General features: G+C 50.5%; 2 protein-coding genes across 2 annotated transcripts in view; one reads left to right on the top strand and one right to left on the bottom strand.

Annotated features, from left to right (window-relative positions):
* Positions 1–714, bottom strand: part of LOC105853979 (collagen alpha-1(XVIII) chain-like) — an 82,703-nt gene extending 81,989 nt beyond the window's left edge. Inside the window, exons 1-3 of the mRNA XM_012728521.1 lie at positions 542–714; positions 285–407; positions 39–192 (exon numbers count right to left, since the gene is read on the bottom strand). Coding sequence (XP_012583975.1) covers positions 39–192; positions 285–407; positions 542–700 — 436 coding nt within the window. The 5' untranslated portion in view covers positions 701–714. The remainder of the gene's footprint in view (positions 1–38; positions 193–284; positions 408–541) is intronic.
* A 25,282-nt stretch (positions 715–25,996) lies between these two features.
* Positions 25,997–98,282, top strand: SMAD6 (SMAD family member 6). The gene is made up of 4 exons (XM_004687648.2): positions 25,997–27,834; positions 35,654–35,710; positions 39,623–39,700; positions 97,278–98,282. The coding sequence occupies exons 1-4, from the start codon at positions 27,003–27,005 to the stop codon at positions 97,817–97,819; spliced, it is 1,509 nt and encodes a 502-aa protein (XP_004687705.1). The 5' UTR covers positions 25,997–27,002; the 3' UTR covers positions 97,820–98,282.
* Positions 98,283–125,969: the final 27,687 nt, after the last annotated feature.

Raw genomic sequence — 125,969 nt, 5'->3', positions numbered from 1 at the left:
GGCCAGCCCCGCCCTGCTCAGGCCAGCCCCAGACTTACTCTGCCTGTAAGGGCCAGGAAATGAGGGGGGCCCCGGGGGACCAGGGGGCCCTGGGGGCCCAGGGGGGCCCTGGCGCCCTTCATAGCCAATGCCAGGGGGTCCCTGAGGTCCAGGTGGGCCAGGCTGGCCTCGGATGCTCTCGCCCTTGGGACCCTAGGGTGCAGACAGAGCTGCCACTTAGGCCCTCTGACGAGCCTGAGGGTCCAGTCTCATGAGGTCCAGCACGGGCGCGGCCTCACACCTACCGGGATCCCGGGGTAGCCTGGGGGTCCCGGGGGCCCCGGCACACTGGAGCCGAAGAATCCACCAGCGCCGGGCTCGCCCCTTTCCCCTTTCTGCCCGGGCTCCCCTCGGTCGCCTTTTTCCCCCTGTGGAAGGACAAGAGTGTCGGGACAAGCCCCCTCTGCTTGTCGATGGGGTGAGGGGGCTGCTGACCCCCAGAAGCCGACCGGTGGGGCGGGGCGCGGGAGGGTGCGTGCGGCCCAGCACCCCGTGCACCCACCTTCATCTCAGCCTCAAGGTGCAGGAAGTCCAGCGGGAACTGCCCTGGAGGGAGAGAGGGCCCAGGAGATGGGCTCCGGGCACGCGGCCCCTGCGGCCCCTGCGGCCCCTGCCCACGCATCACGACGCCCGCCCCCCGGGGTGCCGTAGTCTCTCTCATGACGGTCCCTTGCTTCTCTCCCTGACAGGTGAGCGGCGTTTCAGTGGTGGCCCGGCCCACCAGGCCCACCCCGCCCCGCCCCGCCCCGCCCCCGCGCCGCCCAGGGGATGTCTGCCCTGCGCTCCCTGCGCTCCCCGCGCTCCCTGCGCGCTCCAGGGGGATGCCTGCAGAATCCCACGCCTGGGGCAGCGCGCAGGGGCGTCCCGGCTCACCAAGACCTTCCGGAAGCCGTTCCTGACGCGCACAAACAGCTCCTCCCGCTCGGCCACGAAGAGGAGCCAGCCCTCGGGCACCTCGCGCACCTTGTCCAGCATGGCCTGGTACGTGGGCCAGATCCTCACCTGCGGGGAGCAGCCGGTGGGCGGAGCGCGGGGCGGGGACGGCCCAGGGCGGGGGGCTGCGCCTGGACGTTCGTGGGGTCCCACCTCGCATTTGCTTCCTGATAAGGCGCGGTGGGGGGGCATGGGCACCCTCCCCTGGGTACCCTGGGAGGGCCCGTCAAGGCGGGAGCGGCGGGTCTGGCACGTGCCCTGGCGGCACCTGCCGAACTCCCCACGCACCCTCACCCCTCAGCGCAGTGGGGGCACCCACGTGGACCCACCCCCAAGCGCCCACAGGGCCCAGCTGAGGGTGCCGCAGCCCGAGGCAGGGTGGCGGCCAACCACTGCTTACCCCTGACGAGGTGCCCAGGCTTCCTGGGGGCCCTGGGGGACCTGGGGGCCCCGGAGGCCCCGGCACACTGACAGCTGCAGGGGCAAGACCAGAGGTGGGCCCTGGGCGGGGAGTAGGCAGGCCCCGCCCCGCTCAGGCCCCGCCCTATCTAGCCCCGCCCCATGTGCCGCCCCCACCTCCCAACAGGGTAGTGTCCTCAGCTGGTCTGGCAAGGGTGGCCGCCTTCCTGGCTCCGCTGGTCGGCTGAGTCAGGCTCAACTGCCAGCATAGTGACCTGGAGGCAGCTGGGAATGGAGATGGCAAGAAAGAACTGGAGAGGGAGGAAGGGGTGCGCCCAGGATGGGGGAAGGAGCCCTGGATTAGGAACCTTCCAACCAGTTTTCCAGGGGGTCCTAATATTGAAGAGCTGTGTGACCTCAGGAAAGTTGCTGAACCTTTCTGGTTGCATTTACTCATCGAAAACTAACTGTAGACCTGTTGTATGCCAGGTGCTGGGAATACGAACAGGACCAATATACGTTGCAGTACAAGTCCTGGCTGGAGTGAAGTCCCTAAGTCCCAGCTATGTATCTATTGACTAGGTGACCTTGAGCAAGATACTCAGCTTCTCTGGATTTCATTAACCTCATCAGTAATTTAGAAGTAAAACACCTACTTCAGGAGGCTATGAGGATTACATGAATATTTACTTGTAAAGTCCTAAGAATAGTGCCCATTAAGCCCTATTATTAAGTTCATATCAGGTTCATTATTAGCTATTATTACTGTTATCTTTACTCTCTTGGAGCTTATATTCACTGATCTTATCTTTCTTATTTAAAATTTATTTTTCAGATGAACTATCTTACATATGAAAAAGATCATAAACTCTACAACGCTAACATCCTACTTAACACATAAAGCATTCTTTCTGCTCCACTTTGGCCAGGTCTTGATATCCATAGCCCTTGAGGCCTCTAGAATCTCTTGCTCCCAACCCATTTGCTTGCAGTATGTGAGAGATATAGATAAAACACAAATTGATTCCTGCCATAACTGGTCCTAAAAACAGATTCTTTGACATCCCTGTCCTGTACTTCTGATCCCCTAAGAGCAAAGTTCCCCTTTACAGTTCCTAAGCATCCCCTACTGTTTTTGTATGCAGCCCCTCTGTATGGGGACTGGTGCATTCCTTCCTCTCTCTCCTTCTGAAGTTCAGGAGAAGCACCTTCCTTTAGCCCTCCAAGGCTCTCTGAGCCCTGTCCACCAGGAGGTAGGTGTGTGTTCTCTCCTAGACTGTAAGCCCCTGGCAGCAGGCCCGCCATGGCTGACTCATTTTCATGTGCTCCTAGTAAAGGAAAGGCACGCACCACACTACAAAGTTGTGGCTGAGTATGTTTGGGGGTGCTCTGCTGGGGTAAGGTAGTGCTGGTCATTGTGACTCCAACTACATCCTCCTCATGGGGAATTTACAGTTCTTCAGCAGTAAAACTGCTGGGGAAGAATACAGAGTCCATTAAATAGGGTTTGCATTAAAAAAAAAAAAAAGATTTTATTTGTTCATGCATACAAAACCTGGTATAGGCCAGAGGTGCAGGGGCGGTGAGAGGATTCACCAGAGACAGAGTGGGGAGCAGAACAGGCAGATCGACACAATACACTGCTGAGGGGAGCAGGGGGCAAGACAGGAGAGGTCTGCTGTGCCATGTGGGTCACCTCACCTTTGCAGTGTTGTGCTTTTACCTGTTGTGCCTTCAGGGAGGACCAGGGTTTGCATTTTTTTTTTAAAGATTTATTTATTTATTCATACAGAACTGGGGTACAGGCCAGAGACCCGGAGGGTGAGAGGATTCACCAGAGACAGAGCAGGGAACAGAACAGGCAGATCGACAAAGTACACTGCTGAGGGGAGCAGCGGGCAGGTCAGGAGAGGTCTGCCGCGCCCTGTGGACTCCTCCGGGGCAGGCGGGAATCGAACTCATGCGGAAGTGGTTTTAAGCTTCTCAGTGCAGTGCTTTAACCCGCAGCGCCACCAGGGAGGGCCAGGGTTTGCATTTTAAAGACACCTGAGCACAGTGTGATTTTCCTGCAGTGCCTAGGGTCTTCTTTCTAGTCCCTTCCTATTCCTGTACTTCTTTGCCCTCTGTCTCTGAGCACAGTGGGTTCTCCATAGTGAGTAGTTCTTCCCCAGGGGCTAAATGTAGGACATGCATTGCCCAGTCATGGGTCTAAAAGGCTTGTGGCTTTGGGAAAGCCAAGCCTAGCCTCAGAATGCCTAGGTCCCAGGATAAAGAGAAGGTTCTTCCAGAGTGGGGTTCTGGTCTCCGTTCACCCTGTCAAACGTATTTGCAAAGCTGATTCTCTTCACAGGGAGAGAAGTGACTGACTCCATTTAAGCAGAGATAAACTTGTAAGTGTTCTGAGACTGGGGAGAGAGTAGGTGACTGAGGTGGGGGAGAAGGGAAAAGGATACTTGCCTTTATGGATATTTTGAACTTTGTACTATTTTCACATCTGACCTGTTTTTTTTTAAAAATGAAGACATGTATTGGATGGTAATCCAAAGAGCTGGGTTCTAGAATTGCAAACAGCAATTACCAGCCAGCTCACCTGGTGTCTCTGAGCCTCAGTTTAATAACCACCCAGTTCTCAAGCTCAAAGAGTAGGCACAAGGGAGACCTTTGTAAACTAGATGGGGCTGGGCATACTTAATTATTATTTTTTCTTCATTCAGTTCATCTCAGTAGACAATAACTGAGGCCTTCTCTGTCCACAAAGTGTGTGGGTCTCTGTGTGCAAGTATGGGTGTGTATGTCTGGGTGTTTGTCTGGACATGTCAGGGTGGGGTGTGTGGTGACTGTGAAGTTGACCATCACAGGGTCCCTGCCCCAAGGAGCTCCTGGTGGAGCAGGACAGGTGACCAAGTGAACAATTTCCTCTAACGCTATTGCACTCCACTGAGGGCTAAATACAGGAGTGGAAAATGTCTTTGCACAAAAGGAACATGAATTTAGAGTCCTCTTACTGCTTGTCCCTTTTGCTTAGAATCCTCTTCCTACAGGCCCCCCAATCTCCTTTAGTTCTTTAAGCAAATATCACCTTCAGGAGGTCTAGTTGACCATACCCTTTAAGTAACAACTCCACCCACACTCCCCAAACCAACTCCTGCTTTATTTTTAGCTTATGTTTTTAATTTCAATGATAGTGAGGTTACTTGTAATAAAATTAACTTAAAATGCTAATTTTTTTACTCACTGTTTTTGTTAAATGTCTGTTTCCTCATTTCTCTCTCCCTGAAGGGAAGGGACCATGTCTCTTGTTCACTGCTATCTCCCCTGTATCTAGAACAGTACCTGGCACAGGTGGGCACTCAGCAAGTATTTGTGAATATGGCACTGAAAGGGTGGGGACTCAGGTGAGGATGGCAGCAAGGCCATGACCATGCCAGGGGAGGTGCAGAGCGGACTGAAAAGGCACCCTGTGATGTGGGATCTAGTGGAGAGCTGGATGGGGAAGGTAGGAACACTTAAGTTGCACGGGGAGGAAGATGTGACCTTCAGAAAATGTGAGACATCTGGGGGACCACTCTGTCTGCCCCAAGTTTTAGGTCAGTACCAATCCCCTCCCTTTGCAACCCTCAAATCAAAACCTGTTGATACGGGGGAGGAGATTCAGGGACTGATAGTTTGTTGTGGGAGGTGATGGTGGACCCATCCTGGGAGCCCGAGGCCACTTGGCAGTCCCTTGCCTGGGATGGATGGCAAACATATAGACGGTGGCAGGAAACTGTGGTGGTGGCGGCTGTGTGGTTGGTTCAGTGAGAGCAGAGCTGTTTCTACAATTATTGGGGAATAGAGAGCAGGCCCAGGTAGAAGGCAGGCTCAGCACTAGGGCCAAGGGAGAAGCTGAGCAGACAGAGACCTGGCTGGGAAAGCCGGGAGGCCAGACAAGGAGTCAGCATCCGGAGGCCCAGGAAGCACATCGCCAGAGAAGGAAGAATTGCCACTCGTGGGTCTTTACCAGAGTGAGCAACCCATAGGGGAGGAAATAAACATACTCTAAGTCTTGAAGATAGAGAGAGGGGACAAAGTGACCATTTCACTATGGCTTTTCATACATTTACTCACTTGATTAAGTCCTTAATGTATGCTGGACTTTGGTGGGATTTGGAGAAGCCGCAAGGAGCAGTACTGGACTCTGACCCCAGGTGAGGGAGAGAATGTCTTAGGAGAGAGGTGATAGCTACAAGAAGGCTGTGTTTGGGCTCAGCTGGGAATCCAGAGAAGGCTTCCTGGAAGAGGGAACATCTGCGCTGAGCACTTAGTGATGGTCATGGATTTGAAAGTCAGCTGGTCAGAATGAGAGAAAGATCTGCCCAGGAACTCCACACCAAGAGATTTTAATGTGTACTGCTTTACTTAATTCACCCAGCAGCCCTTGGGAGGAGTAACTAAGGCAGAGGAGATGACTAGTTTTACATATAAAGACATAAAGCTTTTAGGACCAAACCCAAAGAACTAAGTGCTGCGACTTAGATCACCAGCATGAACACAGCAAAGTTGGGTCATTCTGTAGGCTGACAGCTGCCTTTCCCAAGGTGTCAGGAGGCGCTGTCAGCCAATCCCCAAGCTTCCTGATCTTGATCCGCCTCCTTCTGACATGAACCAGTGACCCAGTCCCAGGCTCCTCAGTGGTTGGCCAAGGGCAGGCTGTGACCAAGACAGAAAAGGCTGTGTCAGACTTTGAGGGCCCGGGACTGGTCCTGGCGGTGCCACTTCTGGCTGTGTCCTTGGGCCCTTCAGTTTCCTCCTCTGTCAAGTGGGAATACTGTTCAGTCCAGTTTTCTTCACCTGCTGTTACTTGAGAAAATGAGGACATGAAGAACATGGCCCTCTCAGACAATCGTTAGCTGCTGTTGTTTTGAGGAACCTGGGGTTGCCTGCACCCATGGAATGGTGACATGCGCACCTACTGCAAAATAACTTTCACCGAGCGCTTACCAGGCGCAGAGCTGCGTGTTTTCCATGTGCTCATTTAATGGAGCATGGATTGGAACACTGGAGGGAAATTTATCATAATCCATATGGCCTGCAAGGATGAGGATGAGAACACTACCTTTCCGAGCAATGTCATTAAGAGACTCACGAAGCTTTGAAAAGGGGCTTTGCAGACTGCACCCTGGCCCATAGGCACAACTGTGGACCTTTGCTTCCTGAATCTGAGTAGCTAACATCCTCAGAGTACAGACGGTCTGCCCCCCAACCTCAGCCCCCCAGCCTCTGAATGAAGTGCTCAGGCCCAGAGCCAGGCCAGTCCCAAGATTCCTATTCTAGGGCAGCTGGGCTGCAACCCCAGGAGGGCAGCCAACAAGGCCCCCCCCACCCCCTGCTTATCGCTCCACAGTGACTCTCTAGTGGGCAGACTGTCTCCGCTGTGGCTGAGCCAAGCTGATAAAGAGGACAGACCCTTGTGTTTACTGTGGCTGGGAGAGTGGGGCCTCCTGGGGGCGGCCGGCTCCTCTGGGAACAGACTGTCTGTTTGCTGAGATACCATCACATTCCTGCAGCCACAGCCACCCCAGGATGGATGGGGGTGGGGTGCAGAGATGGGAGAGAAGGAAGAAATATGACAGCTGTCGGCCCTCTGCCCTCCTGGGAGCCATGCTGAGAAGACTGGCACTGGGTCCTCTAGGGGCTATGGTTTCCCCATCCTAATTGTTAAGCATTCCGCAGAGGTCATTAATAGCCACATAAGTACATCACAGTTTACAAAGCCCACTATTTATAATTTTCCATTTAGGTAGTCTGGGGTAAAGAAGATTCACAGGAGAGAGATGCCTAGCAGGCTGATACAGAGGCCCATGACTTCGTAGGCACCCTGAAAGACCCTCAGCTGATTAGGCCAGCCCACAATAATAGGCAACACTTACACAGTACTTACTGTTGGCAGTGACTGTGAAAAGCATTTTAGATATATTTGTTCATTTAATTTGTACAACAGCTTTTATGAGGTAGGTGCTACCACATCCATTTTACAGATGAGGGGGACCTTCCCGGTGGCTTAGGAGTTAAGTCTCAGCGCAACTGCCTTGATGACCCACCTAAATGTCCTAAGCCAGGGAAGTCTGCCCAGCAGACTTCTCCTGTCTTGTCTGCTACTCCCCTCAGCTGTATATTTCAGTACATCCACGTGTTCTGCTCCCTACTCTGTCTCTGGTAAATCTTCTCACTCTCTGCACCTCTGGCCTACACCACAGTTCTATGCCCCCCAAAAGTCCATTTTACAGATGAGGAAAATCAGGCAAATACAGGTGAAGTAAGTTGGTTAAGTACACAGGTAGAAAATGGGAGGGCCAAGATTTGAACCCCAGCAATATGACTCCAGACTCCAATTTAACCACTTTGCCACACTGTGTAAATGTTATAGCTCTGTTTACCCTGCTTACAAAGGCATTGGCCACTTACAACAGTGCAGTCAGCCTAGCAAATGGGAGGAGCTGGCCTTAGGATTAAGCCCAGACCTGATATAAATGGACCCTGCAGCTGAAACTCACCTAATTGATGGTCTCAGTTTCCTGTTCTGCAAAGTAGAAATAGCCCCTGCCTAGAGTAGGCATGAGAGATGTTCTATGGGAAGGGTATGGCACGGGGTAGATTTTCATTAATCACTGTTACTTTGACAGCTGAGTTGGGGAGGTGACCTGCTCAAAATTGAGACATCAGATTATTTCTTAGAAGAGCGACCCAGTGACTCAGCTGTGGGAGCACAGAGGAGGGTCGGGGTGACTTCATAGATGAGCAAGTGGTTGGGATTCTGACTTCAGAGTTAGGCAGGCTTGAGTTCCAATTCCAATACCCAGAGCTTACTTGCTGGGGGGTCTAGGGGAATTGCGTAACCTCTTTGAGTCTGTGAGACAAGAACACCCAGAGAGCCTTTCTCGCAGGTTGTGAAGAACAGGTGGGATCCTTCTGGGAGAGAAGTACTGGACACGGGTGGGCGCCGGGAGTGCTCAGCTGAAGCCGCTGTAGTGTTGCTCATGGGGATGGGAGTGAGGTGTACTAAACAAAATAACAGCCCCACCCAGAGTTGTCCTCATCCTGGCATCTGGAGCTTGTGAATGTCAGGTTACATGGCAAAGGGGAATTGAGTTAAGATTGCTCATCAGCTGCCTTTGACAGGGGGATAATTTTTTTGGATCATTAGGGTGCTCCAGTGTAATCATAAGGACCTTATTGCAGAAGAGAGGAGGAGAGAGTCAGAATGAATGGTGTGAGTGAGAAAACCTCCCTCAGCCATTCCTGGTTCTGAAGATGGATGATGGGACCATGAACCAAGGAATACGGGCTCCTCTAAAAGCTGGAAAAATGAAGAAGATGGATTCCCTCGCAGGTCCTCCAGAAAGGCATATACCCTTGCCAGTGCTCTCCTCTTAGCCTAGTGACTTCTGCTTTATATTCCAAACTTCCAAAACTATAAGGTAATAACATTTGAGTTGCTTTAAACCACAAAGTTTGTGGTAATTTGTTTCAGCAGCAAAAGACAATAAGAGCTGGCAGGCAGAGGTGGGGCTGCAACACCTAAAAGCCCCCACAGCTGGAAAGCAGAAGGTATGTGGGAAACCTTATGAGGTTCTTTGCAAAAATGAAGACAGTTCTCCACCCTTGCCATGCAAGTAGGAAGCTCTCACTATCAAGATGGAATCTGTTTCCCCACCCCTCAATCTGTCCTTAGTCCCATGACTTGCTTTGATCAAACGTATGCCAGTTCCAAGCCTGGCCCTCAAGAGGCTGTGTGCATGTTGCGCTCAGTCTCATTGTCCTTGGAACCCTGCCACCAGTCACAACCAAGCCTGGGCATGACAGGCAGCCTCTGTAATGGCTCCCAGAGATCCCTACCTCTTGGTATTAACACCATGTGCAACCCTCTGCTGTCGACTGTACCTAGTGCCATGCTTCAACAAACGCAAACAACCAGAGGTGGTTGGCACTTGTGATATTAAGTTAGGGAAAGACTGTATGACCTGTCTTGCTCTCTGGAGGGTTTGTTTTGACTGAATCCAGGAACCATGCTAGGAGTCCCCTGTGGAGAAGTACTGTGGCATGGAAGATGTTCACAGCCAGTGAGGGCTCCAGGGATGTGGACCCTGGGATGTCTGAGGCTTCACCTGACACCTTGATGGTAGCCTGGTAGGAGGCGCTGAGCCAGAGAACTCTGCTTTGTGGCTCTGGAGTCCTGATCCACAGCGACTGTTAGAAGTACAATTTTTTTTCTCATCTGTACAACTTCTTATGAAACAATAGATAACTAAGACACCACCAGATAAGTGTGCTAGATGATGAGTGCCGTGCAGCCAAGAGCCAGACCACCAGCAGGCTTGTGAGCAGCCTGTTCGAAAGCAGCCCCCAACTGTGAGCTGCCTGCGACGGTGAGGAAGCCTAGCCCAGACCAGCTGAACCCAGCTCAGAGCAGCAGAACTTCTGGCTGAATTTGGACTTGTTGTTTTAAGTGACTGAATCTTGGGGTGTTTTTTCACCCAGCAATAGCTAACTAATGTAACTTGTAAAGCCACAGAGTGATGCAGGTCATAGGAACAGAGGCTGGGAAGCTGGTATGTAAAGGACTTTGATGCAAGATAAAGGCATTTGGAACTGAATTTGCAGGCAGCAGGAGCAGGAGAACATGGTCATGACCAGAGCTGTGGTTAGGGGTCTTTCCTATAGCAACAAGGAGTGACATGACTCATGGAAGGGGAACCATCTAGGAGGCTGCTGTCATGAAGCAGGTGAGCAGTGGTAGAGGCCTGAAATTGGGTAGCGTGAGGGATGGGAGAGACAACATGGTAGGGCTCCGTGACCTCTCTGGCTTGAGTTGGAGCAGGACAGTGGGAGAGTGGAGGTAGACACCTGGGCTTTGATCCTGGTAGATGGAATGGTTGGTAGTGCTGTTGACAAGGTGGGAAAGTCAACATGGCAGGAAAGGAGCTGCATGCTATTTGGGACAAACTGAGGAGTAAGTGCCAAAGAGACCTTTTGGGAAGATGCCCAAGAGATGGTGATTGAAGAGTGCAAAGGGAGTTTTTGGGGAAAGGTTCTTTACTTTTAAGAAGGAGACAGCAGAAGAAATGTTCTTCATTGTGTCTGATGTGAAGCCTGGGACTGCAGGAGCTGCCTTGCAAATGTGAGGGAAGTCAGTCTAAGGCCAAACTGACCCAGTGAAGATAGAAGAGCAAAAAGATGGAATCAATTGGAGACTGTTTGGAACTGCTCTGAGAACCTGCCCTATAGCTGAGATTCTTATACTTTTTTTTCCCCTACAGAATAATAAAGATTCTTACTGTTTGAACTACTTTGAGTTGGATTTCCAGTTACTTGCAACTCAGAGCTTCCTCATGGACACAACTACCCTCCACCCTCTCCACATTCACATGCAGGCATTCTTGGCTCCCCAGGCTGCAGACAAGCCCACCTGGTTTTCTCTGCCAACCGAAATCTTACAGCATGGCTGCATTCAATTTCAGGGTGAGTGTGTGTGGTGAAAGTCCAAGCAGGAGAGGGGATCTTATGTGCCCAGTTGTCCTGGCATCTGGTGGTGGAAGGTGGTACAGGGTAGGAGAGCCTGGGCCTTGCGGCTGTCAGTTCTGCCTGCAGGTGAGGTTTGCTGTTTTCTAACTGTGTGACTTTAATCAAGATACTTAACTTCTCTGAACCTTTGTTTTCTCAGTGGAGGTTGTAAGGGTTGAATTAGATAAGAGAAAAAAAAGCTCCTGACACAAACCCTAGCCCCAAGACGCTGCCTTCAAAGGACTTCATCCATCTCTCCCTGTTCCTTTCCACTGTCGGGGTGGATGTGAGGGAGGCTGGGGAAAGTCCTAAAGGATATCAATAGGCAAGAGAAAGAATCCAATCAAAGAAAAGATGTGAGTTCCCAGATAGCAGAGTTGACTTGTCACAGAGAAGGGCCCCCATAAGTTTGATGTGTTAATATATAAAAGAATAAATGGAGGCCCTCCCTGGTGGCCTAGCGGGTTAAAGCACTGCACTAAGAAGCTTAAGCCACTTCCGCATGAGTTCAATTCCCGCCTGTCCCGGAGGAGATCCACATGCGAGGCAGACCTCTCCCGACCCGCCCGCTGCTCCCCTCAGCAGTGTACTTTGTCGATCTGCCTGTTCTGCTCCCTACTCTGTCCCTAGTGAAGCCTCTCACCCTCCGCATCTCTGGCCTGTACCCCAATTCTGTATGAATAAATAAATAAATCTTAAAAAAAAAAGAATAAATGGAAAAGAAAGAGTGTGAAGGCTAGAAAGATGGGGCAACTTCACCCACAGAGAGAAAGGTGCAAGGAGGGCTTCAGAAAATTTCAGTCGTAGACATCCATGTATGGGTATAGGCTAGGTTATGCTGTGATGACCAATACCCTTCAATTCCCAGTGGTTTCACAACAAGTGCATAGATTTCTTTCCTTTTTTTTTTTTTTTTAAAGATTTATTTATTTATTCATACAGAACTGGGGTACAGGCCAGAGATGCAGAGGGTGAGAGAATTCACCAGAGACAGAGAGGGGAGCAGAACAGGCAGATCGACGAAGTACACTGCTGAGGGGAGCAGTGGGCAGGTCAGGAGAGGTCTGCTGCACCATGTGGTCACCTCCGGGGCAGGCGGGGATCGAACTCATGCGGAAGTGGCTTAAGCTTCTTAGTGCAGTGCTTTAACCCACTGCGCCACCAAGGAGGGCCGATTTCTTTCTTTTTTAAAAGATTTATTTATTTGTGCATACAGAATTGGGTTACAGGCCAGAGGTGCAGGGGCGGTGAGAGGATGCATTAGAGATAGAATGGGGAGCAGAACAGGCAGACTGACGAAGTGTACTGCTGAGGGGAGCAGTGGGTGTGACAGGAGAGGTCTGCCGTGCCATGTGGGTCACCTCTGGGGTGGGGAATCAAACTTGCACCGAAACTGCCATATCCAGCTTCGTAATGCTGCATTTTAACCTGCTGTGTAACCAGGGGTGGGCCCTCTTTCTTTCTTTCTTTTTTTGTAAAGACCTATTTATTTATGTGTATAAGAGCTGGGGTGTAGGCTAGAGGTGCAGGGGGTGAGAGGATTTACAGACACAAAACTGGGTAGCAGAACAGGCAGGTCTACTGAAATACACTGCTGAGGGGAGCAGTGGGCAGGTCACGAGAGGTCTGCTGCGCCTGTGGGTTAGCTTGCTGGCCAGGGATCGACTTGCGCTATAGTGGCTGCGGATTACTTCATAGTGCTGGGATTTAACTCCTTGGGCCACCAGGTTAAATAGATTTCTTAGTTTGGCATGGCATTGTGGGCTTTAGAACACTCTGTTCTTCAAAGTCACAGAAAGATCTTGCCAAAGGCATCTCCATATTGATATGCTTCCATAATGACAGCAAAAAGGGAAAGAGAATATGGCAAACTCCACAAGGACTCTTAAGTCACCTGCCCAGAAACTTTCCTTGCCATGTCTGCTCGTATTTCATTGGCCAAAACAAGTCACACAGCCACACTTGAATTCAAGTCAGTCAGAAACTTACTGTGTTTCCAGAAAAAGAGAGGACTGGCTTTTTGTAAACAGCCTGAAAGTGGTATAGGCCAGAGGGGGCTTGGGCTGAATGTAGCTCAGATATGGTTTTGTTTGGTCTGTTCAAGATTTTAAATATTTTTATAAGGTTTCCAACACGTTAACATCAAGTTATGTCATATATAAATCTGTATAATCTAGCTAAATTAAAAGTTGGACTATCTGGTGATAGTGAACCCCATTGTATTAGGGCTAAATTGGGCAGGTTATACAGAAAAATTCAAAGTAACATTAGCTTAAATAAGATAGATGTTTCTTCCTCATATAAAAGAAAATAATCAGGAGATAAACAAGCAGGCCAGACCTGTGGTGGTGGATTCAAAAAATCATCAGGGGCTTGGTTTAGGTCTGTATCTCCTTCTGTTTCTTTTCTCTTCCCTGAAGTGTAGAGTTCCCATCTGCAAAGGTTCATGGCCTGTGATGATTTCTACGTCTTCAGCTATCACATTCATTTGTAGGTCAGAGAAGGAAAGGGTAAAGTCAGTTCTCTTTATGCAACCTTCCCAGAATTCCTCCACAACATTTATTTACATCCTACTGACTAGAAATAGTCACATGGCTATAGCAAGTGCAAGGAAGGACAGGGATGACTATGTACCGGCTATGACAGTCTTTCCCCCAGGATAAAAAACTCCCCAGCAAAAAAGAAATAATTTTGCTATTAAAGAGAAAAGGGGGAAAACTGAAGTTTCCAGAGGCATCTAAGAGTCTCTGACAGGGGTTTGCCATCCTGATTTTCTGGAGTGGAAGAGGAGATGCCTTATTCACATGTGGCTGAGCTTAGGAATTTGCCACAGACCCCATCACTCCCTAAAACTACCCCAACACTCAGTGTCAGTTACTATTTATCACTGTACTTGTGCTGGGCTTATTTTTTCTAAGTGGAATTAAGAGGTTAAGAGGAGAAAGAAATATGTCTTATACCTATGTCTCCATTAAAAATAAAAAACTAGGGCCCTCCCTAGTGGCGTAGCAGGTTAAAGCACAGCACTGAGAATCTAAAGCTGCTTCCGCATGAGTTCGATTCCCGCCTGCCCCGGAGGTGACCACATGGCGCGGCAGACCTCTCCTGACCCGCCCGCTGCTCCCCTCAGCAGTGTACTTCGTCAATCTGCCTGTTCTGTTCCCCGCTCTGTCTCTGGTGAAGCCTCTCACCGCCCCTGAGCCTCTGGCCTGTACCCCAGTTCTGTATGCAAAAATAAATAAATCTTTAAAAATAAAATAAAAAATAAAAAACTAAAAGAGCCAAAGATACACCAAGAGAATCATGTGTTTCAAGAAAAATGAGAATGGAAGCATATTTCCTTGGGGAAAAGAAAAATATTCCTAGCTGTATATCATGCAAACAATGTGTGTTGAAAGATACACGTTAACACATCATCATGAAACAGCTGACTTGCTTTACTCACCACCTAGGCTGGAAGGCATGGCACTGGGGTTGTGTGGATCCTGGGAGACAGTGGGCTTCTGATCTTGTTTCTGCAGGGCTCGCACTTCTTCCTGGGAGGAGAACAGTCTTCATTTTATCCAACCTCTCTCACCCTTCATTTGGAACCATCTCACCCTTCTTTGTATTCAGGGCTTATTTGAGCAAGTTCAAAATCGCCTTGCAAAGTTCAAGATCATTATGGCAGGCAAAAATGCAGTGAAATAGCACACCACTGTCAGTTAATTACTAAAAATCCTTTAATAGCTGACATTATTATAAATTATATACCCATTATGACAGGGACAATTGGGCTCTCTGTTTGTCTCGCCCAGCATTGGAACCCTAAACAATGCTGTCTTGTTGAGGAGAATGACCTGGATGCACTTGGAGGCAAGTTGGGAGTGTACATGGGTTACCTGTGCTGAGCACAGCCACCTATGGGCCTCTGAGGACACCCTGTTCTTGGGTGGGGATGAGGCAGCTGCCTAATAAGGCCTCGCTCCATTCCTGCTCACTTATCCCACTGTTGTGGTTACAAGAGTTTCTTTGCTGTGAGCCTCTCAACCCCTTCTGCCTGCTCCTCTTCCTGTCTAGGCTGGTTCTAAGAGCTCCTGTTCTAGGCAGCCTCCCCTGATTCTTCTTAAATCCCCAAACACATAGTAGGCGGGTTCAATTTGGTTTTGTTTTTGAGTCAGGTGCATAGGAGCAAACGTTGATGATTTTTTACATATGTATACTGTATAATCTCTTCCCAAATCAAGATTTTGAACTAAAAAATGTTCCTGTGCATAAGAATCCTATCAGGAATATGTGAAAAATGTAGCCTCTGTCCTTCCTTCAAGATGCTGATTCAGTTGGAAGGCCCAGGAGGGCAGGTTAACTGCACCCCAGCATTCAGGTGGAGAGAACTTGCAGCCACCCTGTGGAGGAACCCACTCAGTGTTTGCGGGGTAGCTCCTTGTTTCTTAGTTATTTCACCAGTAGCTGGGGCCATGCTGTAGTCCTCTAATCTCAGGGTCCAGTAAGTTTTTTGCTGACCAAGGGACCCATAGGCTAGATTCAGGCTGGGGAGTACAACTCTAAACTATGCAATTTGGGAGGCCATTTTTAAGAAAAAGAATACTCTTTTGGGTGTGGGGTCTTGGAAGCATCCCCTACAAATGACATTTGTCCCACTTTTAATCTGCCTTTAGCAGCCACTGAGAGGGTTAGATGTTGTGGGGTGACAAGTCATCTGCTGGATAGAAGGATCCCCCAGTTACACCTTGATCCAAGAGAATTGCCATGAGGATGCCCAAACTGCCCCAAGTTAGAATCATGCTGGAGGGGGCTTTAAAAAATCATCAGATAGTCTGATTTAATTGGTCCCAGTTAGAGATTGAGCTTTAGTACTTTAAAAAACATCCAGATGATTCTCACACACAGTCAATGCCAGAACCCCCCCTCTCACAAGTGACTCTTTAGACCTTTTTAAAAAGATTTGTTTACTTATGCATACAAGAACTAGGGTACAGGCCAGAGGTGCAAGGGGTGAAAGGATTCACCAGAGAAAGAGTGGGAAGCAGAATAGCTGACTGATTGAAATACACCGCTGAGAGGAGCAGTGGGTGGTTCAGGAGAGGTCTGCCGTGCCGTGTAGGTCACCACCCCAGCAGGGAATCGAACTCTTGCTGCAGTGGCTGTGGATAGTTTCATAGTGCTGAACTTTAACCCACTGCACTACCAGGAAGGGCCTGAATCTTTAGGTCTTTATCTGCTCCAGACTTGTGCCAAGAGAAGGCCAACTGACCATACCTATCACCAGCACCTTCTTCCTCTCCCCTTGGAGAAGGGGTCCTGGCTGTGGTCACTATCACTCAGTCAAGCACCAGGGTCCCCTCCAGAGGACTCCCTCTAACCTGAGGACACATCAGCCAGTCATGCACATTTACAAAACCCCTCACATTATTTCTCATCCTCATCGAAACACTGCATTTTAGCTGGGAAGAAACTCAGGCAGTGATTGCCTTCAGAGTCCCAGTGGGTAATGCTGGAGGCTGGGTGCATACCCAGGTCTATAAGGTTCCAAAGCCCAACGGTATTTTCCCAGTGAAGCTGCTCATGGAGATGGCACCAGTTTCTTGAATACCAGCCATGCCCAGAGCCCAGCCCAGCACCCATGATAATTTGAAAAGCCTTCAAACATTTAAATTTTGTTTGAAATCAGACATATTGAAGAAGAATAATGAATATATAAGGGATCCAACCCGTATCACATTTGTCTTTATGCCAATATACTTGTAAATTATGCTTCCAAGTATCCACATTTATATATATGGATCCATGGGAACCTAATGACCTTGGAAATCATAATGCAGCCCAGCCCATAATCCTGGGACCCAGATGCACTGGCCATTGTGTCTCCAGCCTCTCCCCAGAGCATAGCGAATGCTAGTGGAGATTAAGGCAAAAAATGTTTATTGCACACCTCTGTACGCCTTGCTCTAGGATAAACAAGAGTATAATGCCAGATCTGGTCTGGCTAGGAAAAGCAGAGGTACACACAGGAAAGCAGAGCAAGACAAGACAGGAGTCTTGCTCTCCCACTGCTCTCCGTTCTTACAGCTCTCTGGCTTTTTTCATTCCATTTGTCACTTAGTCCTGTTTTTGCAGGTTATTGAACTGCTTCATCTATTTAATTCTTCAGTCAACTATTCTTTTGTTGATTTGCTGCTTTCTTCAACAAATGTTTACTTGCTCAATAATATATTTGCTATTTTTAAATATTTAATTGCTTTTGCTTGGGCATTCAGACCATGGTGCAAAAGCTCAGAAGGTACTGAGCGTGCAAAGGGGAACTGCTGAAGGCAGGAGAGCGAGGGAGGCTTCTTTTGTACTGAACCTTCGGTCCTATTTCATATCATGAAATAGGATTTCATATCGTGTGCAAGCATCACCTGCTTAGTAGAATAAGTTAGAATAAGCAAGCAAACAGAATAAGTTAGAATAAGCAAGCAAGCAGAAAGACCAAGCCGGTATGGGTTGAAAAGTTAAGCTCCATTTTCTGGGCTTCCGCTCCCTGTCCCCCCTCTGCCTCCCAGGCAAACATCTGTACCAACATATAATGTAGTTTCCTATCTCCCCAAAGATACTTTTTGCATAAGCAAACAAATATGCTTTTTAAAAATATATATACAAATTTTAGTATATTAGGCACATTGTTGTGAGTGCCTTTAAGATCTGGGTCTTTTCATATTGAGGGTGGCCTCATAATTTTCAAAAGCTGGATGGATACACTATAATTTATTTTATCAAGCTCCTCTCTTGATAAAATTAAGGTTGTTTCCAATCTCCTTTTACTTACAAAGTAAGCATTATGTAACTGTATACCCATTTCATTTACTGGTGCAAACATGTCTGTATGGTTTGTGTATGAAGTGGAATTACAGCTGCAGTAGTGTGGGTATTGCTTTCAGGGCTGGGCGTGGGGAAGGCAGTTGGTGGGTCTATCAGAATAGAATCTCTTCACTCCCCAAACACTTCCTGGGCTCTAGGCTGGTGCTATAGAGATGTGGACAACTCATTTCCAGCCCCCATAGAAATGATGTACAAGTGCCAAACAGAGCAGGGAAGACAGCTTGGGCCTGTCACTGGGGAGAAGAAAACATTAGCCCAGAGAAAAAGAAGGGAGAGTGATCCAGGTGGATGGGCCAGCACGTGAAGGGACTGGATGCAGAGAGTAGGACACAGGAACACAGGGCAGGAGGGTGTTTTTGGGTAGCACTCTGTTGTTCAGAGTCTGTGTTGGGAGGTGGAAGTGGGGTAGACGCTATAACTCCCAGAATGGGGAAGCTGCTGGTGAGTGTGCTGGCCATGTGAATCCATTGAAGTTTTCAACTTGGGAACCCAGAGGCTGAGGAAGGCCAGAAGGCTCTTTCATGGCGTGGCATTTCTTCCAATAAACATCAGGTTGCTGAGGGCCAGGGCTCCTATACTAAATGCCTTTGGTCCAAGGCAAGTACTCAGAAGAGTGCCGTTGAGTGAAAGCCAAGAACCAGAATGTGCCTCATCCTTGGGCTCTGTCTCTTCACTGAGGGCTCCTGTGTTTCCCTACCCACCAAAGGGAGCCAGCCTCCACCAGGAGGAGCCTGGTCAGGCCGAGGGTCCTGGTCTGCTGTTGCTCACAGTGACTGTGGCTTTCCTGAGTCTCCCATCTCTGTTCAAAAACTTACGGGAATTTTGCACTCTATTCCCTGAGATATATGGGGTGGCTTTAATATTATAAATGGAATTTATTACGAAGAATAAAAATCAATTTCTCCAACATCTTTAAGTCAGATTCACTCTCTGGAAAAATCTTTTGACTTCAAGAAGCCCGAAGTCACTGAGCTTGAGAAGAGTGAGTGCAGGTAATTCAATTTCTCTGTAGCAGTCCTTATCCTGGTCTCTGGGTGGTGGCCCTCAGCCTGGAGACTTCTACTCTCATCCTTCGTTCACTGATACTTCTGAGAACTGAGGTGAGGAGTGTTGCCCTCTCCGGTGGCATCCCTAAAAAGCAGAATAACAACAGCAGCTTAGCTAATATCACACTGACCCTAAGAGGTGGGTACTGTTATTATTAAGCCCATTTTACAGACTGGGAAACTGAAACTCCAGTAGGGATAGGTAAAGTGATCCAGGCCATGCTGTGAGAGGCAGAGCCAGGCTTAGGACCCAGACAGTGTGACCCCAGAGCCTGCCCTCTCACCTCCCACACTCCACCCACTGCTCAGAGGGATAAGAAGCCTTAAACCCTGGGATAAGGGGCAAGGAGCTCTGGAAGTCATAAAAACTTGGCTCAGTTCCGGGCTTCTGCCTACTGGCCTGTGATCTCGGATAAGTCATCCTCCTTTCCCAGGACTAGAGCCTCTCTGGCTCCCCTCCCTGCTCTCCTCTGCTCTGCACTCTGTACTAGGGAAGGTCCTTTAGATCCAGGGGGGTTCAGGGCAACCCAAAGGGCAGGGCCAGCAGCACAGGCAGGGGACATTGCTCTTGGCTCCCTTACAGAACCCACTTTCTTTTTCCTATTCCAGATACTTCCCATAATGGGCTATGGAGTCCGTAGCATGTATGACGACTTTACTCGTCTAACTCCCACATCCAAGTAGGTCCATTTTATAGATGAGGACATTGAGTCCTCCAGAGGTTAAGTAGTTTGCAGGGTTATTTTGGATAATGGCTGACTCCATGCCCATTTCCGTACTATAGCCACAATTTACTGAGCACTTACTAGATACCAGACACTGTGCTAAACATTTTAATCTTCAAAACAATCACCCAATATTATTATGACCAGTTAAGTCTCAGGCTCCCCATCTGTAATCTGTAAACTGGGGATCATAAGTTTCCTACTGGGGATGGCTGCAGGAGGTAAAGGGAGTTGCTCAGGTCACACAGCTGCGAGGTGGCAAAACCCAGGTCTGTTCAAACAAAGTGGTGGTTAAGAGCCATTACTCTCTACTGCCCACGCACAGGCTGCCTGGAGCGGCAATAGTAAAACCAGCAAAATGGGTTTCTCAATTATGGACAAGATCAGGGCAAATCCTTCCTGGAAGAAACTAGTTAAAAGCAAACAAAAGGGCCTAAAAGTAGGTAAAATTAGAAGTTGGTAAAGCCAGGGCCTCCCTGATGGCACAAGGGGTTTTAAGTCCCAGCACTCAGCTATATATAATCACAGCATGAGTTCCATACCTGGCCAGGGAGGTGACCCACAAGACGTGGCAGACTTCTCCTGACCCGCCTGCTATTCCCCTCAGCAGTGTATTTCAGTAGATCTGCCTGTTCTGCTCCCCACTCTGTCTGTCGGTCTCTAGTGAATCCTTTCACTACCACCCCTTGCACCTCTGGCCTGTACCCTAGTTCTTGCATGCATAAACAAATAAATCTTTAAAAAAAATAAGTTGTTTAAGCCAGTGTTTCCAACAGGCAGCTGTCCAGGTAATCCACAGGGTAATTTCAGTTGGTATACCAGATAAAAGCGTTTAATTTTGGGCCACCCTTGTTGGCACAGTGGGTTAAAGCACAGCACTAAGAAGCTAAAGCCACTTCAGCATGGGTTCAATCCCCGCTACCCTGGAGGTGATCCACATGGCGCGGCAGACCTCTCCTGACCCGCCCGCTGCTCCCCTCAGCAGTGTACTTCATCAACCTGCTTGTTCTGCTCCCCGCTCTGTCTCTGGTGAACCCTCTCACTGCCCCTGCACCTCTGGCCTGTACCCCAGTTCTGTACGAATAAATAAATAAATCTTAAAAAAAAAGGCATTTAATTTTATGTATTTATTATTATTTATTTATGCATACAAGAACTGGGGTGTAGGCCTTTGGTGTGGGGGTGGGTGGGTGGTGGTGAGAGAATTCACCAGAGACAGAGTGAGGAGCAGAATAAGACAACCCCCACCAGGCCTTTGTCCCAGTCCTGCCCCTTAAAGTCTGTTCTCCACACTGTAGCTAGAGGGAGCCAGTTAAAACAGAAATCAGATGATGGCACTAAATCCCTCTCAGAACCTCTAAGTTTCCTCCACTCTCTCAGAGGGTAAATCAAAGACCCAATAATATAGCCTGTACAAACCTATAATCTGTTGCTACCCCCCACTTCTGCTGCTCCCACATGTTCACTCCATTATTTCAGCATTTACCTGTCACCTCTTCAATGGTGCAGGAATAGGCCAGGCAGGCTCCCACTTTAGGACCTTGCACTTGCTGTTCCGTGTGCCTGCGACATGCTTTCCCCAGAGTGGCACAGTGCATCCCCTGGCAATATCAAGACCTTGTTCAAATGTCACCTTCTCAGGGAAGCCTCCCTGACCACTCTCTCTGAAGCACACCTACCTCTTCCTGGCCTTTCTCTTTTCTCTTCTCTGCTTTATTTCTGACCGTGGTGCCTTTGCCTTCCAGTACACTGCATACACTGTGGTCTGTCTGTCCTTGCACTACACTCCTTGAATCAAGAATTTTGGTGTTTTGCTTACTCCAAGATCCCTGGCACCTCGAATACAACCTGGCACTCAATAGGAGCTCAATAACTATGTGTTCAATAAATGAACAGAGCTCCATTCATGTACATGTGCAATTTTTCAAGAGAGAAATGCCCACAGCAATCATCAAAGCTTCAGAAGGTTTGTCTACCACCCAAGGGTGCCCCCCTCCTCCCAATTTGAGGGCATGTTGGCTAAACAGACTTACCTTCCAAAAGGGTTTACCCACCAATCTCCTGTGAAGTGGGATGCAGTGAGAGGTGCCCTAGTCTCCCTTTGCGATGCTTCTGTTCATATGCAGTACCCTAGAGTCTGCCATCAAGAAGCTACCTCTGCCTCCAATGATTTCTGCAGTTTCTTTTATTTTTTTTAACACTTATTTTATTTATGCATACAGAACTGGGGTACAGGCCAGAGGTGCAGGGGCAGTGAGAGAATTCACAGGAGACAGGGTGGGGAGCAGAACAGACAGATCGACAAAGTACTGAGGGGAGCAGTGGGTAAGCAGAAGAGGTCATCTGCGCCATGTGGATCACCTCCAGGGCCGGGGATTGAACTCACACTGAAGCGGCTTATTCTAGCTTGCAGTGCTGTGCTTTTACCCACTGCACTACTGGGGTGGGGGGTGGGGCCCTCTTTTATTTTAAAAAGATTTATTTATTTGTATATACAAGAACTGGGGTTACAGACCAGCGGTGTAGGGGGTGAGAGGCTTCGCCAGAGAAATGGTAGGGAGCAGAACAGGCAGATGTACTGAAATACACTGCTGAGGGGAGCAGCAGGTGGGTCAGGAGAGGTCTGCCACATGTGGGTCAGCTCCCTGGCTGGGGATGGAACTCTACTGCAGTGGCTGCAGACAGCTTCATAGTGCTGCACTTTAACCCCTTGTGCCACCAGGGAGGACAGGATTTCTGCAGTTTCATGAATGTATCTTCCCAGTGAACGTAGAAACTTTCTAAAGGCAAAGAACCAGTTGTTAAAAAGATGAACACTCACCTCAAGGAGTCCTAAGGTCAGGTCCATCTCTGGTACCTATTGATTGTGTGACCAGAGACAAATTACTTACCTTTTCTACTTCCTTCTCTAAAAAGTAGGTCTAGAAAGAAAAATAACTTCTTCATTGTGTTGTTGGGGGGGACTTGCTAGGATAAAGTATGTAAATGTTTAGAATGGAATGAGTACAGAGCTTGGTGAAGTGAGGGACTTCAAGTCAACTACATCACAAATATTTATTGAGTCCATTATGTTATGGGCCTTTGATAGGGACAGAGGAGAAATAACAAGATAGGCATTGTCCTGTGTCAGTGCCTACTTCTTAGATGGCACAGAGCAGCAGCGAGTAGCTTGTTTCTGATTCTACTCCCTCAGCACTGCACCTAATAGTTTTGCCAACATGGGGTTCACATTCTGGGAGTGGAGGATAAACAAAAAGTTGTAGTTAGAAACTGAGAAATGCTGCAAAGGAGCACAGGCACTTTGGGGCACCCTGGAATAATGAATGGGGAGGGGGCAGATTTGCATCTGAGTGGTACAGTTGCTTCCTTGTAGTCACTATAATGAAACTCCAGCAGAACAGTAGCAGGGACCCCACCTACCTCCTCTGAGATACCCCCAGGGAGTTGGGGCTGGTTCTCAAGCAGCAGTCAAGTAGATGCCCTTAAGCTGCAGCTCTGGCTCTGCCCTACTGGGACTTGTTGAGCACGCACCCTCTAGTGGTCACAGCACAGGCTGGACTGGGTGCGACCTGGGAATGTAAGGACTGTGGGGTTGTCATCACCTTCCCTTCCAGATCCTATCTCCACCCAGACAGTCTTCCTGTGGGTCCCCATGCCATTTAATTTTGGTAACCACCTTGGGCATGGTTTCTATTCTTATTTGACAGATGTGAACCCTGAGATTCATAGAGGTGAGGAAGTAAAGTCAGGGCTGAACTCAGGGCTAATAGACTCTGATTTCAGTATCCTTCAGGTGTTATCCAGCTGACACCTAATAGTACCCCACCCCCAGTGCCATATCTCTGAGTGAGCAAGTCAAACTTTTTCCAGAATTACTGCCCAAGGAAGAAGGTTACCTATCCTAACCCCCCCAACCCCCCACCAGGGAAGGTCACTGCTTCGCTGTCCCCCAAGACTAAGGTCCCAGCACAGGTAAGCCATCCCTCGGGGCACTCCCCTGCAGGAAGGGATACCACTGCACTTGGGGAGATATGAGGACAGAGCCACAGTCCACATATTTGTCCCCAAGGTTAGGTGCTGAACATGTTTGGAAGCCCTGAGGGTTAACTCATCTCCTACCTGCCTTCCCATTCCCTTTGCTTCCCATTACACACACATACCTCTTCCTTCCCCCAGCCAAACTGGTTGGGTTCAAATACCACCTCTGCCATAACTACAAGCTTGTGCAAGTTATTTAATGTCTTTGTGCTTAATGTCCTTGTCTGTAAATTGGCAGTAACAGTCACACCTACCCCCAACATGCTGTTATATGGCGTCTTGGGGCTTAACCCATGACACTTTGACTCAGGAGGTCTGAGGGCCTACAGCTCCAACTGCCTGGCAGCACAGGCCCAGGCACCACTTGCTACTTGTTGGGGGGTGGGCACATATACCCCCTCTGGTTATAGCACTTAAGAACTCTCCTTGCCATCTTTATTTCAATGGCAAATTAAGGGGGGCAAGTTCCCCTGTCTCAGTTTCCTCCTAAGTAAAATGGAGATAATAGTTATCTATCAGGGTTGTTGTGAGAAATGACTAACTCCTTGTAATGCTGAGAACAAGAGAAAAATATCTAGAAGCTGTTATTACTGTAACTCGTAATCAAGCCAGCAAATACCCTGATTAAAAAAAAAAAAACTTTTGAGTTTCCCCTTGTATCTTAAGATACAATAATTTCCGGTGATAGGGGAGTGAAAAGGATTGGGGGAGGGCTTCGGGGTATTGGTTACAGGTGTTGGTTCACCTTGTGAAAATTCAGCCCATCATTTAAAATGTACTATCTCCTAGGATCTAAAAGGTTCTGTGAAAAGGCTGGGCCGGCACCAACACCCCATTTTTCACACAAGAGACTGAGGCCAAGAATTACTTTGATTGGCTTAGCAGTAGAGGATGGGGGTGGGGAAGATTCTAAGTCGGCACTTTCACTGCGGAGAGTAACCGCCTCTCTCCGAAAGTGTGGCGCGAACAGTACCTGGCTCCAGGTAAAGTTCGTCAAGGGATTCTGAATCATTCCAGCAAATAACGCCCTTCCTTTAGCGCACACACAAACTCCTGGCCAGGCCGGACACCCGCACCGCCGAGCACTCACAAGGACAGCTCCGCACGTGGGCACCCCCAGGGAGACCCGAGGGCCAGCGCCCCGCCGCCCCCGCCGCCCCCGCCGCCCCGGGGGAATGGCGCCCAGCCCCTGGCCAATGAGAGTAGCGGAATTTCTTTCATTCAGTGCGGGGCCCAAAAGCCTACCCGGAAAGGGGCGGGGCGCCACGCCGGGGGCGGGGCCGCAGCGCGCCGGGAGAGGGCGGTGCCCGCCCCACGGCCTGGCCAATCGGCGCCGCGCCCGGGGGGGGAGGGGGGACCAGGCCTTTTTTCCCTCCGCGCGGGACCAATCCTGACTTTACAAGCTTGAACTTTTGCCACCCTCGGACGAGCGAGCGCGCCCGAGGAGGTACCCCGCCGCGCCGGCTCCAGGGGCAGGAGCGGCTTTAACTCTTCCTGCGCCAGGCGGCCTGCTGCCGCCGCCGCCGCATTCCCCTGACAGTCAGTCCCCGACCCCGTGGGACCCGGTCCCTCAACCCACCCCTATTTCTGTGGCGCTGGGGAAAGCACAGCCCTTTCGTACACAGCGAATATATTGGGGAAGGGAGAATTGGAAGCCCCCGGCCTCCAGGGGGCCGGGAAAGACCCGCGGCCCGCCTGCCGGGAGAGAAGGCAGTGGCGACGGAGAAGCGCCCGAGAAGCGGCGATACTCCTCGCTTCCACCACCTCCTGCAACTACTTATTTTGGCAAGCCCGGAGTCCCGTGTACGACACGCCCCGCGCCCCGCAACAGAGAAATCCCTGACTTTGCGCAAGAGTGGTAGACCGCGTGCTTTTACGGACGACCCCACTACCCGAACAGATCTGCAGCCCCCCACCCTGTCTCTAGAGTCGTAAACCCCGGAGGCACACACACGAACATCCATTTTTATCAGCCTTCCCTGGGGTGGGTTTGGACCAACCCCAAAGTGCAGTGTTTGTAAGTTTGTGCACAAGTCAGGAAGAGGCAAATCCTCCCGAGTGCATCCGAGTCTTGGTGGGTCTAACCCTCGCCTCTCTGCTCGCGGTTTGTGTAACTGTGTGTGTGTACGTGCGCGCGCGAGTTCGCTAGCGTCCGTGCCCGAGGCGCAGAGCAAGCCAGAGAGCTGGCCGTGGGCGCTGTCAAGCCAGGGGCGGGGGTGCCGGGGCCAGCGTGGGGCGGGGGCCGGGGCTCGGCCCGCCCCGGGAGCCGGCCCCTTGGAGCCTCGGGCTCTGCAATGGGACGTGTTCTCCTTTAAGAGTTAAGAAACTTGAAACCTTGTTTGCGCAACAATCAGCGCCGCGGAGCCGCCAAAGTGTCTAGACTGGCATATGATGGGAGGCAGCCAATGACTCCGCGGCGCTCCTCCGGGGGCCCTCAGTGTGCGTTTGAGGAGAACAAAAAAGAGAGAGAGAGAGAGCGAGTCGAGCGGGGGAGCGAGAGAGGGAGCCGAGCCGAGAGAAAGAGCCGCCGGGCGCTGCCTCGCCAGACCTCGCTGGGACCTCGGGGCCACCGGGAGGCACTTTTTGTGGAGGGGGGAGGGGGACGACCTCTGCAGGCGAGGCGCCCGGGGCGTCCGAGCGCAGCGCAGGACTGGCTGCGACCTCTGCCTCGGTGGATTGCATTTTTAATTAAGGATTCCCAGCAACTCTTTGGGATTTTTACAGTTTCCACTCATGTGTTGACACCCGCCTTCAGGAGAAACTTGCTCCAAGTGCATCCAGAGCCTGGGACCTGAGACGGAGCTGGCCTTTCATGCATGCAATTCCAGGGACTTGGGTTTTGTTTGGGTGTTTTCCTTTCCTTTTTTTTTTTTCCTCCTCTTTTGCTGGGAGTAAAAAGGAAGCTGAGGGTATTAACAAGCCTGTCTTTCGGATCCTGCAGGAAAAGCCGATGTAGTTAAGCGCTTGGGTTTTACAGGCAGAGAGCTTCCCAGACACATTTTTCTGGGGGGTGGGGGGGGCTGCTAGCCTGAACGTTTTGTGCCCATGGACCAACCAGGCAACTTTTGAAGGCCCGCCCGCCCATGCGGGGTCTTTCTGGCGGCGCGCCTCCTGCAGTCCCCCTAAAGCGCCGGGGCTGGAGTTACTGAGCTGCCCGGCCGCGGGGTTCCATGTAGCCGCTGGCCCGTCGCGGACTGCGGCTCCGTGTGCGCGTGTTGCCTGCCGTCCCGCCCCGGCGAGCTCCCTCATGTTGCAGCCCTGCGGCGCCCCTTCGACGACAGGCTGTGCGCGGTCTGCACGGCGCCCGGTGGCGGAGCTTCATGTGGGGTTGCGGCCCGCGCAGCCGGCGCCTCGCTGAGGAAACGGACCCCCGGTAATCGGAGACCGCCGCCCCCCCACCCCCGGCGCCAAAGGATATCGTATGTTCAGGTCCAAACGCTCGGGGCTGGTGCGGCGACTTTGGCGAAGTCGTGTGGTCCCCGACCGGGAGGAAGGCGGCGGCGGCGGCGGCGGCAGCGGCGGCGGCGGCGACGGCGACGAGGATGGGAGCTTGGGCAGCCGAGCTGAGCCAGCCCCGCGGGCAAGAGAAAGCGGAGGCTGCGGCCGCTTCGAAGTCCGCCCGGTAGCCCCGCGGCGGCCCCGGGACGCGGTGGGACAGCGAGGCGCCCAGGGCGCGGGGAGGCGCCGGCGCGCCGGCGGCCCCCCGAGGCCCATGTCGGAGCCGGGGGCTGGTGCTGGAGGCTCCCCGCTGGACGTGGCGGAGCCTGGAGGCCCGGGCTGGCTGCCCGAAAGTGACTGCGAGACGGTGACTTGCTGTCTCTTTTCTGAGCGGGACGCGGCTGGCGCGCTCCGCGACGCGGGTGATCCCCTAGCCGGGGCGGCCCCGGAGCCGGCGGGCGGCGGGCGGAGTCGCGAAGCCCGCTCGCGCCTGCTGCTGCTGGAGCAGGAACTCAAGACGGTCACGTACTCGCTGCTGAAGCGACTCAAGGAGCGCTCGCTGGACACGCTGCTGGAGGCGGTGGAGTCCCGCGGCGGCGTGCCGGGCGGCTGCGTGCTGGTGCCGCGCGTCGACCTTCGCCTGGGCGGCCAGCCCGCGCCGCCGCAGCTGCTGCTCGGCCGCCTCTTCCGCTGGCCAGACCTGCAGCACGCAGTGGAGCTGAAACCCCTGTGCGGCTGCCACAGCTTCGCCGCCGCCGCCGACGGCCCCACCGTGTGCTGCAACCCCTACCACTTCAGCCGGCTCTGCGGGCCAGGTGAGCGTGCCGCGCCCCATGGGTGGGGGTGGGGGGCGATCGGGCGGCCCCCGGAGTTCCTTCCTTTCGGTCTTCTTCTATGTGTGACACTTCGGGCGGGCGAAACTGCGGGTGAACCCCCCACCCCCTCGGACGCGGGATCTCCAGGTGGAGGCACCTCACCCTGGTAGGAAAGCTGCAGAGTGGGTTTCTGACCACACACATCAAATGGCAACTTCACCGTAAGGCCCAGGCAGATTTGAAAGACTGTCCATTGGAGTTTTCTCTGTGCCGCTTCAGGGATCTGTAGCTCCCAGCTTAAGGGAGAAACCCAGTACACAGTTACGATTGCATTTACCCTAGTCTGTGTCTAGGTTTGTAACATTTGCGTGCATCTTTTGATACTTGTAATCGAGTTGAGACTATTGGTGGCTAGAGTCAAAATGTTGATAAGCTATCCCACTTGAACCTTTGGACACTTTGGAGCAAAGTTTTTTCAGGGTACCCCTTCCCGAAGTGAAGGCCACCCTTTTGTCCTGAATGCTCCCAGCTTCTCTGGGTGGTCAAAGACCAGAGATCTCCACCACCATCCTCTTCCTTATTCTGCACTCAGCTTTTTTGCAGAGTTGAGAGCCCTGGAAGTCAGATATATTGTTTCTTCTGGAATTGCTCCCCTTTGTTCTCCTTCTGGGATTTCCTACACATACCTTACGCCCACCCCTGCTTACCTGCAGGCCCTGGGTGCTGGAACACAGGTGAGGACAGGTGAAGACTCCTGGCAGTGTTCCAGGCTGATAGTGCCCCAGCTGTGACCTCTGCATTGCAGGAATCAACCCTTTCAGCCTGTAGCACCTTCCCTGATGTTTGCCTCTTAGGTGGCATTGTGGTTCCCTGGAGGAGGAAGGGTCCGAGTTAGAGGCTGTTGGGCCTGGGAGAGCTCTGATTCTTCCTGTCTGGCCTCTGTGGAGAGACACCCAGTCTGGGGCACTAGGGGTCAGATCTTGACTCCCAGTGTGGAAAGGAAAGGCAGGCTTGAATATGGCAGGCAAAGGAAGGCGTCTCAGCAGTGGTTCCTAAAGAGAGCACTGCTGGGACTAGGGAGAGGTAGTGCTGACTTGACTGTCCTGCCCCCGCACGGTTACTCCAGGCCCATTTAGGGGCTTTTGGCTGCCCCCTGACTTGTGGCCCATAGCGCTGAGTTCCTCTTCCCCATAGCTTAACTCTGGAAGTGACTTTCTTGCCCCCGGGTTACCTGACGGGAAGAGGTCCTTATTTGCGGTTGCCTTGTCCCTGGTCACCTTTTGAGCAGGCCATAATTGATACCTGTCCTTTTCGGAAGCCCTGACAGGTATTCACGTTCTACACTGGGGGCAGTCTGCCAGCAAATATTTGTTGGGCACTTACTCCGTGCAGGCACTGTACCGGACTCTGTAGCAGATGAGAGGAATATGAGTTGAATGTATGTCCTCAAGAAACACTGGAGGGGTGTGGAGGTGAGATGGGACAGAAGGGCCAGATCTTTGGGTCTGCACAGCTAGGTGGGGTAGAGTATATGTGTAACAGGAGCCAAACCTGGAGGGTCATAGCCCTACCGTGGAGCCTGGCCTTGGAGGATGGATCATGGGAGGTGGGCAATGAGGAGGAAGAAAAGATGGCCAGGTAAAGTCAGGTGTGTGGGTGGGAAGAGGGAGGAGTGAAAAAGTTGGAGACCACAGACAGGATCCACCCCTGCTCCTTGGATGGATTAGAAGTCAGCTTGGGTGTTGTTGGTTTGCATTTGGTAGATTTCAGCAGGTATAGGCTGAGAGGCAAATGACAATAGAACAATTCTTACCACAGACCTGGCCCTAGACTCTGCTCTGCCTGGCCATTAAGGACACCCTGACCTTGGATTAGTAACTTGCCCTCTCCGCCTCCCTACAGGACAGTGGGGTGGCTCTCTGAAGATTCCTAGTCTAATTCTAGACAGAGCATTGATATTTGATGCCCTTCTTCCCCCCAGAAGGAGGTGCTGTTGCAGGGGCTGTGTCTGTTCTCCTGTCTCTTTCAAAAGCCAAGAAGTCCACTTTCCAGCTACCCGGGGCAACTGATTTGGGACATTTCCAGTAGGTGCCAGGGTGACCGTCTTGCTTCATCCCTTCATCCCCTGCCTGATGGTTTGGGCCGCTGGGATTGAGAATTTGGGGAGCCCTTGGGTGCCCATTCTACCCCTGCTGCCTGGCCGCCGCCAGCCTGGCTCCCAGAGCTGGATGGTTGCATAGCTGGAGCTCAGCCGGGCGCGTCCTGATAAGGAGACTGTTTTTTCCAGGGCTCTGGGAAAGAGGGCTGGGACGCTGGGGGAAGCAGACACACAGACACACAGGCACACGAGCTAGTGGGTACTCACTGAAACATCTAGTAGGCCAGCTGACAGACATGCACCCAACAGTTTCACCCTAGGGTTCCTCCGACACCCACTAGGAACCCCAGGGACAAGAGGCCCCTTTCTGAGCAGAGAGGATCCCTGATGATCAGAGCCAACCCCAATCTATCCATCAGCTTTCTGCAGGCTAGAGGACCAGATCTATAGAGCTCCAGTCCCCCTGCAAAGTGAGGGGTGGACAGAAACTGAGGTCCCCACAGGCAGGTTCTATTCTATTCTTCTGCCTTCTCCCCATGCTTGTCCCAGAAATTGGGGTCCTCCTGCACCCCCTTACCACTCCCCCCCCCCCCCCCGTGGGAGTCACATCCTAGGTCTCTCTCCCTCTGGTGTATCTTTCTGTCCCAGGAAAAGCTAGTTTGCTGAGCTCGGTGCCTATGTGGACGGAAATGTGGAGAAATACTTTAATCACAGTTCTAACCTGTATTTATAGAGCTCCTTTCTCCTGAAAGTATCCATTAACTTTGGAATAAATCTCCTGCTCTTTGCTTCACCACTTTTTTTTTCTGTAATTATATTCAGTAAATTACTATTATCCAAATTGCACCAGGGAAAGAGAGACAGAGTGCGAGAGAGAGAGCTTCTAAACGACTGTAAGAGGCCGCCTAGGAAAACACAGGGTTCCCAGGCCAGGACTATTGGAATTAGAATGGGCCAGAAAGTTTTTCCTTTTATTTGGCCTGGTATTATCCCTTTGAAATGAGATCAGTTTCAAGTTGGTCTTCCAAGCCCCTGTCCCGCCCCTCCAGCAGCCCATCTCTGCCGTTCCTGCTCCTTGGAGGTGAGGAAGGGGTGATAATGTGCAGTTTGCCTGTTGCTGGCGCCAGCCGGCTGTGCTGTTTATCTGGCTGCCGGGGGAATCTGGGCAATTAGGCTCAGCCGGCCTTAAAGCGCCAGGAGCCCCTTTTCTGCATCTCCCACAGTGGGGCTTGGGGTTGAGTCTTCAGGTTCTTGGGGTGGAGGGAACAGGAGAGGACCCCTTGGAAGAGTAGAAACTGGGAGTCCATGGAAGCTTTCTTTTCTAGGCTGCAAAGATGAGGTAGAAAGTAAAGGTCTTAGACACGGGTTTTCTTACACAGGACTTTGACTAGGCATGGGAGAGCCTGTGAATTCTTCTGACTCTCAAATTAGGGTCTCTGCCTGTCCAAAAGGCCAGGGCACCCTGAGGCTAACTGAAGGCTTGGACTGGGCACCAACCTTCTGGTTAATCTGGCCCCTGGCTGCCTGCTCTCATTTTTGAAGGAGGGTGGAGAGATTCTTGCATGTCTGAAGGGGCTGGAGTTTTTGAAACCTTTGTTTCTCTCTTTCCATGTTTCTCTCCCCCATGTCCATTTCTTTCAGAGGGGCCTACAGGGCTCTAGGAGTTCTTCCCCTAACATTTAAAACACATAAATTATTTCTAAATCAACACAACCTTTACCAAGTACTCCTTTGCAAGTACTAAGATAGTTTCTAGGGAGAAGTGGACAGAAGACCTGGCCAGAGTTCACATTTGCCTCACTTGCCCAATGTCCCACCTTAGCGCTACCTTGCCACCTGGATCAATGTCCTGGGCTCCTTGCTCCCAGATCCTTGAGGATGAGAGGGAGTGGCGTGGAGGCGGCAGTTAAAGGTCATCGAGTGTTTTCATGGCCACTTTATTCCTAATAGCCAGAAAGTGGAAAAAACCTGAATGTCCTCTAGGTGATGTGTGGATCAACAAAATGTGGCATGTCCATACAGTAGAATATTATTCAGTGAGAAAAACGAATTAGGTGCTTTTTAGGTGCTACTGCATGGAAGAATCTTGAGAACATGCACCCATACGCAAAAGGCCAGACAGATAAATCCATTTGTGTAGAATGTAAAGAACAGGAAAGCCTAGAGATGGTTGCTAAGTGTTCAGGGCTTGAGGGGCTGACAGCTAATGGAACAGGGTTTCTTCTTGGGGAGGTGATGATAGCCTCTTGTGTTGATCTCACAACTCTGAAGATACCAAACCCCACTGAATTGTACACTTTAGAAGAGGGAAACATAGGGTCTGAAAATAACCTTTTGAATAACAAGGTAACTTGGTATTGGTCCCCCAGGTGGCCTCCCCCCCTGTTTAGCTGAAGTAAGCCTCCAAACTTCTGCGTGGCCTAGGGTGGGTGCTTAACCTGGGCAGACCTTAGTTGTCCCATCAGTTCAAAGAATTTTAGTTGGGTCAACCCCAAGAAGTTGAGCTGGGTGAACCTCTGACATTCTAAAGCCCCTTGTTTTGGGGTGGAATCTCTAGGTGTTCATGCTTTCTTGCCTGTGATGGAATTTGGTGATTAACTTCTAGTCTCTGCAGTAGATCCGCACAAATGATTTTTTTAAGAAAAGATTTATTTATTTATGATACAGACCTGCGGTTCAGGCCAGAGGTGCAGGGGCAGTGAGAGGAATCACCAGAGACAGAGTGGGAAGCAGACCAGGCCGACTGACAAAGTACACTGCTGAGGGGAGCAGCAGGCCGGTCAGGAGAGGTCTGCCACGCCATGTGGATCACTTCCGGGGTGGGGATAGAACTCATGCTGAAGTGGCTTTAGATTCTTAATGCTGAGCTTTAACCTGCTGCGCCACCAGAGAGGACCCGGCACAAATGATTTTACTGGACCAAATTGGGACTCGGTAATTTGCCCCCTGAAAACTTTGCAAGCTGGTGCGTCAGAACTTTTAGGTTTGTAGATTAGCTTTCTGTCCCCCCCACATTAGAACACCCAGTCCAGGTGTGGCCATGGGTGGCAGGTGGTGTCACAACTCAAGACCCAGATGACTTCGTGGAGGGAGTACTCTATGAGCCCTCCTTCCCTCCACTTTTAAAGTCCCAGGTAAGTAGCCCGGGGAAAAGATGCTGGATTGATTATAATGGCTTAATTCTTACTACCCATCACTGCCAACTTTTACTTTGGGAATGGTTGAGGAGGGAGGGCAGATTCCAGAGCTCTCCCCCCGTGTGTGACCTGGGTCTCTACCATTAGCTTTTTTCAAAAGTAACCCCAGCACAGGAACTGCAGGCCTTCTGATAGGTTAGTGGGGTGTGGAAGGGCGAAGGCTGGGGTCTGGAGCCTTGCTTCTGGTTCTAGCACTGCAACCAGTTCCTTCTCTGGCCTGGGGCAGTCACTTCCGCTTTCTAGGCTTCTGTCTTTGTGATGTGGGTGTGCCAGCCAACCCCAATTCTCTTTCCTTGTGGAACTGAAGCTCTTGTTTTAAGGACTGGCCCTTGCTTATGCTTGGCTTCTAGCTTCCCTTGAGTCTGGTTGGATAATCTTGTCGGTCCCCTTTGTCCTTTTTCTTCATAGTTCTATCCACACGTGTTGATTTTACCATAATCCTCATCACCGTTTTCTTTGTCTATAGATGTTTACTAAATACTTTCTTCTGTGCATGTGATGTGCTAGGCAGCGGGGTGGACAAGTGCAAGACAGGGTGTCTTCTATTGTCTGTTTCATTGGGGTATAGAGTGGACTCAGGCCTGGGCTCAAATCCCAGTGCCATCATGATTGCTGGGAGACTCTGGGCAAGTCAGTTTTCCCACCTGAAAAATGGGTGTAATAATGGCCATCTAATTTACTATTGTAAATGTTTGCTTCTCTCCCAGTGGCTAGTTTGCGATTCACTTTTCTTTCTCCCTTACTTCTGTCCATAAAAGATTCCCATTTCCTGGCCCTCCCTGGTGGCGCAGCGGGTTAAAGCACAGCACTGAGAAGCTAAAGCCGCTTCCGCATGAGTTCGATCCCCGCCTGCCCCGGAGGTGACCACATGGCGTGGCAGACCTCTCCTGACCCACCCGCTGCTCCCCTCAGCAGTGTACTTCGTTGATCTGCCTGTTCTGCTCCCCACTCTGTCTCTGGTGAAGCCTCTCACCGCCCCTGAGCCTCTGGCCTGTACACCAGTTCTGTATGCACAAATAAATAAATCTTAAAAAAAAAAAAAAAAAAAGATTCCCATTTCCAGACCTCAGAGCCTTCACTTTTTTGAAGTAATTTCTGGCTAGGAAGACTGGGGTGGGGAAGAGGTGAAGCTGCCTTGGGTGTACAGAGCAAAACAAATGCTCCTACAACTAATTGTGCCTTATTATAATTGCGAAAAAACACTTATTACCCCTTGTGTCATTACTGATACCTGTCTAATAATAGTTATTACCACTTTACTACCACTGAGAGTTTGTTTTAGTTTGCGATTTGATGGCGTTTAGTTTCATTTACTGAAAATGAAGGGTCATTTCATTCATGCAAATTGTTACTTAGTTGAGCAAATTGTTACTTCCCCTAAAGCAAGAGACTAAGGAATCCTTCTGAAGACAAAGTATATGTTTTTAAGGAGGAGTATTTTAGGCAAATGAAAGGAAACCCAAAGGAAAAGGCCATGTACAATAAGGAATCACTGAGGACCTGGGCTGGGATGACTTGGAGCTTGAGTGCCCTCCCTTTTCCTTCACACAGGGAGAGCTGGAGGCCGAGAGCTGGAAGTGACTGGAAGTGACTGGTTTAAGGCCTCCTTTCCAGGTAGCTGGGTTGCTCGTCCTTCTCCCCACCCCCAAAGAATACTAGTTCTAGTGCAGCTTATTTGGAAACAGGCTCCTAGGTCTGGGCTTCCACACTCACATTCAGTTCTGGCTGCGGTTGCCAAATTCAGCAAATTAAAATGCAGGATTCCCCATTAAATTAGAGTTTCAGATGAATAGAGTCATGCATCTCTTCAGAAAGTTTCAGTCCATGATGGACCCCATGAACCGCAGTGGCCATGGGGGCTGTCCCATCCAGCTTCTAGGTGTGTGTGACTGCACTCATGATGTTCACACATGGCGAAATGTCGTGGCTCATTTTTTTAGAGCCCCTCCCCCTTTGTTAGGGTATGATTATGACATACCATTTGTTAATCCATCTCAGATATGACAGAGGACATACTTACTTAAAAAGTTATGCCCTATATATTTAAGCTTCAAAATAATTGAGCATCCTTAGCTCTGATTTTCCCTGTTCCCATGTTTCCCTCGTTATATTAATACTAGTTATTGTTTGTGGAGGTATTTTTCCACCGTCCCAATAGCTATATCAAGTATGTTATATACATTACTTCCTTTTGCCCTTCTGGCAGATCTGGGAGGTCTATTGACTATTGTTCTCACTTTAGAGCTGAGGAAACAGGCTCAGAGAGGATAAGTATCTTCTCTGAGGTCACATAGCAAAGATGATGAGTGAGGATTGAGCTCAGATCTGTCTGTACCGCAAGCCTGTGACCTTACCTGTTGCACAGTGCTGTTCTAATGGATTTGGCAGCAGAGGTGGTGGGAGAAAAGGAGGACTTCCTGGGGGCTGGGTTTATTGTTTGAAGAACCAATAATTAAAAGCATGTAGAATCCCCAGGTGTGACCTTTCCCAACCCAGCAGTGACATGATGTCTCCTGTCTTACAGAATCACCACCACCCCCCTACTCTCGGCTGTCTCCTCGTGACGAGTACAAGCCACTGGGTAAGTGTGTCTTTCTTCTGACCCTTGGGGAGGTGTGTCCATCCTCTCAGCCTCCTTGCTGAAGGGCTGGAGGGGAGGGGGTAAGCCATTTGAAATGGGGTAACATTTTACAAACATACCCTCAGTGGGACCAAAGCAGACCAGCCTCTGCAGCAGGCTATTTACATCTTGAAATTCCTCTATTTACATCTTGAAATTCCTCAGCTCATCATTAACCTCTCTTTGACCTTTAAACATGGGCCTGTGGGAGAGATGAATGAGTTTTGACTTAAGTATCTTGTTGGAGGTGGGCTGGTACTTCTTGCTCTTTTTCTCTCTCTCCCCTAGCCTTCGGTTGTTCTCCTCTAGTGTGTATTAATTAGTAGCGTGACAAATAGGTTGGTCATGAAGTCACTGTTGAGAGGAGTATGTTTCCCCTCTTTTTACGCCAAGAAGTGAGCTGGGCAGAAACAACAGCTAGACTGTTTAGAAAACATGTATCTTGGTCACTAAAGCCCCTACTGTGCATAGCCCATCGCCTGGGGGTGGGGTGGAGGTGATAAGGTTCCTTCAGACACATCCCATTCAGAAATAGAAAGCATTTTTGTAAAATCTCAGGGCCTGGGCCAGGTGAGTAGTAGATTTTGTTTAGCGCTGATGGCATACACTTTAATAAAATACAGATGGCGTTTTTCCTTTTCTGTTTTTTCCAGTGGTGGGTCCAGTAGAGGTTTCCAGTGGTGTATCCAGCTAGTGTGGCCCTAACAGTACCAGGAGGGCAACTTTGTGACCCAGGCAGTTCCTGTAGTACTCAAACTGTAACAGAGCACCACCTACGGAAAGGGGAGGTTCCGAGTTCCCTGCCTTATATCCCTCTTCCAGGATCCCCCCAGCTTAGTTGATAACTGCCATCGTGGACCATTTTAAATTCTAAGTGACCGGTTGGACCATTTTAGGACCAATCAGCCCATATGGTGCTGAATAATTAACTTGTGAGCTGATGGACACAGTCGGTTTGTTTTGCTGCCACCTTGGCCATCCTGTGATCCAAGTGTCAGTTATAAAAGGCTAGTGCTGGGCCTGCCATCAAGCCCTGCTGTCATCCCACAGCCTTCTGCGCTCTGGGCAGCGGGCAGGAAACTCCCACTCCGGCCCTCAGCTCACAACTAGGCTGGCTCCCAGGGGAGAACTGCCTTTAGGCAGCATCTTCTGGCCTGGTGATGGGTGTCTGGCGTCAAAATTTTAGAAACCAGACGGTGTGGCTGTGATGCTTCCCGCATTCCACCAAGTGGCCACAGAAAAGTGGGTTTGGTTTTGTTTTTGGTAAAGGCCTCATCCCAGTAGTGTAGGTCACTGTCGACCCTGGAGGTCACTTCTTAGTGGCTAGGACTCTCAGGCCCCCAGTCTAGGAGCCCCTGTGAGGTTAGATATGTCTTTCAGGAGCTTGATCCACTCATTCTGAGATGACCAAGGCTGTCCCTGTGAGTCGGTGGTTAGACATTGGTAACTCCCTTGTTTTTTCTCCCCATGTACAGTCATCTTGTGCACGGAGGCTCTTTGTTTAGTTCTCCTGGGTCCTGAGGGCTCATCCAGTGAGACCCTGTGCCTTTATAGATGAGGAATCAGACTGAAGGGCAGGGAGGACCACCAGCTCCTGAAGAGCAGGGCCAAGGAGGGAACTTCCCGCTCTTTAACCCGAGAGTCCCTGGCTTTCCCGTCTCAGCACATCCTGTCTCAGCATAACTGTCCTAGGTCACTTAGAAGATCCCCGGTTACGTGAGAGAAAACCCCCACATCATTTCTTAGTAAATGTAGCACCTCAGATTTAATGTCAGGGATCGTTGCCTTGAGAAACATCAGCCTGTGATAAAACAGCAGAAATCAGGGCGCCTCTCCCTCCTGCAGTGACCTCATAGAAATCAAGAGGTGTCCATGGTGTTATGAAAGGACAGCTGAGCCCACCCTTGCTGCAGCACCCCCATCTGCTTTTGCATGGCAGGCAAGCTAAGAGTGGTCTTTCCTTTTGTAAATGGTTAAAAAAAAAGTCAAAGGGCGAATAATATTTTGTGACGTGAAAATTACACGAAATTCAAATTTGGCCGTCGTCAAGCCTGTGCAGCCGCTTTCAGCCCTTGCGCCTTATCTGTGGTGGCTTCTGTACCACCAAGTAGCTGCCGCAGAGAAGGTGCCACTCGCAGAGTGGAAAATGTTTACTGTGGGACCCTTGGCTGCATCAGCTGGTGACCCATGACGTTGCAAATAGTGGGGTGGGACTCGAACCTGGGGCTGCAGCTTCCAGAGGGCCAGCCTGTCCTTGGTGCTTAAACAGTGGTTGGGGTTGGGAATGTCCTCTTTTATGGCAACTTCTTCATGCTTGAGACATCTAGAGTAGCCGGAAGCATTAGCTGTGGGGATGTGAGTGTTTGAGGGGGACTAATTAGCCGGGGAAGGGGAATATTGAGGATCTAACTGAGCAGTGTTCTGAGAAAGTTAAGCCTGTAGTGTTGTTATTTCAAATGAGCAGTGGCAATAAGACTTGGGGTGCTGGACACTTTGGGAACATTAACTATTAAAAGTTAATTAAAAAAACTATTAAGGAGTTCCCACTTAGGCATTGAGGCCATTATTATTTTGAAAGAGATTTTCCATCTGCCCCCATTTTCTTCCTAACACATTTTACCAGCAGATAACTTTCTGGTACCCTCCAAGCCATTTTTTTCTATTATTTTCTTTTCCTTGCATTATTGCTTTTTTCATAAACAAAAAGTCAGTTTGCTTCTAACCCTCTGTGATCACATGAGACCAAAAAACAAAATATAACCCAGAAAACCCAGTCAGCATCTGGCAATTGGGAAACGAAAAAAAAAAAAAAAAGCCAATTGGTTAGTGTTTCATCTTCCCGCTCCCCAAGCCATGTGGTAAAAGGGAAAAATTCCTGCAGGATCAAGTAGAATCCTAACAATTGAGGGTTGAGGCTAATTGTTTTGCCCCAGGAATCCCCAGGTTGCAGTGGCTCTCCTGAGCCAGTGGGACCCGCCGTGCCAGGCCTGGGTTATGCTGGGTGAGAAGATGAAAGCGCTACAGGCCTCACAGAGCATGCCTCCCGACTCCTGGACAAGTCTGTCCCTTCACCGGGACAACACCCAATTGCTAGTAGAGGAGGCACAGGCCCAGGAAAAATTTTCCAGGTCTGTCCGTCTCAAATGGCATCAGCTTGTCAAGCAAGCAGCTCAGTGTTCAAGAGAAAATGTGCAAAAGAATTTACCTTCATCATCTAGTTTCATTGCAGACAAGGGCAAACAACGCACACCATGTGAAGTACTTACAACTACTTAAAAAAAAGTGGGCATTGAAAGCTGTTCTTTGAGCAGGTTTGGATGGTAGAGGGTGGAGGAGGGGAAAGAGAAAAAAGTTAATCTGGGAGCAAATGTTTGAGCCCTTAATTAGAGGGGTGTAAGTGGGACGGAGAGAGGATGGCGGGTAACTTGTTAAAACAGTTTCCCCAGCACCAGCCGGAGGAAGGAAGGAAGGAAGGAAGGAAGGAAGCAAGAAGGAACAACTTCAAGAATTTTAATGGTTGTAATTAAGTACAGCAACTATGAATTGTTTAGGGGCTTAATTTAACCTTACTCAGGGAGGCTCCAAGTTGTGACTTGTTGGGTCCCCTGAATTTGGGTTATTTCTGTGGTCAGGGCAGTTGAAAACCTTCAGATGCCAGGGCACACCCGTCTGCATTTTCCAGAATTGTCCTAGGGCTGGCTTGCCTGGTCTCTGAGGTTGTGGGACAGTGGCAGGATGGTACCAGAGACTTGTGAGAGACACGCTGCCCTTTGTGGGCACATACAGGTTTGTGCACACACACACAGATACTGGAGAAGGAAGACAGAGGAAGCATCCCACAGCCAACTAAGTTCTCTCTCTTTCCTCCCATAGATCTATCTGATTCCACATTGTCTTACACTGAAACGGAGGCCACCAACTCCCTCATCACTGCTCCGGGTGAATTCTCAGGTTGGCATTTTCTTCCCTTTGGTATTGCCGTCACGTTGCACTGTATGGAAGGGGCAGGTGGTATGTGTGTGTGGTGGGGGTGGCTTGACCAAAGTCACTTAGTTCCCCCCACCCCCATTTTTTCCCTTTTGCTTCCACCCCTGGGAGGAGAAGGCTGCCAGTGTGGGCATCGCTGGTATTCTTGGGGCTAAGAACAGTTGGTATGAATGAGGCCTGCGGATGGTAACTTAAAGTGCCTGCTGCTCCACCCTTTCACCAGGATCAAAGCTGGGCACAACTCTCCATCCCTCATTTTACAAGGGTTTCTACTCTTCTAGCTGCCAAGAGGCAGCAAAATGCATGTGTTTGTATACATTTTTATCTTCCTGTCCCTGGTCTGGGGAAGTACTGAAGTGAAGGATCAGAAGAGGGGGGAGGAATGTGTAGAAGGAGTTTGGGGGAGGATCTGGCAGGCCAGGGGTTTGCCAAAGTCCAGACGTTTCCCTTTTTTTCCCTGTGCAGTGGCTCCTGGGCCAGAAAGCAGAGAACCCTGGGTTGGTGGGTTGGGACCTCCTATTCTTTGCAATTAAGAGTTGGCTATTCACACTCTGGGGGACTATCTTAATCAAGTTTTCTGTAAGAAACTAGAGGTTGGTGGTGATTTGGGTCACTGAGGTCCATTGGAATAATGGTGGGTGGTGTGTCCTACGAAGACAGCTTGTCGTCTAGCTCTGTGGCCAGTGGAAACCTCTGGAAAGATGTCATCATCAGTGCTTCCTACCAGGCATGGCCTCATCTCCATGGGAAGGCCACCCTCAGGGTGTATTTTATGTAGCTGGAGAGCACTGGCCTAGTCTGTCTGGATGGATGGGTGATGGTCTGATATCCCCATGTGTCCACTGTTAATATTGGAAAATCCTGTGTGTGGAGGTGCCTTCCAGTTTCATGGGGTTGAAGACATAGTCTCTTTTGGTCTTGGTCATCCTGAAGCAGACCTGGTGTGTAACTCGGAGTCGGGGAGGGGAGAGAAACTGACCCTGGAGCACCTGCAGTAGGTCCTCTCCCAATCTGGGAGGACTCCAGAGACCCTGGGGTCAGTAGGTTCGGCTGCCTTTAGGGTCCAGTGGTTCTGTGTTTGGGAGTCCCCTTCAGGGCCCAGTAGTCTTAGTGACTGGCTGGTGAGAAGGTCCCTGCTACTCTACTGTGATAAGGACTACGTGGTTCTTAGGAGAAAATTTGGCATGCAAGAGCTTGGAATTCTAAGGAACTGAAGAAACTGGGGAGGGAATTTGGGATTTCCCTGGGCGTTGGGAGGGAATTTGGGATTTCCCTGGGCAGGGAGAATGGATGAGGTCTGGTAGGTTTTGGACTGAGTTCCTGGTGGCAGTAGTAGGCAAGTGGGTCAGCAAGCCCCTCCTGGGAGTCCCACCTGTCCTGCCACTCTGGGAGCTCACTGTTCCTCTTGTCCCACTTATTTGTGCTGTGGGGATCTGAGAGCCTGCCTCCTGGGAGCTCACAGACTTAGGGCCTTGGTGGGTGTCACATTGCACAGGGCAAGGAGGGAGGCCCCATGGGGTGAGGAAAAGACCTAGAGGGGTGACCAGAATCACAGGAAAGGGGTAGGACAGAGCATGAGTCAGAGAGGTGAGTGGAGAGTATTAGGCCAGCTGGGCATTTGACCTTCAAATATAGATAATACTATTTTAGCTCTGGACAAGTTGACATTAATGGACACTTACCACTTTACTAAGTGATGGTCCTCTAGCTCATTGACTCTTGACCACAGCCAGAATGGATAGGATAGAATAGGATAGTAAGATAGATAGGATTTCCTGATTTTTTTTTTTTTTAAAGGTGAGGAAGCAGGCTCATCTCTGGTGGTAGCTGTCCAAATTCCTGAATTTTTGTAAGTGGCAGGTTTGGCATGTGATTACCTGCTCTCCTATCCCACAGTCCCAGCTAGTGTTCCATAGCAAGGGTGTCTCTCTCTGCTCCTTGGATCTAAGCCGGTGGAGGCCAGGGCAAGGGAGGTAGAGTGATCAAAACTGGGGGGCAACTTGTCCCGATTTAAGAGCCAGGGAAGGGGTTGGGGGCTGGTAGGAGACGGGGCGCAGCACATCCGTGTCACCATCAGGCAGACCTCACAGACATCCAGAGACCACCACAGCCATCTTGCCCAAGCCCCTCCAGCTCCCTGTGTCCTGAGGGGCTGTTGCGCCTGAGAACCCAGCTCCACTCAGTGTCTTGGGATTGACCTTGTGCTGGAGCAGGGTGTCTGCAGTCCCGGGACGGAGACCGCCCTTGTTTGTCTCCCACAATGACAATTCCAGTGCCCGGCCTGGAGGTGGCTATTTTTATCCAGCTCCAAGGTCTCTGTTTCATTTTCCTGTCCTGCTGTTGAGGCCACTTTGGGGAATGGTGGGGATTTTGAGGCTCAGCCACAGCTTGGGCAGGCGAGGACGTGTGGGTGGGCAGGGCGGGGGGCAGCAGACGGGAGATTATCTTGTTTCAGCTCCCTGCTGAACCATCGGCAGAACACGCTCATTTGATCTGTGCATTAGCTCTACATTTAGATACACAATGCCCACTACACACAGGAGTGAGCAGAAGTTCAGATGGGGCATGTGACTTTACCAAGATCACTCCAGGCTTCTCTAGAGGTGAAGACCTTTACCCCGAGGCTTCAGTGGGGTTTGGGTAAAACTGAAAACCTGGGAGTCCCATTTGGAGCCTCTTGAGAACCTTGACTCTGGTTTTCTCGTCTAACTCAGAGCTTGCCATGCTGCTCCTTGACTGACTAAAGCACTTTGAAACCATCCTTTTCCTCTCTATAACATTTTTCCCTTTTCCCCTTCCCTTGATTTCAGGTTAGTTTGGGGAGGAAAACGACATTAAGTTAAATTTATACTAAGGTGTGAATAGCTGATTGGTGATTTGAAGGCAAAATATGCTGTAATTCAATGAAATGTCAGATGAAGGGCCACGTGGAAATGGCCATTCAGAGGGAGGGGTGGGGGAGGAGGCAGGGCATGCTGGGGTCTAGGCTAGAAGACTAGATTCTGCATGACACGGGAGGTCCTTGCCCTGGGTGAGAGAAAGCGCAATCAGGCCAGGCTCTGTGCCGGGTGCCCAGTGAGCTAAGCCTGAAGTGGCAGGGCTGCTTTTCAAGCTAGGCCAGCCTTAGTTCATACAATGGAACTGGGGGTGGAACACTGGGTGGGCTTCTTTAGAATCAGTGACACCCCTCTAGTCTCTTAGTCTAGTGCCTATTGGATAAGTGTCCAAATGCTCTGTTAAGCACCTGCCATGTGCCAAGTATGGTCAGAATGTCATGGGGACATTCTGACTTTGGATGTGTATACTAGTGCTTGGAGTTGTTGGTTTCTTAAGAGCTGTGCCAACGTGGGGGTCAGGGGCATGGCGGGGATGACGCTGGCCCTCATTTTAAAGAGAAAACCTGGGGTAGCCAGGACCACACAGAGTCAGAGGTTCAGCTGAAAGTGGTGTGCTTTCTCCACCAACTAGATTGTATGGTCCTTGAGGGCACAGATCATTCTTTAGGGTTCTTGAGTTCTGTTTGCTAAAAGGTTGTGAATAGAGGCCCAGAGAAGCCAGAAGAGTGGCTGAGAGGCGCACAGCAAGCATCAGCAGGTGGGGCCCTGTCACAGCCGAGGTGGGTCTGTGCCGTCAGCCCACCTGCCCCTCTCCTCTCAGCGGTCCCTGCAGAGTTACCCTTTGACTTGCAGACTTGCGCTAATACTCATCATCAGTGTCTGCAGAAGCCGGAAGAAAGGAGTATGTTGGCGCAGTATTGTTAACGGCTGCTTCCTGAGTCGAGGACCCAGTCCTGCTGTCCTTGGATGCCCTCATCTGACACGAGCCAGCAGCACCACATTCTCAGAGGTGCTCAGTTAACTTTAGTCCAGTTAGCCTGTGCTTAGCCTCTTTGGCCCGGTGGGGTGAATAGTGTGGACTCTACGCCCACAGGCCTAGGATACAAGTCCCGGACTGCCATTTTCTAATTGTGTGACTTTGGGACACCGTTAACCACTCTGTCCCTCAGTTTTCTGACCTATACAATGGGGATAACAATAACATGTCCCTGTGGTGAGGGCTAACTGAGGTCATGCCTGTCAGCTAAGGCTTGGCACATGGCATGTGGCACATGGTAGGTGTGGTCACTATAGTATAAGGGACTCTGCGTTTAGGGTGGGGACACAGATGAAAGTCATAGCATCTCTGCCTTCCGGGTCCTCACAGACAGATAATAATGAGAAATGGCATAGGAGTTAGAAGGGGTTAGTGTTAGGCTCTTGGTGTGATAGGGAGACCACCCAGGAAGACCTCCTGAAAGAGGTGATATCCAAGCTGGGTTTTATAGGACAAATGGGGGTCAATCAAGAGACAAGATTGGGGGTGACATCTTCATGCAGAAGGAGTCATATGTACGAAGGCTCAGACAGAAAACAATCTGATGTTGAGAAACCAAACGAGTTTAGAGGACTAGAAAGCAAAGCTTTGGTGGGAGAAGAGCACGGGAGGCGAGGGCCTGGGGAATCATTCTTTTTTAAATCCTTGCACAATAATTTACAGAGCATGCAAGGAAGTGGCCAACTCAGTGAATTGTCACACCTGGGAAGGGGCACGACCTGGATGACATGTCTGTCACTTGGTGGTACCCAATGCTGTCACATGGCCTGTGGGTCTGGGGTGCTGAGGGAGAGATCTAGAAGAGGTAGCAGGAGGCAGGGGGTGAAGTTTTAGCTAAACAGGGGATTCACTTGGCTTTGGAGAACGGAAAGGGTATTTTATCTGGAGCTAGGGGCAGATGGTGCCCTCACACTATTGAACTTGAACCTGGATTGGTCCCCAAGGATCTGATCCCCAAGAGGAGTCCCTTGGTGTGGCTGGTGCCTACACTGGAGTCAGGCTCCAGTCTAGAGGTTGTGGACAGAACATCGGACTGTTGCAGAGCACCCAGGCCAGGATCAGCTTGTCATTTCCAGCTCAGAAATGGCCCCGGCCTCCTGGCTTCCTCCCTGCAGGGGTGGATGAGGAGGAGCACTCACCTCCAGTTCCAGAAACTGTGGCATTTGGAACATGGCCTCAAATTTCCTCCATGTGTTTCTTTAGCTTTGACCAGCCAAAGTAGGGGGAAAAGTCTACTTTCCTTCTTAAAACTTGATCTCTCACAAAGGGACCCATATTTCCTGAACTGGTTGGTTAAGGCTGGAGTAGAGATGGTAATGGTCGGGGTGGGAGGGACTCAGGTGACTCCTTGGAGGATGAAATGGTGTGGCCAGTGGGTCTGGGGAAGGGGGCTTTACCAGAAGGTTTTCTGGAAGCCGTGTGGGCTGGTGAGTGGTGCCCAGGGTCGCTTCCGGGCTTGGCATTGCCCTTGTACCCACTGTGTGGCTTCAGGTAAGCTTCTCACTGCTTTGAGCTTAGTTTTGGGGGTCATTGGGCCATAATGCTGATGAGCTCCAGGTTGGGGGAATCACAGCTTCTGGGATTTGGAGGGTTTGGCAGAGAACTGGGATTTCTGGCCTACAGCATTTTAGTTACTCATCCTTGTTCCAAAGCAAAACCTTGGTCTGGGGCAAGACCATGTAGAGGTAAGCATTAGTGAGCTGTGTGCATGTGCATGCACGTGGAACACACACAAAAGCACACACCCTCACCCTCATCCCAGAGCACTAATGCTTGGAGACTGGACTGGTAGTACAATGATAAGTAAATCCACGGACCAGGTTTTACACCCGCCTAGGCTCCTGACAAATGACCCTGGGACTGGTGTGTTTCCTATCTCTACTTTGGATGATGAGTCAATGTTCTGAACATTTATTAAGAACTACTACACACCAGTGGCAGGTGGTAAAAAAGGTAAAGAAAGCCTGGAAGTTGGGTCCTCCCTGGTGGTACAGTGGGTTAAAGAACGGCACTATGAAGCTACCCACAGCCACTGCAGCATGAATTTGATTCCTGGCCAGGGAGGTGACCTACATGGCACAGCGGACCTCTCCTGACCCGCCCGCTGCTCCCCTCAGCAGTGTGTTTCAGTTGAGCTGCCTGTTCTGCTTCCCGCTCTGTCTTTGGTGAATCCTCTCACCCCCCTGCACCTCTGGCCTGTACCCCAGCTTTTACATGCATAAATAAATAACTTTTAAAAAAAAAGAAAGCCTGTAACATCTGTTTGGGGAATGATAGTCTGGTAAACAAGGACTGTGCTGAGTGCTGTGGAGTTGCGGATAAGGCCAGCACCAGCACTGTGTCAAGAACAGGTGGGGTGAGGATGGGAGTGTTCAAGGAAAGCGTCAGGGAGGAAGTGATTCCGAATTGGGTTTGTGCAGTGACTAGGCGTATTCCAGGGTGTAGACAGCCTGTCAGATGGAAGGAATAGCTCTGCAAAAGCAGGGAGGTGTGCCGCGGCACCGTGTGCTCTAAGAGTTGGTGTCTAGAAGGTTCATATGTGAAAGACAGGCGAATAGGGAAAAAACAACTCTGGAAAAAAAGGGCTGGGGCAGAGGATTTGTGGTGACTGGGACCAGGGAACTCTGGGCATTCTGCTCCTAAAGGGGCTGTGGGCCCTGTGTGGCATCCAGCACAGGACCTCCATAACAGGAGACCATGGCGGAATGAATGAATTTTGGCCTGTGACCAAGAGATTGAGAGAAAGAGAAGCATCTAGACAGAAAGATCACAATACATTTAATAATCACAGGTAGCTCAGCTCTGTGCCAGGTACTCTTAAGTCCCATAGACATATTGTCTCGTAGGCTCTGGCCAACAACCCTACCAGATAGCCACTTTTATTATTGAAGTTCAAAAGCAGGAAACTGACATCCAGAGAGGTTAAGTAACTTGCTTAGGGTCCCTAAGTGTTGCTTAGGGTCTCCTGAACAGCAGTAGAGCAGGGATCAGGCCCAGGCAGTCTGACCTCTGGTGGTTCCCCAGTGATTAGCACGGTGCTCTCTCAGCGCCCTGGGAGATGTGGGGCTCACATGGCCCTTGTCTTCTTTGGCTTCTGTGTCTCTCGGTTCCTGAGATTCAGATGAACAGCTGACACCAGGCCCCAGAGCAGCTCTGCTCAGAGGATGGTTGCTGGGTGAATAAATGAATGGTCATGGAGATGGTGGGTGAGCCAGCTTCTCGAGGAGGCTGCTGGGCCCAGGGGGTCCTGTGCCAGTCTGGGACTGTTTGGGCCAGAAGCAGATGGTCCCTCCCTCTCCTTGTGCCTCAGGCTGCCTACGTCACTGGGGGAACCAGCAGCTTTTCCAAGGAGACCTGAAATTCCAGAAAACTCACTTGGCTGCATCCAGCCTAATCACAACCATCTGTCTGCCTGGCTGCATGGCTGGCCCTCCTCCTATCCCCGCTGGCACGCTTTCCCTGGGCGTCTGTAACAATCGGGAGCCATGCTCAAAAGTTTCCTTGTCAGGGTAAAGTGTCTGTTGCCAAGAGCTCCTTCTTTGATGCAGAAAATATATCCTGAAGGTACTTTGTCAGATGTTTTTATATTAAACATTCTCCCTCCATGGCCCTGGGCCGCTGAGGGCAGCGGAGATGCATCACTTTTCCAGTTGCCCTTTGTGGAAAGAATTCCTGGTGTTCTTGGGTCTTTTCCCCAAGAGCACCCTCTGCCCCCTGCAGGGCTGGCATGCCCTCCTCCTTCACCAACCCTCCCCCCACAAGCCAGAAGAGGGTAAGGAGCCTCTGGCCTGAAGGAGGCGTGCTGCCCTCACCCCATGGTAGAAATTTCTGTGCTTGGAAAAACAGAGATCTCATGTCTGGTGTGGACATCAGAGCCACCACCCCAGACTGCAAGGTGAATCATCACTGAGACTTTAATTGATCTGTAAAAGGAGTGGTGGGAGGCTGGGAGCCATTTTAATCTCTGTGAATCGCCCTGGACTGTGCCAACCTGGACAGAGCCAGGAGAAGCTGGGCTGTGGAACCTTCAGTGCCAGGTGGGGACAGGGTGTTCCATAGAGCCGTAAGTGGGGGCTGGGCTGGGCTGGACACTGCAAGTTTCCTCTACGGCCTTGGGCAGATGTGGTCAGTGGGAAGTGTTAGGAGAGGAACAGAGGTACAGGATGCAGCTGCCCATGCTCCAAATCTGGCCTCTTAGGCTGAGGGGGGTGAAATGGGGTACCTAGCCAACACCTCTGTAGATAGACTGCCTTCTCACCCTCGCAGGATGTGTGTGCCCCAGGGTGTCCCAAAACTGCAACTCCCTCACCATCTTCCTTTCTCCACACCTTCTTCAGCCCACCCATTCACTGTCTGTGTCCAGCACTGAGGGGCACACTCCCTGGACCCACTGCCCGGTCCCTACCTTCCCCCCCAGCAGCTGGGTGGTCTTCCAGAAACCACAAATCTGTTCTGGGGCATAGGTTCGTCCCTTCTGGGTCCCAGCATAGGCAGGGTCAGCCCCCAGCTCTAGCGTCAGGGTCAAAGAAGAGGGGATACCCACTGTTTCCAGAGCCAGGATTTCAGGCTGCTCTCTGAGGGTGGAACACAGGCTTTCCCTACCTCACACCCATCTCAGGGCCTGTCAGCCAGGAAGTGTAGGGATTTTGTTAGTGATTCTCAAGGGCTCCTCAAAAACCACGTTTTATAGAGGCGCTGTCAACTCTCAGCTCATCTTCTCATGCCCAAGGACACCCTCATTGGGTTGTAGGGGAGCCGAACTTCTGGGTTTTTCATTGCTCTTAGACCAGAGAGAGGAGCCGAGGAGATCTTGGGGAAGCAGACCTCTGTCTCTTCCCTGGCTGCCCAGCTGCCTGCCCTCTGTCTCACAGGGCAAAGGCTAGGGCAGACCCCAGGGCCATCTACCTCTAAACGTGGTGCAGCACCTGCCTGGGGTGTCCTAACTGTCTTGCTTTTTGCTGGTGGCCTTGACCTGCTTTCACCCACCTTCTCCATCTGTCGTTCCAACTCATTGTCTTGTTAACTCTCTCTGCACATTAAAGTCCTCTGAAGAGACTGTAACATGCTCAGATCCCATTTCAAAAATGGTTGAGGTGGGGCTGAGCTTCCTGTTTTCTTTCGGTTCCTCAGATGATTGTGGTAGGCAGCTGGGGCTGGCAATCCAGATGTGGGTGGACCTAGACGAGGCCTAGTGTGTCCAAGCCAGCTTCCCCTCAAGGCAGGAGCCTTTCCTGTACCAGGGCCCAGCCTGCACTGATTGTGTCTGGGGGTGGGCTCACATACCCCTTCTTCTTTGACCTTGACGGTAGACCTGGGAGTGACCCTGTCCATCCTGCCACCCACCCAGGGCAGAACTTGAGGCTCAGAGTGGATGTGTGGAAGACCTCGCAGCTGCTGGGACCTGACATTGGGTCCAGGGAGCATGTTCTTTGGTGCTGGGCCTCCCTGGCTCGAGTGCCTTCAGCTGCCATGTGCGTTTGAGGGTTAGCAGTACATGAGTACTAGGTCACCAGGAGCAATACACATTTGGTTCTTACCACAATGGCTGAAGAGGGTAGGGGTGTAATTTCCAGTTTTCAGGCTAGAAAACTAAGTGTGGGCGGTGGTTGATGTGACCTGTTCAATGACCCTGAGGTGGGGGCCAGCACTGACCAGTACCTTCGTGAGGACACTGTGGTTTTCATCTTCTGCAGGATGGTTCTCTGTTCACAAAGGCAGGGGGCAGCTGTGCCCAGGGCCCGACATCCTCCTTGTGGCCTCGATATCTCCTTTGGGTCAGAACAACTTTACAAAACAATAAAAAGAGCCAATCAGCTCTGCTCAGCCCTGCTTCTGAGAGTGTGGAGTGATGGGCATAGATGGTATTAGGGGACCCAAAAAGCCAGGGGTGGGAAACTCGGGCTTTGGTGGCCAGACAGACCTGCCGTCTCTACCCCTTAGCTTCCCTTTGGCAGCCTGGCCTCCACCTCTGACGGGGCTTGGCAACACCTCATACATGCCATGGAGCTCCCACATGGATTGTGGGTAGCATAGCGCCTGCAACACACTTTACTTTCAGTGAACAGTAATTATAGTCAAGTGGTGATCAAGTGTTAGCACAAGCAATCAGCTTGCGCGGAGGAGAGGCTAGGCAAGGTAGGGCCTTCTCAGGAAACATGGGATCTGATCTGACCCTGGTGAGGCAAGGCAGATGCTCTTTCCTGATGAACTGGTGGACTGGGCAGTGGCCACTGTCTGGGCAGCTGCAGGGTTCCTGGGAGCCGGCTGGACCCGAAGGAGGCGAAGGCTGCACCAGGCTGAGAGGGAAAGGGGGCCTTAGTGTAGGTAGCTGCCGAGCAAAGGCACAGAGGTGTGAAGAGGCTTGTTCTGGGCAGGACAGTAGTCCTGGCCTTGAATGCCTCTTCAGGGTGGGCTTGACTTTTTTCTTTGGTGAACCGTGGCTGGTGTCTCAGAAATATTTTTGATTGATATTTGGGTTGACCTTTGCCTTGGAGAGTAGGTTTGAATGTGCCAAAAGTGTAGAGAATTTTTTTGTTTGTTTAATGTAAATATTATATTGTGTGTGGAAAAGCAGATGCATCACCAGTGAAAAAATAACCCAGACTGGCCATATTTGTGTAACTGCACCCCAGATCTTGAACAGAATGGGCCTTCTCAGTCCCTTCTTGTCACTCCCACACCCCCTATGGGCAACTGAACACCATCCTGACTCTGAACATTGGCTTTCTTGTTTTTGGACTTTGTGCAAATGAAGCTATAGGTTTTACTTCCTCTTTCGTATTGAGCTATAATTGACACACAAGACTATTCTTTTTAGGCACACAGTGTCAGGATTTGATATATGTGCCTGTTGCCGAACGATGACCACAATTAGTCAGCACCCATCATCTCACAGTTACGCTTTTTTCCTTGTGATGACAACTTTGAACATCAGCCTGTTTTCTTAGCGACGTTCAATTACAGAATTGCCTACTCTACTCACCATTGCTGGAGAGTGCATCACCAGGACTTTCTAATCTTATAACTAGAAATCTGTATCTCCTGAGCCCCCCCTCCCCCACTCCACTTCTGTCACCTACCAGACCTGTGGGCTTTCTCACTAAACAGGGGCTCCTCAGGATGTCACCAGCTCCTCTGCTTGTTCATTCATTCTGGGCAATGTCCTCAGCGTACATGCCGGCGACTGTCCTGGTCTCATGCATCCATTCTACTCAGGGAGCTCCCAGCTTCTGCCTCTTATCCTTGATGTTATAATAACATTCTTGGACAAATCTTCCTGTGTACATAGGACACACTTCTTGGATTTATACCTGGGAGTGGAATTTCTGGGCTGTGCATTAAATATGTGTTCAGCTTTATTCCATGCTCTGCCACACTGGTGTCCAAGATCACAGCATTGAGTCAGAAATACTTTTGGGGAGGTTGGTTCATTCCATCCATTTTAACAGCTGAGATCCTGAGAAGGGCACTGCCTGCCCTTGGTCCGACAGCTCCCAAGTGGCAGAGTCTGTCTAGACGTGGGGTCTCCTCAGGGCCTCTCCATATGGAGGATGAAGTTGGGTCCTCTATACCATATACCACCTCTTCACTCCACCCTTGGGGCAGGGTTTTAGCTCTCTGTCCTTTCCGAAGGCCCGTGCAGTGCACTCTGGGAAAAACAAAAAGGAGAAAAGAGTGAAAGGAAACCAAACATTGGAAAAGAAGTGTGTTTCCAATAAACTGGGCCTTTCACCGGTAGCCAAAACATTACATTCCTATACCCCGGGAGCAGCCGGTTTGCCTCTCCGGGCTGTAAATCTTGCTGGGTTTTGGGTCGGGGCATGCACATAGTTCCCGGGACACACAGACAGGCAGTGTCATTCAAGGCTTTGGGTCCCGGACTTGGGGGTGACACGTCACTCTTTTTTCAGGGGGTTGGCTTAACGCTAGTGGGGACTCCTTATAGCAGGACACCTAGGCCCTTCTGAGGGAGCAGGATGTGAGTTGCCGAAAGAGATTTTCTATGTATGCCCACCCCCTCCCTTTCTTGGGTGCTTTGATGGGTTTGAGGTGTTTATAGGCTTGATTCATGACCCAGTTACCAGGGTTTTCCACGGAAATAACTTATTAAAGGGGCCGTGCACACAGCAACATTGAAGTCTGCAGAAGGGTGCGCATCAAAGGAGGCCGGCGGCCCAGCCTGTCAGCATTTCACTGGCCAGGAGGCCAGGGAGGGGGCGGTCCTGGGCTGCAGGAAAAACACTTGGGCTTAAGAAAACACTCCCCAGACAAACCCAAATTCAGATCCATGGAAAAAAGAAGGGGGAGTGAAAGCCCGGGATCCCAGGCCAGTCCTCCATCCTATCCTCCTGCCCCAGATGTGGGGACACATGTGGGTGCCCAGCTGACGCTTGGTCTCAGACTTTCTGCTGTTAAGCCTGTGCCTCCCCTTGGCTCAGGGCTGTTCTTTGGAAGGAAATACGAAGGCTCCACACTGCCTGCTCCCTTTTACCTGAGACAATAAGGGAGAAGCTAGGGGTAGAGGGATTTTCTGTTTCCCATCCTGATAGCTCCTTTCCTTTGATTTAATTATATCTGCTTTATAAGATTTGAGGTTCACTAATGGCCTCCCTTTTCCAGGAAGTCTTCAGGGATTGCACAGTCTATAGTAGCTTGTCTCTTTTCTGAATTTTCTGTGGTTTCCATCTCTTAGGTTGCTCCTTTACGTGGATTCACATAGCATTAGCTTATACACTGTCCCAAACTAGACTGAATCCCAGGTGTGCTTCTGCCCTTATGGGAGATAATTGAGAAACTGGTGACTCTGGCACCTGAAATTGCCTGTCCCACCCAGGAAGACAGGATTTGGAGCCATTTCCCAAATTCAATCCAAGCTCTTTCACAATACTGTAATAGCAGTAGGAGTGATAATAATGATGGTTAGTGTTTGAATGCAGAGCATATGGTATACTGTCCATGCTTCTTATTCCTTAAACCTATTTATTTTCAAAAAGGTAGGCTGTCATTATCCTACCTCTTTTGTAAAATGAGAAAAACTGAGACTCAGAAAGGAGAGGTCCTTTGCCCAGGGCAACGAACAAAATAAGTGACGGAAGCTGGATTTGAACTCTAGGGCTGTGTCCTTGGATAAGTCACTTTACCTCTTTGCTGGGGAATCACCCCCAAATTCTGTCAGTGATAGCACAGACTGGTTGGAGAAATAAGACAGACTCACAGGGCAGGATATGGTTTGTTGTTTTGGTTTTATAAGCTATAATATATAAATTTTTAAAGTGCATGAGTCTATTGATTTTGACAGTTCATGTAACATTATCACATAATGGAAGTACAGAACATTTTCATCACCTCCCCAAAATTCCTTAATGCCCCTTTGGTCAGCCCCTACCCCAGCCCCTAGCTGCTGGCAACTGCCAGTATGGTTTTGTCTTTTATAGTTTTGTATTTTCCACAATGTCCTACAAGTGTAATCATCCACTGAGTAACCTTTTCTACTTTTTTTTGTTTTTACTCCTGATACTTTGAGATTTTCCCATGTTGCTGTATGGAGAGACGTTTGAGTTGTTTACAGTGTTTGGGGTTGTAAATTTGTGTTCAGATATTTGTGTGAACATAAGTTTTCAGTTCTCTTGGGTTCCTAGGAGTAGAATTGCTAGGTCTTTGAGTAAAGGTTGATAAAGACTCCTAAAACTTCATAAAAACCTGCCAAACTGTTTTCCATCCTTGTGTGGCTTAATTTGTGGTAACATCAGGGCTGTGAAGTGCCTGCTCCACTCCCCTACCAGTGCTTGGATTGGCGTGGTCTGTTTCCTTTGAGTTATTCTAATAGATGTGTAGTGGGACCTCCTTGTGGCCTAATTCACATTTCCCTAATGCCTATTGACTTCAAGCATCTTTTGATATGCTAATTTGCCATCTGTATATCTTCTTGGGTGCAATCTGTTTAGACCTTTACACATTTTCTCTTACTGGATTTCTTTCTTACTGCATTTTGAAACTTGTTTGGATATGCTGGTTTCTGATTCATGTTGTGAATCTTTCCTCCAGCCGGTGACTTGTCTTTTTCATTTTCACCAGTGAAGTCTTTTGCAGAACAGAGGTTTTTAACTTTGCTGAAGTCCTGTGGGCCATTCGTTTTCTTCTCACGTGCTTTGTGTCACATGCAGAAGTCTGCCAAATGCAAGGTCACAGAGACTTTCTGTTATGGTTTTCATAGAAGTTTTATAGCTTAAAGTTTGACATGTAAGGTTACAACTCATGCTGAATTATTTTTTGTATAATGTGGGAGATAAAGGCCTAGGTTCATTTTTTTCCCAGTATGCTGATCCAGTTGAAGTTCTAGTACCCTTTGTCAAAACAACTGCCTTTTCTCTTGTGAATTGTATGTCGAATCCTCTTGTCGAAAATCACTTGGTCATAAACATGTGTTCTCTTCCTGAACCTATTCTGAGTCATTGTGTCAATCCTTTCACCGGTACTGCACCCGAGTTCACGGATACTGCTCTTGGTTTTGCCGATACTGTCTTGATTACTGGAGCTTTACAGTATGTTTTAGAAACTGTAAGCCTTCTGACTTTGTTCTTTTTCAGAGTTGTTTTGGCTGTTCTAGGCATTTGCATTCTCAATTGATTTTAAATCAGCTTTTGAATTTGACACAATGTCCTACCGGGGTTTTGATTGTAATAGCATTGAGTCTATAGCTACTGGTTTGGGCAGAATCTACACCTTGACCAGAGTCTTCCCCTTTGTGAATATGGTATGTCCATGTACTTGGGTCTTGAATGTCTCTCATTGATATTTGTGGTTTACAAAATACAAATCTTGCACATTAGTGTTAAATTTATACCAGTGTAGTTCACATTTTTTGGTACTGCTGTAAAACACTTTCTAATTATTTATTACTAGAATATAGAAGTAAATTTTGTATTTTAAGATGATTCATACAATACATTATAATGTCTTGGGTATTTGGTGTTGGGTGCCATGTTTCAGAGGAAGACAGGCAAAGTGGAGAAATTGTTTTTCTTCTGGACTCTCAGATCACTTTGGCCCCATAAGCTCCCCAAACAGTCTGATATGAATTTATTTATGGAGACTCATGTGGCATCCTGGATTTGCGCCTCAGCTCTTAGATGTCGGTTTCCTGTCTATGAAACGGAATGCCTTGGAAAAAACTGATCAGATGATCTGAAGAGGTCCTTCCCAGTTCTGAGCCTTGTATATACATAGGCTGCAAGATGAAGATTTGAAAGAGACCGTTTCTTTACCTTGGGGAACCCTTATTTCACAGGACAGAGAGGGCGCTTTCTTGCACTTACGTGGGGTTGATCTAAAGCAACCCTGATTTAGATGGGAGTGACAGCCCAACGCGGAGCCTCCAGCCAGGAGGGAGGAGGAAGAGATCGGAGAGGTGGCCATAGGGACCAGCATCCAGGAGGCCACTGGGAGCTGTGACCCTCACAAGTGGTCACTTCACTTTTGGCTGTTTTCAAAGTACGAAAGCACCGTGCTTAGAAATGTGCGTTTTGGCTGACCTCTTCCGAGTGTGCAGTTTAAAAGGCCTTTGTAACTCTTTGGTTTGGAGCCAAGTCTGGGCATGGCTGGGGGAAAACACTGGAACCCATTAGTGCTGTTGTAGTCACTCTCCCGCTGGGGGCTGGGGGGTGAGGGTTGGTGGTGGTGGTGGAAGCAGCTTCCTCTTGATTTGCTTACTGCACACAATGCAGGAACCTGAAGGGTATGGAGCAGGGAGGAGAGAAGGGCAGACAAGAGCCTCCTGCCTGGCCTTTCTGATAGTGCCAGGAGCAGCTCACCAAATACCCCATTGGCTTTGGTTTCCATGACACCTCTGAGTTGTCTTCCCATTTTACAGATCTGAAGAAATTAGGGCTCCTCGAGTTTCATTTATCAGAACTCTATTGAGGTTCTGGACTCAAAACCTGGTATGACAGGTAGGAGCTGCCAGTCAGTGCAGGGTTTCCACTGGGGTGATGAAAAGTTTTGGAAGTGGACAATGGTGATGGCCACACAACATTGTGAATATACTCAGTGTCACTGAATTGTACATTTTAAAATGGTTAATATTAAGTTATGTGTCTCACCACGATCCTTTTGTTTGAAAAGTTTATGTGTCCATTCACCCATCCTTTCTCCCTTGCCATAGCAGGCTCTTTGGCATGGGAAGTTGGGCCCTAGGGCTGTGCCTCCTTGTTAACAAGTCCAGGCAATGGTGGGACAGGCCTTTGGTCAGTGGATAAGCAGGGTTAATCTTTCCATTCTCTGTTAGAATAGAGAGACGCGTAGACGAAAGAGGTGGGAGTGAGTAGCCGTGCTTCCTGGCCACCCAAGCCACACCACAGTCTGGGACTGGACTGGGGCCATGGGGAGGACCCGGGCTCGTCCACTTGGCCTCTGGTCTCCGTCCCTTGGCACTACTGGGGTTTAGGATTCTTTCCCCCACAAGAGCCTTCCCCTTTGGGAAGGAAATCAGGGAAGGAAGTCAAAACCTAACTGCCCATAGTGGTTGAGATGCTTCAAGGAGGATGTAGGGGGAAATGATATGAAGTACTGCAGCCAAAACAAACAAGCAAATAACAAATAAAAGAGACTAGTGAGGCAGTCTTGATCATTGTTGAAGCTGAATGCGAGTTAGCATAGGCTGGGTTCTTAGAAGAGAGCTGGAGATGGGGAGTTGGGCAAATGTGCCTTACTGGGCGGGGGGCATGTTCTCAGGTGAAGGGAGTGATGAAGCAAGATGGGACAGCAAGGATGTGGTCTCGGCTGTCCCACCAGTCAGGAGAGCTAGAGAAGGACTGCACCAGAGTTGAACATGCCTTGAGGCAAGGGATCAGCCTTTTTGTTCCCATGTCAGTTGTCATTGATTGTATACACACACACACACACACACACAAGACCTGGGCAAGGGAAGAGGGATTTTAATTTCCTGACCCAGGACAATTCCTCCATGAAAGGGCATCTGTGACCCATTAGCACCCCAAACCTCCGAGTGGCGGGGAGTAAAGGGGACCAGTGTGAGCATGTAACAGAACCCACGACACAGACAGGTGAGAGGTTACTGCTTCTGTTCTTTCTGTTTTTGGTCTATGCTGGGAATTTTTCAAAATGAAAACAAAACAAACAAAAAAACCTCTACTGAAGCAAGGTTCTAAGAAGGAAGAAAAAAGTAACTGCCACCTCTTGGGTGCTGGCTTTATGCCAAGCATCTCACTCTCTCTTCACAAGTGTTCTTGCCTGGGTAGTTGGGGAGCTGAGACTCAGAAAAGTAAAGTAATGTATACTAGGTGTAGGCCTGCCAAACTTAGCAAATAAAAATACAGGCTGTCCAGTTGTACTTAAATTTCTGGTAAACAACAAGATTTTTTTAATGTAAGTGTGGCCAGTGCCATAGTCAGCACATAACTTAAACTAAAAAGTCATTCCTTGTGGATCTGAAACTCAGACTTTAACTGGGTTTCTTGTGTTTTGCCTGACTACACCATGTAGTGCACATACCTTATATGTGGTGGTGCTAAGACCTATACTCAATTAGGGTGGACATTTTCCCTCCCTGATGGGTACACACTAACTGAAGGCTTGGAGACGTTATCTTGCCAGGACCTCATAAGGGTGCTGTCTAAGGGCAGAGCCCAATAGAATCACCTGGGTAGCTTTGAACAATTGCTGTTGCCTGGGCCCCAGTCCAGACAGCTTCCCTCAATCCCTCAATCCACAGGTGACTCTGACAGGTGAGCAGGGCTAAGCCTCTTAGGCCTGTGTTCCTGGCTCTCATTGTTCCTGAATGTGGAAAGGAATGAAACAGCCCCTACAGTGGCTTGGGCTCAGGAATGTGCTGGGAAGAGACAGGAGCCCTGACCCATCGGTCACCCTCCCCACTTCAGCATCTTCCCACAGCTCCCCGCCACCAGCAGCCGGAAGTTCAGTCTGGCATACAGGCCCTGCCCCAAATGGGCAGCGTGCTGGGCTCTTTCCCAACCCCAAGCCTTTGCTGTTCCTTCTATTTGGGATGTCCTGCCAGGCTGTTGGGTCCACCTGGCCAGTGTCTTCCTTCTGAAGTTTCGAGTCAGGTGTCACTCTGTAGCCTGCCCTGTGCTCCAGAGGGCTGTCACACCACTCCACACCAACTTATGCCACAGACTGCACGAGACTCCACTTCTCACCAGGAATGAGTGAGGGGTCCATATGCTCTTGCCGCTGCTTTTTCCAGATGGTGGGGCCTGGCAGAGTGCTGTGCTCAGTAAAGGGCACTGGGTTGGAGGGAGGAAGATTTTGTCTGTGGAGTGAAGGGCCATTTTGCCCCTTCACCCTGTTGTCCCCAGGAGGGTTACCCTTTTCTGCTGCTCCTCTCCTTGACTGGCACTTAGGTCTGTTTGCCTGGAGCCTGGGCTCTATGCAGCCTAAAGGTAAACAGGTTTATGATGACTTGAGGGAACAAAAAAGCAAGTGAGCCAGGAAGTCTTGCGATGCCAGCTCTGGGCCTGGGTAGGTGGAAAAAGGCCCCTATGGCAAACCCAGAGCCTTGGAGCCAGGCCCCGGCGGCCTGGGCTGAGCCTCCGCTTCCCAGAACTCTGCTCTGGATAAACATGAAGTGCGAGCATAGGCCCCCCGCCCCCCCGCCCTGAAATAGGTCGTGGCCTAGAAAGAGAGACCGAGGGGCTGGGAGAAGCAGGTTGCCAGGACCCCATTTAAAGAGAAGGAGCCATGACACACATGTTAAAATCACGACTTTTCAAAAAAACTGTGAAACGGAAAATGCACAGAGTCTAAAAATTTGCCATTTCAGCCGTTTTTCAGTGCACAGTTTTGTGGCCTCAAGTCCATTCACGTTTGTTGTCCACCCATCCCCACCATCCATCCACAGTTCTTCTCATCTTGCAAAAGAATGGCTTTTCAAAGCCTTGTATTAAATTCTGTTGCATATACATACCGAGAGGCTAATTGTGTATCAGTGGCTGGGGACACAGATACACTACACAAGGCCGTGTTCCCTGGCAGTTCATTCTTGCGGGGTACACAGTCCTGGGACAGGAAGGAACCAAGGGGCTGAGGCAGCCTGGGCCCGAGAGAACGTGAGGGCTCAGCCCAAGGTGTGTGGCGGGGGTGGGGTCCAGCTCTGAGTGGCAGGCACACAGGGGGACAGTGCCCATTGGCCTGTTCATGCTGTCCCTGGGGCAGTTGGTGGTGGTCGTGTCTCACATAAGTGTCACAGTAGCCCAGGAAGTTCAGACATAGAAAAAAATGCTCCATGCACAGCTGCCGTGCTGTTTCCTCTGCCCTGCAGTGTCTTGTATGGGACGCATTATCAGGCCATCACAGTGCAGTGGCCTAGAAGAGAACATTTTCTTTCTGCCCTTCTCGTCTGATGTCACATTAGGGCCATTCTTTCAATGCTGTATCCCCAGACTTCCCAGTATTTATCAGTAACCCTGCTTTGTCCCGATATCCATTTGGGGCCCTAGCACAGGTTGAGAGACATGGGCTGAGATGAGAGGATGCAGGCTGGACATTGGCAGTGGGCGGGCTTACCTTTCTTGAGCAGAGTTGTCAACACTGGGCACTGGGAATGTTTATATGGTGTCTTTGAGTCCAAGCAGTGCCTCCCCAGGCCCCCACTTTTGTTAGGTGTTACCCGAGGGGAAGGAAGGCCCTTACCTGGCTGCAGATTGGAACCCAGGTGTGAATTCATCCACCCAGCAGGGACCCGAGGTGGCCAGTGTGTTCGCGTTCCCAGGGCCTCCTGGAGAGAGACCTCTCGCCAAGTTGCTCAGTGGCTGTGGCCCAGGTTGTGCTGTTCAGGGCTGAGGGCTCTGGGTGAGGGCATGGGCAAAGGGAGGTAGCTGGCAGGGGCATCTTTTGGTTAGCTTAAAACACTCATTTGCTTTTGTTTTTCAAAGAAGTGTATGATCCATTATGGAAAATTTAGAAAACCTAGAAGAGCACAGAGATGTAAGAAGGGAACTCCCATCATCTCTTTCTCTGGAGATAACCACTGTTAACATTTTGGCTTATTCTGTTTAAATTTTTTTTTTCCAGTTAAAAAATACAATTTTACATCCTGCCTTTCCCCCTTAGCATTACATAAATATTTTCCCATGTCATTAACACTCTTCATAAACATTGTTTTTGATGGCTGCGTTCTATTCCGGCCTGTGGGGCTACCAGGGCTGACTTAATTAGCTCATAAGTTGGACACCTGGCCTTCCAGGTGGGAGGACGAGCAGGGCAGAGGACAATCTCCCGCCATGAGGTGGGCTCTGCCCCGGGAGCAGGCGTTGGTTCTTCCTCCTTCAGCCCAGCCCTGACCTCTCTGGGCTGTTATTCCCGGTGGGGGCTTGGGCCTGGAGAGGTGGACACCCAGCAGCATGGGTGGCAGCAAGCCCCCATCCGCTTCGAGCTTCAACAGCCCTGTGCATGGTGTGGCTCTTCCAGGAAGATCCTGGTCACTCGTGCACTGCTCTCTGAACTCCCACTAAGGAGGAACATCTCACCTTCACACAGGCTGCCTAGTTGCGTGTGCTTACGTGGCAAACATTGGTCCTGCCATGTCTGACCTATTTTTCTTGCTTGCGTTATAGAGTACTGCTTTAGAAGATGGCTTTGGTTTTCTCTAGCTGTGCAACTTTGGGCAAGGTCCTTAACCTCTCTGAACTTTGGTTTCTTTGTCTGCAAAATAAGTGTGATAATAATGCCCCATTTGCCCTGAAATGAAAAGAGATAATAAATGTTAGGTGTCTAGTACTGTCCACCTAACATTTATTAGGTGGGTGGGTGCTTGCTTGATAAGTGTGGGTGTGTGGGTGCTTGCTTGTTAAGTGTTGGGGTTACTCAGGGTGTCAGGGTGAGATTATCCTGCTACTTCCCTTTCACCCACAGGATGAGCAACCCCGTGGAGAAGGTTGACCCGAACTCTAGTTGACTCAGCTACAGTTGAATGAACTATCTTTGCTCCCTTTTCTTCTGCCTACACTTTGACTGGGGAAACTGAGGCCACCCTGAAGTTCCGCCTACACTCTAGGACTCTTGGCAGACCCCTGGAGGGTAGCTTAGGAAACATCTTTGGAGATTCAGGAACACACTGGATACATCAGTTGGCGAGCCAGGGAAATTAGCAGTAACGAGCTCATTTCGATAGCAATGAGCTGAGTCTCCCTCCAGCTGCCAGACATTTACGAGGCTGGCCGGGTGCCGACGGCCCGCGGCCTCCAGTGGCCCTCATCCCTCTGCCTTCCGGCTGGAAATAATTCGTATTTAAAAAATAACAATAATAAAAAAAAAAATCTCAATCTCCTGGCTTTCTGGTTCTTTTGGGCCCAGGTGGGGAGCTGTACATGTCTTTGCCCTGTGAACTCTGCATGGCAGTCAGACAAGAAGGGTCTCCCTAGCCCCCACTGTCCCCCTGTCTACCAGGAGGTCAGTCCAGCCCATTCTGTTTGAGCAGAATTGCCAAGGGGCTTTGCTCACAGGCTCCTCTAGCAGACCCTGCTCTTAGTTACAGGATTGTTGAACAGTAGAGTCCTGCCAGAACATTGGGGCCTTTTCCTGCTCTGGGCCTCAGTTTCCCCACCTATAAAATGCAGGCAGAGATGGCTAGGAGGATGTGTAACTTTCAGACCAAACTTTGGATGGAAACTACAGTCTCAGGGTCGAGGGCTTTTTGGAAGCCCTGACTGGGAATCAGCACTAGCCTTCGTGATGTTAACTGCAGACCCCCGGGCTCTTGAATGAGATCCAGTGTAGGGTCTAGTTGTGTACATTTTCTGGGTAATTTAAAGAATTGCGGTTAAATTTACTTAACATCCAGTTCACCACTTGAAAGGTCTTTGGTATATTCCCAGTTGTGTGAGCGTCACCACGATGGAATTTCAGAGACTCCCGGGCTGTGGGTCCCACCAGGGACTCAGGCCCATGTCCCAGAGGCAGGACCAGGTGATGGGGCTGCTCCCTGCTCCGGGTTCCCTCTGGGGGAATTAGAGGTGCAGGGTCTTCATGGATTAAGATGAGGGGCCTTAGAGAGGAGGATGCCAAATTGGGGGTAGAGCTAGTCTGTTTCCTCACAGCTTTCCAGGGGAGAAGAATCAGGATCATAATAATGCAAGAATTCTGAAATGGGAAAAGTTTTGCTCAGTTCACAACAACCATGCTCCCATCCCTACCCAAGTACACCCCCACCGTGTATACCAGCAAGTGGTTATTTACTCAGAGATGGTGACCCTTAGCCTCTCATCTGGGCTTGGGGAGGCAGCTCCAGCAGCTTTGGGCTCACAGCCTGAGAGTATGCACAGTGGTGACCCCAGGGGTTCCTGTACCCCCGGGATGCCCTTCTCTCCTTTCTCAGCCCACCTGGTGATTGCCAGCATCCTCTCACTGCCCTGAACAAGCCCTCAACCCCCGTCATTCCCAGGAATCCTAGCCGGTCAGTGGACACAGCCTTTGCTTTAGGCTCCCCTTGGGCTTCCTGCCCAAGACCTGGCTTTGCCTCTGGGCTTGGGTGCTTATTCTGGTTTCGTGCCTGAGTCCTAGGCCGGGAACTGCTTTTCCTTGAGCTCCCCACCTAGAGGGTTCCAGAGCTGCCGCCCTTCTGTGGGTCCTAACATGCTTGTAGAAGCGCACGGCCAGCTGTGTGGCCTTTCCCCTCGTGGGCCTCAGTTTCCACAGCAGGACCTGTCAGGTCCTTTCCAGCCCTGCCCTGCCCTGCCATGACTCACCCTGCCCTGGAAGTGGCAGCAGTTCAGGGAAGGCCGAGTGAACAGATGCCTGGGCCCATGCGCCAGAGGCCCTGCGGCGCCTCATTCCCTTGCGATTCTGAGTATCCCCTTACAGTGCGCAGTGAGTGGCAGCTGAGCGCCTGCTCTCAGAGAAGGGTTGGTGTCTCTGTGGTACAGCCGTTTCCTCCCAGGATCCCATCCGACCTTCTTCTCCTCACTAGCCCTCACCTGGTGGTAACAGAGGCCTCTGAACTGGCCTGGACTCAGTTCCTGCATCTGTAAAATAGGTACTTACCTGAAAGGACTTGTGTGACTGTGAAGAGAGATGTTGTACAGTAACACCTGTGCAGGTATTGTCTTCCTCGCTGGCAGTTTTACTGTTCTCCTTCTATGGGTGAGCAGGGGAGGCTTCCAGAGACATTTAATGACTTGTTCACACAGCCAGTTAATGAAGGAGCTGCGCCCAAGCCCTGCCCAAAAGGATTTCTTTCTTTCTTTTAAACTAATACATGATTCATGTACAGCACTGAAAAACAAGAACAGCACAAAGGGAAAACAAATTCTCCAGCTCTACCACCCTGGAAGGAAATCATTATTATTGTCTATGTAGCTTGGAATTTTTCTTCTGATCCTCTTAGCAAAAAATGAGAAGCAGAACTCGCCTATTTACATCCATATCCAAATGGAAAGAAGGGAGCTATTAAAAGTACATATAGCTCTTTGGTCGCTCCCTTCGTGTCGCTTAGCAATATGAGAACACTTCCTTCCTTCAGCAAACATGCTGTGTGACTTTGAATAGCTGCTTAGTATTCTATCTCATGGATGTGCCCTGTTTCCTTAGCCAGTCCCCCAGGATTGGGCTTTTAGGTTGTTGGGATCGTTTGTTTGGTTAACTCTCAGCCATGCCGCCTCTTGGCGAGCATTTTGTGTGTGAGTCTCTGTGCACATCACTGCTTACTTCCTTAAGATAATTCCTAGAAGTGGGACTGCTGGGTCAAAGGCCAGGCACATCGAAGGTCAGAATGCCCTCTGGAAAGGCTATATCGTTTTCTCTCCCAGAAGCAGGGAGGAGAGGGCCCGGATCTTGAAGCTCACAACCCTTTGCTATTTCCAAACTGTGAGCCAGAAAGAGTTGAAAAAAAATAAAATAAAATAAAAACCACCGTGTTGGGAGCGACTTCCTGCCAGAGGAAGGGAGGCATTTGGTAAATAGTCCACTCCCAGTTTTTGAGTGGATGCTCTGTGGCCTGCCTCAGGCCAGGCCCTTTGGGAGCAGACAGAATGGCCAAGACCTGGACCTTGTCTCAGGCGGTTTCCCATCTGCCTGGCCAGGGAAGGTGAGCCATACCTGAAAGGCAGCAGAAGTGTGAGCTTAGCACAGGGGAAGAGTCCAGGCTGAGAGCAGGCTCCCGACACCCTAGTCCTGCCATCTGGTTCACTGCTAGTGTGGACTAGACATGCTATGAATATTTGTTGAATAACAAAAAAAAAAGCAGCCTGCTACCCACAGAAGCTGATGTGAGCTCTTTGAAGTGGGGTCTGAGTTCTTTTCACAACTGGCTGTACCCTGAGCCTAGAACAGTGCCTGCTTCCCATCAGTGCTGGCCCAGTGAATGAAGGCACCATGGGACAAAGGAACCCAAGAAAGTGGTGAAGGGGTGGTCCAGATCTCTGCAGGAAGGAGCCTTCCTGCTTGATAACCCATCACGCACTCTCAGAGGTGCTGGAAACTCTGGACAGGGGGAGTCTGGGTGCCACTTATGTGTTGCTCCTGTGACCAGGGTAGTGCCTTACGGACGGAGCCTTCATTTCTTAAGGGACTAGACTTTGTTCTTGGACCAAGAATCTGGGTGCCAGTCGGCAGGATGGGGCAGGGAGAGGGCCAGTTGGCTGGACTCCAGCCCCACAGGTTACCTCAGTACTAGGGCAGCTGCTGCCCATTCCTGGTTCTCTCCCCTCCCTCGCCCCCATCGTCTTCCTTGTCCCCAAGGTGGCTGGCACCCCCCTGGGAGTAGATAGGGAAGTATGGTGGTCCGGCCCTCCCCAGCACCTCCCCTTGTTTTGAGTAAGGTTGTGGATTGTTTATTTGAGAGAGGAGGAGCCCCAGCCAAACATCCTGCTTTCAAAATTTAGAGCTTCTGCTGAGGCCCTCCAGCCCCTACCTGGGTGGCCCTTTTGCAGCCCCTGGGCTGGTATTCCTACTGTCGCTGACCACCTTACCCCAGCCCTGCCTGAGCCCCACAATAAAACAGCTCTTTTGCCCCCCTTTTCCCTCCTGTTTCCCTAACATCCCCTCCACTTAGGCTGAGAGGACAAAGACTTCCTACTTGAGGAGGGCACTTTTACTTTGGCAAAACATTTTCCCAAGTTTGACTTGACTTGCTTCTTTAAGATCTGAGTGCTTGAATCCATTTTGTTCTCGAGTGCACTAAACACCAGAAAACTGAAGCTCCTTTGCCCAGGGCACATGACACAGCATCTTCAGGCTCAGAAAGCTGGAACTTAAGCCTAGCCTCTGCTTCCAACTTGCTGTGTGACCTTGGACAAGTCCTTTTCCTACCCTGAGCCTCAGAGTGAGTGGTGGGGTAGTGGATGAGCTGACTTCCTCTCTTCCTCTGCTTCTCAGTTTCTAGGTGTGAGATCAGTGTCTCTGGAGCCCTGCTGCACCCCCCACCCCTCCCTTGCGCCCCACTTCCTACAGCCAGTTTGGAGCCAGAGACAAAGGCCTACTCTGGGTGGAAGGTGTGGCCAGCGGGTATGTGCACTGGTGCCTGACTGGCGGGCCCTGATAAGAGACCGAGGCTCCCCGTGAATCAGCTGCAGGCGCTGGGGGCAGGGGAGATAGTGCAGGCTGGTGCCTTCCTCAGACTCTCATACAGGTGAGAGGTTTCATGATAAACACGAGACTCACAGAGTGGAAGGGACATAGCGGCCTTGCGACTCGGTGCATTTAGGAGGCTGGGGATCGGGGGGCCTTTGAAAGGCCATGTGGTGTGTGGGCTATGTGGGATGGGATGTGCTTGGTTTCTGGAAGTTAGAAGTCTCCCTCTTCAGCAAGCCAGCTCTTTGTTCCACATCCTCAAGGACCTGACTTCAGCCTATTGTTCCTGGTGCTGACACAGAGCCTGAGTTCCTCTCTGGATTTGCACTGGGGTGTGGGGGCTCCTGGTGTCAGCCATGGGGGCCCAGGAGTTGGAATCTGTGGCTACTTGCTTAAGAAAAGTCATTTCATTTGGTCAGGGGGAGTGCCATTTTGGACACCCAGTGACCACCAGAGTTTTGTCAGGCTGAGGCTGAACCGCTTCTGGCTGTGACTGATAGTGTGCCTTTGTTTGGTGTGGCCATGAAACTGCTCAGGTGGCTGGTCAGGGTCAAGGGTCAAGGGTGAGGCTGGGTTGGACCCTGCTGATGGAAGTGATACAGAGATATACAGCAGTGTACAGAGTGTGCAGAAAGGACTTGCCCCAGATGTGAATGGTTCCCACAACCCGACAACGAATCCAGGAAGTCTCTCCAGGGTGGGTTCATGGGACAATCAAAAGTTTATGTGAAGAATTGAATGCCCCCAAATTGCGGGGATGATCCTGGAGTTTGAAGACTCGGACTCTGAAGGCTTCATCAATGTTGTTCTAAAGTATGAATGAAGGGAGGGTATGTTTTAGCTACTTTCCAGAAGAGGCTCGCATTTGGACATTTTAGTGTGTCCTTTACTGACACTACAGCACTAATAAAAAAATTTCTCCTGGCCTGATCTTTAAATTTACAGTCATGTTTGATCTAGTCATGTTTTCATGAGAGGATCCAGCCAGAAGACAAATTCTTGGTGCCACTTGGTGAGTAGGGAAACTGAGGCTTGGCAGAGACTGCGTGCTTTGTAGAGGTTGTGCATCCAGTGGGTGGGTACTGATGGGCCTCTGGCTGCCAAGGCCCCCCACTGCCAAGAGGCCCTCCCACTGCCTGCCGCCAGGCCTGCCCTGCTAACAAGCCCATCCTCCACTTGTACCCCTTTGATCAGTGGAGGACTGGTCAGATTCTAGAGCTCCCTGCTGGGGAACTCAGGTGAAAAGGTGCATAAATTTGAGAGAGGTTGAGCTAAACACCCACTTTTAGTGCCCAGCAAGCAAGTGCAAGTGACTTGGCCATCAGGAGCATGGGCTGTGGGTGGTGGCGACCACTGCTTCGGCCGCTGCATGGCTGCAGGGCTGACTGCAGCCACCTGTTGTGCACAAAAACGACTAACTCATCCTTCTGGCCCCTGAAGAGGTGGCCTAAAGTTTTCCCTGACACTCCTTCAGGTCCCCCTCCTCCTTGCCCTAGCATTAGGTGGTGTTGGGGATGCATACAGCTACCCTGGTATCCTGACTTGCCCCAGAGCAGCCTGATCCCTTCCCAAATCATGTATCCTGCCTTTGCTCATAAATCACCCTCAGAGCACATTCCTTAGGGGATTTGTAAAATAATCAAAATATTTGGGGAAAAGACCTTAAGATTACTTATGGCTATTAGTGGGATCCATATATTTTGGCACCAAGCATGGCTTAATTGAAAAAATATGTGTGCTTGGTGATTTCTTTCTTTCCATCTTTTTTTTTCTTTCTTTTATAAGGAGTAGGTCCAGAGAGAAGAGTGGTTGGGGGAAAAAACAGGGAAGAATTGAATATCAAAAGGGTTTATGTGGAGGAGCTGTTTACAGAATTGTGGAAAATATAATGCTAAATGGAAAGTAAGCTCTGCCTATATAGTCCGGGATTATTAATAGATCTGAACTACCATGCACATAATGAACCTTTTAAGAGACCTGGGACAACTTTACCCATTGCAAAACAAGTTTCCTTCGAATAGCACCATTCACGCTGCTAAGGGCATTGGGTTACAACAATAAATAAAAATGAACAGTGCCCTGAGAAATTCAAGGAATGCACAAATGTTTCAGTGATTTAGTATGAGAAAACACTACTTAAACATTTAATTGAATTGCATACTTTCATCTTTAAAATGTGAAGCGTTTGAACTGCCACCTGAATCTTTCTCTGGCTTCATTAGATTGCTGGGCTCCTTGGGGGAGGGGTCAGATGCCTGCCTCCCCTCCTCCCCCCAAGGTTTTCCCCCTTGCCTGCTGCGTGCCCTTAACTCACTTATGCCCAAGCTCTTCAGGAGAAGGAGGCTGGCTGGGAGTTTCCTTGCAAAGCCGTAGGCAGAGACCTATGTGAAATGTGCTTTTCCAAATGCTTTCTTTGCTGCGATGTGGTGGTAGCTGTAGGAGCCTGGGCCAGTCACCAGCCCTCTCTGAGATGCAGGTTCCCCTTTGTTTAATGTGGGGTGTGGCGGAGAGCTTCTGGAGAACTCTGTCACAGGACAGGTGCCTGATGCCCAGTCTGATGCAGTGGGTCCCCTCAGTGCTAGTGCTGTGCCTTCCTGGTTAAAAATTACTGAAGTAGAAAGATGTTCTGAGGACTCTTCTAGGTCCAGGAAGGGGGGGGGGGGGGGCAGGAATGCAGTGAGTACTGTGTGCCTCCTGGGATCGGGCTAAGTTCCACGGTGTTCCCTGCTCCTCACGGAGTCCTCTTGGATTTAGGGGCCATGGGGTTCTGATTTGGGGAGGTGGCCTGGCTGATACCCACGAAGGAGGCCTGGCCTTAGGTGGCATCCTGGACTTGTGTCTGTGTGTGGACAGCAGAGCTGGCAGCCTGCTGACAGATTGGGTTTGGCATCTGAGAGAGAAGGGGAAGATCTTAGCTCTGCAGCACATTTTGCAAACTTGGCGGGGAGCTGTCCTTCGAGGTTAATGTGTACACATGGCAGGCACACAGGCGCTCCCTCCCACGCTCCCGTGGGCCGGGGCTCCAGGTCTTCCTGCAGAGATTAACCAGGGCCGCTGTGAGGACACTCAGCCTTGCCCTTGAGGGGTTTGTGATCTGTTGTCACACACAAGACAGAAATGCCTTGCGACCATGGCCAAGTCACCACTCAGCAAGTCTCCACGCCTGGGAAGAGCCCTGGTACCAGATGCCTTTTCATTTGTAAGCACCTTCCTGAACTGTTTTCTGTCTTTTCTCCCAGCTAGAGTGGAGACTTCTCAGGACCAAAACACGTTTTCTTGATGTGCTCATAAGATTGGGACATTCCCTGTGGTCAGTGACTGCGCAGTGAATGAGTCATCTTTCATTCATTTTTGCTCCATTTCTGGGCACCTCCTAGGAGCCTGGCCCGGTGCCTGTGCAGGGGTGCAAAGTAGAGAGGCCATCTCTCTTCTCTCAGAACTTCCTGCCTGTCTAGGAGCTTGGGCTTGGGAACAGCTACCATGAGCAGTGATTTATTTGTTGTCAAAGTGAAGTTTTCTCACTTTGAGTGGCCCTAGAAGTAAACCTTGAGATAATGTAACTGCACAGTTTATTGGGGGCAGAGAGTTGATCTAGGAAATAGCAGTGGGGGAGAGAACAGAAGGGAACGCTACATGGGGAGCTCTGTGTGCACTTGGCCTTGAATCCTGCTTTGAAGTTTGGAAAACAGTATCAGCCTCACCTCAGGGTTACCCCACCAAGGGCGAGGATGAGGAGCTGGCTATCAGTCACCATTCCAGGTCCTGTATTCCCAGAACTTCCCAGTTCTCAGGCAGAACACATAACACCAGCACATATCCTTGGGCAACATCAAGTGTCTGCATTTGGAGGCTGGGCCAGGCACTGGGTTGGTGTGGGCTGCAGCGATGTGCAGAGCACTGCCACAGGCATTCTCATCCAATCCGTGTGTACTGGGCGCCCTTCCTATACCGGACATGGGCGGCCCAGGGAGCCCCGCCCCCGGCCCCCACAACGATAATAAATGTGCCAAGGAGACATGGACAACGCACGTGGAAACGGGCCCCGTGTTTGAGGTTCTCTCGGTGACAGTGATCTGAAAATGTGGAATTGCATTTGTGGGTGCTCAGAGGATGGTGGTGGTCATGGCTCTGCATGGAGGCCCCAACCTGGGGGCACTTACCAGATCACTCCAGAATCGGGTGTCAGGGCCGGTGGGCAGCCTGGGGCGGCCACGGAGCCTACCTTGCTGGCTTGTCGTAAGCCTGACATGATCGCTCAAGTGAAGAGCTAGAGATGCTCGAGATGCTGTCGATCGTAGTCCCACCCCTCACAGGCCCACAGCACGTGCCCTCCTGTGGCCTCGGACAGGCTCTGAAGTAGCAGGCAGGACAAGAGCCAAGGCTCATAGGAGTTAAGACTGGAACCCGATTTCCAGAGCCCCCAGCCACTCTACTTTTCACCCACAGCAGGTGTGTGTCAGGGCCAGAAAGAATTGCAAGGCCAGCCTGGGCACACGGGTGATGGGAGACCCCGGCAGGGTGGGTGTGGGTCTGCCGGGGCCAGCTGGAGTCAGGTTGTTTAGACTTAAATAAGTATGAGTATTGGAACTCGTACTTCTGATTTGTATCCTTGGTGCCTACATGGTACTGGGCACAGAGTGGGATGTCAGTGCCAGAGGGGCTTTGGCTCTCAGCCAGTCCAAACTTTTGTTTTGCTGAGAAGAGGAAATAGTTCCAGAAATGCCAGTGACTTCCCCAAGTCACACAGTGACTTCGTGACAGCCAGAACCGTAGCCAGGTCCTGCTGGCCAGCTTTTCTTCCTACTCTTTCCGTAGGAAGCTGCTATGAAAAGCACGTTTTATTATAGTTGCTTATAAACATAATAAAAATCCCTTACATTTGATGGTTCCCCCCACCTTTGTTTTTGAAAGATTTATTTATGCATACAGAAGTAGGGTACAAGCCAGAGATGCAGGGGTGGTGAGAGAATTCACCAGTGGGGAGCAGAACAGGCCAATCAACGAAGCACACTGCTGAGGGGAGCAACAGGTGGGTCAGGAGAGGTCTGCTGCGCCATGTGGGTCTGCTCCGGGGCTGGGGATCAAACTCATGCTGAAGCAGCTGCAGCCAGCTTGCAGTGCTGCGTCCTAACCCATTGCGCCACCAGGGAGGGCCCCTCACCTTTTTTAAAGGCACCTAACATCCTAGCTTTTCACTTGCTCCTGAGGAAAGTCACTGGGGAAGTGGGCACGGCCTGTTCTCAGGCTGGAGAACTGAAGCTCGGGAGCCTGCCTGGACGCCAGTCAGTGAGGCCAGGGCTGTCGCCAGAAGCCTCAGCTTGAGATACCCTCCCCCACCCAACTCTCTGACAGCCCAGCTTTCTCCCTTGTAGAGAGGCAGTTTTTCTGGGAAGAGAGCCTGGGTTAGTGCTCAGCAGACTGCGGTCAACGCCTCTGCTGGCCCTGGCCTGCTGTGTCTTATCACCTGAGCTGTTGAATCCTTTCCCTCAAAGACATGGGCTCCTGTCACCCTGCCAGCTTCAATGCCCTCAAAATGCTTGAAGTTAGATGGACGCTGACTCCTAATTTGAAATTCCATATGTAAATCTGTACCAAAGATGTAGACCTGACTGAGATTCCAGCAGGGGTTGCCTAGGTGAGCACAGGAGGCTTCATGACAGAAATAACCTTTGCCCCTGGGCAAGGGACAGTGAGGGGGGTGCTCTGGGAGAAGGGGATCCTGGTAACATTGCTAAACGCGTGAGGCATTCCTTTTTATATGCATAGTGTCTTATTGAATCCTCTGGACAAATTACCCAGTGGAAGTTATTTGTTGCCATTTTGCAATGAGGTCAGTGGGTCTCTGAAGGGCTGACAACTTGGGGAGCCTTGTAGATTGGGTTTTGAAGGCCCTTGTCTTCCTTCTACTTATTCACATGCTGCACTCAAAGACCCTGAGTCCTGATTAGACCTTCAGCCAGTTTTAGAATCTGAGATCTGCAAAAGGTGATGAGGTGAGTGGGTCTTGTATGAAGATGTGCCCAGGGTAGAGTGGGCAGGCCCAGTGCCCACCTAGTGCTAGCAGAGTTGGGCCTGTGAGTCAACTGTCTCCAAGGAGTGCAGGGCACTGTTCCCAGAGCCCTCAGCACTGCCCATGGGGACCCCCAGTCCTCGCCTCCCTTTCCTCCTACATCTACTCCCTTGGGAAGTGTCTGGCAGTCACCAGGGACTAGTAGGTGTGTCCAGTGTGGCCTCTGTAGGTCTGCTCCTGCCCCAAATGTCTGGGACCTTTAGCTTTTCTCAGCCTTTGCTCCCTGGTCCTGAGATGTCAGGAGTCACTCAGCCCAGGATTTCATTCCATGTCTATGAAAACATGGCTCTGGGAAAGGATGTAACTTGCTTAAAGTTACACTGTATTTGGGGCTGGACATGGGGCCCCTGTTTTGGAGGAATGAGAGTGGACCCTCTAGCCCTCTAGGGTGGTTAACAGAGCCTAGTACTTGCTCCCTGGCACAGCAAAGCACAGCTTCCCTACCCCAAAGATCCTCAAGGGCTTGAGGAGGAAGTATAATGTGTGATGTTTTCTCCTCTCTCTGCAAGGCCTTCATCATCTTTGGGGATTTGTGAGGACAGGGCGAGAGCTCCAGCTGGGTGATGCTGAAGCTTCATTTCCTCACTCAGCTTCCTGGCACCACCCTCATCATCAGGTCCTGAAAGGCAGTATGTGGGGTGAGGGGGAGCTCAAGTGCTGGATTGAGATGTTGGCATGGGTGGCCCCGGACTCATGGCCCTCCGCTGAACAATGGGGGGGTCATGGCAGTGCTGCTTCAGGGACTGTTAATATAACACACGGAAAGTATGCTGTTCTCCCTAAGTGGCCATATTGTTATCTGATCCTCAGAGACCAGGGTGCATTTCTCATCCCTCCTCTCTGTGTCAGACCCCCTCAGCCACCTCCACTCTCACTAAGTGGGCTGGGGTCCAGCTCACACTCATTCTTGCTAAAAGATGAGAGTCCTACCAGACTCCAGGAGACTGCCTGGAAAGTGGACAGGCTCTTCTTGCATTGCAGAGACACTCGGCTACAGTTTACAATGTGCAGGGGTTCACACTATGCATCTTCCAGGCAGCCTTCCTTGATTTCCTCTGACTTGCACAGAAACACACACAGTTCACCCAGATCCCTCATGTGCCTGTGGTATATGGCAGGAGCTCAAGAAATGCATATGCCTGTTTTTCATTTTCAGTCTTTCAGCAGTCATGTTACCAGGTGCTGAATGTTGTAGGATTGTGCAAAACAAGTGCCTCCTTGCTGTTCAGCAGTTGTGTGTTTAGTATAGTACCTCCCATAATCCTAATGTGGAGTGAGGCAGGGGGAGTTTAATCAGTTGTAGTCCCCAGTTTATAGGTGGGTTCAGTGAATCTCAGAGAAAAAGCACACATCATCAACGTAAGCCGACGGTGCCAGGGTCACAAGTCCATTTAAGACAAGTGCAAGGCCACTTGCAGGAGCGAGGAGGCCTCGTAGCTCCCTGCAGAGGCAGCTGGTGGGAGGGGCAGTGCCTTTCACCTCACTCCGGAGCTGAGGCCCCACTGCCATAGAGAGAGGCTGCTTCCCTGTTGCCCTAGCCCCTCCTCTGCTGCTTGTGTGCTGTGTGACCTTATGCAAGCTCCTTTCTCTCTCTGGGCCTGTAAAGACTCAGTACATCTTTGAATTCTCTGGAAACTCTGGTAACAGATCCTTTGAGTAGAAAAGGAGCTGTCTCCATTGGCTCCAGTGTTGTCCTTTCCCTTCAAAAGTGCCTTGGGGACACGCGGGTCACAGCACAGCACTGAGGGTCACCTCCATGGTGAGCAGGCATCACTAGGCTGGGGATCTGAGAAAATTCCTGTTTGCTCACAGGAGGGTGCCAGGCAGGCCTCCTGGACTTGTAGGCCACAGCAGTGTGGGTGAGGGCCTCCCTTCCCAGAGTTCCCACCTGCTCTGAGACCATCAAATCCCTATTGCTAGACCCAAGTGTCCCCTTTTGCACTGGGAGGAGAGGAGGCAACTTGGATCTGTGGTTTTCACACTCTTTCAGTTGCTGTCACTGAAGCATGGTGGGAAGGGTGACTTTACCTTCAAGTATCTTAGACCTAGGTTAACAGAGTCTGCATGTTTCACATGCTTCACGGTTAACTAAGAACAGAATCTAAGCGCCTTCCTGCTAAGTCTCTTTTATGACTAGGAGTTATTATTCTAAGGATGATAATGACTATCCTTAATGCCATTCAGCCTGGGCAGGACGGGATGCTGGTAAAGGCTGAGGTGCAGGATCCTGAGTGTTGAAGGCTCAGCCCAGAAGCCGCCAGGACAACCACCTGCCTCCCTGCAGAGGGGGCTCCAGGGGGAAGAGCCCACAGCAGATCCTGGACTTTGGGGGTGCTCTCTGTTCCATCAGGGGTCTGCCACTGATCTCCTAGCACTAGCCTAGGCGGGGTGATTGCTGTTGTCCCCCATGTTAGGGATGAGGAACTGAGGCTGGGGCAGGTGAAACCCTATTCCAGGTGGGGCTGGGGAGTGGCAGGACCATCAGCAGGAGTGGAGAGGGAGGGAGAGCTCCCCCTCCCTGAGCTAGGCTTGATCCCCACCTCTGTGTAGGACTTCAAGTCAGGGGAACCCATAGTGGGGTTAAACAGAAAGGCATCCTGAAGGAAGGAAAAGATTCCCAGAGTTCTGTGCTTCAAGCCATTTTGGTAAAAAAAACCTAATTAGAGGTGACAATGGTGACTTTGTCTGTGTGCTCACTTTTTCCTCCCTCTTCCCCACACCTCCCCCTTCTCTCTGTCCCTCATTTGTTATATCCATGGGAAAACTAGGTAACGTTATAATTACTGAAAATATTGTGGGTTCGTGGAAGTTAGGGGGAGGGGCGTGCCTTGGGAGTGCAGGAGGCCTTTTTAAAAAAATTTTTTTTTAGGTTTTATTTTATTTTTTTCCTTTCGTTTGGAAACGGAGCCCTTTGCAGTCATGCTGTCACAGTTAAAATAAGGTTTAAATTACAGGCCAGCCCGTGGCTTTTCCCCTTTCTTTCAGAATTTTTGCCAACTTGCAATTTACTTAATGAAATCCTGCTATTCCGTTTAACGGGGATATTTTTTGCAGATGTTGATTTAACTTAGCTTTGCAAAATATGTGAACTGTACCGTTTCTTTTCCTATTTTTAACGGTTTCAGGATTCTAGTTCAGCAACTCTACCGGCTCTGCCATGCCAACAGCGGTGTTTACTCCCATGCCTTGGAAATATTTGTTTTCCATTGCTCTGTCTGCTCTCTCCGCCGTCCCACATACCCACAGAGGAGAATGGCCCCACGCACAGCAGAATCTTCCAGTGGAGTCTCAATCAGCCTTAGTGGAATTGGACTGAGGGAACTGGAAGGGACACTACTTTCTTAGCAGCAGACCCCTTTGTTTTGAGAAAGTGGAGGCCCAGAGTGGGGAAGTGACTTGCCTAATGTCACACAGCATATTGGGAGCAAAGTAGCTTGTGTCATAAGCGGGGTCCTGTGGGCAGAGGCAAGAAGGGGCGGGGGCAGCGCTGGGCTTCTTGCCAACTTTCTCAGACTCGACGCTCATGTTTGGGAAGTTCTGCTTCGTATGTGCCTTTAGCTGCTATGATATCTATAAAAACTCTGCCCTTGTGTCCTGAGACCTGGGTTGTGAGGAGGAGCTTCTACTGCTGTCTAGCTTCTATGATCTGGGTCAATTGCACAATCTCCCTGAGCCTCATTTTCCCCATGTGTGTAGGGTAGGTGACAGTCCTTGTCTCCCTGTACTGTCAGTAGGATGTAATGGAAGAGGATGAGAAGAGGTGATCAGGCCTAGCCTGAAGCACTGCTGGATGATTCCATCAAGTCTGCACAAACTGTCAACCTCATATTCAGGGTTTAGGACATGGGAAGAGTGGCACGTTCTGCGTCCATCGTGGAAGGAGTGACTGCTTATGTGGATGCCAGAATCATGACAGGCACAACGGGAAACTCCCCCTTCCCTTTCAAGTTGAGGACTCTCCTCCATGCAGCTCCCCATTCCTTACTGAGGCATCACCTAGAATGGCAGAGATTCATGCAAAGTCAGGAGAGAGTGGACAAAGTAGTTAGCCTAGGGGACCCAAGGCCCAAGACAGCAAGGGGCTTACCAGGGGCAGAGCCCCTGGCATCCAACCCTTCCAGCTGGGCATCTCCCTGACTCCCCAGACTCTGGTCTCAAGACCCCTTTCATGGCCTTGCCTCAGGTCTTTTGCAGGTCTTGCATGGTTGCCACATTCTGGAGGGCTAAAGGAAATTCTGGAGGTGGGGTCTGGACCAGGGGCAAGGGCAGTTCAGTGCTGGAGGCGCCCAGCCGGCCAGCCGTGCACACACTCTGGCTGCCGGAATGTCCACTGAGCCTCGAAGGAAGTGCTGGCAGGACAACAGAGCCGGGGCGGGATGGGATGGGCCGGGGCACTGGTGATCAGGCCCTCTGTCAACGTGGAGATGGCCTGGCTGGGGCTGGGAGGGAAGGAGGGAGGGCCGGCTGGCCGGCTGGCCGGCTGGCAAGCTCAGGGCCTCAGGGCTGTTCTTCGAGACCCGCAGGGTAGATTGCTGGTTAGTTTGAGCGCGCCTGGAGAACCCTCCTTGAAGCAAACTACACATTATATAAACTCCAACTATATGCAATTGTTGTTGTCTGTGTGTGTCTGAGGGGGGAGGTGGCAGGAAGGAAAATGTGACTGAGACTTGTTGACTGAAGAGTTCATCAAATGGGCCCTTGTATACTTGCTACTCTCAGTGATAAGTCTCTAGATAACATTTAGACTGTACCAGTGAAGCAGAAGCCTCCCTTCCTTGTCCCACTTTCTTCCTGAGAGGCATCCACTCTAACCTGAGAGGGATGAAAGCAACAGCCAAGAGGGTAGATTAAACACCATAGATACAGCAATTGACAAGTCCAAACACTCGTGACGAACTCTTGCTATGTCCTTATAAATCCTGTTCCATGCCGGGTTTCCAGAAAAGACACACCTAAAAAAAATTACATAGGAAGATTGACACTAAAGAGAATGGGAGAAAAAGATCTATTAGTCAAGGCTAACCAGCAAGAAAGCAAGTGCAGCAATGTTAATATGAGGTAATGTAATTCTGGGCAAAAGAGCATGTGAAGAACAAAGGCAAATGTTACATATACCGTAGGTTGGGCCATTTTTCTGGAAGGGACTGGCTGCACAGTTATATGGTACAGTCTCTGTCACAGCTTCCCCACTCTGTCCTGTGGTGTCCGCAGACACTGCTTGAAGCAGAGTCCGGACTGTATTCCAGTGACACGAGAACAAATGGGTCCAATTTGACTTGTGATGGCCCCTTGTGCAGATCAAAGCTAAAACAATTGGTAAGACATAATAATCTTTAAACAACTAAAAGCATAGATTTGACATATCTAAACGAAAGATAGAAATAAAATGTGCCTGGCCCCCAGAAGAATGAGATGTTAGAACCCAGTGCTTTCCAAAGTGAACAGATTTAGAAGACAGACACAGAAAGGAATAATGATAATGTTGTTAGATGTTTACAGATGCGTGTCCCTCTGTGCTGTGGCAGGTCTTCGTTCACCCCTCTCTCGTTCTCTCTTCTTTAAATTAGTGTAGTCTGATCTCTAAATGGGCTTGACATAGATCAGGGAGAAACTGTCTTCAGCATTGAGGTTCCAAGTGTCACTTGTAAAATCCACCTGTCTTCTGGTGTTAATCGCACCCTGTTGAAGGCCCCCGCTGGGATCCAGAAGACACAGGAGGCAGGGTCCCTGCCCTTATGATGAGCTGACAGCCTGTTGGCTTGTGCCTTCCTGGAACAGGACTCGGGACTCCACCTTGCCATGGCTCCTGTGCACACAACACAGGTCAGCTCAACCTGTGGAGTGACTGAGGTCTGGCCTGGTCTGGCCTAGCTGACCTCCGTAGACTCTTCTGGCTCCAAGAAGAGCCCCTGTGATGTGGTCATGTGAGACAGTTTGAAACAGTTTTTGCTCGTCTTCTCCTGCCCTCTTGCCTTAGTCCTCACATCTGAGTGCTGCTTCCCTCCCACCAGCTCTGTAATGGCATCAGCTGTCCCTCCTCCCTACGTGGATTTGATGTCCTGCACTGCTTTGCCTTGCTGCCCCTCATTTATAATGCACATTTATAGTCGTGTCCAATCTTCACTGGACTTGGAGCGCTGCAGCTCTGCAGCCAGAGGTGTGTCTGCACAGCGTAGAACAGCACACCCCCTAGGAATAGAGCTTCACCTGAAATGTTTGAAGCCTGCCACTCCTTCTTCACCTGTGGGAGGCCTCAGTTTCCTCCTTGTCTGTAAAATGAACAATTAATAGCATCCATATCTGAGGTGAGCTTTCAGGACATGTCAGCTATGAGTTTCCTGCCACTGACTCTTTGCCAAGGGTGCCCGTGATCCCATTTCACAGATGGGTAAGCTGAGACCCAGAAAGGCTAAGGCCATTTGTCCAGATACTCAGGAAGTAGCAGAGCTGGGGTTGGGACAGTGCTCCTGGTTCCCAGACCCCATGCAGACGTGCACGCTGGCCCAAGGGCCTGTCCTCAGACTTCCAGGCGCACTGAGCAGGGCCACCCATGGTGGCTCCAGAGTGTCGCCTCTGTGCTTGTCTCCCTGCCTGGCTCAGGGACCAGCCACTTCCGTTCAGCACCAGGACTTGGGTTTGGTTTGGTCTCTTTCCTGCTCCTGTCATTCCTTCCTGGAGGAAACCAGTTCTCACTACCACGCCAGGCTGTTGAACCCTCCACTGGTGAGATTGTGACAGATCAGAGCCAGAGAAGGGCCCTTAAATCTTGTTAAAAACAGAGATTCCTGGGCTCCACCCAGGACCCATGAATCAGAATCTCCAGGGGCGGAGCCTGGGAATCTGGACACGAGGACCCACAGCAGGGGAAACATTGGCTCTTTTAACTCCTTTGTTTCTGGTGCCTCAGAGAGGCCTCTGCCTTGTGGGAGGCCCAGTGCGCCTGGGAGACTGGAAAGCCCTGTCCAGACTCTTACCTGGACAGTAGCTGCCACCACTTCCCAGTACTGACCCACCGCTCCCTCCCCGCCCCCAGCCTCAGAATCTCCAGAAACCTCCCTACAATGGACATGGTTGTGCATGGGTGTGCAGAGACCTTCTGGAAACGCAGGCTCTGCTCGCAGACTTCCTGTGTCTTACAATGTTATCTTCAGAATAGGAAACTTTGCCCCATTTTTGCAACGCACATCCTTTGCCTGAGAGTCTGTGGTGGTGCCGGCCAGCCGGGGCGGGTCACTTCTCAGGCACAGGCTGGGAGTTGTTCTGACAGTGATGCGAGGAAAGACTCACTCCCTGCTACCCACAGAGCAAACAAACAGACGCTTTTGCAAACATAATTCATGTTGGCTGGACTCATCAGGATCATTTGTTCCCTGGGCCAGGAGGGTCGAGGACCAAGTCCTTTCTCAGAGACAGGCGCCCTAGTGTTGGGGTGGTCCTGCCGCCTAACCTCAGGCAAATGATCTACTCTCCAACCTCAGTTTCCTATTCTGTAAAGGGAGGAGGCTGGACTGATTTCTATTCTAGCAAGTCCCCAAGAATCCATGAGACTCCCCTAGCTTTGTTTGAGAATATGTACCTAGCACCCTATAATTTTCAGAGTTTTCACCAACCCAAGAGTGGCCTGCCCCCTCATCCTCAACTATTAAGACATCCATGACCTACGGGGCTAGTGACTAGATTCTCCAGGTGAGAGCCCATTTTTTTTTTAAAGATTTATTTATTTATGCATTACAGAACTGGGGTACAGGCCAGAGATGCAGGGGTGGTGAGAGGCTTCACCAGAGACAGAGTGGGGAGCAGGACAGGCAGATCAACGAAGCATACTGCTGAGGGGAGCAGCAGCTGGGTCAGGAGAGGTCTGTCGCGCCATCTGGTCACCTCCGGGGCGGGGATCGAACTCGTGCTGAAGTGGCTTTAGCTTCTTAGTGCTGTGCTTCAACACGCTGCACCACGAGGTAGGGCCCGAGAGTCCATTTTTTATTGGGAACAGTGAAAGGGGCCCTCAAAACTCACAGGGAATGCAGGGAAGGGGGCCTTTCTACAGGCTTGCAAATAACTGCAGGCCTGGGCTAGTGCCCACTTCTTGTAGGTTAGAAGCAAAGGAGGTTTTAGTTCCCTTAGACTGGAAGTCTATTTTGGTTTGAGGGGGGGATAAGGTGTGTGTGTAGCCCACTAGAACAACTGATCGGAAGGATTGATGTTTACAAAACCAAGTCTCCTTGATTTTCTTTGACATCTCTGCGCTTCTCTCCTCACTTCTCTCCAGCACTTCCTTGCAACAGACTGCTTTACTCCTCTGGTGAGCCTGTGGAGGTGCACTCTTGCACCCAGTAGGCATTTTGTTAGCGAGAAAGGGGAGCCCAGCCTGCTGACCAGGCACTTTTCTTGAACCTCCGTGGCACGTCTGTTGATTGAACCCCAAACCCACAACCACAAATAGTGCTGGAAAACATCCTACCCACCCGTTCCCCTCAGGGAATGTGCTTTCAGGGTTCAGGGTGGAGCGCCACAGGGCCAAGCTTGTGGCTAGGTGGGGGCAGTGGGGGCTGGGAGGTGCTGTGGGAAGGTAGAAATGGCCAGACTCCAATGCACATGTCCTACTGGGACATGGTCTTGGCGGGACTTTGTAAGTTAGTGAGTCAACCTGCTTGTTTTAGGGTAAAGGCCATGAGTAGGGCGAGGGTTGAATCAAGTGGATACTCAGATTCCAAAGGTCTGGATGAAGATGGCTTCTGATCAAACTGGGGCTCAGGTTCAGAGCCCATGGTGCCTGTGGCTGAGTGGTTGCCCAGTGGCAGGGTGCCTGCCTTGAGACAGCCCTCAGTGTTTCTGTTGCTCTTATCTGATTGCTGTTTTTGAAGCCCAGAGGGGAACGTGCAAAAAATTACAGGGAGTGGTAGAAAAAGCATCCACTGGACATCTTGCACCCCTGACCCACAAGATGAATCCTCCCCACAAGACATAGCAGAGGGGCCCCAGCCTTGGTTTTGTCACCCAGTGGGTGCCAGCAGGGTCCTGGAGATCCAGAAGGCGTGGTGGTGCACCTCAGAAACTAGGACGCATAGGTAGGGGAGGGAGAGCAGGCTTCCAGCTGGAGGCTGGACCTGACTCCCTGCCCAAGGTCAGCAACACTTGGAGGGACTCTGCTTTCCCCAGGAGTCCTGAGGCTGGCAGACAGGAGGGTCGTACCAGGACAGGCACCCCAGGGAGACTGGCGGCTCTGGGTCTCGCTGGCGCAGCTCCAGCCCCCACGTGCCCAGAGACACAGGCGGTTGCTCCTGACTGTGGCCTTGAGGGCCCGCCCGGCCGGAACCTGCCGTTCCCCTTCTCCGTGCTGCCTCCCTGACTTGGCAGCGCTGCCTGCTCGAGCTGGAGCAGCCCTCGGTATTTCCAGCTTGGCCCTCTGCCCGCCTCTCTGGGGCCTTGCAGTCTGTCCCTCTGGGCCGCAACCAACACACCCTCTCAGCTTGAAGGCTTTCCAAGCTCTCCAGGGCCCTCTTCCTGCCGCCTCACACTCCTCCATTTATCTGTGGGCCCCTCACCTCGCCTGCTCCTCCGGAAACATTACCGACCACCACCCCACCCCGCAGTTGAAAATGCTGCCTCATCTCAGGGAGAATATACGGGGCTGGGCTATGTGTGAATCACCAAGGAGGACATAACCGTCCTGGGTTCACCTTCTGCAGTTAACGCCTGAGGGGTTTCCACACTGGGTGGGGCCCTCCTGCCCGCTCTCACGTGGATGCGTCCCATTTGGCTGTGTCCTCTGGCCCGATGCCCTAGGAAATGCTGCTGTTTTAAGATGGGCATGGAGATAACTGGGTGGCATGTTGGCACACTGGAGCCAAGGGCCACCAGGCTGAAGGGCCTCCAGGCTGAAGGGCCTGGGGTGCTGGAGCTTAAGCATCCAAGTGGCTTCCTTTCTAGATGCACAGAAAGGAAAGCTGACCACAGGGTCTGCACCAGTTTGGGGCAGTGTGGGTGGGGGTGGGGTGGTTGGAAAGGATACTGTCTAAGAAACCAAGTTTTGTGATTCTCAAATACCATGGATGTGATGCTAACCAGATAATGTTTCCTGTTAGAGGTCATTGGAGATCTGCTTTGGTGAACAGATAAGAGCGATTTGCAATTGGTATGCCAGTTGTTTATACAGTGCTAGTAGAATAAACAGTTCTCCTAAACCTTATTTATATTTTGCATTTGTTTATCAAAACTTTTTTTTTTTTTTAACTTGAACCCAGCTGCTTTTGGAATTATTACAAACTGGATTTGTGAGTTCTAACTAGTGGTACTTCATTGTATGTACACAGTAATTTTATCTTTGCAGTATACACGCTTTTTCCAAAAGCTTAGAATAAGGGATAACGAGTATTGATACTCTTTAGAGTATCAATATTATGCGAAGCCTTGGGGGGGGGTAGGTCAGACCTAGAGTATGATGGAAGCTTAGCATAGAAAAATTTAGGTCTCAGAAGGACAGACACCAGAGGCAGGGGTTAGGGATGATTAAAGAATCTTAAACGGAACTGTTGTGGAAGTTTCAAGGGACCTGAGGTAGGGTCAAGAAAAATTCTGGCAAAACCCAGACCTTGTCTTTTAAGACTGCCCATTTATGTCTATGAAAGCATCTGTCTCTTCCCCTTCCCCCTTTCTTTAAACTTGCCGTGTACTGATGAATGGGAAGACCTGCTGGAGTCTTGCTCAGAAGGACCCAAGAACCCCATTCACTGAACCCCAACAGAGTAGATACAGCTTGAAGTTTCAAAGGCCTTTCCGCAACTTATGAAGAACCCTGATGGAGCCACTGTAAGCTGCAAACACATTTGATGCTCCCGACCCACCAAACACGGTAGCTGAGCCTACTAGCCCGCCTTCAGGATGTCCGCAGCACACCCTGGGCCCAAGGTGGGCAAAGCCATCTAAACAAAGCCCATTTATAATACAGTGTTGAAAACCTCGTGTAATCCATGAAGTACTGTACTGAAAGGGAAGAACAGTGGTCATGTGAATTAATCAGGCTTTTTGCCTCTGTGGCATCACCTGTGGCCTTGACCCTGCTGGTGCAGGGAGCGTGGGTGTGGGGCACGTGGGCCTGATTGTGGACACCTGGAGCTTGGCGCGGGCCTGCGTGGGTGGGCCCACCTGAGTCCGGCATCCCTCAGTGACAGACTAGGGGAGGACGCGCTACTGCCAAAGAGGTGAGACAGGGAGGACGCCAGAGAGTCCAAAGAAAATTTAAAGATTTTCTGGGGGCTAGCGGCGGGGGAGTGGGGGGTGCTTGCCAGCCTCTGTGCCCCCACCCCCCCTGCCTGCCTGCTTGCACAACACCACGCCTCACCACTAACACACTGATTGCTTGTGCATCATTGTAAAATGGAAATATCCTAAAGAGCCTGTCAGTGTACTCCAAGGTGTTTAGCCCCTGGAGTTTGGACACTTGGGGTGAGGCTGACATAGTGGCGGGAGTGGAGCCAATGGAGGGCGGAGGAGAGGAGGAAAATGACCAAAGGACCAAAGGATGGAATTTCCAGCAACAACAAATGCCTCTCCTGGTTTATAAGCCGATATGTTTCCTCTGTCACTCTTGTCCCTCGCTAGTCTTAATGGGTTACTTTCGACATTTATCCAGCTAGCATTGACATCAGCCAATAACTCTGACTTCAGATGCCCGTTCTAATCCGTAGCTTAAAGAAGGGGAAGTCCTTTATCAATTTTAGAAATTAAGATCCTACTTAGACCAAGAGGTCGGCCCTCACCTTAACTGGAGAACTGGGCTCTGACTTCACATTTAGCTCTCTCTGCCATGGCTACATTTCATGCCAAGGTCAACCTTATTCTGTTGACCCCCAAATCTTTGGGGGGGTTGCATGTCCATGCAAAGACGACCCAAAGGAAGAGGGGTTCTCACAATTCCATCCTCTTCCTCGGCATCCTGAAGGCGCTTGAGGACTGGAATAAACCTTATCAGCAACTGTAGCTTCTGCCTCTCCCCTCACCCAGCTGCCTATCCTTCTCCCACAGGTGAAGTTAGAATTATCAGAGGGAAGACTCACCAGCTACCCCTTCCCACACAGAGCAGCCTAGCATGGCTGGGGAACACTCCCCCACTTTACAGATGAGACACTGAGGCATGGAGTGGTTTTTGTTTGTTTGTTTTTGTTTTTTGTCTTTATGATGGTGACAGCAGAGTGGTTGGTGTAAAGGGATGGAGTTAGGAAAGGAGACTTCTGGGTGCTCAGGTTTTCTGTTGTTATTTTTAACTCTCCTTTTAAGCATCCTTTCTCAAAGTTATGGCCACAAGATAGAGCTGGGATGTTGGGAGATGCTTGATGTAACTAAAAGGACCTGGCTTGTGAGTTCCTGACCAAGGAGGAAGTGGTTAGGTGGCCAGGAATGCAACCTGCACCTCCCAGATTAATTAATAATTGAGAGCTGGCCCCCAGCCAGGCGGAGCCACAAGAGATACAGTGAACAAAGAGTGGTTAACTACAGTGGGGGGAAGGAAAAGTTTGACTTTGCCTGTGGCTAAAAGGGAAATTCACAATGACCGTGATTTATGGGCTGAATTACTTAGGATCCTCCTTAGTGGGCCCAACTTGAGCTTGTGCTCCAGGAATGCAGATGCTGGCAGCCTGCTTGGCCATTTGTGCCCACAGGGAAGGGAGGAGGAAGGGGGGTCAGCGTGACAGGCGCCAGCCTTGGTGGAGGAGTGAGAGTCACACCCCTGGGAGACAGCAGGCAGGGAGAAGCACTGGGCTCACCCGGCCTGTGGGCCAGGCACAGGCTAGAAGTTGAGTGCCCTCTGCAATGCATTCTACAGGGAGGAATGGGGGAAGTGGGTTGGTGTCCAGCTGCCCTGGGTTCAAATTCTGACTAATTGCTGTGTGACCTTGGGCAGGAGACACCCTTACTAGGCCTCCTCCATTTCCTCCATTGTAAAATTATACCTGTCTTCTAGGACCATTCTCAGAGTTAAGGGGTCTCAGTAGCTGCTAGGCTCCCTTATGGGGGCGGCTAGGAGGCTTCGGTGACGACCCAGCATCCTGGGTCAAAGGCTTCCGGCAGCAACTTTATGTAGGATCATTACTTAGCAAACCGGCTAATGTTTGCTGGGCCCTCGAAGACCATCTGTGGGCTGGGTAATTCAGTCCCCTCCCTCCGGGCTTCCCTGCCATTCAGGAAAAGCACTCCTTTCTTCCTTTCACACACCCATCACACAGGTTTCTGTGACTGCAGACAACTCCTTAGCGAGGGAGGCAGTTCTTTCTAGAAGGCCTTTGGGCATTGCCATCAGTTGGGTTAACCCCAGATGTCTGCCTAATTCTCCTTACTTTTCTAGACGAAATCAAGGGTTATGAGCTAACAACACCCTTGCCACAGCACAGCCAGCATCGTGGCCATCGCTCTTGATTATGGCTGCATGGACGTTGGTCATACAGCGTGTGCCTGTATGTGCTTACTCTGAGAAACCTGAAACTCACTGAAGCCATGGCTTGCCTTGCCACACTGCTCAGCAGTGGCCATGACAGTAGAAGGAGCATCTGTGACCTCAGAAAACACGGATGAGCCTGGATCCTGCCTTCTTCTTAACCATGTGGATGTGAGGCAGCTACCACACTGCTCTGAGCTTTATATTTTAAACCTAAAGTCACTAGAAATTAAGATCCTGTTTAGACCAAGGGGTCGGCCCTCACCTTAGCTGGAGAACTGTGCTCTGACTTCCCATTTGGCTCTCTCTGCCATAGGGGGCTACATTTCATGCCGAGGTTGGTCCAGGTTGGTTTGGAAAACTGGAAAACCTTTCACAGGGGAAAACAGTATCTGCCATCCCCATAAGGGGCTCGGGCCATCTTCCTGAGTTGGACTGGATGAGGGGCGTTGGGAACAAAACGTGGTCTCCCACCTCAGCCCTCAGTTTTGGACTTGGGGTTGAGGGGTAGGTAGGCCAGGGTTTCTGCAGGGCTGTCTGCCCTCTCGTCTGGTGGGATGGACATGCCAACTGGCTCCCTTCCTCCTCTTCATGCCTTGCCCCGGACCAAATCAGACAGCCCTTTCCAGGCAGCGTTAGCCGGCGTGAGCGGCACCCAGCAGCTTTAGCCGCACACAGTAGCAGGACTGGGTCACAGGGCGAGCGTCTGCCAAACCCATGGTCATTCTGCGATATATTTAGGGAATCTTTAAATCTTTAAATCTCATGATATTGCCTTCTTTCCAGCAAACATTAGTATCTAATTGCGGCTTCATATCTCACCAGTCAATATTAGCTCTCTGCTTGCTTGTTTCAGAAATATACAAGAATGAGCCAGAAACCCTCACTTTAAGGAAATCCAGAATGTAAGGCCGCATTCACTAACGAGGCATGTGGCTTTGTGTTACAAAAGGAGATTTTTAAAGGGAAGGATTAAATGCAAGGATTCTTTTAAAATGGAGTGCCCTTGCCTCTGGCATTCTTAATTTTAGGATGTTTATCCTGAATGTCATCTTTAGTGTAAGTCAAGGCAGGTGTGTTTGACTTGCAGTGCTCACATGATACTATACTGTAGGTAAATATCAACAGACTGGTGTTAGAAGAGGCTTAATTTTGAGAGTTTTGCAACTAAGAAAATCAGCCTCCCACCCTTTTTCCCTCAGCTCCTCCATTCAGTCCTGCTCCCTGTTTCTTCTACCATCACAAATTTATTAGCAAGCTAGAGAAACAAAATCTACCTCCACTGCCAGGCAAGATCATTGTCAGTTTCAGGTCATTTTTTTTTAACCACTGAAACAGGCCTCACACATAGTAAACTCACTGGCATTGCACTGGCCAGGCCGCATCTTGCAGAGCAGCAAGTTGGGGTAACCCTTCCCCTTTCCCTCACGTCTTGGCCTCTGTGCTTCCATGGTCCCATCTGCGAGACAACTGCAATACTTTCCAAATCCAGGGGAGACCAGATGACTTCCCAAATGCCCGCCCAGCTCTCAAACGTAAATTCTTTTCAGTACCCCCATTTTCAAGCATCCTTGTCAGGCAGCTGGCAAGGTGCCAGTTCCCTGGGAGAAGGGGCAGAGAGGAGAGCTGAGCGCAGCCTAATTCCTGCTGCCTTTAGGGGGCAGAGACAGGAGAGAGACAGTCCCTCCTGATGCCAGCACAAAGTAGAGGGCCACAGCGAGGCGTGTGTGGGTCAGACTCTGGGGCTGAGGAAGACCTTCCCAAGGAGGGCTGGGCACGAAGCAAAAGTCAGGTCAATGCTAGGGGTTGGGTGGAGGCAGAAACTCTTGCCCATGGGTAGCCAGTTGTGTTGCTGCCCTTCACTGACTGCCCTCAGCCTCTTAAGGCGCGTGCCCGATCGGGCCAGCAGGCACCACGCTGTGCACTCACTGTACCTTACTCGGGACCTGTGCTCAGAACGGGCCTCTGTTTGATGTGATGCTCTGCTTGCACCATCTTGAGATTCTGAATAATTTTTGAACAATGGGCACTGCATTTTCACCTGGACTGAGCCCTCCATTATGTCGCTGGCCTAGTGCGCAGAGACGCCCTCACCTGCCCACAGGTACACAGCTGCCAGCATGCGCTGCCTGGGTTCTCAGGGAGCCTCTCACTTGAAGACAGTGGGATGTTCAAGGCACAGAAGCTAAAGGGGCACCAGTAACAGGAGATGGTGAGGCCAGGGATTTATGGGGCCTCATTGTGGTTATCTCTTGCACTGTGGGGTTCCTGCCCTGAGAGCTTGCCACAGGCTGATGGAAGGCAACTGTTAAGGACCGTGAGTCCTCCCTTAACATTCTTGGAAAGGACTTTAAGTGAAACCACATACTCTAATAAATGCAGGTGCTTGTTCAACGTGGGCTGGGAATTTCTTTCAACTAACATTATAAGATGGCATCGAACGTTCAAGGACCTGCTGTCTTTTGATTTTATGGCTTTACATAGGATCCTGGTAGAAGTCTGAGGCAGGAGGTTTGACCATGAAACTCAAATTGTAGTTGGGGAACAAAAAGATGGGAGTGTCCCAAATTTTCTCAGCCCTGGGCACCTGCAGGTTGGATGTGCCCAGAGACTATCTGCTCTATCCCTGTACCACTGAGGCATGCCCAAACTGTCCCCATTTGAACCCCCAAAGGGTGCTTTGTTTTCCGTGGCTTCAGATTTATGCCAGGGTTAGGTGAATTAGTCAACTTTGGTGCTTAAAGCTGAATCTGAAAGTCCAAACTCAGCAACAACCCTGGAGAGAGACCAGAGAGGGTCTGGCCTTGTTTGTGTGCGAATTCAGGAATTCTCCCATCCCACAGGACAGATCTGGGAGGTCTCTGCCCTTCTCATAACCACCACTTCTTCTTGGGGACCTAGTTACCCAGCTACATTATCTCGCACAAATTGTGTTATTTTAGAATCTTTGCAGGGCAATACCCAAAAAGCAAGACTTTCCCCACCCCAGGGGGTCTCTGGGTTGGAAAACAGACAAACTCACTCAGTCTGACTTTGATAAAACAAAGAGGACTTGGAATGGGAGCAAAGTTCAGAGGCTTTTGTTGCAGAAACTGGTTCCTTCTTGAAAACTGTGGCTGATTTTATAAGCTGCTTATCATCCTGTTCCTCCTGGGGCTTGAGGGGAACCAGAATTCTCTCACCCGGGACTCATTTCCTTGCCAGGATTCTGAGTGGTTTCCCCACCGTGCTTCCTTGGGCCTTTTTCTTTAAAGAAAAGGTGGCGGGTGTTTCTCTTAGGAGGCTGGACTGGGCTGGTGGTGGTGTTTCTGGTACAGAGCCTGATGGATCAGCTCTGATGGAGAGCCAGCTCAGGCCAGCCTCTGTGGCTCTCAGCAGCCTGCTGAGTGTAAAGAAGGGAGTTTGGAACAGAGCACTGGGGCATAGGCACCCAGGACAATCTTTCTAGGTGGTGGGGGAGATGGGATGGCGACAGAAGGGGCCCCTGGCAGGTCCTCCCCAGCCAGTTCCCCTGCCCCCCAGGCCGGGTGGGCCTGCTTGGCCCTGGGGAAGCCAGAGGCGATGCTGAACAGACCTGTGGATTAGGGCCCTGGTGTAAGTTCGTTCATGTCAAGGTTGCAAGATGAGTTCATCTTTTCAGGATTTGCTTGAATACTTCATGAGATAAAAGAATGGAAACTTGACCCACCTCGGGTCAGGCTGCTACTTTGTTCCACCAGAGACTGGGGCCAAGCAGGCTGGGATCAGGGCGCCAAAGTGGAAAGAAAGGCCTCTTTTGCAGGGCCTCTCTGACCGCTCCCTAGAGAGGGCTGGTTACATCCCAACTGGGTGGCCACTGACGGTCCTTAGACCCTCATCCCTCTTACCCAGCTTGTGGAGGGGGAGCTAAAGATGCCAGTACCCAGCTCGCGTCAGCCCAGCCAGTTGGATTCCTGAGCTGTGCTGTGCTGTGCTGCTGTGTGGCCTCTTCAACTTGGGGATGACTCTAATCTCCTGGACTTGGGGAGGTTCAAAGAGAGAATGGCTGAGGAGCCCAGAGCCCCCAGCACCTCTCCTGCCAGGGTCAGCAGCCCTTTTCCAAGGCCACCATTCGTTATCGCAGCCCATCTAGAAAATGCTCACATGTTTTGGGGGGTAGTGGGAGGATGTGGGAGAAACTATACTTAAAAACCAAATAGTGAATGTGGCCTTCCCTGGTGGTGCAGCAGGTTAAAGCGCAGCACTAAGAAGCTAAAGCCACTTCAGCATGAGTTCGATCCCCTCCCCAGAGGTGACCCACATGATGTGGCAGACCTCTCCTGACCCGCCCGCTACTCCCCTCAGCAGTGTACTTTGTCAGTCTGCCTGTTCTGCTCCCCACTCTGTCTCTGGTGAAGCCTCTCACCGCCTCTGCACCTCTGGCCTCTTCCCCAGTTCTGTATTCATAAATAAATCTTTAAAAAAGAAAAAAACCAAGGCGTGAATGTGTTTGCAGGGCTGCATGGGAGGGCTGCAGAGGGCTGTTGCAGGCATTGCACTTGAAAGCCCTTCCAACTGTCCAGGCAGCTTGTCAGGGGCAAGTGGGTCCCACATTGCCACAGCCCTTCAGAGGACCCCTTTTAAGTGCCCCCTCTGCATTCTTCGCATGGCTACGAATGGCTGCTGTCCTGTGCTGTTACCTGCATCCTGAGGTTTTACAGCACACAGACTACAACCGGGGAGTAGCCTGTCCCTGTCTCTACGCCTCGGTATACCATAAGCCGAATCCCAGCTTTGCAGCTTCCTAACTGAGGACTCTGACCACACAACCTAACTTTCCTGGCTTTGGTTCCTTCAGCTTAAACTGGGAATGACTGATAGAATTACCCGTACGTCGAGATAGTACATTTAAAATGTGTTTCACTGTGCCTGGTGTTTGGTAAAGGTTCATTAGAAGTTGGCTGGCTTATTATGTTATTACTGCTACTACTATTATGATTTCCCCTTCATTCTCAACTTCATTGGCACATCTAATCTTGTAGAGTATTACCTAATGTGAAGGCCCTTATGAGCTATATACAGACTGAGTCAATTTATGAAGTCATTTGTGCACATGCTATCGAGTTAAGGCTGTATGGTGGTAGTCTTAGTTAAAATAGTCATAGCTGTGGGCCCTCCCTGGTGGTGCAGCGGGTTAAAGCACAGCACTGGGAAGCTTAAGCCACTTCCGCATGAGTTCAATTCCCGCCTGCTCCAGAGGTGACCACATGGCGTGGCAGACCTCTCCTGACCCGCCCGCTGCTCCCCTCAGCAGTGTACTTCATGGATCTGCCTGTTCTGCTCCCCGCTCTGTCTCTGGTGAATCCTCTCGCCCTCCGCATCTCTGGGCCTGTACCCCAGTTCTATATGAATAAATAAATAAATCTTAAAAAAAAAAAAGTCATAGCTGTTTTCTGTGGCACACTTGAAGTTAATCCTAATCACCTGACAAAGTAAGTACCGACTGCATCCCCATTCGACACATTAGGAAAATGAAGTCCAGAGGGGTGTAGTCCCTTCCCAGGATTTCACAGCTGGTGAGTCAGAAGAGCTGAGTGCACTTGCAGGCAGCGTTGGGTCCAGGCTCAGGCTCTTGACCCAGCCTGTCGGGAGACACCCGACACGTCCGAGCCCAGTTGCTGATTTCTCCTGTGACCTCGGCAAGTCGCTTCACCGCTTTGGGCCTTGGTTTGGCATCTGCAAAATCATGGATTTCAGCACACGGACTGTGTTTCCTGGCCTCCCTGCTCCCTTTGCTGACAATCTCCCTTCATAGGCCCATCTCATTCCTGTCTTGGGGTGGGGGCAAAAACGCCTGAGCAAAGCAGCTGATTGGCTGTCTGGATAGTGGTGGCCAGCACAGTCCTTGGCCCCAGAGGTCAGCAGCCAAGAGAGCCCTGAGGTGGGCCTGGTACAGGCTGTGGCGGTGGCCAGACCGCCCGTGATGTAATGACCGATTAGGAACTTCCTGTTGGAAGCCTGGCTTCCTCCAGGAGCCAAAGGTGCTGGAGCTGAGGTGGGGGGTGGGGAGGGGGGTGGGAGGGGATAAGAGGAAACTCCTGTCAGCTGGGCCCTGCTTTTGGAAAGAGTTCAGCAGAGAGGCTTGGTCTAAGCTGTTGACCATTAACATGGTCCCGTGTACATTCCTTTTCTGCTTTTACTGCCAGAGCCCAGTGCATAAAGGACCGATCTCCCCCTCCCTTAACAGAGGTGGGGGTTGCAGAAGAGCCTCTAATTAATGCTGCATCTCTGGACTTGCTGCAAAACCTGAAGCCATTTCTGTAGCTTAAAAATGACAAAGGAAGGTTAAGTGGAAACTCCTTTTTTCTTCCTAAGTTTGATAACAAAAACTACTTATCTAATGGGCAAACATGGCTTTTAAAGGGGTGTTAGGTTAACCAGATGCAGGGCCACATAATTATTCCCAGGCCTGGGAGCTGCAGATGAAAAGGCTGCCGGTTGGACTGGAACTTGAAGCCACAGGCATGACATAGGACAGAAGAAAGGAGTTTTCCAGGAGGGCGGAGGCCCCCACTTGGCTCTTGTGAATGGGGAGTTGAAGAAAAGAGCACTGGGCTCCTCTCTGACTGTCATCAGTGTGCTGGGTGACTCTGGGCAAGTCACTGAACGTCTCTGGGCTTCCTAGTCTTCCTTCCCATCTCCCGGTGAGGTCTGGCTGTTTGCCCTTGCTTCATGCTTACTGCGGCACGGTCCTTTTCATCCAGCCCCATGAGAGGCTGGCACTGTGGCCCAGCCAGCAGCAAAGCCTTTTTTAAAAAACGTGCAAGGGCCCTGCCAGGCCCCCAGGGGCCAGGGGACCTGGGGTCAGGCCCTGTGAAATCTCTGAGCCTTCATGTCTAGTTCTTTTAGGGTGTCTGAAATGGTGGAGACATTCACCCCTGGCACATTTCTAGCTTTCTTCACAGACTGGCAGGGTTCAGGCAGTTTGGCCAAATGGGAAATAGGGACTCATAAGGAAAGTAACCTGCACTGCAAGTGCACCAGCCCACAGGGGAGCACACAGAATCTCCCTGCCCTTTGTTTTGACAGAAAACTGCTGATTCAAGGAAGCCAAAAGCTTTTCTTGGGATTTCAGCCCTCTTTGCCTCCCCCAGACTTCAGTTGGCCCCCTTGGTTCCCCAGGACCCCCACAAAATTACATGGTTGGCTCCCAGTACCCTCACTGGGCAGAGAGGTCACGAGGAAGGAATGCTGACTATCCAGAGGACTGGGTCTGTGCACTGGACAGGGCCTGTTGTCAGGCCAGTGGCCTCCTGCCCACCACAGGCATCCACCACCCTCTGGTGGCAGGAATGTGGGTGCCTGGGAGACAACGGGGCTGTCCCCTGAGCCACTGTGGAGCCCTGCTGAGGACAGCCCACAGCCACAGGGAGCTGGCCTAGCAGTGCGCTCTTTTTAATTCTTTCAAGGGCTCAGACCACTGCCCTTACGGGCGCAGGTGGTGAGGTCTGACATGAGTACACCAGGCACAGGTGGTGAGGTCTGACATGAGTACACCAGAGTCTCACTATTCCAATCAAGGGTCAAACACAGCATTGCCCCAGAGAGTTCCCCGGTGCCCTTCCCCAGTTGTCCCCACACCCAGAGAATCCCTTTTCTGATTCCTATCAGCATAGGTTAGTTTTGCCTACTCAAGAATTTCATATAAATGGAAGTAAGCAGCATCTTCTTCTTCTGTGTCCATTTTCTTTCCCTGAGCACCTTGCAACTGAGATTCATCCACATTATATGTTTCAGCAGTTTGTCCCTTTTTATTGGTGAGTTGTGTTCTATTATATAGACGTACCTTGTGTCTGTTTATCCATTTTCTCACTGCTTGACTGCTTTAAGAAAATACATAAACTGCATGGCTTAAAGAACACCATTTCTCACAGCTCTGGAGATTGGGGGAGTTCAAGATCAAGGCACCAGCAAATTTGGCTGGGTCATAGGTGGCCACTTTCTCACTGGGTCCTCTTGACAAGAGAATTCTCTGGGGTCTCTTCAATGAGGGCACTAATCTCTTTCACAAAGGCTGCACCCTCACAGCTAATCACGTCCAAAGCCCCCCACCTTTCAGTACCACCTAGCGTGTGGTTAGGATTTCAACGTAAGAATTTGGGGAGAAAGAAAACATACATTCCTTAACATCCATTCTGTTGATGGTTATCTGAGCTGCTTTCCAGATTGAATGGTTATGCCTAGAACTGCTATGAACTTCTACCGAATCAGAGAAAAGTAGAGCTCATTTTCAGATGGGAAAACTGAGGCCTGTAGAAGGGAGATGAACTCCTGGCCGGTTCTCTTTGCTTGATCCACCCCAGAACACAGCACCAGACTCACCTCTCCTCCCTCTTCCTTCCGGAACCCTCCCTGCCAGGCCCTGGAGACTGGCTGGGAACTAGGCCAGGCCCCGAGCAGGGGGTAGTGAGCAGGAGTTTCGGTCAGAGTGCGGTCATCTTTGATGTTGTTCACTCGGGTCTGACTCCCCGGTATTTATTTGCAATTAAGGAGCTGGTTCCTAATTAGGCTGATGGCTGTGGGAGATGGCGGGACCACAGCCTTGGAGCCACAGAGAGAATAAGATCCTCCGCAAGAGACTGCTCCTCGTGCCCTGCAACCCAGGCTGCAGACAAGCAGCGTAGAGGGTGGAATGGGGCTCTGCAGCTGTGGGGTGTGCAGAGGGACCCCTAGGTATGGGTATGCGGGTGCCTGTCCTCTCACAGCGAGCATGTCGGCTTGTGTCGGCACACTCCTGAGATCCGATACACAGTGCCACAGCAGAGCGCCTCTCTGATCTAGAAATACTGTTTTTCAGTTCTTCGTGCTTCCTTTTATCACTTTCAACTCAGGAGCTAAACTTTTAACATTTATAAAGTGTTTTACCGTTTGCAAAAGGCATAACCATCCACTGTCCTGTGGTAACCTCCCATGGGGGTTAACTGCAGGTCATCACCCCCAACTCCCTAAGGAGCTTGGCCTTTGAAGGGTTAGGACAAGCTGTTTCTTTCTGCTGCACCCACTTGATCCAGTGCCAGAAAATCCAAAGAATGATTGTGTAAATGAAGCACTTGATTATGAATAAATCTATTCTACAGATCGGGAGACTGAGGGCTAGGGATGTTCTGGAGCTTGTCCTCGGCCACACGTCTAGTCAGTAATTGAGTTTAGGTCTGTCTCACTCTGAAAGCCTTTTGGATCGCATGCCAAGTGTTAGATTAGGAATTTGGAGTTTATTCCCAATTCTGTTACATACTGCTCTGTGTCCTTGGATAAATCATGCTGCAGCCCCAAGGCACCATCTCTGAGGGGCAAGGACATTGGACTTGTCTGGTGGTGCCCACCTGCAATCTCAAGACTAATTTTCATGGGTCCAGCGTGAGAGAAAGAAAAGGCAACATAAAAGAATTTCTTATAATCTAATGTGTTGACTTTAAAATTTCTAATTTAGGTTCTAGCATTACTATCAAGATTCACTTTCATTTTGTGCTAGAAATAATAGACAGTAATTAGAGCTTTTAAAAGTCTATACATGACAAAATAAAACACAAGTCATTCTATGTCATTCCCACCCCTTCTGATGGGGGGGGGGGAAGCAAGTTGTTAGTGTAAGCCCAAAGTTTTGAGGCTCCCTGGGCCAGATGATGCCAGGTAGTACCTCAAATTCTGGAACCCCAGACTCTGAGAGCTGGCTGAGGACTGGGAGGCCCCAGCTTGACAGTAGTTCTCCTGGTGGGTTGCTCTTGGGACCAGACCTGAGACCTAAGTCTAGGGCCTGGCCATTGACCTCACCTGCTGGTCAGGATTCCAGCAGGGCAGTGCAAAGATACTAGGATATATTTTATTTCCTCCCACCCTCCCTTATGGTGTGTCCTAAGAGCACCCCAGGGTGAACATGCAGTCTTGGGGCAGGCACACTGAGGAGGACTGAAGCTGATCCCTTCCTCCTGGAGATCCCTTCCTCCAAGATACAAGACCAGCCTGTATCTTTATAGCAAGAAGCAGTTAGGACCAAATTAGACCAGCCTGGGGCACCGACCATCGACCGTTGGAACAGACTCCTGTTCAGGCCAAGGGAGGGGCCTAGTGAAGACTGGGCGCCCAGGAGGGAGAGGGCAGAGGTCCCAGAGGCAGCAGTCTGTCTCCTGGAATTTGTAAGACTTGGCAGCATTCCTGAGCCAGGCGCCTGGTGCAGCCTGGGCCCTAGGGCACTCTGAGGTTCATAACCCAGCTCCAAGATACCAGCTCCTTGAGGGACACTGGGGCAAGGCCAGGGACATGGGTCTTGAGGTGGAGGTAGATGATGGGGGACATTTGGCTTGTCTGTGGGGGAAGGACTGAGGAGAGGGAAACAGGACTTCCCCTCTCCCTGCCAGCCCCCACACACATGCGCTTTGCCTTCTGTGCCCTGGGGCAGAGCTCTGCTTTATGGCTGGGTGGCCCTCTCTGAGCCTTATCTGTGAAAGGGATAGCAGTAATCCCTCCCTCCAGGAGGCTGTGCAGAGTGAGTCCTAGGGGTGGGAGGCTATGACTCATCAGCTGTGGGTAATGTCACCTCCAGGACTCATAGACCATGAGAGCAGTTGTGGTCACAGATAGAGAAACAGAAACTTAGCAAAGGAGAGATCTTTGGGCACATGTGGATTTCTGTGGTGAGAGGGTTCTGCTGGGAGGATAGGTACTCCAGTACTCTGTCCCCTCAACCTGTTAGGGCACCTCCAGTCCTCACTTTCCTTCCTGTGAAACCAGGTGGTCACAGGTGAATGAAGGGTTTGGGAGAAGGCCCAGGTACGGAAGGGCCCCCCTCAGGGATGCCCAGCATATCCCTGGAGCATTTGCTCAAGTCCCTAGTTCTGCACTTGGGGCACACTACAGGGATTCTGGCTGCTTGGTAAGAATGTTGATGCTTGTGCTTTATTACCAGGCTGAGATGGGGCTGCTTCTCTGGCTCTTGGGGGCCCCCAGTCTTGGGGCTGGGTCAGTGGGTGAAAAGGAAAGACGACGGCTCTGGCTATTCCAGACTGGGAACTGACCGAGTGCCTGAAGCTCAATCACCCAGAGTGAGCTAGTATTGCCTCTTCAAATTGCATTTGAAGTCAGGGGGCAGGGATGGTGACATGGTGGCAAAATGACACTGTTTGGAGGCTGCTGTGGGAACCTGAGGCTGAGACCTCACCTCCAGACACGCCCGTGGGACTGTTCCCAACTCAAGGCCACAGCAGAGCCAGCCCCAGGCCGCCAGCATAAGAGGGCACAGGGGCCCTGTCACCCTGCTTCTCCAGGGCCTCTAGACAGGGCTGGGCTGAAGGCAGACAGAGCCGGTCTCACCCAACCTCCTGAATGAAGCTGTTAACAGTATTTTCTTCCTGGGCTTTGGTAGGACTTTGATCTGCTTCTCCTGGAGAGGCTGAGCCATAAAGCACCCGGCTTTGTTTTCCTCAGACCTCCAGCTGGACTTGTCTCTTGCGTCAAAGCCCCAGTCAGGGCCAGTGCGGGAGTAGGCATGTCACCTCACTGGGCAATCCCAGACGCCCACCTGTTTCTTAGAGCTGCCTGTTCCAACGAGAGACAGATGGCAGGCTGCAGGATCTGAGAAGCTGGCCACGCACCAGGGCAGCCTCTGTGCGGTCTTAGGTCTGATCTTGGGAAATCGTTAAAACTCAGCCAGGCAGGTAGAGAGCCCGCCAGTTGGAGTGGAGCGCGCCTCTCCTCTACTGTCTGTAGGGAAACTGAGGCCTGAGAGGACCAGCAGACTTGGGAAGCCTGGCTAGCTCCAGAACTTTTGAAGAGGGAGTTTCTTTAGCACTTGGTACCCTCAGCTCCTCTCTGTCACAGAAGCGGCTGCAGTTCTGGTAAAAACCTGCACATCCTGCCAACAGGCCTAACTCAGGGGCTTGGGGCGGGGGGTCGGGGGGGGAGAGAAGGGGAATTCCTGGGAAACTCAGCGTAATATTCACAGAGGAGAAATGAGCAGTCAGGCAGCCTTACTGACAACAAGGCTACCACAGGAATGGGCTGGACGGGAGCCTGAGGACCAACCCCGCTTAGCTTCCTGTGCCCCAGTCCCCTCTGAGTGGGGATTCGTACCCCCTAGTAGCGTAACCCACTCTGCTCATGTTGAGGCTTGTACTGACCGCCTCATGCCACTTGGTGCCATGTGACCTTGGGGCTTACTGGTATCCTGCAGATTGGATCCTCATCTGTAAAATGAGGGGGAGGTGGCCTCCCCGCAGAGGGCTCATGAGAAGCCTGTGAGGTCAGGTGTGGAGTAGTAAGGCACACGCCCTAGGGGCTCACCCTTCCTCCCTCCTGGGTGTGTGAGGAGCCTTCTCCCCCACAGCTTGTAAGAGCCCCTGGTCAGGCTCATGTTTGCACATCCACAGCACACAGTGGGTGCCTTGCCTTCGCTGTAGGTCCCCAATCTTTGTTCTCTTTTGTGTGGGAGTGTGTGTGTGTGTGTGAGGGGGCAGGGGGGTGCATATCCTGCTGTGTTGACGATAACCTGGCACGCTGGTGCTTGCAAGTCTATTGAATGCCAGAGGCCATCCAGGCAGCAGTCCTGCCGCGGCTCCCCTCTAGCACCAACCTCCCCACCCTGAATAACACCCGGGTGCCCTGTGCTTGCCCCACAGACGCCAGCATGTCCCCGGATGCCACCAAGCCGAGCCACTGGTGCAGCGTGGCATACTGGGAGCACCGGACGCGTGTGGGCCGCCTCTACGCGGTGTACGACCAGGCCGTCAGCATCTTCTACGACCTACCTCAGGGCAGCGGCTTCTGCTTGGGCCAGCTCAACCTGGAACAGCGCAGCGAGTCGGTGCGTCGAACGCGCAGCAAGATCGGCTTCGGCATCCTGCTCAGCAAGGAGCCCGACGGCGTGTGGGCCTACAACCGGGGCGAGCACCCCATCTTCGTCAATTCCCCGACGCTGGACGCGCCAGGAGGCCGCGCCCTGGTCGTGCGCAAGGTGCCCCCTGGCTACTCCATCAAGGTGTTCGACTTTGAACGCTCCGGCCAGCTCCAGCACGCGTCCGAGCCCGACGCTGCCGACGGCCCCTATGACCCCAACAGCGTCCGCATCAGCTTCGCCAAGGGCTGGGGGCCCTGCTACTCCCGGCAGTTCATCACCTCCTGCCCCTGCTGGCTGGAGATCCTCCTCAGCAACCACAGATAGCGGCGGCCCTGGCACGCAGGGGCAGCCGGCGGAGCCACCCCCAGCTGCCCGGCCGCGAGAGGGGCCAGTGCCCAGACTCCGCCCCGACGGACGACCCCTCCCCAAATATCATCTACCTAGATTTAATATAAAGTTTTATATATTATATGGAAATATATATTATACTTGTAATTATGGAGTCATTTTTACAATGTAATTATTTATGTATGGTGCAATGTGTGTATATGGACAAAACAAGAAAGACGCACTTTGGCTTATAATTCTTTCAATACAGATATATTTTCTTTCTTTTCCTTCTTTCTCTTTATTATTATTATTATTTTTTTTTTTTAAGAAAATGATACAGCAGAGCTAGGTGTAAAAACCTGGGTTTGGTGTATGGTTTTGGAAATATTAATGCCCAGACTAAAAGCTAATACCAGTCACTCGTTGATAATAAAGTATTCCGCATTCTAGTTTTATTATTTAAAACTGTCTTCTTTTTAACAAAGAGGGACATGCAGGGTTTCTGACCCATCAGGTCCCTGAAAGTTGATCTGAGTCTTTTACCCCATAGAAGGTAGAGGAATCTAATTGAAAAATGGAAGGTCAGAGCAGTTTCTGTTCCTTCCTATACATGGCTGTGGTGTGACCATGGGATGGGACAGAGGCAGGGGGCAGTATATGGACCATCCAGCCTGGATAAGCTCTCCCAGTCTGACCTGGGGAGGCACCGCACACCTCCCAAATCTGAACTGTGCATCAGCTAGAAGACACTTTCTCACCAGAAAGGAAAATGGCCTGAGGAAGAAATAATGATGTGGGCTTTGGGCCCACCTACTACCTGTAGAACCCACAAGCTACTCTCCCATATCCTACCTCCCCCCCCCCCAAGTGCTTGGAACCTACCCATGCAGGGCTATTGTCATGATTTTTGCCAAAAACAGGTAGTTTCTTTCTACTTGATAAAAGGGAAAAGTTGAGGTCCTGGAAGGGTCAAGTCCTGGCTCGTGGGACAGATTTGGTTAGATGTGACATCTCATTGTAGGAGCAGGACCATGTTAAGTCCATTTTCTCTCTTCAGAAAATTCCTAAAAGAGCTTCTTAGCCAAATAACTAAGGGGGATGTTACGTTGTCTATCTACCTACATGAGCACATTCAATGCTCTGAGAAGTCCTGTGTATTATCTATTGCTGCATAATAAATTATGCTAAAACTTAGCAGCTTGAAACAACTAACATTTATTATCTCACGCAGTTTATGGTTCAGGAATGTAGGCGCAGCCTATCGGGGCGGTTCTGGTTCAGGGTCTCGTGAGGTTACAGTCGAGCTGTCGGCCAGGGCTGCCGTCATCTGAGCTTCCCTGGGGCTGGAGGAGCCACTTCCAAGCTCCCTCACATGGCTGGTGGCTGGAGGCCTCAGTTCCTGGCCACGTAGCCTTTTCCATTGGGCTACTCGTGACGTGGCTTCCCTCCAAGCAGTGGAGTCGAGAGTGAGGCTGCCATCTTTATAATTTTATCTCAGGAGTAACACGCCATCACCTCTGCCAAATTGTTGATCTCGCTCTGATGGGAGGGGCTACGCGAGAATGAACGCTAAGAGATGGGCTCACGACCTCTGTCCTCCGAGAATTACACATTTCACTTTATTTCCCAAAGTCATTTGCCAACTGCTAAGAAATTCATTACTCACCCTGCTGATCCTGTCCCCAGAGCAAGGCTCCCTTCTCCTTGAGCTGGCCACCACTGAGTGCTAGCCACACACACAAGGTACCCTGCACTGGACCCCTACCCTGAAGATCCTCAGGGGGCTATATTCTAATGTCTTCTTAGTGGGATGCCAGTGTGGGGGGCGCCTGGGCTCCGGCAGTTAGCAGGATGCACAGGCAAGATGGGATAAGCGTTTTCAGTTGAGACAGGCAAGATGGGGTGTAGGGGCTCCCATGGGTTTTGAGGAGAGGAATTGGCAGGCCTCTGAGGAGGGATCTGCTTCAAGTCTGGTCTTCACTGGTGGCAGGAGCAAATAAAGGATGCCAAGCTAGTGGCAGAAACATGGAGGCATCCCCTGCAAAGAATCGCAGAAAGCAGGACAGGAGGTCTTCCAACACTCATTCTGGAGCCTGCCTGCTGAGTTCAAATCCAGGCTCTGCCACTTAGAATGACCTGAGACTTCTCAAGGTGCTTCAGTAACCACGTTAAGAAGGGGATGACATTATGCCCACCTCAGAAGAAGGTACAAATAGGAAGAAGGGAGCAAGTACTTCTAATCAGTGCATAGTGGCAGTTAGTAATAGAAGGCAGAGCTCAGACAGGAAGTACACTGGGCTGGTTTCTGAGTGGAGGTAATGAGAAGTAGGATCTTTGTAGAGATGCTCCCCAGGTCAAGCACCCAGCAGGTGCTTGACACCTGCACCACCCAGCGAGGTACCCCCAATGCCAATGTCCTGAGAGGGACTCCTTGTCTTTTGAGGAGATAGCCTGCCATCCCACAGTGCCTGGCCCCAGAAGGGATGCTCATAATTCTCCATCAGGGAGCAAGAGGGCCAGAGAGTGACAGGCCCATTTTATGGATGAGGAGACTGAGACCCAGTCTAATCTCAGATGCTGGAATGTGACCCTGGCTTCCTGTCTCCCTCCACAAGGCCCACTCTGCTCAGATCAACCGTTAATATCTTTTTTTAAATTATTTATTTATGCATACAAGAACTGGGGTACAGGCCAGGCCAGAGATGCAGAGGGTGAGAGGATTCACCAGAGACAGAGTGGGAGACAGAACAGGCAAATTGACTGAAGTACTCTGCGGAGAGGAGCAGCAGGCAAGACAGGAGTTCTGCTCTGCCATGTGGGTCACCTCCCTGGCTGGGGATCGAACTTGTGCTGCAATGGCTGCAAAGAGCTTCATAGTGCTATAACTTAATCCCTTGTACCATCAGGGAAACCCCATTAATATCCTTTTCCAGTCTCCTAGGTCCTCAGAGGGTGCCCGCTCTGGCAGATTCCTTCTGGAGTTAAACTTCATCAACCACTGTCCTTCAGGGAAAACCTTTGAGTCCCCCTCCCAGCAAGACTCCCATCCCTCCCGCACTCTGTCACCCTCTGGTCTGAGATACACGGGTCCTTACTACAAACTAAGCACCTTTTATGCATTTGACCTCATTTGAGCTCCCCTGGCAGGGAGCTTCCTCACTTCCCTTTCACAGGTGGAGAAAATGGTATTTCTATCAGTGTCTCACCCAAGCTTCCTGGGAAAAGAACAAGCCTTCTATCTCAGATGGAGCCAGCCTGTGGGGCTCCCACCCACATGCTGGTTTTGAGGCTTTGTGGGAATAGGCCTGCCCTAGGGGATGTGCAAGCCTGAGGGCTGGATGAATCTGGAGATCCAGGGACATCGAACTCAACCAGCCCCATTGCTCCCTAGGCTTGCCCTGTTCTGAAGCTGAGGACTCCTTAGGTCCTTGAGTTCTTAGGGTCTTTATTCCTGGGGTCTGAGACTCCAGTTCTAGACTCTCAGTTTATAGACGAGGAAACCAAGCCTCAGACATGGCTGCGTTGCGGGGGTCACAATCCATGGCAGACTCACCATCTTCGCTCCTCTCCAGTCATGGTGCTTACAGTAACTGTGGTTTCCCCCGACCACCCAGGAATGGTGACTCAGACTCCAAAGAATACATTTTCTAAACAAGGCCACGTCTCTGGAGAATGTGGTGGGAGCCTGGTCCCAGTAGGCCTGGGAAAAGAAGTAGGTGGAGTTCATTGCCCCTAAACTCAAATTCAGGTGTGTGTGTGTGTGTGTGTGTGTGTGTGTGTGTGTGTTGGGTGGGGCAGGGGATATTACCTACAATTGACTAGGTTTTTGGAGAAGGGTCAGTTGGCTCTCTACCTATTCCACAGCCCATTCCTGCCTCTAAGGCCCTCCCTACCCTGCTTTGTGGGGTAGTCCTCCTAAGAGTGAGAGAAGCAGAAAGAAAACCTGGAGTCTGAGTTCATGTCATAGTGAGAAAACCTGAGGCTCAGAGAGGTCTGTGAGAGGCCTAAGGTCACACAGCAATTTCAGGTCAGAGTTGAGCTTAAAACTCAGGTCTCAGGACTCTGGGTCTGACTTTTTCCTCAGTCCAGGCTAGATTCTATCAGTGCCTCAACTGCACACACACACGCACTATTCACCTCAGGAGACTCCTGGTGCTTCACACCTCCATGGTCCTTCCCCTGCCTAGTCCCCCAACAGCACCTCAAGGTCCTGGAGGTGCCCTTCCCTGCACACACATTGCAAGGGGCAGGGTAGCTTTAAAGCTGCAGCTGTCTTCTTCTAATCCTGACTCTGCCACTTACCAGCTATGTGACCTGAGGCAAATTGTGTACCTCAGTTTCCTCACCTGAGTAATAACAATAAATAGTCCCTATCTCTGAAGATTATTGGGAAGACTAAATGAATTAACACAAGTTAGGTATTCTGAACCATACTTTCAGTACATAGCAGGTGCTCACTAGCATTCTTTGGGAGTCTGAGAGTCACTTCTTCGAGTTGAGGAAGCATGAAGACTCACATCCAGATCCCTTTAATTCATGACTTTGGGCAAACACCTGACCTGTGTGAACCTGATTCCTCAGTGAAAAAGTAAAGACCCATTGGGGGTTTTAGTCCGGACCACCAGGGACCCTCATGGGCAGTTGCTGAGGCTTCTCCATGGGGCTACCCTCTACCCAAAATGATGGTCTACACCCAAATCTGATATCTCACCTCCTCCTTGTGATGGGAGCTTTTCAGTGACTCCTGAGGCCCTCAAGATAAAGTGCTTCTTATGAGGCCCTGATGGAATCTGACTCTGCCCCATTTCTACCTGGCCATCTCCCCTCAAAAGCCACACTCGGATCTCTCTCTCTCTCTTCTCCTTGTCCAAGCTGCTCCCTCCTCCTACCACATCCAACTGCCTAACCCAAGCTCTAAGCACACCACTGCCCCCTCTGTCCTCCAGGGAATCTTCTGGAAACCAGAGATGCCTCATGTCCCATTTGTCCCCATGGCCCTGGGCCAACCCAGCGCCGGGCAGAGGATGGGCTCCCTGGATGTTTGTGGAATGAAAGGGTCACAGAGGTAATGGATGTGGGTGTGTTTTATAAACTCTAAATGGCCAAGCAGGCATCCAGAGGGGGGTATGTTTATTAGTAGTTTGTGTCTCCATGGCAACCCCCAGCTGGCTTTTCCTAACAAGCTTCTAAGAACCCCCACCCTCTCCCACCACCCACCCTCCAAACCCCCCCCCCCCAGATCCGGGGCTCTGGAGGTTCAGATCCTGCAACCTTATTCTGCACCCTCAGGAGGATGGGGGGGCAAGAATTCCCGGTTTGGGGAGGTGTCCTTTCAATGATTTAGAACATAGACTTAGAGAATGTCCCAGCTGGGAAGCCGTTTAGAGTTGATCTCGTTCTGTAGTTATCAAGTACCGAGGCCCAGTGAGGACAGGGCGCTAGGGAGGGTCACTTAGCAGGGCTGGGGCAGGTGGGAGCGGCCTGCAGAAAAGTGGCCAAGGCTCCTGTGAAGAAGCATCTGCCTGAGCAACACAGCTGAGCGGTGAGGGGGTCGGGGAGGGAGGGTGTTCGTTTCCTTTAATTGTGCTAAAATATACATAACACACATATCCATTTTTAAGTAGACTTTCAGTGACATTAAATACATTTGTGCCATCCTCGTTTTCCATCCCTAGAACCTTTCATCTTCCCGTGTTCTTTAAATGGTGTCAAATAGAAGATAAAATTTTCCATTTTTGCCACTTTTAAGTGTACCATCTGTGGCGTTGAGTACAGCCACACTGTCGAGTTCCCTGTACTTTTTAATAAAAGGCAAATGAAGGCAAGTTTTAAAATTCTTCACCCTGGGATTTTGAAACCTTACAGATGTGTGTCTCTGTGGCCCGCTTGGTGGGGGTGCTGGGGCGGCGGTGACCCGTGCTGGCCCTCGCCAGGGCAAGGGGCTAGTGGCTTTGTAACTCTGCCAACTGTTTCAAAGCAGGTCCCAGAGAAGCTCTTGAAGTATAGATAAGTTCCCAGGACTTCTGAACATGAGACTGGGAGTCTCTGGTAGGAGCAGAGGAGACATTTTTGATTTGATGTCCTGGCAGGAAGCCCATGCATTGGGTTTCATTGCCATTTGCCACTGGACTCTAAGATCTGTCCAGACAGCCCTGGGCTTCCCCTTGAAAATGAGAGGTGTCCTTTCAATGGACATCTCTACACAGCTTGATGCTGCCCTTTGGCTCTAGAGAGTCCCTACGATTTACCCCAAAGTCTTACCAGCAAAGGAGCCAGCTAAAGTGGACTCTCATATTGGACTTGCTAAGAGGAGTCAGAATCACAGCTAGTCACAAGTCTTCCTTTGTTGCAACAGCAGTTATTTCTGCTGGACAGACTTTTTTTTTAAAGAACCCTGAGAAACAGCACTTCTTCTTCTTTTTAAGATTTCTTTATTTATGCATACAGAATTGGGTACAAGCCAGAGGTGCAGAGTCAGTGAGAGGCTTCACCAGAGACAGAGTGGTAGCAGGACAGGTAGATCGACGAAGTACACTGCTGAGGGGAGCAGCGGGCGAGACAGGAGAGGTCTGCCATGTCATCTGGCTCACCTCCAGAGCTGGGGATCGAACTCGCACAGAAGTGGCTGCGCTAACTTGCAGTGCTGCGTCCTAACCCGTTGCGCCACCAGAGAGGGCCCACTGGAGGGACGTTTTATGTGCTAGATTATTTGTATTAACTCATTTATTTCTTGTCCTGTTTTTAGATGGGGCTCAGAGAGGTTAAGCAAGTTACCCAGGGTCACACAGAGGAAGGGTCACACCCAATTCTCTCCGGCGCCAGAGCTGCTGTTCCTGTCCTGCCCCCTCCCATCTTGCAGCAGTTCCAGGGACTCCAGACCCAGCTCTGCCTTCAGCTAAGTGACATTGTTGCGCAAGTTACGGAAGGTCCCTGAGTCTCCGTTTCCTCATCGAAGGGACGTTAAGAGCGGTACCTACCTCATCGAGCAGTTAAGGAGATTCAATTATATGAGTTTATGTTTGTGAATATAAATATTCACAAGCAGTTAGAACAGGGCCTGGCTGGTAATGAGTAACATTTACCATTTGTTGAATTTTAAAAATATGTTTGTTGCCAGCTTTTTTTTTTTTCCATCAGTTTTGTTTGAACCAGCAAATTAATTGGAAATGTTTATTTTTAATAGTTTCACTTTCTATAGCTCATCATTAAGCAATGAATAAAATGGAACTTTAGGGATGGCTGGAGACTCAGAGGGAGGACACTGGACAGGCCCAGAGGCACTTTCCTTAACCTTCTGACACAATCATGTAACATCTCCACATGAGTTTTTGTAGCGGGAGTACAGTTTTCCTGTGTATTGGGAACAGCCACCTCCCGCTCCTTTGCTTTCTTCCTCTACCCCTGGGGCGAGGATGTTTGCTGTCCCTGGCTCTCATGACAACTATTTTGATTCTTTAAGACCCCCCCTACTTTGTGTGACCCGAACACTTCAAACGACCACCAAAATCACCGCAGGTTCCCTGGCAGCCCAGGCACCGGGTCCTCCCTGGCAACAGGCCTTGGTGGCTCTTGGTGCTCTTCTCTCCAGGGCTCAGGGTGGGGTAGGGAGCTGAGGTCTGACCTCCAGGACCTCTGACCCCACGGGGGCCCACAGCCAGGATCCCATGATGCTGATGGTGTCCCTGGCACGGCTTCTAGAGAAGAGCTAGCTTGAGCCTTACAGGGTGTTAAAGTGAGGAATTGTCAGGCAGTCCACATATCTGGGATGTTGCTCTGCCTGAGTTTGAGACTGGACATTCCCAGGGTGTTCCTCTAAGGAGGACGCAGGCTGGCCTGGCGCTGGCCCAAGTGGGTGATAACATCAGCCATCTTCTGTGGCAGCTTCTAGGCCTCAGGAACGTGTTCCCAAGTGACCAGGAGAAGGCAAATAACCCTTTGAGATGAATCTGTTCTTCAATTTTCTGTGCTTGGGGAGAGAGGAGGTACTAGGGATTGAAGTCCACAGAGCCTCCGAAACCCAAGCTTAAACAGAGAGGTTCCCCCTAAATCCTCCGGCTACTCTTACGCCTGAACTGTTGCTGATGAGGTTGGAGGGGCCAACTTTGGAGACAACTGAAAGCCTGAGGACATGGACTTGAATTCTGGCTTCACCATTTTCTAATCTGTCTGAATTCGAACAATCCGTGGGTCTCCTCTGGGTATGAGCCTGGGTTTTCTCATATGGAATATGGGGATGTCCTGTACCTCATGGAGCCCTGCAGACTTACATGAGGAAGCATGTCAGGTTGGGAAAGGATTCCCAGGGGTGTCTCTAACAAATCTTGCAATCAGAAGATTGCCTTTGCTCTGAACTATTTTCAGGAATACACAATCGCCAAAAGCCTTAGAAGACAGGGATGGTGTCCCAGTCTCATGCAAGGGTAAGATTGTTTACTGCTCATTCTGAAAGGTTTGCATTCCCTAAGCTCACTCTCCTGCAAAGTGCCCACTTTACTGTGAGGGTACAGGCGTCGCCCATTTCTCCTTGCACCACAAGGAAAGTGTCACAAACATGCCGCTCACTTTGCCCACTGTGCCCTGAGTGACAGCAGTTGTCTCTGACACAGGAGCACTGTGCCTTCTGCCTGCATCCAGGAAACCAGTTCGTCCTCCCTAAATAAAGTAGTTATGACAACAAGATAGCCCCAACACTTCAGCCTCTCATGCAAGCACCTCAATTCTGCCCCTCCCCACTCCTAAGGTTCAGGTACCCTGAGGGGATGAACACCCTCTGAAATATGGACTCAACAGGTAAAACGGGTTGCACATAGATGTTCCCAAAATGGTATAATTAATATGCCAGTTCTCTTAGTTCATGCTCACAGCAGTAATTCCATGGGGCATCCATGGGCCGATGCTTGCTTTACAGATGAGAAACAAAAGCTCAGAGAGGTCAAGAAATGTCCTTAGGTCACACAGTCATGTGGTGGTGCCCAGTTGCAGCCAGGCCTGCCAAGGCTCTTCACGTCCTACCCCCTCGCTTTCCTCATCTGGGGTGCTGGGACTCTTTCATGAGTCTCCTGCCACTCAGCCCACCCCTGGCTCTGCACACTGGCTGGGAGACTGAGAGGCTGGGAGGAGCGTGGAGCAGCCAGAAACCTCCCTACCACGTCCGCCCCCACTTCATCTGTGAAGATGTTCCCAAGAGTGTTTTCGGGGAATGAATGAATTCAGGAGCAGGAAAAGGCTTGGGAAATTAGAGTTTCTGATGTGTACACTGGTGTGGTCTGACATGGGGAGAGAATGAGGGCCTTGCTAGAACCCTGGGATGGAGCAAAAGCAGAGTGGGAAATGTCAACAGGATACGGCCCTCAGGGTAGGCCTCCCTCAGGAGCTGTAGGTTGCCAGCTGGGATGCTGGGCCTTTCTTGGGGTTCAACAGTGCCTTTTCTAGACTATCCTACTGGAATGTTCCTCCCTGTGGAGTCCTGGCCTTGTAGCTTACATGTATCCAACAAAGCTTTCCCACATGCCGGAACATCTATGAGTTAGTGGACTACTCACCTAGGACACCCACATGAACCCTTTTAGTCCCATTTTACAGATATGAAAAATGAGGCCTTGGGTATGCAGTAATTGTCCTGAGTTCTCATGGGAGGGTAGGGACAGGGGCAGGGTTTGCATGGAGGTTGCTTTTGCTTCAGAGTCGTGTTGCTTTGGTGCTCAGTCTCCAGATCTGCTTACGCTGTTCCCTCTTCCTAAATGCCCTTCACCCACTCTGCCACTTAATGGTCTGACTCCCTTCTATTCGTTTAAAGAAATGATATTTATGAATATTTAATGTATATATTTTAGAAGACACATGTGCAAAAGGGCACATGGTGAGAATTGTCTCCTTCCACCCAGCTCTCAGCCAGCCAGGTTCCTTTGGGTGGGTGCCTTTGTATCCTTTAATATGTTCATTTGGGGGGGGCTCCAGCTCATCTGTTCTTTTCTCTGGGGCCCATCCCCTAACAGTTATCCTCTCATTTGGCTCAGGTAAACCCTGCCCACTGAGTCCCACGTAGCACCCAGAACAGTCCCTCCTGTTCAGACTTTCTGTGTGTGTGTGTGTGTGTGTGTGTGTGTGTGTGTTGACCAGTCTGTTTTCTCTCTCTTGTTTGGATGCTGGTTTCTGTAGGCCACACAGAGCCCTGAATGGTGGGTGCTCTGTAAACGTAGGGTAAAGATATTGTTGGAGCACTGGGAGTGTCTCCAGGAGGTGACAACACAATGCCAGGCTTCCTGCTGTCACAATTCCTCCAGAAAGGGACGGGGATGTCTTAGTAAGTGGTGCTGGATAAACCAAGGAGATGGTGGGGAGATTGGGAAGGGGAGAAAAGAGCTACATCTTCACCTCACACTATAGAGCAGAATAAATTCCAGATGGATGAGACTGCAAAATGTGAAAACAATGAAACCATGAAATAACTAGAATAAAATGTTCATGATTTTGATCTCTGGATGGGAAGGGCCTCTCTAAGCACAGCAGTAATGGAAAAAGTTATAAAGGAAAAGATGTATATATTTGTATTCTGAAAATTGGAAACTTCTGTACATCAAAACATACCATAAATAGAATTACAACAAAGGCAAATATGTAAAGAGCGCTTGCAAATCAAAAAGAAAAAAATCTAAAACCTCGGTAGAAAACCTCACTGCTACCACGGGAGTGAGTGGACATGAAAAGAAGGAGAATATGTTTAACCTCGTTAGAGAACACAAGATTCAATAAAAAAGCAAAATATTGTTTTTCACTCATTATATTTTAAAGCAGTGTTCCATAGGGAAAGTATTGCTCAAGATAAAGTGAGATAAACAAGGCAAATCTTCCGTGTCTATGCTCATGGCACTGTAGCAGGGGGCAGCTTTCAGGAAATAAGTTTCTCAACAGAAATCAAACGCCTTAAAAATTTCTATGCCCTTTGTTCCAGCAATTCTTTCCCCAGGGATCTTTCCTGGGAAACACTCATTTTTTAATAACAGCTAAATTTTGGAAACGGTTTAAATACTCAATAGCATGGAATTCCAGAAATGATGGCACATCTCTGTGACAAAATGTTAAAGGCTTTAAAAATCATATTTAATTGTAATGGCTTCTGTACCTGGAGAATGGAGAGGAGCTCAAGGATCAACTGGGTTGTCTTCTCCACTTTCTATTTTTCCAGACTATTTACCTTACCATATACGTGGGCTATTTTATAAGGGAAAGACTGTGTTCTAGACTATTTTTAACTATATGGGGAAAAAATCATCTTGATATAGTACTGAGAAAAAGCAGATGGTAAACTGCTTTTTCTATCTATAGCTATAGGAAAAAGCAGATGGTAAACTATAGCTGTAGGTTTCTCCTTCCCACATATACCTAGAAAATGCAGCAGGCTCTGAATTCGATTCTTGACACATGTAAAGTATATGATGCCAGTGCATATATAAATATGTAGTTAAAAGGGAACACATGTTTGGGGGTTGTGGGTGTTTTAAAGAATACTCTCCCACCTTTTTCAAATTTTCGACAATGAACATGTTTTATTTTTATTATATTAATTAAACTTTATTATAAATTTTAACTATAAAAAAGATACTCCATAAAAAAAGTTAAGCCAGGACGGATTTGGCATTAAATTTCAATGAAGCATTACGAAACACCAGTGTCCTGCTTAACTGAAATTTGGCTGTATTCAATGGCAGTAAATGAATCCTCACATCTGTATCATTTCATAGTCTACACTGGCTCGCCTCCCTTGATACCAACAGCACCCTTGAAAGATGATGAGACTAAAGAAACTTAACAAAAATCACAATGGAAAAAATGTACACATGCACACACATCTGCTGTGATCTTGGGGAAATTTAGACAAGCGCCAGGCTGCAGTTTTAGGTGACCAGGCCACTGCTGGGCATTCTAACTGGCGTCCAGCCTTGATGTGGTCCTGTAGGCACAGGTGGGAGATGGCAGAGCTGAGGAGGGGAGGAGCAGTCCCGGAGTCCCCACCCAGTGACAGGCAAAGCTCCCCTCTCATTGGCTCTGAGGAAGAATTTTCCTGGTCATTGTCCCTGCAAGACCCACCCAGAATGACGAGGCTCCTGCCCCCACCCCCACCCCCATGCCCTGCAGACCCACCCTTCTCGGCCCAACAGTGGGTTTGGCAAAGATGTGGCATTTTCTTGGAAGAACAAAAGAGAAGTCCGTGTCCTGCATGTGCTTCCAGGGTGACTGTTTTTCTGTTCTTTCAGTCATTGGATTCATGTGTGGTTTGTGTCTGGGGCACTTGGGATCCAGAAGATACTCTGAGCCTCAGTGCAGAAGCCCCACTGTGTAAACTGATAAAAAACGTCCTTGTGGGTGATGGGGGCTGCCCTGCCCTGCCAAGTTCATCAAACACACTAGCAGCAAGGCTGTAGATCAGAGGGATGCATACTAATGATGGCAGTGATGAAAGATTAATACTACTAATGTAACTGCACCTATCACCATGTACCTACTCTATGTCATTATTATCTCATTTAATCATCCCATCATTCCCACGAAGCAGGTCATATTATGCTCATTTTACAGGTGAAGAAACTGACAAGTGAAATAATCTGTTTGAATACTTGGTAAGTGAATGGCAGTTAGATTTTAAATCTAGTTGGCTGTTCTTCCCAAACTCTTGTCCCGAATTTACCTGGAATATGGTTTTCTCAATGGCAGTTGTTTGAAATAGATTCTCCCCCCCAAAGATTTATTTATTTATGCACACAAGAACTGGGGTACAGGCCAGAGGTGTAGGGAGTGAGAGGATTCACCACAGGTAGAGTAGGGAGCAGAAAAGGCAGATCTACTGAAATACATGGCTGAAGGGAGCAGTAGGCAGGAAGGAGAGGCCACGTGGGTCAGCTCTCTGGCCAGCCAGGGATCGAACCCATGCTGCAGTGGCTTGAAATAGATTTAATGAGTGAACACCTACTGAATGCCAAGCTCTGGCTTAGATGAATTTTACGTGGCCTCTCATTTAAGCCTTTGTGGGATGTGTGTAACTATTCTCATTTTACAAATGAGGAAACTAGCCTTAGGTGTTTGTCCAAAGCTATACAGCGTCAAAAATAGGCCTTTTCAGGGAAGCTAATGAATGAACCAGGAGCAATCTGGACCTAGGACTCAGAGCCCCAGAGACTGAAAGATGAGGGAGCACATGGGGCTATTGGGTAGCTCCTGTCTTGACCCCGCTGGGGCAGGGGTGGGGGTGGGGCCCAGGCCAATTACGATTCTGCACACGTCACCACCACTGCTTCAACGCCCTCGTCTGAAAAATGGGGCCACCAGTACCACTGGGCAGGGCTGGAAGGACAAAGTGAGATGATGGACGCCACATGCTGAGGGCAAAGCCAAGTGGGTGGGAGACCCTGACAGGTGAGGGTCCCTCTGGTCCTCCCCACTTTCCCCTTCCTACTGGCTTCTGTCACCCAGTCAACACTCCGGGTCTGTAAGACCACCTGGCCCTCCACCCTCACCTGGCTCCCTGATTTAGCGCCACTGTCAAACTACGCTCCTGCGTGTTTGACCTTGTGCAGCTCCCTAGCCCTCTCTGGGCCTGTGTGTAGTTCACCTCACCATACCAAGTGAGCTCCCTCCCCTGCTGTCTCCCCCAGCCCATGCTGCCTTGATGCTGAACCTGGGTGCAGCATGCACACTTAGGCTCTGGAGCCTGAAGCATTTGCTTCTTGCCTTGGACACTGTCCCCAACGCCTTTGCAGGGACCCCAGCACATGCCAGTGACAGTCCCAGCCTCCATCCTCCCACCGCTCCTGGCAGAGACCCTCCCGCTCCAGCAGGGGACAGGAAAGTGACTCAGCCTCCACAAGCCCCTCCTCAACCTCACACGCACGCAGCCTCGCTTTGGAAAAAGGGTGGTCTTCATTGCTTTATTTTCCTCTTTTTTCCTGCAAGCACTTGTCTGTCCCTGAGCTGTCTTTCCCACCAGCCTCCACATTCTGGGCCAGGAGTCTGTGGCCAGTCATCCTCTGTCCTCCTGGTGGAGGGTCCTGCCATCAGGGAGGGCTGTGTGGCCCTACTGTGTGTGTGGTGGGAAAGAGGCCGGCCTCCGGAGGCCCCAGCTGGCCCCCTATTATATTGGCTTCTATTAAATTGAAACACATAGCACATCTATTACACAATAAACCACAGCTATTTCATGGATCAAATTAAGTTTTATTTGGGCAAATTACAACCTTTCCTACAGTCGTGCCTTTGTGAGGCCATTCCTTTTTAATAAAAGCAAGTATTTCTGGGGCTGGTCTTCCTGGACCAAAGCTCCGTGGTGGGTAGGGGGCTCAGGCCAGGACTGGCGAGAAGGTGGGAATGCGTGTGTCTAAGTGTGTGTGCGTGTGTATGTGAGAGAGAGGGGCATTCTCGGGGCCCCTCCTGGGAACGGATCTGTCCACCTTCTCCCCCTGCCTCCCCATCCTGAGGTTGCCATGGAAGTCTGCAGAGAACTTCTCGTTAAACAAGAAAATAGCAGCAGCGGCGGCAACAGGAGGAGGAAAGCATTTCCCGGAATCCCTGAGGAAGCATGAGTCACCGGGCCTGCTAAGTAAGCCCTGCGTGGCCACTGTGGCCCGGCCAGGAGGCCCGGGTGCAGGACCAGCCGGCAGGCCTGCGCCAGGCCTGCCCGCACAGACATGCCCACGGCTGACACAGGATCCAGGAATGCAAACAAAGCTGGGTGGAGGGGACTTCTGAGGGCTGGGCCGCCGGGCCAGGCAGGAGGGAGCAGGCCTGGAGGAGAGACCGACCCAAGGGCCCTGGACTCAGAGGAGCCCACGCAGGTGTCCTCGTGTGCTGGCCTCAGGTAGGCTCCTACTTCGGGGTGTCAACCTGCATGCACCTCTGCTGGGACAGGGTGGGAGTCTCCCTGGATCAGCAACATCAGCATCACCTGAGAATTGGTGAGAAATGGAGATGATCAGGCCCTCCCCTAAACCCACCGAACCACACTCTGGGGGTGGAATCAGAGAGCTGTGTCTTAACAACAACAAAAACATTCAGGCAATTCTGAGGCGCCCTCAAGTTTAGAAACCCCTGCACTCAATGATCGGTAAGTCGATTGCAAACACATCTGCTGGCTACTCATTCAGAAATTAAGAGGTAAATCTCAGGATGTGCCAAATACCAGGCTCTCTGCTGTACGGGTGCTGACAGCAACCCCATGAGGTCAAATTCTGGGATCATTTCTCCATTCATGGGATCATAAGTGCTGCTTTTGGGCCAGAAGCCAGAGTTCTGGGACCTCAGAGGTGATGGGAGATGCCAAACCTAACTCACAGAGTTGGCTTGTGCCAGTCAGCTGGCGTCTCTGGCTGACCTCTGGGCAACATGTCTTCATTGCCCTTCAAAGCGTGCCCCCCAGAATGCTCACTTGGAAGGAAAGAGGGTCTAGGGTGAACGAAGTCGGTCGGGTTGCTTACACCACCGGCCTCTGAGGCTATCACCTGTAGCCTTGATCTTGTTAACGCAGAAGGCACGTGGGTGTGGGGGGCAGGTGTGCCTGACTGTGGATGACTGAGCATGGGTGTGTGCGCATGTGCAAGTGTGCACACCTGTGTCTAGGAGGGAGGGGGGGAAAAGGGTGACGTCACGCTGGGGGCCTCAAATGGCTGTCTCCCTGTGGCTTGTCTCCTATGTGCACCATTAAAACTTGTGAAAATGGGCCCTCCCTGGTGGCGCAGTGGGTTAAAGCACAGCACTGAGAAGCTTAAGCCACTTTCGCATGAGTTCGATCCCCGCCTGCCCCGGAGGTGACCACATGGCTAGGCAGACCTCTCCTGACCCGCCCGCTGCTCCCCTCAGCAGTGTACTTCGTCGATCTGCCTGTTCTGCTTCCCGCTCTGTCCCTGGTGAATCCTCTCACCCTCCGCATCTCTGGCCTGTACCCCAGTTCTGTATGCACAAATAAATAAATCTTTAAAAAAAAAAAAAAAACTTGTGAAAATGATAGGAAGGGCTCCAAAATTCTCTTTCCCATTACTAGAAACAATGGTGAACCTTACCTGGGCTGGTTGGAAATCAGAGAGTATCAGGCAGATAAAGAAAAAAGAAAAGACAACAGACGCTGGGCCTGGGCGACGACGTGCCGCCTGTGGAATCCTGTTTCTCCAAATGGGGACCAGAAGCGTCAGCAACACCCAGGAGCTTGTTAAGAAGGCAGGAGCTTGGGCTCCACCCTCAACATGCTAGACCTCAGAGTCTGCATTTAACAAGATCTTTAGGAGATTGTGTGCATTTTAACCTCAAGGGGAATGGGCTTGGGCACATCCCCTGAGGCCTTCCTGCCCTGCAGGGGCATCTGTGATCTGTGCCAGCCTCAGCACTGCTCCCTTCGCAAAGCCTGGAGCCCAGGGGCATGAGAGCTTACAGTCCTTTAAAAACCACAACCAAACTAATAGAGTGGGCTTGGAACCTTTCTTTGCCCAGTCCCATCTTCCTGAGGTCAATAATCTTTGCTTCCTTTACCTTCTCTTCCATAATGTGGGCTCGCGATTCAAACCCAGGTGCTGCCACTTACTGATTCTTGTTGCAAAAATTTTTGCTTCAAATTTTCTTTTCTGAAAAATAGGGTTGACCACATTTCAGAAATCATACAATTTTTCATGTGGATGAAATCAGTTAAGATGGACAAAGTATGTAATTCCATTAGCACCAGCTACTTGCTCTAAGCCTGACTTCCCTCCACTGGGCAGCCCTCAAGCTGGGTAGGATGGAGGAAAGGCCATGCTGGCCTGTGAGAGGGCAGTACCTAGGTACTGGGCTGGACCCTGGAGGTGATGGGGCTTCTGTGGGGAAAGAGAAAATGTTTGTATCATGCTGTGATAGGCCAGTCTCAGTGGCTGGCATTTCTCTTCTTAGTTCTATCAGAAAAATACTGCTACTTTCTGAGCTCAGAGATGAGGACTGAGACCCTAGAAGTTCTGTGAGTCTCAAGGTCACAGTGAAGATTGGAGCTAACTCTTGGTGGGTCTACCTGGCTAACCGGACCCGGTCCCAAATCCACTCCCCCGACCCCAAGCTTCTGCCCCTACTACAGCTCAACCTGGTGTCTTTGTGGAGTTAGGGTCCAGAAGGGCCAGAGCTGGCAGAGGAACAGGGAAGATAGTGGGTCTCCTGGACATGATTCATGTCTTCCCTTAGTGCCTCAGTTTCCCCTGAGGGTGCTTCCTTCTTATAGGGAGCAGGGAAGATCTGATGGATCTGGGTGAGCTTAGCTGCTCCTGGTTTTGCTTCCCCAACATAGTTTGTCCATCCCTCTATTCCATTACTCGAAGGCAGGCCTTTGGCTAATATGTCAAAACCCCAGTAAGGGGAGCTTCTGGTTTCAGTTCTAGTGTATAAAAAGTTGAAAAAACTGAAAGGCAACAACTTTTAGATCCATCAGAGAATTAGGTGTGGATAGTTAAGCTCAACAGCACCATTAATCAATTGGGTATAATTGACATTTATGGAATATTTCATCCAATAACAGCAGAGCACACATTCTTCTGAAGTTCATGTGGAACATTCACCAAGATAGAACACACACTGAGCCATAGAACCCACCTCAACAAACTGAAAAGAACACTCAAAGTATGCTCTCGGGTCACAGTAAGGTAAAACTAGGAAAAGGTAGTTGGAAAACACCAAAAAATTTGGAGGTTAACTCTCATAATTCTAAGTAACACATAGATGAAAAAGAAATCCCAAGAGAAATGTTTAAATATTTTGAATAAAATGAAAATACAATGAATTGTAGAGACAACAAAAATAGTGCTTAGAGGAAAAATCATAGCATTGAATGCATGTATTAGGAAAAAGAAAGATCTAGATCAATAAGCTTTTACTTTAGGAAACTAGAAAAGGAAAAGCAATTAAGCTAAAGCAAGCAGAAGAAAGGAAATAAAATATTATAGTAAAAATCAATGAAATTGAAAATAGAAAATCAATGGAGAACATCAACAAACCAAAAGCTGATTCTTTGAAAAGATCAATAAAACTGATAACCCCCATCCAAACTTATCAAGAAAAAAGGAAAGAATAAGTAGTGCTTATATCTTATAAATTGCAATAAAACTGATAACCCCCCATCCAAACTGATCAAGAAAAAAGGAAAGAATAAGTAGTGCTTATATCTTATAAATTGCTATAATATCAGAAACAAGAGAATGAAATTTGGCTTCATTTAAATTAAAAACTTGGTCAGCAAAAGACACTTTGAGGAGAAGTCACGGACTGGGGGAAAATATTTGCAGGACACATCTGATCAAGAACTTGCATTCAAAACATATGAGGAAATTTTAAAATTCAACAATAAGTAAACAAACCAGCTAATTGAAGCAAAAGATCTGACCCCGCACCAAGAAAGATATGTAAATGGTAAACATGTATAAAACGACGCTCAAAATAACTTGACTTAGGAGGTTGAAATGAAAGCACACCCTGGTGGAATGGCCGAGATCTAGCAATGGCCACCACCGTGCTGGAGGATGGGGGTTGTTAAATGACACAGTCACTTGGGGAGACAGTTTGGCATTTCCTGCAAAATTAAAGTTCTATCATACAATTGAGCAATCATGCTCCTAGATTACCCAGATGAGTTGAAGACTTACGTCTACATGGAAACCAACATACACGAATGTTTATAACAGCTTTCTCCATAATTGCCGAAGAGTGGAAGCAATCAGGATGTCCTTTAGGAGGTGAATGGATAAACAAACTGTGGTTCACCCATACAATGGAATAGTGTTCCGTGATAAAAAGAAATGAGTTACCAAGCCTCAAAAAGACATTAGAGAAGCTTAAATGCATATTATTAAGTGAAAGAAGCTGGAAGGAAAAGGCTACATAGTAGATGATTCCAACTCTATGATATTCTGGAAAAGGCAAAAAACAAAACAAAACAAACAAAACACACCAAAATACCTATCATCAAACATCAAAAAGATTAGTGGCTGCCAAGAGTTTTGGGGAGGGAGTGATGAGTGTTGAAGCAGAGGGAATTTTTTGTACAGTGCAGGGTATTCCATATTCTGTATTGCTCCCATTGTACAGATGGAAGCAATAATAGTAATTATCTTGCAGCTAGGTGTTACGTGATTCATCCATGGAAAGTGAGTTAAACCCTCTCCTGCTGAAGGTTAGGAAGGTCTCAGCACCCTTTCCTTGCTGTGCAGTAAGAAAAAGGGAAGAGTGTGTGAGCCCCTGTAGTGCGCCATCCCTGCTGGTCTTGGGGAACCTCAAACTCACCTTCCCCTCCAGGTTCACTGTGCAGCCTGCGCCCCACTTACCAAACTTAGAGACCAAGCACCTCTTGCTCAGCTAAGATGGAATCAGGGCGGAGGGCACAAGGGTTCCCAGAGGGGGCATTTAAGGTGGGTCCCGGAAGGTTCCATTCCAGGCTGAGCAGGGTTGGGGGGTGGCTCAAGCCTGGCTATACAGGGCTGTGAACCCTTCAGGAGCACAACTTCAGGAGCTTGGCCCAATCAGCTCATTTTACACGAGGAAACCGAGGCCAGAAGGCAGGAGACAACCTCTCAATTGTCAAACTGCTAGATGTTCATTCTGCGGCCTTGTTAGAGAATGAGAGTTGTGATGAGCAAGAAGAATCATTTAGTGATGATGGTGTTAGGCTCTGCTCTGAAGGATTTTAACCTTGGAAAGGAACCCTGTAAGGCAGGAGCTCGTATTCCTGACGTGTGAGGAAACTGAGGCAGAGAGCGGTTCAGCAATGACTTCCCAGTGCTTTCCGGATTTCAGCAGGCAGGCTCACAGCCCTCCCCCACGTCCCTGCCCCCACCCCCAGCAAGCAGAGCAGCTCTCTCCCCCCTTTCCTTTCACTCTTTTTGCCTGAAAGTGCAGCTAAAGAACAAACATTATTTAATTTTTTCCAGCTCTGTTCACATTTTTTTTTTTGTACTTTAAATATATTAAATCATGAGGATGTTGGGATGTGGATGGGGAGGTGGGAGAAAACTCAGCTCCAAAAATACTTGCTTTTTTATTTATATAAAACCTTCTCACAGGCCAAAGAACAAGCAGGCAAACAAAATCAGGTCATAACCATTCTGTTCTCGGCTCCTCCCCAGCTGGACCAGGGGTGGAGATCCAGGACAAAGGCCTGGGGTGCATCAGGAAGCACCAGAAGACCTTCACATGCAGCCTCACAACCGGAGCAAGTGGCCGGTTCACTGCGCTCCAGAGCGGGGCGCAGGCTGGGAGGGGGGGCCGGCGCCCACGGTGGACAGGGCTGTCTTGAGAATGCCTGGGAGGACACTGGTGTGGTGGGAGGGCGGCCGGGGCTTTGGCCGGGCATCGGCAGAGTGGGCCGCGAAGACACGTCCGGGTGGGGGTGGGACGTCAGGAAGCGTGTCTTAAGAAAGCCTCGTTCTAGTCTTCCTTGGGAGTCTCATGCCTGCTGTGAATCATTTCCTCTTGGATTGGTGTTTTCCCACCTCATCTTGACACCATGAAAGCCCCTGGTGCCAGTGTCTGCTTCCTCCAGGGTTGGCTTCCAGCGGCTGCCCTTCTGTATGTCTTGAAGCAGCGTGAGAAGCAGACAAGGAGGCCAAGGGCAGCATCCTTCTCAGGGAGAAGGCAGTGCCCTGGACTTGCCAGATTCTAAGCATCTGGCGGGGGGTAGTGGAAAGAACTCTTGATTGGTATCAGAAGCCCGAGAGCCTTTGTGGTCCTACCACGAAACTGCCTGTGCCACCTCAGACTTCAGCTCCCACCCTAAGAAACGAGATATTTTTTGCGCCAAATGTCGAGAAGGGCCTTTGTGGGCCTGAGAGAAGGGCTGAGGCAGCTGGAGGAGGGCTGGGATGAGGCTGAGTCTGCTCCCTCGAGGTCCTCGTTTGTGGTCCCTAAACTGGGCCCGCTCCCTGACAGGGTTCGAGGTAGTGGCGGCTACTGGTTAACGCAGACCAGATGCAGCTCTTTCCCTGGACATGCTCAGTGCCCTTTCTCCTCGGAGGCCTTGGGGATATTTGAAACTCCATGGAGTTTGGCTTCAGAGTCCAGAGTGGAAACCACAGCTCCATGACGCGAGCACATGTGATCTCTCTGGGAGGAGAGAGGCTACTGGCCTCAGAGAAGCAGAGGCACGTCGGAGCTGCTGGCTCTGTGGAGAACACTTTGCCTTCCTGGTCAGGATGGAATCTGGGAGCTCCAGGGAGGGAAACCCAGAGCCTTCGGTTAGAACCAGAGAGTGACTGTGAGGGCAACGGGTTCTCCATGCCAGAGGTTGGAGCAAAGGCCCAGAGCCTTTCAAGAAGCAACTTGAAGCCCCTAAGAGAGCTGAACATCCGCTGAGGAACTGCTCTGCGGCCCCCGCCCCCTCAGTGTGATGCATGTTTTGAAAGCTTTGTGTCTGCCAGACAAATCCTTGAAGAAGAAAAATTCCATCGAAAGAGAGCGGTGCCTCCTCCCCCACCCTCTGGGCAAACCCAGCAACCAAGCTTGCACGAACGAGTGGGAAATGATGCCAAAGTCACTGCAGTCAGGACACCCCGGCTTCCATCACTGCCTAGTTGGGTAACTTTGGGTCAATAACTTATTATCTCCAGCCTCAGATTTCCCACTTGCCCAGTGGAAATAATGAGCCTTACCTCATGGGGAGATGAGCTGTGCCTCAAAGGGCCTGGCAGACACTCAGCAGAGCAAGGCAGTGCTGCTCCCAAATGACACTGATTAAATCCTCATTTCCCATTTCTACATCATCCAAGACCATCATAACTGCCCATCAGCAGTTGGCGAGAATAACCAAGACCCCTCCTGGGTGGAGGGGGGGATCATCGAGGCTGAGGCGGTCAGTCAATGACCTCCTCACGGCACCTCTAGGGTTGAATGAGAGCTGGGTGGGGTGCTCTTGGACAGCTGCTGACTTGACTCCTACCTCAGGGCAGGAGCCAAGGCTGAGAACACCTCTGCTGGCCTCCCAGCCTGAGGTGGGAGTTTTGTAGGGCAATGGGCCTCCAAGCCTTGGTTCTGCTCAGCGTCCATTGTCTCGGGGTGCTCTGGGCGGGGGACCTGGCTATTTGCTGTGAGGCACAGAGCTGACTTGCCTGATGGTCTAGCAATCTGTTTCCTCCCCTATGAGATGGGAACAGCAGCCATGTTAGCTCCCTGGTGAGCTACTGTGAGGCCAGGCTGAGTAGCCACCCTTCTCACTGTGAGAGGGCAGTAGCCACCCTTCTCACTGTGAGAGGGGAAGGGCTTCAGGCTTCAGGCTTCAGGGCCCTGAGGAACAGGCCAGCCGAGGGCTGCTGCCCCAGCGACCCACCCAAGGAGAAGGGGCTGCACCCTTTGACACAGGAACTGGAAGTAAGTGGAGCAAGTTCCCTGGAAATTGAAGATTTGCGGTTGGAAAAAGATCAGACTTGGTAATGGACTTTGAACTAAACAGTCCACCCGGCCAAAAAAATAAGTCTTTTCTCACGCACACCCAACTGGGTCTCCATCGGCACCCTCCCCGTCCTTCCCCTCATTCATCTATTCATTCATGTAGCCACTCACTCCACAAACACTTTCAAGTCCCCTTTTCGAGTCTGGTGTTGGGACACAGTACTGAGCAGGCTGCAGCCCTCCTGGGGGAGAAAGCCCTTAGACAAATAGCCTCATGCATCACAACACACTTGCAACATTTAACTACTGCCAAGAGAGAAAGTACAGGGCTGGGAAAGTTCGGAGAATACATCAAAAGGCACCCCCTCCTGAAGGCCGGGGCTTGTCACACGTCTGGCAGTGTCCAAAGCCCCTCAACGTTGACTCACGGGATCCTCACCCCCTGCCCATTGGGTGGGAGCTACTGTCATCTCTGGGTCACAGATGAGAAACTGGGCAGAGTCCTGATCTCGATTGTTCTCCCTAGAGCTGTGCCATAAGAGGACAGGCTTTGCACTTCAATTCTTCTTCTTCTTCTTTTTTTAATAAGATTTATTTATTTATGCTTACAGAACTGGGGCACAGGCCAGAGGTGGGGTGATGAGAGGAGTCACTAGAGACAAAGCAGAGATCAACTGAAGTACACTGCTGAGGGGAGCAGCGGGCGGGTCAGCAGAGGTCTGCTGTGCTAGGTGGGTCACCCCCCTGGCCAGGGGTCAAACTCATGCTGCAGTGGTTGCAGAGAGCTTCACAGTGCTGAGGCTTTGGCCTCTTGCGCCATCAGAGAAGGCCCTGCACTTAAATTCTTCACAGATGAGGAAACTGAGACTCTGAGTGGCAGCCAAAGCTTTCCTCAAGGTCACAGGGTTAGGAGTGGCTGGCTTTCCTGACCTTCCTGCTCCTGCCAAAATCTAACCAACTGGAGGCAGAGTTTCTAGCCCAGTAAAGAAAAAATAGCCCTCAAGGAATGAATGCAGGACTTGGTGGAGAAGATGGAGATTGCAGAAGATCAGCCATATTCATGGCTCCATAGTTCATCACCTATCTCAGTATCCACATCCTTTGCCCAGTGACTTTTGCCCTTCTACTCAGACTGGAATGTTCTGCACAATCCTTGGTTCTGGCTCAGCTCCATGATTTGCTTTGGTTGATGGGATGTTAGCTGTCCTGGTGCGAGCAGAGGCTTGACTAAGCACTCTTTCCCCTTTGACTCCTTCTCCTTTGTCATTGTCATGCCAGCCAGCTGCTGAAGGACTGGACTTGTGGCCCTGGGCCAAGCCACACCTGTCATCCCTTCAAAGGCCACTGGAGATCAGTTAGCCGATCAGACCTCGAAGGGCGAGATTCCAACCCAGATCTGCTGAACCCTGCAACTCGTGAGCTAAGGAATATGTTTGCCACTCAGGTTTTGAGTTGTTTGTTACATAGCATTATTAGGGCAAACGATGACAGATGCAGACGTGCATGCAGCCACTCTGACCACAGATTGCAGGTGATAAGGTCTCTCCAGGGCGTCTGTATAAAGCAAGGGAGGAACCATAAAGTCTGAGCTGAACAGGGATTGCATCATAGAACAGAAACAGAGCTGAATGGTGAAGAAGCAGGGAGACTGTGAACTGATGCAGCAGGCATGTGCACAGAGGTGTACAAGGTCAAGATGCATTTGGGGGCTAGCAAGCCCGCCATGAGTGGACAACAGTGCAGGGCATGAGACTGAACTGCTTGGTCAAGGGGAGCTCTAAGTGCCAGGCTTAGGAGCAATGGGGACCTGCTGGAGGCTGTTGAGCTATGAGGGAGTGCCAGGGACTGGATTTTTGTGCTCCTGAAAATCCTTACATTGAAATGCTAGCTCCCAGAGCGGTGGCACCGTGAGGTGGGACCTTCGGGAGGTGACTAGGTTATGAGTGGGATGCATGCCTGTATAAGGAGCCTCCCAGGAGCTCACTCACTCTCTCGCTCTCTGCAACATGAGGATGCAGTGAGAAGTTGGCCTCTGTAACCTAGAAGTGGGTCCCCACCACAACAGATTTGCGCTGCCACCCTGTCTTGGGCAAAATCAATTTCTGTTGAGCTTGAATCACCCAGACTATGGTGTTTTGTTACAGCTGCTCGAGCCTATTAAGACGGCAAGGGTTCACTTTGTTGTTCCTTTCTGCCCATCTATTCAGTAGCTAAGCCTTGCTCATGGGGTCCATCTTCTGTGTTCCAGCCCTGTCTCCCTGCCCTGATTCTGATCTTCTCAGGGGACTTTTGCTCATTCTCCACATGGAAATGCAGAACAGTCCTTCCTTAGAACAGGGACCATTAGAACTTGTCTTTCTGAGCACTAAAATCAAAGAGCTCATTCCAGAAGCTCCTCTAAGACTGGCTTTGCAGCTGAGGAGGCTGTGGCCTCTGGAGCCCAAGGCAACCCAAGTTCCAAAACCATGTCACCATGTACTGAGTGTGGCCCTTTAACAGTCACTTTCCTCAGGGCCTAGAGCCCAGACCACACCTGTGAGGCAGGTATTCCTTAGCGGCTGGGTGGGGGAAGGACAACTTCCCCAGGATCAAGGAGCTGGAATGTGGTCCAGGCTGGATGGAACTGTCTGACATAGGATCATCTATATGTCCTGTATCACTCTCTGCAGATCCTTCTGAGATCCCTTTCTAAAATTCTGTGAAGTAGGGTGGTTAATGTTCTCCAAAGGTAGTTGCCCAGAATTTCTCCCTATGTGGACACATATGATGATCCTCCCATCAGGAGGAAGGCCTGGTTCCCACTCTTGGTCCTCAACTGGCTTTGTGGCTTCCTTTTTATTTTTTAAGATTTATTTATTTGTGCATACAGAACTGGGGTACAGGCCAGAGGTGCAGGGGTGACAAGAGGATTCACCAGAGACAGAGTGGGGAGCAGAAAATGTAGGTTAAGGAAGTACACTGCTGAGGGCCAGAGGTGCAGGGGTGACAAGAGGATTCACCAGAGACAGAGTGGGGAGCAGAAAATGTAGGTTAAGGAAGTACACTGCTGAGGGGAACAGTAGGAAAGACAGGAGACGTCTGCTGCACCATGTGGGTCACTTCCCTCCTGGGGAGGGAATCGAACTTGGAGCTGAAGCAGCTGCAGCCAGCTTCTAGTGCTATGCTTTACCCCGTTGTATCACCAGGGAGGGCCCAGCTTTGTGACTTTCTTTGACAAAGAGGAGGCGGCAAAAGTTCTGGTGCTAGTTCCAGGTCTAGCCTTCAGTGACCTGTGGCCTTGGGCCTTCTGTCTTCCTTCTCTTTCTCGGAAGCCAGCTGCTATGGAAAGAAGTTTGAGGCCAGAGAACGGTGAGGAATCGCATGGCAGTCCCCGAGCCTGGAGACTTGGACTGAGGCAGCCTGGATGGCTGGAACAGCCATGTGACAGCCTGACTATTCTCCCAGCAAAGCTCAGAGCTCACAGCCCTACAAGGACAAGGTAAGCAGCCCATGTGGGAAGGGTCCCAGGAGATGGTAGCCGCTGGTGCAGCCCCCTACGCCGAATTAGAAGGTGTGTGCCCCACCTACTCAACAAAGCATTTTATACACTAGACTCCACGTCCCGTACTAAAAACCAAAACCACAATCCCAGTACAATCTGTGTGTGTCCAAAATTTGATCTTTATAGGTGATCAAATCAGCCAGCGCAGACCAGAGCAGTGCCCACCAGCTTTGCTTCGGTGAAGGCAGGAGGTCTGGAGGGTGAGGCTCCAGGGTCTGAGTGGGTGAGCAGAGTCCTGAGCAGTGAGAGGCCTCCGTTGTTTTGCTGGCACTGAATCGTCCTCACAGAAACTGTCTGCCACCAAAATCCACCAGTTTCCAGGGGCATGTGCCACATTTATTCTCACCAGGTGGTAAGCACCTGAGACCATCTGAGTTGACCATCTGCTTTCTGTAGAAAATTTGCAAGTGGAACCAAAAGACTTGAGCAAAGATTGGGCTGTCTGCACAGCTGAAGGCCACATCAACTCAGGAGCTGCTGACAGCATGCTTTCCACAGCCCACCAGAGGAGCCGCCAGGGGCTGGAGCGGGGTTACAGAGAACAGCAAGGTGAGAGGAGCGGGAGAGCCCAGCAGGCTCCCATAGGGCCCCCCAGGCCCCACAGAGCCCCTCAGCCCCCTCAGCACCTTGCCAGAGATCCATGGGGTCCTGGGTTTGGACTTCAATAATGTCTGTGCCCCTCCCCCAACACTTTGTTTTTCATGTTCTAGCTAGTTTAGTTGTGGGTCTGTTGCCACTGGCGTGGGAACTAAATTAATCCCACCTGGTATAAGAACAGCACAGTTAAGATCTCGTTTTGTACGATGGTCAATCACTGAGCCAGCTCCTCACCTGCCTTATTTTGGTTAAATCCCTAAAGTGACTGCGAGGTAGCTAGTGTTATAATGTCCATTTAACAGTTGAGATAACTGAGCCCCAGAGAGGATAAGCAACTCGCCCAGAGTCAAATAGCTGATGGGAATTTGAATCTGGCACTAGAAGCCATGTAGAACTCTTCCTGTGTTCCACTTCCCCACCCAGCTGAGGCCCGAGGGTTCCGTTGGGCCTGGTGCGGAGCCTGTGAGTATCTAGGCGTATTTGACTCTTATTAAATAAGTTTGTACATCTTGAGAAAGAGCCAAGCTGGTTGGGCTTGAAGTTTTCAGTTCTGGGCTGGAGGTGGCCTCCTTGGGGAGCCCGGCCAGGGCCTGGCTGAGTTGCTAGACCAGACTGGTCGTTCGAGGAAGCTGACATCACATCCTGCCACAGCTCTGAGGTCTGCCTGTGAGTCACAGGCCCAGACAACCTGGGGTGCAAACAGGTCTCCCCTGACCCCGAGCCTAAGTCTTCCACTTCTAGGGGGACTTTTCAGGTTCCAGGTGGCTGTGACCTCCTTTCCTGTGTCCTCTCTGACGTGTGCCTTGCCACGGGCTTATCTCAGGACTCTGAAGCTCTTAGTTGAAGCTGTCCAGGACAAAGCTGAGATCTGGGATGAGTCTGGCCCCTGTCCTCACAGGTGGGCAGTTGTTCTTAGAGAGAGAAGTGGAGAGAGAAGACCCAGTGCTGACGGAGTCATGGGAAGCCATGGGGAATCTGGGGGAAATGGCCTGTTGTGAGGAGGCTCAGGGAATGTCTCAGGTCTCTTGCAAAGTTTACTAATTTGAGTACTGTGAATGTATATTTTCTTTTTTCAAAAGATTTATTTATTCATACAAGAACTGGGGTACAGGCCAGAGGTGAGGGGGATAAGAGGATTCACCAGAGACTGAGTAGGGAGCAAAACAGACAGACCTACTGAAATACACTGCTGAAGGGAGCAGCGGGCAGGTCAGGAGAGGTCTACTGTGCCATGTGGGTCAGCTCCCCGGGCAGGATGAACATCGTGCTGCGGTGGCTGTGGATAGCTTCATAGTGCTACACTTTAACCTGTTGTTCAGGGAGGGCCCTGAATGTTTACTTTCAAAAGAAAAGGAGTCCTTTTCTTTTGCAAAGATATTACATAAATAAAAAATATATATCATAAGTGATCTAAGTATATACACATATGACCTGTAGTTCACTAAATAGATTGTGGACATTCTTACAAATGAGCAGAGAACTTTGTCACTCTCACTAATACTTGTTAATAGTCTGTAGAATGGACAGCTTGCAGGAAACTCAAGACTGATTTCATGATGGACGTAGATATAAGAATTTTAAGGAAAAATTAGCAAAGGAACTCTAGCATGACCCTGAATTAAAAGAGTAACACCACAT

The sequence above is a fragment of the Condylura cristata genome, unplaced genomic scaffold (genome assembly GCF_000260355.1).
Source record: "Condylura cristata isolate star-nosed mole 26May11 unplaced genomic scaffold, ConCri1.0 scaffold00023, whole genome shotgun sequence".
NCBI lineage: Eukaryota > Metazoa > Chordata > Mammalia > Eulipotyphla > Talpidae > Condylura > Condylura cristata.
The sequence above is the reverse complement of the archived record's forward strand: the minus strand, read 5'-3'. Positions and strand labels throughout refer to the sequence as shown.

Excerpts from the sequence above, each read along its gene's own strand:
- SMAD6 (XM_004687648.2), top strand. The coding sequence starts at position 27,003 with ATGTTCAGGTCCAAACGCTCGGGGCTGGTGCGGCGACTTTGGCGAAGT. Across the intron at positions 27,835-35,653 it reads CAGCCGGCTCTGCGGGCCAG|AATCACCACCACCCCCCTAC; the intron begins GTGAGCGTGCCG and ends CCTGTCTTACAG. Across the intron at positions 39,701-97,277 it reads TGCTCCGGGTGAATTCTCAG|ACGCCAGCATGTCCCCGGAT; the intron begins GTTGGCATTTTC and ends CTTGCCCCACAG.